Source organism: Mixophyes fleayi, chromosome 12 (genome assembly GCF_038048845.1).
Source record: "Mixophyes fleayi isolate aMixFle1 chromosome 12, aMixFle1.hap1, whole genome shotgun sequence".
Taxonomy (NCBI): domain Eukaryota; kingdom Metazoa; phylum Chordata; class Amphibia; order Anura; family Limnodynastidae; genus Mixophyes; species Mixophyes fleayi.
The window spans coordinates 38,699,101-38,843,279 of record NC_134413.1 but is presented as its reverse complement, the minus strand read 5'-3'; the positions used below and the strand labels follow the sequence as shown (position 1 = coordinate 38,843,279).

Sequence of the window (144,179 nt, the reverse complement as noted above, 5' to 3'; positions counted from 1 at the left end):
ACCCACAGTTTAGTAAATATACCCCTTAGTCTTACAAGAGCTGATAAATCAATGTGAAATCCCTGTTAGTAGCACAGAAAACAAGTCGAGTATGGTTTCTTCGCAATCTCCAGCACAGTTTCTTATTTTGCAGAATGTCTTTTTCTAAAAGCAGGGTTCACTTCTTTATAAATCTCAGTATTTTGAGATCTCTCTAATCACCAGCTGAATCGTTAAATTAAATTAATTGTTTGATTAGTATGCTTGTATAAATTACACTTGAGAGAGCATCAAGTCATTTCATTTTCCCTCTGATGAAGTTACTTTCTAATGAAACGCGTTAGTACCTTTATGGATGTTGTGATTTGAATTTGCTAGTGTGATTTATATATGAAGCACCTTGCCATCTGGAAGGACAGTAATGCTAACACAATCTCCAATTTATTTGTGATGTGCAGTCTACCCATGGTGAATGATTTATCCTTTCTAGTGAGACGGACCAACAGCAGATTTAACAACAGCAGCGTACATACAACTCGACTCCAGCCTCCAGCCTAATTATATTTCCATACCTAGATGCCTATCAATTACGAGCCATTCCGCTGACATCAAGCAGTTAGGTGGAAGCTGCTGGCGAGTTTGTCCGGAGGGCTCAGTCATTACAGCAACATAGTGTGTTGAGTGGTAACGATCTTTTAAAGACCGGAGGAGCCTGGAGTCAGCTGAGGGTGCCGTGAAAACTGAGGACTCAATTGTCCGTAAGTAACCTCTTTAACTACTGCACAATATTTTACAGAAACTTTGATAACATCATGCTAGTCTGTGGGTCATTACTAATATTGGAGAGCTGTGCATAGATATTCACCACTATCTTTTATTCTATCACAGGAAACTTTCAATCTGCAAAATTCTACTATTCTGTGCTTAGTTTTGCGACAGGACATTGGTCTCAACATGTGTTGGTTTCTAGAATTAGATGATTGAGTAGTCCTATGGATTTCCATTATAGCTGGTGCTAGAACAGATCCCGTACAGCACTTTATTTAAAAAAGGAGTTGGTTATTATATTAGCTGTTTCAAATTATTTCCAGCTGTACTGAACTGTGTACAGCATATACGATCTGATCCTGTTGTCTGATGTTGTTTTTAACACAGCAATGTTTTCTTATATCCATTTGTATATGTCTTCTAACATATGAATTAACCGCCATTTTATATTTATTTGTTGATGACTTGTTATTATATTGCTTAAATTAGTTACTTAATTTATCTGGGCAGCACAGTGGCTAAGTGGTTAGCACTTTTGCCTTACATCACTGGGGTCATGAGTTCAATTCCCGACCATGGCCTTATCTGTGAGGAGTTTGTATTGTGTTTGCGTGGGTTTCGTCCAGGTGCTCCGGTTTCCTCCCATACTCCAAAAACATACTGGTAAGTTAATTGGCTGATAAAAAATTGACCCTAGTCTGTGTGTGTGTGTTAGGGAATTTAGACTGTAAGCCCCAATGGGGCAGGGACTGAGGTGAGTGAGTTCTCTGTACAGCGCTGCAGAATTAGTGGCGCTATATAAATAATTACATTTTTATAAGTAATAAATAGAATTTTCAAAAATTACATAAGTGGAAAAAGGGTACAATTAAAATGTTTGCGAAATAAATGTATATTTTTTATTAATTACAATGTACATATATTGTACATATTACTGGCAGTATACAGTATATACTAAATGTAAATACAGATTGTTATAACTGATTTTTTTATTTTTGTTAGATTGTATTTTAAATCACTGGTGCATATTTTAAAATAGATTGCTTGTAATGAACATTTTACAGTTTAACAGGTAGTTTTAAAGCATATTTCATGCAATCCATTATATTAAGAGCGATTGTGTGAATTCACTAGATGATTGTGCAAATCTGTCAATAATTCCTTCTGCATTCAATTTATCTAACAATTCCTTTTCAATGGATAGTAACATGTATGATTCCAAGTTCTCCTCAGACAATGAATTTCTTAGTTATGCCTTTATGAACTTTAGCTTTGAAAATGTCCTCTCACATTAGACTTGAGTAACTGATAGTGTGCAGGTGACTATATAAAGGTTATCATCTGCCTTGTCATGAAGTCTGTTGGATGCCAGAATTTTAAGTATACACAATGGGCAAGTGCTACAAATTTTACATTTGTTGCAACTAAAATCCATATTCTCACCATCATTAAACAATAGCTTTAATACATCAAAGTTCAAAACAAAAGAAAACTATTTCAATATTAATTGATCTTTTTTGATTTGTGGAGACAGCTTAATAATATCTTCCAATGCTTCATCTTCAAGGCCCTTCTCTCCAATAGTTTTAAACTTTGCTGGGCCCAAGCAAGATAAATCTTTATACAACTTTTGGTGTTGTACAAAGCGTGAACCTAGTTACTGGACAATGCGGTACATTATTAGGTTAAACACATTTACTCGAAAATCAGCTAGAAAATCTGAAGTATTTCCTTCATCATCCTTAAGCTCATCTGCCAGTCTTCTCTTCTTCCGCTGCCTCTTAACTGGTAATGTTGTTTCCAAAGAGTCAATTTCCAATGTTTGTTTTTCATCTATATTCAACTGTGAAGTTTTATCATTACATTTATTTAAAAAATCCATTGCCTTTCTGTGAACGTTATCAAATGTTCTTGTCTGTTCCTTCAACTTTATTGTAGCTGAATCTACTAAACGGCATGCAGTAAATATATCTATACCAGTTGTCTGTAAACATCTTGATAACGGAACTGTAGTTTCAAATATTTACAAGTAACGAAATGCTGTCAATATTGTTTCAAACTTTAGAGGACTGCATCAAACTTTTCTGACTCTTGTATCATTGATAAGCATGTCAATATACTTCCAAAAGTACTGACAGTGGCATCATCAAAACATCCAAATATAGTTGTTGTTGTTGCATTGGATTTTCCTGACAATCTTTTCTCACTAATTAGCTTTAATCATTTAATTTTTTCTTGTCCTAGATGTTTTCCAACAACTTCTATCCATACAGCCATTCTCTTGTATGATGTTTTCACAAACGTTGCTAAATTCTGGAGAAACTTTAAAAAAGAAACTGTAGGCACGCCAGTGGCGGATCCAGGGGGGGGGCGATCGCCCCCCCCTAGCAGACACTTGCTGCCGACGGCTGCACAGTATGTGCAGGTCCGTCCAGCCGTGACAGGCAGGGACAGTGTGCTGCCCGGCTGCTCTGACTGTGTTTAAAACACAATCAGAGCAGCCGGGCAGCACACTGTCCCTGCCTGTCACGGCTGGACGGACCTGCACATAGTGTGCAGCCGTCGGCAGCCTAAGATGTTAGAAAGGGGCGGGTCCTAAATTGCCCCCCCCCCCCCTAAATCGCCCGGGGTACAGCATTTTTCTAGATCCGCCCCTGAGACACGCTACATTTTGTTCATTTAGTTATCACCAAATTCAAGACATGGGCATAGCACCATATATGAACATGCAGATCAGCCACTTCTGTAATTTTGCTTTGTAAACTATTATACTGTCCATGGTAGCTTTCATCTGTACTATCAGATAAACATTTTTCGGGTTCACTTTTAAGATGCTGTAATGTTTCACACAATGGGACATATTCAATTAGCTTTTCGGTCCACGATCACGCACGGTTGCACATGTAAAGTGACAATACAGTACCACAACATTGCGTATCTCCCTTCACAACCCTACAGGAAATCTGTGATGTTGCGGTATTGGGACTCCTGCAGCTGAGCGTAATCGCGAACAGAAAACCTAATTGAATATGGCCCAATATATCAAAAAGTCCCTGTCCTGTACCATCATTACTGGGCACAACTGAAAGTAGCCGCTCTTAGATAACACATTTAAGCACATACCGAATAATAATGCTAAACTAATTTATGCTTTTTCTTTTCCATGCTGGTAGGGGTAATATTCCTGAAATTAAAACTTCATTAAAACTACTCCACGCTGGGAAAAATGAACATCTACAATTAAATGTTGAATCCAGCTTTTGCCATAAGTTTGTACTTTGGCATTTGACAATAGTTGTAGTTGTTATTATTATTGTGTTGCTGTATTCTGCATTTTGTTTGTAAACTGTTGTAGCGTATTGTAACAAGATTCTGCAGTACAGTAACGAGGTCCATTATGTGTTTTTGCTAGAAATTCATAAAGGCCCTCTCCGCAAGAACACGTCGATGGGAATATGTATTATAGGTGCATCTATTATTAACAACAATTTTAACAATCATAGTAATTTTAACTGCAGAGAAAATAACAGGAATTATTTACTGAACTTGCATTATGTTTATATATTCTTATTTGCGACTGCAGCTTAAATATATATATATATATATATATATATATATATATACATATATATACTACCTAGTATTTTTGCACTCATTTTATACAATGGAAAAAAAAAGACATTGTATTTAAATTAAAGGACATAAGGCCACAGTATATAAAAAAAAATATTAATTAAATACATACTTTTTATAAAACACATCAAACACATCAAACACGAGGAGAAGAGCTGACGAAGCACACTAAAACTGAGGTCAACATAGTGAAAACTTTTTGCTGTCTTTGCAATGTATGCAATAGCTCGAAACAAAGTTGACTTCGGCTGCATGTCATGATCCGAGGCTGGGATTCCCAGCTAAACTTCATTGCGCAGTCGCAATAGTAAGGATCCACGCCTATATAACGTATGCGTTGGCCTCACATAACCCGAGTCAGAATTACTTTTTTATATTCTTAAATATAAAGTATCCTCGAAACATAAATTTATTAAAATAGTAATCCACAGCAGATAATTAAAAAAAACTTACAGTGGTAATGATATGGGTGAAACTGTCTTATAAGAGAAAGAATAACCTTAAAGTACAGATCAGGTAGTTCCAATAAATCTTTGTGTAAGGTCACAGTGAAAACCTGTAAGGTTCAAATAGTGTATACGAATCTGATATTAAGTTCCAATGGCAACGCGATGCACGGAGCAGTGCGGTGCACATTTCTTCAGTGTGTCCAGTATCCGAAATGGGTTTTTAATTCAAAATGATATAGGTGTGTCTGTAAAGAACACATTTCACCCTAAACAGGACTTCCTCAGGGATATATGATCCAGGCCCAGAGAGGCCAGTCTTTATAGTCTTTATTAGGCTGGTCTTAGAACGGTAGTAGATGTTGACTGGTTATTTAGACAGATGCAAAGGTGTGGTGGATGTCAATTAGGAAGATTCCATTGCACCTGAGTGATTGCAGGATATATACATTTAACTGGATTTATTTGATTGTCATTAAGATATCCAGAAATTCACAAAATTGAGAGCTGGGTGCACGGATGTAGGCAAAAGGTGTGCAAATTGCAGAACCAGTATAGGATGTATATATAAGACTGATAAGATCACTCCCTCTTCATGGTTTGGAGACTGCAAATTCCCATAAACTTAAGCAATGAGAGGTCATGGTTATGATGTTTTGAAAAGTGTTTGGAGATACTATGCGTTCGTTCCTATGGTGTTCTGAAATTCTAGTGTGAAGTTTCCTAATAGTCCTCCCTGTTTGCCGTATGTTCATTCGAGGAGGTAGATTACCCTTGTGGTGTCGCAGGGGAGTATGCTTTTGATGGTTTATTCCTCCCCAATGTCATTAGATCAAAAGGACTTTGATTTGGTGCTATTCTGTTAGCTGATTTTGCATGCATGGCACCTGTTACAGTAGTAGAATCCATTGGTGTTTTTGTTTAACCCAGTGCTTTTGGGTTCTCTATTAAAGGATTGCTGCTCTTAACTAGTTTATTTGTGAGGTTGTCTGCTTTTATGTATATAAACCTGGGTAAGATCTCTTAATTTTTCATCACCCAATAGGATGCTCCAGTGTTTTCTGATGATGTTTTCTCCAGTCGTAACTGTATCTGGTTTCCAGAAATCTTTCTTTATGCGTGGTGGCTTGTTTGTTGATTTGTTTCAGATTAGAACAATTTCTTCTTAGTCTTGTGACCTTTAGCAATGTTTTTAAGCCATTCTCTATGATGGTTGCATAATGACGGAATGTATGAGTTGCAGTCCAGTTTTTTGAAGAAGATTCTAGTCTCAACCTTGTTGCCCATGATGTAGATTTTGAGGTCTAAGAACTCCATTCTTTCAGAGCTAATATTAGCAGTAAACTTGATGTTCAAGTCATTCATGATAATGTATTTAATGAACAAGTCGAACTCCACCAGTCCATATGCATAGCATATCATCTATGTACAGCTACCAGATCTTGCGTTAAAGGGGGTTATTGTTCCATAAGCATAAGTTTCCCCAGTGGGCATAATCAAGTTTGCGTAACTAGGCACAAACTTAGCACCCATCACGTTAGCACAAACCTGCCTATAGTACCCACTGTTAGACCAGAAATAGTTGTGTTCAAGGATGTAGATGATGCTATCCATGATGAAGTCTATCTGTTCTGTAGGGAGATTGGATTAGTTGGTCAGGATGGTCTTTACATGTTCACATCCTACTTTGTGGTCTATGATGGTGTATAAAGAAGTAATAACACATGTCATTAGGATGTAGTCTGTATTCCAAGAGACATCTCCAAGTATTTTTAATGCATAGTCAGTGTCTCTTAGGTAGCTATTCTGTAGTACCACAATCTGCAGTAGGAAGTGATCTATGTAAATGGACAGATGGGTCATAAGAAAATCTACTCTGGAGACTATAGGTCTGCATGGTGTGTTGAAAAGTGACTTGTGGATTTTGGTTTGTTGGTAAATGATAGAGAGACTTGGGTTCTTTATAAGTAAATAGTCTTGTTCGACTATTTTTTACTTATCCCTCTTTGTGAGGCTTATAACTGTTGGATCTCTGGGAAGGAGTTCATAGGTGGTGGTAGGTGGTGGTCTTCCAAATTCAGCAAGGGGTAGAAGGTGGACATAATCTTAAGATCCATTTGTTTGAACTTATCAACTTGTTCCTCATCGTTGTTGTTGAGTAGTTTGAGTAGCTTCCTATCATCATCACCATTTATTAATAAAGCGCCACTAATTCCGCAGCGCTGTACAGAGAACTCATTCACATCAGTCCCTGCCACATTGGGACTTACAGTCTAAATTCTCTAACATACACACACACAGACTAGAGTCAATTTGTTAGCAGCCAATTAACCTACCAGTATGTTTTTGGAGTGTGTGAGGAAACCGGAGCACCAGGTGGAAACCCACGCAAACACAGGGAGAGCATACAAACTCCTCACAGATAAGGCCATGGTTGGGAATTGAACTCATGACCCCAGTGCTGTAAGGCAGAAGTGCTAACGACTACGCCACCGTGCTGCCCTTCCTAATAAACCTATGAAGGTCTATGTACGTTTCAAATTTATTCAGACTTTTTTCTGGGGCAAATTTAAGCCATTTGACTAAAACACTAATTTCGGGGGCTGTGAGTTTGGCTTTGCTTAGATTGAAAATGCCTTTTGCTTCATATTCTACTTCTTTCTTTTCTGTCTCGCCTCTAGATTGTCTTCCTCCTTGTTTTCCTTTGAAGGTTTTTGTCTCTCTCCTTTTTTGGATTCAGCGAACTCTTTATGCATGGTTCTATAGTGGTTTTGTCCGATAGGAGTGTACTTTCCCTGGTCAGTTCTAAAAAAAACAGAATATAATGCTAAAAAATATATTATGAATTAGGAATGTGTGGATATAAAAGAAATAAGGAACAAATTAAAATGGATATTTATAGGCTTCTGAATATGATAAGCCACTGTTTATAATTGTGTACTAGTTAATAGTGTTAAGATATCCTACATGCAGCTTTATTAAGATGATACAAAGAACCCACCACAACCTCCTTATTATTTACCAAATGTTAACAAATTACTCACTAACCCATCTGGTCCACCTATCATTTCAATTATAAACTCCATAGCACATCTTAACACATTTTATCAATGTACATCTGTAAAATAAGCTAACCTACGTTCTACATACTAAACACTTTCTCACCATATTAACTCTTAATTACCACAATTGTTAGCACATTGGCATTGCTGTGTTAATAAACCATCCTGAATCAATGCCATAGATTGTAAGCATCTTTGTTTGGTTTAACCAGTTTATTAGTTTACTATGTTTGTCCCCAATTGTAAAGCGCTACGGAATATGTTGGCGCTATATAAATTAATGATGATGATGATGGTTCTGGCATCAGGTTTTGTTAGGTATTTACCTTGGTAGGTCTAACAATGCTTGAAAACTACAATATTTGTCTCTTGAAGTGCACACAACTCATACAACTATTACTGATACTTTTTATAAGGTATGTAAATGTCATAAACACTTTAACACAACTAATCACACTTTATCGCTCTACATTTTTAAAATAGGTCACCTCACTGCAACATACTAAATACTTGTTTACCACATTAAAACGAATCAAGTTGTAACTCGGTTATATACCAATCATGATGAATGTCACAATCCTTTATTGTAATACCCCTCATCCTCATAGCCTTTGGTTAATCAACTACTATCTGGATTAAGATCCCCTAACTAAAGAAAAAAAATATTTTAAAAGCCGTTCATTTCATTTAATACAATTTTCCTGATTTTGAGTTGAGCTCAATTGTGCATCCCAAAATGCACATAAAGTTTAGACAAAATAGTGCTCTTGTCCGGTTATGTTAAGTGTCTCAAAAGTGTGCAAGAATGCATCTGCATCTAGATAACACGTAGGGCTTGATTCATCAAGGCACGTATCTGCCGATTTTGCCCGTAGAGTATGCAAAATCACTCTGCACATGCCCCAAACCAAACCATACACCAGTAAACGCAGCCATGTCTGCTCAGTCTTCATACGCAAAGGATACGTACTACAGCCTACAATTTTGAGAAGTAGACGGGGCGGGGAAGGGGCGTTTGGCTGTAGTCAATTTACAGTAAGGGCGTGCCAACTTAAATACACGCAGCCACGTCCGAATCAAACTCTGAGGATCTCAAAGTTACTTGTTTTTCTCACCTGCTCCAGCTACAGGACTAGTGTAAGTCCTGAGTACTAGTGATGACAGTCTCGTAAGCATGATATAATGTCTTTTCAATCAGTAGCAACTGTAAAAATGTATTTTATGTGACATTAATTCAGTATTTTTGTATTTTCTGTGCGTTCTTTTGCAAATTTATAATCTACGTAGGTATTGGTTGTATTGTGCAGTGTCTTGTATAGTAGAGCAGAGCAGGCCTACACCTTGAAGCATTTCTTGATGCAATCTGTTATGCTTTTGCTGTTCTGTTGTTTCAGAATCCATTTCAGGTTCTGCTGTATGTCAGAGTTGTTGTGTCTTTATGAGATTAATATATTTTTAATATATTTGAATTGCACATAAACATTATAAATGTAATCATTGTTAGATCTACCCAGGTAAATATCACAAATTTAGAGTTTTTAAAACGAATTCCCTTGATTTTCTACCCAACAAAACCTGCTGCCAGAAGCATCGGTTTAGGCTGGTCTATTAGCACAGCGATGCCAATGTGCATACAGTTGTAACATTCTCAGGCTGTTTGTTTGTTTTTCTCACAGTTTCAGCAAGAAGAAATTTGTTGAAGAAAGTAACAGTGTAGCCTTTATGTCCAGAACATGCATTCACCACGAAATAAGATTACATACTGCTGGTAAATAAAGCTGTGAAACAGATAACTTGTATATTTACCACTACAATTTAAGATATAAAAGCTTTATTTAAAAAATTAGGAAAAAAAAAAGCTTTTGCAGCGGTAGCTGAGCATGCATGAATAGGTGGGTATAGTGACAGATTAGATAACACAAAAGGGAATAAGTGAAGGGTGATGGGGAGAATATAAAAGGCTTAAGTAAGCATAATTGAAAAAGTTTTTTTAAAAATTCCCAGAAAATTGTCGTATATAGTTCTTTTTTATTGATGTGATAAGGAAGGCCATAAAGTGTATGAAGTAGCCACATAATTGTGGTATGATTCACATCAAATAAGCAGTTAAGGTTTGTGCAGCAGGCACTGTAGATATATGTCAATCTTTTATGGTCCAACATTGCTTAGTGATATATAAGTGACATGAACCAACAAAAATGTCTAAGTATCGCTTGTAACAAAAAATAAAGGACTGAGTTCTTTAGAGCGCTCCACTTAGATTGCTGCTCGAATTAATCCTGTAACAACCATATACTAGTTCAGGGGTTGGCAACCTTTTTCTATCGGAGTGCCGGCTAAAATCTAGTCAAGCCCAGGTGTGCCAGTTGTGTGTGTGTGTATATATATATATATATATATATATATATATATATATATATATACTTACACACACACACACACACTCACACATACACATACATACATACATACAGAGCTGCCTAGAAAAATTCATGGCCCCAGTACAGCAACTCCATGGGTCCTCCCTTATAGTTAAGCATGTTTAAAAAAATGTTGTGCCGCCGCAAAGTGCACCAGTTCAGCTCTTCTCCGGCTGTCATTTTTAATAAATGACAGCCGGAGAAGTGCTGAACTGTCGCGCTTGCGCAGCAGTTCAGTGTCGGGGAAGGAATGACAGCCGGAGAAGTGCTGAACTGTCGCGCTTGCGCAGCAGTTCAGTGTCGGGGAAGGAATGACAGCCGGAGAAGTGCTGAACTGTCGCGCTTGCGCAGCAGTTCAGTGTCGGGGAAGGAATGACAGCTGGAGAAGAGCTGAACTGCTGCGCTTGCGCAGCAGTTCAGCTCTTCTCCGGCTGTCATTTAGACAGCGGACGGCGTGCCAGGACTCAGGGGACTGCGTGCCACCCCCGGCACGCGTGCCGACCCCTGTACTAGTTGATAGAGAATAAATGGAAAAAACTGTAACAGGAAATATTTAAGCACTATCCTTTTCACATAGACTATGTAGATGACATATATAAATATAATACTTATATTCTTGAGATGAAGTTGACGGTTTCCAGGAATTCCACCCGAGCATCCACAACATGTAAAAGTTAAAATACACAAATAATAGTGCAATACTGTTTATACAGGAAATATCATTATTCAAGAAATAGAATTGGATAGTAAAAGTATGTGATCCAGATCAATCTTTAAAGTGTAAATCCCCTTTTGGAGGAGAACTTATGAAACATAAGCTTGTGGTTATGCCGTCACAAAGCAAATGTTGGTGCGACACCTTTTATCGTGATCTCTCCTATCTAAGTATTATGGTTACTGTATTAAATCTTGAGGTTCACAAATATATAGGTCTTTATATCCTTGAAAGAAGCAATGTCATACAAATAAGTCTCCTCATCAGAGAGGGCATAAAAATAGAATGTTATGTAGAACAAAGTCTTTTTTTCATAACACACTAGACATAAAAAATTATGTTTCATAAAAGCACACATATGAAAAATACAGGTAGTCCTAACCGATAAAAATAAATGTCAGGCACATTGCAAAGATAGTAATTCACTCCCGGGACATTTGTGACAGCCAGCACTTCTCTTAGAAGTTTAAATTCCCAGTAGGTAGACCTTTGGTATTGTACTTGCACTAATATGTTTGAGCCCAATATGAGGGTCTTTATCAAGGTAAGTGGAAGTTGCACATACAGGCACCTATTTATAGTGCCCAATAAGTTACATGATGTAAAGTCAATCTTCCAAGTAATTAGACATCAATAAAAACATAATTATAAAACCGCAAATATTAAAATAGTAAGAATGTAATTTATCTTTCAGAGTGCAAATGTGGTTTATTTTATGCAGGGAAAACAATCAGACCCCTGAAAAAGCTTTTATATGAGCCTGTGGATTTGTCTTCCATTACACAATATAGTTGTGGCATGACAAGGAATTTCAGCAGAAAAATACAGTATTCAGAGGGACCAGAAAATACAGGATTGTGAATAGAGCTTACTGTACTTAGCAAGCCCTGGCTTTTCTTGGGAATACAGTTAGGGTCATTTCAACAACAGGCAACGCAAAACAGTAAAGGGTGGTGCATAGGTTTCTTAGGCAACCAAATAAGGATCATTTACTAAATGTAGAATATATAGAAGTGCAGCACATAATTTTGGGTAAATCTAGGTCTTTAACCACTGAGCATTGTTTTGGGAAGTGCCTCTGTGCAAATGCTCCATGTAACATTATGTTGGATTGTGGTCTTTGTAGTTATCCCAGCAATGTCCAGTCTATTATTATTTGTGGACCACCCTTTAATTAATTTTTTATTTTTTTCTGATAAAATACTACTTTTTTAAATATCACTTTTTCCTTAAATAAGTGATACGATGACATCAAGGCTGTCTTTAAATCATGTCACATTTTTAAATTTAAATGTTTTTATTACATTGGTATTTATATTCAAGTGCATCAGATTGGCGAAAAGGTGCTCAATAAAAACGTAGACTGTTACCCAATAATTGCCACCTCTCAGAAAATAGAGAAATTAGAACATTTTGCAGTTCTAAAAGTGGCAATTGATTTAGCATTTTCATTGGCTTTACAGAACACTTACAATAGGTGAGTTGGAGAGTAAGCATATTTTTTTACTCATTCTTTATCTGTAAGTTGCGTAATAATCAACAATGGTCAATAGTGACAGTTCACAAAGAGCCAGCAAAGTATTTCAGCAACGCATACATTTTTTTTCTTAAACAGAGAAACATCATACACAAACACTGCGGGGAACAGACAAACAAGGGAGAAATGGGAATAAGGGAGAAAAGTGTGGGGCGGTAGGAAGGGAGATGAGTGTAGGTTAAGTTAGCGGAGAAAAAGTAAAAATAAAACAATATGCATTAGGATATACCACTCTGGGGTATCTCAGTATGGAGTCACCTCATGAAAAAGATTGCTACAGTGGAATGATAATCTTGTGCGGTACTCGGTCGACTCCCATTTAACAGTATGCTTGAAGGTCCGGTTGTTAGCTGATAGGGACAGGTTGCATATTTACTTACAATGGGAAGCTATTGTGTGAAGCAGGCAGGCTGTGTTTTGTCCTCTTTAATGCCAAACCAAATAAAGATCACATATAATCGGTATGAGAACCTGCATTCAAAAGTGGGAACATTATTTGAAAGGAATTGGTTAGGAAATTATCTGGAGCAAGTTTATAAAACTTTGTTTTTTTTACTATAGTGATGATGTTTTTTTCCTCACTGTGCAGTTGCAGTCATCAGGGTCAAATGAACACTGATTTTTTAGTAGTTTATTGACAATTACATTTAGTTTATGCAAAGACTCAAATGCAGTGTTGACCCTTCTTTTTGAAAACCTCTGCAATTTGCCCTGGCATGCTGTCAATCAACTTCTGGGCCACATGCTGACTGATGACCGCCCATTCTTGCCTAATCAACGCTTGGAGTTTGTCAGAATTTGTGGCTTTTTGTTTGTCCACCCTCCTCTTGAGGATTAACCACAAGTTCTTAATGGGATTAAGATCTGGGGAGTTTCCTGGCCATGGACCCAAAATTTCAATGTTTTGATCCTGAGCCACTTAGTTATCACTTTTGCCCTATGACAAGGTGCTCCATCATGCTGGAAAAGGCATTGTTCGTCACCAAACTGTTCTTGGATGGTTGGGAGAAGTTGGTCATGGAGGATGTTTTGGTACCATTTTTTATTCATGGCTTAGGCAAAACTGCGTGTGAGCCCACTCCCTTGGCTGAGAAGCAACCCCACACATGAATGGTCTCAGAATGCTTTACTGCTGGCATGACATCAAACTGATTGTAGTGCTCACCTTTCCTTTTCCGGACAAGTGTTTTTTCAGATGCCCCAAACAATCTGAAAGGGAATTCATCAGAGAAAATGACTTTACCCCAGTCCACAGCAGTCCAATTCCTGTACCTTTTGCAGAATATCATCTGTCCCTGATGTTTTTCCTGGTCAGAAGTGGCTTCTTTGCTGGCCTTCTTGACACCAGGCTATCCTCCAAAAGTCTTTGCCTCACTGTGTGTGCAGATGCCCTCACATCTGCCTGCTACCATTCCTGAGAAAGCTTTGCACTGGTGGTGCCCTGATCCCCAGCTGAATCAACTTTAGGAGACGGTCCTGGCGCTTGCTGGACGTTCTTGGGCGTCCTGAAGCCTTCTTCACAACTATTGAAACTAACTATTCTTGATGATCCGATAAATGGTTGATATAGGTGCAATCTTACAGGCATCATCATCATCAGTGCCACTAATTATGCAGCGCTGTACAGAGAACTCATTCACATCAGTTCCTGCTTAGAGTCTAAATTCCCTAACATACACATACAGACAGAGAGACTAAAGTCAATTTTGATAGCAGCCAATTAACCTACTAGTATGTATTTGGAGTGTGGGAGGAAACCGGAGCACCTGGAGGAAACCCACATAAACACAGGGAGAACATGCAAACTCCACACAGATAAGGCCATGGTCGGGAATCAAACTAATGACCCCAGTGCTGTGAGGCAGAAGTGCTAACCACTAGACCACTGTGCTGCCCCAAGCAATATCCTTGCCTGTTTAGCCCTTTTTGTGCAAAGCAGTGATGACTGCACTTGTTTCCTTGCAGATAACCATTGTTAACAGAGGAAGAACAATGATTCAAGCACCAAGCTCCTTTTAAAGCTTCCAGTCTGTTATTCTAACTCAGTCAGCATGACAGAGAGATCTCCAGCCTTGGCCTCGTCAACACTCTCACCTGTGTTAATGAATCACTGACCTGATGTCAGCTGGTCGTTTTGTGACAGGGTTGACAGTGGAAATTCTGTTTTTGGGATCAATTTCATTGTCATGCTAAATTAATTACAATTCATTTGATCACTCTTCATGACTTTCTGAAGTATATGCAAATTGTCATCATAAAATCTGAGGCAGCAGACTTTCTGAAAAATAATATTTGTATCATACTCAAAACCTTTGGCCATGGCTGTACTGCTCTGCATGCATATTTTAACCCACTCTTTTTTGTGACACCATTCACATTATTGACCAGACAAAATACCGAAAGACAATTGGTAGTATTTTAGCTCCCATGTGAAAAATATCCTAGTCAAAGGTGCACCACCTTTTTTGGTCAGAGGGCCATATTGGGAGATGTTGGAACTCACGTAAGAATGTAAAATATATTGAATGTGCTACAGAAAAAAAGGAACTTGTTTGCAGTCATGCCATACCATCATAACACTGGTCAACACTCATTCTATTGCCAATCACAATAGAGTAGTTTTGGGGTAACTTTGTGGTGCTGATTTCGAATATGACATCTGTTTTTCTAGATTTGCTGTAATTGTTGCGATAATTGGTACCCCATTGAAAAACCTAATAATGCAAAAAATGTAAGGGTCAGACAGAGCCTACTTACAAATCGTATTGAAATTGTTTCAAATCATACTAAACACATGAAATACATAATTGTATTTTATTTGGTATAACAGATAAACATAGTAAGCTGATTCAGAAAGTTACAATGGATGCATAGTAAAATGCTGTAAGATTTTGTTGTATGTGGGTTATCAGGACAATCACGTTGGAGGCTCCAGCAATAGTCAGTGTCTGTCCCATCTGCCTTGACACCTTTCCTCCATCACCTTTATATCTTGAAATCTCTCCCCTTGTCCTCACTAAAATCACCAAGATTATTCAGAAATCTGTGGAAGTGGCTATTGAGAAAATGTACCTTTATGCTCATATTAATACCCAATTTTTTTTAACGTTTGTGAGCATGTTTTGCACCAGTTCTTCATAATTTTCTGCTTCGTGGTTACCCAAGAAGTTCTTGACCACTGAGACAAAACTGCACCAGGCAGAAGCTTCAGCACCATTCATATATTTTGTGAAATTAGAATCCTTGATAAATTGACAAATTTGAGGGCCATCAAAGATTCCAGCTTTTAGTTTTTCTATACTTAAACCAGGGAACAAACATTCTACAAATGTATTTGAAGCAATCACCATCTGTGTCCAAGACCTTAATAAATTGTTTCATTACTCCCAGCTTGATATAGAGTGGTAATATGATATTGTCATGTGGACGTAGTAGATAAAACACGCTTTATTTTTAATTGACTTTATTCTTACTTGCAGTACTCTGTATATACAAATTTCCACTGCAAGCACTCCGTTTACAAGTTGACGTAATTACACTAATTACATGTACCGCTCAAACTGTGCTGATTGGGTGACTGATCCCTTATATACGGAGGAGTATATACTAGAATGATTGCGGAGTGAACACAGAGAATATTTGTGTGTCTCACCTTCTAAAATGTTCTGGTAGACTCCCATATGCATGCGTTATGGATAAGTTCTCTATTATTAATTGATGGTATCTACCACCTCAAGAACTAGAGCCAATTTTGAAAAAAATACTTTAATTTTTGAATTCACCAATTACAAAATACCTTAAATTTGTTCCAATATACTTAGTAGCTAAAACATTTTGTTTTTGTTGGGTTATGTAAATATTAAAACGTTCCATAGGTGATAGAAATATGTGTGTTGCCGCCTACTGTGGCCCTGCCAATAAAGCATTTGGCCCTCACCTCTCCAACACATTTATTCACCGAACTTCTTGCATGTAACACGTCCCTCCCTATACACCTGGTAGTAGAAAATTTCCACTCCCACCTCTGTCACTACATAGTTCTTCCCAATAACCCTCCCTTGTAACACATATCCCATGCTCATTACTTTAGCATACATTTTAAAATACATCAATTTCCTAAAAGGAAACTGCAAGTGTTTTAAAGAGAAGATAATTTGAGATTCAATCCGTTTTACATGGAAGTTAATGGGGAACTCTGGTACTGTCACACCATAGCAATTTCACTGTCAAAACACGATATGGGGTGCTTTGACAGAATTGGGAACAGTCTCCATTAACTTCCAGGTTAAGCAGCGTGAGTGTCTCAGTGTATGTCTGTGGTGTGTTAGAATAGACATGTGACCTAGCCTGTTATTGCACAACTAAAAATCTCATGCTACTATCTTATGATATTAATAGGAAAAAAAGTGAGTCTCCAAATAAATGTAATGTTTTGACCTGGGTCCCAGAAAGGCTTAAGGAAATGTTCCTCTAGAGTTCCTTAGTGGATGCAGTATGGTGGAATGACCCAACATATAGGAACTACAAGCTAATGTTAAAAATGAAACCAAATTCTTATTTACTATGCTAGGTTAGGCACAGTGACTTTTTTTTTTACAGCTCCCATTGTGTGTTTTGAAATGCATCTCTCGAGACACTTTGCGTAACGATTTGAGGTACTGTGATCCATAACAGGAATGTGTATGTCAGCAAATATTAAAATATCACCCCCCTAAATGCACGGTCTCCACCCCTTTGAGTTCTTGAGAATATCAGATTTCCATTTGGATGCAAAATAGAGTGAATTACTGTAGTTAGCTGACAAACATTGAGGAACTACCTAATATGCACAGCTCCTGCCATCAGAAGGAACCCAACTTTGTTGCCCCATATTAACTGCCATCTTCATGGATTACCTGTACAAACATACACAAATGTGCAGAAATAGTTGTATGATGTTACAAAAGAAGAGGGTGAAATGGCAGTTAAGTAGACCGTCTTAGATTCACAGGTTTCAAATGGAACAAGAAAAGTTGAGATTAGTGGAATCTTCAAAACTGTTAAGTGAAGTTTTGCCTCAGTATGCATTTGGCAGTGAAATGCTCCATGTTTTGCTGGAGGAATTTAGCCTTAAGTGCCCTCGATCCTACCGCATCGACACCATAAAGCAGAATAAATTGACTATCATCGTTCCTACACAGACTATAAATTCTGCAAAATTCAAATTTAAAAATACATTGCAAATTGCTGTTCCAAAGAATGGCGAGGCAAAATATTTGGCACCACTTTGAAAAGGCCCGTTCATGGCAAACCCCAATTTGTGTAAAATTGTGAACTTCTAACATCTCTACTGTAAATGTATTTGATTTTAAGGTCCACACTATGAAAACAACTTGTTCTTGTGTCTTGGTTGTCAAACTATTTGTTTTACCTACGCATTTAAAAATCAGAAGACTGGCCATGAAGTACATGCTGTTCTCTCAGTCTTGACAAATGCTATTGACAAAAGCTGCTACCTTCCCATGCATGACCTTACTGGCTGACATGAGATGTACGGAGGAGTGGTAAAATGATATGACATCCCTGAAAACAACTAGCTTTCTAACATTTTATGCAACTAGCTGATCTGCAGAGTTGATTTCGATCAAAAATACACAGACAAATGACATGCAATTTTAAATACAGTTGTTGCAAGTTTTATAATTTATCATATTCAAATATTTTTTTTAGTAGACATAGAAAATTATAATAACTATGTTACTTTCCTATGTGATTATATAAGTATAACTTACCTATAAAGTAAGCAAAATATATTTTGCAATAAGCAAAATATATTATGTTTCAATGGTGAATTTCCAGTGGTGTTTTTGCAATCACTTACACATCATATATATTTACATTTACTATGCTGCATAGGTGTAGAGTCTCATGCTTCATATAGCTGAAAATAAATTCCAGATGATTACTGCACAGTTCATTAAATTATTATAATTCCTTGAAAGGGAAGGGAATGAGGATTGAAAGCCAATCAGCCCCTGAAAGCTTGGGACAAGCATATTGTTGATGTCAAAACTATATTAATATATTAAGAAAAAAACAAACACGCACAAACAGACGCAAGTGTGCATACAAATGAGTATGGAAGTGTTGATTTGGATGTGTTCTACTTTAACATAAGGTTCCATGCTTTGCCTGCCATCCAGTGTGTAAGCAACCTTAACATGATAAAAGTCTGTCTATGAGAATGTGTTTTTCTGTCTTGTTCCCCATTTTTTTTTCCTTTTTATTTTTTTTCTCTCCATGTCCCAATTTGTTATTGTATTTTACTGTAGGTTTACTAGAAAAACATGTATTAACACTTTTATGTGCATAAGGGAGAAAACGGCAGATCACAAATTCCAATAGGAATGTGCTGTCATACATACGGATAATTGATACTGCATAGTGCTACATAACATGGATAGTTTGTTGGTGGAAGGGAACAGGTTATATATCTTAATCTCATTTTTGCATGTGGGTGCAATATAAGGAACGTTCCGGCACACTGTCAGCAAGGAACACCCTGAACCACCTAGTGCCTCCCATCAGGAGAAAAATTTTGTATTCTCCACAGTCACTGCTATCTTGACATGCTAACATATGTTCTTATTGCATAAACAAGCACAATCATCTCAAAATATACATAGGATATAAAAAAAACGCATTTACACTGTTGCTAAGTAAAATGACCCCTCATATGTTGTCTGTGCCCCTTTTTTACTACAAACTACGGTACTATCAATACTACAATTTATAAATAATTAAACTAATATAAACATTGCTGTGAGGATACCACACTTAGCTGGGATGGCAGTTACCCTCTGCGGGATTCAACTCACTCGGGTAGACCAGAATATATCCAAAATAAGGCTTTATTGCGACAGCACAACACCACAAGACGTTCACAAGATACAGGGTAAATGGTAGCATGTATCCTCCAACAGCCTCTTAAAGTTTGCACGCCAAAGTATTAATCTCAGTCTCTTTCAGAGTCTTATCCTCCCGCAATATTACCACTACCGATTAACTAGACAGTTACGGGGTTGCCCAGCATGGGTTACTGGCTCACTCAGACCCTGTCCTGGTAGAGTTTCCTCCATGCCTGGCCCAGAGTCCTTTTCGCTGCTATCTCGTACACCAGGATCCTCCAAGCTAGAATAGCTCTCTTGGCATTCTGCTCTCCTTATAGTATTGGCTGTATAGACAGGGAGTAGGGTCAAATGTCTCAATCCTCTCCCTTTCAGCAGGGGTCTATCAGTGGACACTTTAGCTGTTAGACATATCATCTGTTACCTTGATTATACAATGGAATGGCTTGACTCAATTAGCTGTTTGGCTGGATACACTAAGCAAGGGGTTACAATATTACATTTTGACACATTAACATTCATATTGGTACATATTAAAACATTTCTCAATGCTATTTCAGCCAGTATATTACTGTGGAGGCACATTGCATATCACCTAGAAGTTTTAACCTAATTACCTGTCAGATTACCTGCTGATCTAGCTAATTAACATGACTGCCAGCTAGTTATGTCAAGTTACTCAGATATTGTTTTACGTTCTACGCCACACCTCATAACAATGGGCATTTGAGACAAATGGTAATTACATTAACTAACACAAGCAAAATGACTTCTGCTGTCCTGTTATTGTCACACAATATGGCAATATTCTTTATATTTCTAATAGAAACAATATTGCAGGTAATAGCAATAGCAATATGTACCTAATAACATGAAATAATAATACACATAATACACTGATGCTCTGGTGTATATACTTATACCCCATTCATACTGCACCAAAATCCCGGGTTTTTCCCGGGGCGAGCTCAAACGACCCGGGTCTTGGTGCAGTATGAATGGTACAAGTGAAAAATCCCGGGTCTAAAAACCCGGGTCTTCAACCGGGATTTATCGAGGGGTAGTTCCCGGGTCGGACCCGGGTTGCCTGCACTATGAATGGTGCAACCCGGGTTTTTGCATAGGAGAGAGAGAGAGAGGTTTTGTTTTGTTTTTTTCATATTCCAGCTTTCAGCCAATGAAAAGTGCTCTGGTGATGACTCCCACAAATTGCCAGGGCACAGACTTGTGCAGTATGAATGGGGTCAACCCGGGAAATTCCCGGGTCCAAGGTGCAGTATGAATGGTTTTTTTGAGCTGGGACGCTCCGAGCCCCTGCAAAAACCCGGCTTCAAAAACCCGGGATATTGCCGGGGCGGCAGTATGAAAGTGGTATTAGACTGGACCAAGGATTAAAAAGTACATTAAATCATGAGAAACAGGTGGTAAATAAAAAGTTCACAGTCCAGTAGCACTCCGTTTCCTGACAATTTCCGTAACAGCTTAATGCCAGGCTCGACTGCTCTCCAACCCTGCACTGCTATCTCTTACCTGCTCTTGCAGCTTTGATTACTAGACGCTGTTGCTGGTGTCTTAAGGTCAACTGCTGCTTGAGCAGATGCTGGGGCCTTAAGGTCAACTGCTGCTTGAGCAGATGCTGGGGCCATGTTTGGAAAAGAGATTGTTACTATTTACCTTTCTTGAAAGCAGAGCTAGAAGCAATCACTCTAGGCCCCTACCCCCAACAAGCCCAACATTAAATTAATATCTTTTTAATTTACTTAATGGCATTTACATTTAATTTATATATGAATATCTCGCCGATAATGCAGACACTAAGACAACAAAATAAGGGTAGGTTTATCTTTGCTCATACACAAATGGGACATTTTTAGGCTCAACTCAAAATTAGGCCAACAGTGTTTGTAAGGCTTGAAAAGCAGAACCCAACCCTGTAAAGAACAGACCACAGTCCTGATGCATAGTGTAAAAGGCAGACCCAATTCCTATAGGAAAGTATAAAAAGCATATCCCAGAGCCACTTCCTCTAATTACTAGCCCACACACTACTGAGTGCAGAAACTATCACTAATTCAATCATAGGTGCTGTTTCCTGCAGTGAAGTTTAGCAGATAATGGGAGTTCACGAACAATAGCACAGGCTGTTCCTGCCTGTGACATTCTGTGGTGTTAGTACTGGGGACAGATCCAAGGCACTGAGCCTTTAAAAAAATATGCAAATTTTGTTTACTGTTAATTCTTTTTCCTTAAAATACTCCATGGTAGCAATTACAATGAGTACGTTCTTTTTCCAGTTTAGGTAGAAACAGGTTAAAAAATTCCCTCCCCCCTGCTCCCAGGATGGTATATAAGGCAGCTCCCTCCTCTTTCCCTATGTCTCTGAGTGACTTCTCAAGCTTTCCTCTGAAAAACATAAACGTACCAAGTATGGGTGGGAACCTAGTCTGCCATAGAGTATTTCTAGGAAAAGGAATTGACAGTAAGCATAATTTGCATTTTCCTCTTCAATCCTCCATGGCAGTCATTACAATGGGATGTACCCAAGCAATAGAGTAGGGAGGGTTACAAATAAAAAAACAAATCAGCCACATATGCTATAAAATCATGAATTTATTTAGTGACCAAGCGGAAAACAAGTCTCCTGAACTGAGAATCAAAGTAGGATAAAACATCCAGATGATAATGACTAGGAGAAATATGAATAGATATCCATCCAGCTGCTTTCCAAAGCTCCACTGAAGAAGCCTGAGCATTACTTCACCAAGATGGTGCCACTGCTCGAGTGGGCTCTCAGGATCGCTGGCACCATACGCATATTCATCTTGTATGCCTGTACAATTACTTCATCACAGTGCTTGTAATACTCCAACTCTGCTAGCAGAAGTAATTGGACTAAGTACATCACTTTTAGTGTCGTCCAACATAAAGAAACTTATTTTAGTGGCATCCATTGTAAAGAAACTTCTTGTAGTGGTTCAAAAGCGTCAGACATCAAAGTGTTGAGAAAAAATGGAGCCACAAAGGATTTGATAAAAGGATGGATCCTTTTCACTGCTTGAATAAATTTATAATTAAATATTCTAAGGCTAATTTGATATCTAAGAATACACTCAAAACAGATACTTATACCTTGAGTGTAGATAAAGCAAGACCTTTGCTGAAACCATCTTGAAGGAAGTCAAGGACCTGTGGAATAGATGCTGCAGCTGGATTGACACTAGAGTCACACCATGTGATAAACTTCCTGAATTGCTTTCTACACTGCTCTCATTTCCAAAACATTTACATGAAGACTTTTCTCAATTAGTGACAGTAAGTCTTATGGCACTTGCCCTTAAAGGTGTACTATTGTGATACTGGCATCTGATGTGTCATCCATTCTTGCTCAAAAAGTGACTCTTTCCTTAACTTTATGCTTTGCCACCACCTGAGAGACTTCTTGGTGGCTTTTGATATGGTTATAGAATGATGCAAAGACATCTGTTTGAGATCCCACTTTTTTAGAAGTTAAAACAACAGATCTTGTTATGTCATCGGTCTGCCCCCCGGATGATCCCAAATGTGGAGAAAAACATCCCAACAACAAGTCCCTTTCTTGTCATTTGATGATGAGTCTGCAGTTGATGTGCTAGGGACTGGATCTTATACACCTAACCTCTGATGGAGATACTTTGTTCTGTATGGTGTTTATCTGGATCCCCATAAACGTCATTTACTTTGATGGGATAAGGTGATTTATTTACCCTGTTCACTAACTAGCCACGTTTTTGTAAAAAACGATCACCTGAGCTGTCCTCTAGTTCTGAACTACCCAGCTCAAGAATTTTTTTATTTAATAATTTTTTATTAACGATCAAGAACGTCAAGAAGGTGAAACAGCAGGAATTGGGTACATTTGCAGGTAAAATAACATACACAATGGAAAAGGAGCTATAATCAATGGAAAGGACAATATTCAGACTTCTTGTAAATGTAAGAATAGAATGACTGGAAGTTGTTCATGAATTAAGCATCAGAAAGAGAGAAGGAGAAAGACAAAGGAAATACAAAAGGCGAGCCGAAGTTGTGAAACAAGGGAATAAAGACGAAATGGAGGCGAGAAAGTGGAGAATAGAAGCAAAAAGTAAAGAAGATGAGGAAAGAAGATGGAGAAAGTAGAAGGTTAGGGGGTGGCCTGGAAGAAACCACACTAAGAAGGGGGGGTATGAGAGGGGAGGAGGTATAAGGATAGAAGTGTGAAATATAGGTACAGGGGGAACGGTATTTGTAGTAAGACATCCAAGACTCCCAGACCTTGTTAAAGGCTTCAGAGGAATTGCAAATAATACTAGTCATATATTCTATTCGATTGACTTGCCAAATCCTGGCAATCCTGGAGATGGGGGAGATATATGCTTCCAGTTGGAGGCAAGTTGGCAAGTGGCGGCAGAGAGGGCGTGGCGGGCTAGCTTATCTTTATGTTTAGTGGCTGAGTGGAATCCGAGGGTTCGAAGGAAGAATTTAGGGTTGAAAGTTAGGGAAACTTGAATTACAGACTCTATCAGGGACTTCACCTCGTGCCAAAAAGGTGTTAGTTTCGAACAATACCACCGTATATGTAGACATTTACTTGCGCTAGAGCATAAATGCCAACATCTGTCAGAGGAGTCAGACAACATCTTGTGGAGGCGGGAAGGGACATAGCACCAGTAAAACAGGTGTTTATAGACATTCTCTTTTATTCGTACAAAAATTGAGCTAGAGGCGGCATTGTTCCGAATTTAAAACCATTACTCATCGTCAAGAGGGACACCCAGTTGACGTTCCCATGCTGTCTCATGGGGGTTATAGGGAAGAGCAGAAGGGGAGGTCAGCTCGGAGTAAATAGCGGAGATAAGACCAGGCGTTGATGTCCAGCACAGGCAATGGTAGATATTGGTAAAAGTATTAGGGAAATGAGGCTGTGCGAGTGATATCGTTTTAAAAAACAGATGCCTCGGGTGTGCCAACTAGAGAAAGAGGAGGGAAGCAATCCAGGGGAGAACTCTGGAGAGTTGAAAAGAGGGACTACTGCAGGGAGAAACCGGAATCGAATAGGGCCTTTCCAAAGAACACACTGAGTGAGTTGGGCTAACAGGTATATATCTTTTAAAGTTTGGATAGGAAGAGGTATAATAGTCTAGGCCAGGGGTGGCCAACCAGTCAGAAACCAAAAATATCTATAGGTACTGCAAAGAGACATTTTTATATTTGATATGTGTGTGCATATATATATATATATATATATATATATATACACTTGTTATATGTGTGCGTGTATACATATACCCAGTATAAACAGTCAAATACATACCATACACACATTCATTGAAAATAGCCAACATAGCCAACAATCAGAATTATGATACCCAGAAACTATTGGGCACTAGGACCCAGTGAAACAGGACTGCCTCACAGCATGATACTGGAGAGACTTTAAGACCCAGAAAAGTACAGTCTGTGAGGGCTGCTGAAAAGTTCTGTGTTTGGTGTGACAGGAAGAATGATGAGACTGTGGAGACTGTGATTCAAGGAAGCAGAGTACCAGAGAGAGGGCTGTGGAGCCTTCTGAAAAGAGAATATAGAGGAAAACAAATAAAAAAAGACAGCTAACGAACTGAAGTTACAGCAGCAGTGACCAGGAGAACTGATAGAGGGACAGAGGAGCAGCAGTGAGCAGAGGTGGTTTAGACACAGTGAAAAAGAAATCTGAGACAGACATTAAAAAGTGTGAGAAAGATAGCATTATAAAGAGAAATTAATAAATAGATAGAAAGAGATAACAGAAGAGGATGAGACAGTGAGTTATATTTACCTGTTTGCAAGTGACAATTACTCTGACAGGAAAACAACAAATAGTTTCACATATTTATCAGAATATCAGTATCATTTATTACTCCCAATTTATAAGAAGAAATTTACTTTCCACATGCCATCAAATCTACCCACGTGCCCCAGAAATGCCCGTCAGATATTCCCACATGCCCATCAGACTTCCCCACATGTCCCTTATATGCCCATCAGATCTTTCCACATGCAAATATACCTCTCCACATACAAATCAGACCTCCTCACCTGCTACCACATACTCCATACTTGCCATCACACCTCCCCACATGCCTACAGGCCTACATACATTCCATCAGATCTCCCCAAATGCCATCACATCTTCTTACATGCCAATCAGCCTCTTCACATGTTATCAGATCTCACATGCCCCTTACTTGCCTGCGCACAGGAAGGAGGTAGAGCACATTACACTCTCTCCACGTTTCATGATTGGATTGTCTGTGACACTGTGACCTCCCTGCATTGTTCAGAGGCGGTCACAAGACGCAGCTGCTCTCAGTCGTCGAGCAGCTGAATGTTTTCCAATCTGCCCCTGCCGGCGCCTAGACACGTATACTTCGTTGATGCTCCCGACCAGGAGCCACATTTCAAAGATCAAAGAGCCACATGTGGACAATGCTGGTCTAGGGAGTATATACATTTTGACCGTGTTAAAGTGGGTCAATCCAGACGATAAACTGGTGGGACCAAGTGGACAAATCTGATTTTATTTGAGAAAGGTGTAGGGAAAGTTGGCTTGAAAGAGATGGGAAAGAGTTTTGGTTAGGAAGATGCCTAAGTATTATGTTTTGTAGGTGCCAGGTGAATGGAAATGTACAATCTAAAACTAGTTTTTCAGTATGAGGGATGTAGAAGTCTATGGTCTCTGTTTTGGTTTGGTTGATCTTGTACCCCAAAAAGTGTCCATACAAGTCTAGGTCGGTGAGGAGGGGAGGAAGGGGGTAGACCACGTGGGATATGCTAATGAGGACATCATTTGCATATAGAGCAACCTTATTCTACGTAGAACTGACCAAAATGCCTGAGATGGATTGGTTAAAGCGTATTCTGGCTGCTAGTGGCTCAATTATAGGGGAAAAAATAAGAGGGGAGAGGGGGCATCCTTGATTAGTGCCATTAGAGATTGTGAAGGGCTTGGAAGTAAGGCCATTAGCCGAGACCATGTCAGAGGGAGACTGGTAGAGAGCTGAAATAACCCGTTAGAAACCTGCCAGAGAAGTCCACTGAACCAAGTACATCAAGCATGAACGGCCAAGAGATGAGGTCAAATACCTTTTTGGCGTCCAGCGCCATAAATAGCGATCCAACTTGCCGCCATGATTGGAGTGCATCAGATTGATGGCCCTCCTGGTATTATCTGGGGCTTCCCTCCCCAGGATGAAGCCAACCTGGTCTGGGTGGACCAGGTTTAAAAGCAGGGGGGTTGAGTCTGGTGACTAGCATTTTGACGTAAAGTTTAGGTTTATGTTGAGAAGATATACTGGTCTGTAGCTCGCACAGTGTAAGAGGTCTTTACTGGGTTTTGGAATTACAGCAATGTTGGCAAAAGTAGTTGCAGAGTCAAAGGTTGCCCCCTCAAGAATTTGGATAAAAAAGGTCATTAGACTGCAACCTTGTTGCTGAGAAGCAATCTGGGCCTGGGGCTAATGAAGGCTTGAGAGATTTTATTGCCATTGTTGCCTCATCGTCAGAGATGTCTGCATTTAAGCATGAGAGGTTGGGAAAGGTGTGGGAGAGAGGCCTTGGCTAAATACAACTCCAGAGTGTCAGACAGGAAGTCCCCCTGGTGCTGGGAGATTATATAAAAAGGCATAAAAGTCTCTAAATTCATTGACAATGTCTAAAGGGTCATATGTCACTGAATCAGAGAAGTTTCAATGGAATTTGTCAATGAGGCCTCAGGCGCGCTTCTGACAGTAATCGGGCTAATAAGGAGTCCGTTTTGTATACCTTGTCGTAAAAACGTTGCTGGAGTTTCTGCAAAAGAGAGGCCACCATGCGGGTTGTTAAGCTGACCCTGCAAGGAGTTAATTTGTGACAGCAGGGATGTTTCAGGAAATTGCTTTTGTTTGGGCTAGGAGGTTGGAGATGCGCTGCTCCAAAGAGGAAACGTCTAGCACAGCCTTCCATTTTGCCTGTGAGGCAGCGCTGATAAGCTGGCATCGAATGGTGGCCTTGTGGGCGTCCCAGATAACACCCAATGCAATCACCTGCGAAGCATTCTCTTAAAAAATGTCAAAGATAGCTGTTTTGATTTCAGAAAAGGTGGAGGTATTCAGCAGTAGGGAATCATGCAGGCGCCACTTAAAGGTGCGTGGATACTGATATAAGAAGTCAAAGTTATAGGAGGGAGAGGGGAGAAGGTATGGGAGGGGGAAAGGGGAAGAGCGAGTGTGACGCGATGGGTCTGACAGCCATCATTTTCCCCATCTGTCATTTTAAACACTTAGAATGAAAGTTGCTTGTGCTTAGGTGAACATTGGGTTGCATTAATCTATTAACCTCATTTGTTACATAATCTAAGTGTGTATAAAAACCTATGAGATGGCCTTAAGTTGACCATATTATTCTTAAATAAAGCCAGGTGGGTTACATGTATTCATCTGAACATTATATCGGATTACAACATGGTGGATGTACTGTTTCCTGACTAAGGCATCCCCCCCCTCTTACAGACAGGAAGCTGAGATTAGCTGGAGCCCCTCTGACATCACAAATGACTGGAAGGGGTTAAAACAGGGAGGCTCTCTTACTTAACCAGGAATAAGTCAATCAGCAACTGGTTGGAGCAGCTATTGTTTCCCCTGGATCTGTTTCAGACTCCTAGTCTCCAAAACAGCAGGAGGGAAAGCCATGAGGGAAGGACAGCTCTCCACTCCCATCTCCACCCCCCTAATACCTGCCAGCCAATCCCAGTATCTGTGACCTGTGGATAACCCTGCAGGGAGGGATTCCACACATGGGAAATGTTGTCCCTTTAAGAAGGCCTGCAGGAGAGATTTCTGGGTGGGGGATTTTTGCTTCTAGAAGCTACTGGCGTTGGAGTTTTGACTGCTGCCCGTGTGCTGAGGAGGAATTTACCTGGAAGTATTGTGGCTATTGGATTACAAGCTTTTCCTGGACTTGCAGACTTGTCTGCTCTGCCTGGCTTATTCTATTAATCACGGACATCATCCTTCCCCTATAACTTGGACTGGTAAAGAAAACCTATTTTCGTTATAAACAATTTGGGGTTATTGAACACTGGGGTGTTACTGGGTGATGGTTGAAGTTTGGTGAACACTGGGTGTTGTTTGAATTATGGTTTGATATATATATAAGCTATTGTTTGCAGTTAGCTGTAATAAAGATACCGTTGTATCCACACCTTTTCTTTGCCTGTGTGATCCTGAACCCCTTGATACCAGGACTTTCTTCTGGGTTCCTACCCTAACATCCTGGTATCGTCACAAATGGTGGCAAGCAGTGGGATCACACAGTCCTGATGTTCAGGTAGAGTGCAGGGGGTTGTATCGCGATACACCCAAGGCTCTGCAAAGTAAAGGTGCAATAGCTTACCAACACCACCTTCAATTTATAACTCAGTAGTTAACCAGTTGCTATAATGTCCAGATTGCCAAAGACAGTTGCAAGTGCCAAAAGCAAGAGGCAAGGGAAGATGCTGCCTAAGTGCCAATTTGATAAGGGGAGGCAAACCCCGCCAGTGGAGAACGGAAGATGGAACCGTGTCTCAAGGAGGGGAAATCACAGTGAGGTGACCCCTGGAAGTAAAATGGATGTGAGCTCTGGAAAGAGGAGAGCAGATCACAGCCCATTGTTGCAAAAGTTCCCAAAGGAAGGGATGATACAGTCCAGTACAACCAGGAGAAAGGTGTACTGGGATGAAGGACTGTGGGAGTGTCTGCAGGATGGGGATATGGATGTGTTGCACCACCCCACCACAATGCAGCACATTTTTGATTATTGGGATGAGGAGTGCCCAAAGATTATTACATGGAAAGGAGCCAGTCTACAGGAGAAATTGGAGAACCTGTTGGATTTGTTCCTAATGTTGAAAGAGGAAGCAAGTGCTTGGAAATTTCAGGATGAACCAGGATGGGATGATTTTACAAATGAAGTTATTTGTACTATGCAGGATCTGGCCAGGGGAAAACCTAGTTACAACCATAATCAGCAGTACCTGTATGATATGTGCTTGGCAACCAAGATAGATGGAAGCAAGGACCAAAATAGGCTGCTGGAACCTAGAGAGATGTTTGAGGAGCCCCCCACAAATTTAATCCTTGAATCATCCCCATTAGAGGATTACACAGACCCACTGGAAACAATGAGCATGGAGGAATTGATTGTAGAATGTCAGATTAGAGGTGTACCGTACCTGTACTGCACGCATAAGGATATCCTCCAACGTCTTTTAAAGGATCAGGAGAATCCCAGCAATGCCTTTAGTGTCTATAGGAAATGGATACTGACTTTAGGTCCCCACATACCCCTTTGGGAACAAATGCAATGTCTGCAACAGAGTTTTGAAGAAGCAGAGGACCAGGTATTGCTACAAGGACTCACTGACACTGAAATGTGGCAGGATCAGTGTTATCGAATAAATACTGAGAAACGCCAATTACAATCTCTTTTGTCACATACTAAAAAAGGTGTTTCTCAGTCTGGTAATCAGGGGGAGGTCAATCCCACCGGATTATACACAGCTGCCCAAGCTACCATCTTGGGGGAGGCTGGAGAAGAACTGTTTGGTGAGGATGTTGTACCTCTGAGTAATCAGAAAGGACTAGGAGAGATCCTCCTATTTGGTGACTTGGATGGAAAAGAACTACCATGTAAGTACCAGTACCATGTAGCATCTTGTGATAATCTGCCAGAGCTACTGGCACCTGAGACTGTGTATGAGTCAGCCCAGAATTGCAGAAAAGGCCAGTTATTCGCCCCTGTTGTGTCTGAAAACGTGTTACCCATTGAAGTAATGCAGGATAGCACATGTGTGCTCTCCAATGCAAATGATGTGCAGCTGTACCCGTGTCTGACAGAAAAGAAAGATAAGCCTGCTCAACATATGATCTCAGCAGAAATCATTATTACAGATTATATGACAGAATTAAAAGGAGAGGAAAAAGGAATTGTTATGCCAGGGGTCAAAAGGGAGAACACAAAGAGTGACAATCAGTTAGTCCCTACAACAAAGGACAATGGGAAGGAAATAGAAGTGATAATTGGAAGTGGCCCTGTTAAGGATTCTGGAGAGTCACATTCCTCTCCTTTAGAAGACCTCACCGTTCTGAAAATTACCCTGAGTGGAACAGAATGGGGTGTCCTTACAGGAACTGTGCAAAAGGTGTCTGAACATGATCAGGGAACTGGACTCCTGGATTACCACCCAGGAGATTTTCCTTCTCCAGGAAAGCACATTAACAGAACTGTAAGTACTTCTTCAAAGATAATTAACACTGCTGACATACAAGGGAAGGCTGAAGAGGTAAATGGAGAAAACAGTAATATGCTTGGCTTAGTACTTCTGAAACATCAATTGAGCCCTATTAATCTCCAAACTACAGACTCGCAGGAGATCAGAATGTCACAGGCTAAAAATAAAAGTGGCAAAAAGCCACCCAGGAAAAGTTCTGTTAAAACCTGCTTATCCTGTCCTTTGTCCAGTAAACAGAAAGGAAGCAGGAAAAAGAAGTGGGGATCCCAGCTGTTACAAGTCAATTTAGCTGGACACTCCAGGTTATTACCCCTGTGCAACCCAATCATGGAAAATGACTCCAGTGACCCAATACAGGAGTTTGCTGGAAGTACCTGGGATAACAAGGATGCAGTTACAGATCCAACATCTTCATTGGATATCGTGGATCCTCAAACTGAACCTACTCTTTTGCAGCTTTCACTTATGGAAGTGGGGGAGGAGGGAGATACTCACTACCCTGATGCGCCAGAGGCGAAGGTGTTAGTGCCCACTGTGGAGATTGATGTGGGGGAGGGGGGAACTTTGCAAAAAGATGGATACATGCAGCTGGATGGGAATAAAGCGGTAAACTCCAAGTGGTATTATCAAACTTATTTGGATGCTTTAATATTCTGCCTATTCTATGTGGGTGGGAGATTGCATCACCCAGGGAGGAAGACTGAACTAAAATTATGGGAGAGTGCGAGAACTTTGAGAGATTGTGGATTGTTAAATAAACGCCCACCAGATCCAGGGATATGTCCACCCCAGGAGATTGGTCAAAATGGACAATGGACAGAGGCACCCCAAAACCCACCTGGCCGAGGCATCCCTCCTGGTCCCGCTAAAGAGACCAGTCCCTCTGCCCCGATTTAAGAAGGGGGAGGTATATGTGACGCGATGGGTCTGACAGCCATCATTTTCCCCATCTGTCATTTTAAACACTTAGAATGAAAGTTGCTTGTGCTTAGGTGAACATTGGGTTGCATTAATCTATTAACCTCATTTGTTACATAATCTAAGTGTGTATAAAAACCTATGAGATGGCCTTAAGTTGACCATATTATTCTTAAATAAAGCCAGGTGGGTTACATGTATTCATCTGAACATTATATCGGATTACAACATGGTGGATGTACTGTTTCCTGACTAAGGCATCCCCCCCCTCTTACAGACAGGAAGCTGAGATTAGCTGGAGCCCCTCTGACATCACAAATGACTGGAAGGGGTTAAAACAGGGAGGCTCTCTTACTTAACCAGGAATAAGTCAATCAGCAACTGGTTGGAGCAGCTATTGTTTCCCCTGGATCTGTTTCAGACTCCTAGTCTCCAAAACAGCAGGAGGGAAAGCCATGAGGGAAGGACAGCTCTCCACTCCCATCTCCACCCCCCTAATACCTGCCAGCCAATCCCAGTATCTGTGACCTGTGGATAACCCTGCAGGGAGGGATTCCACACATGGGAAATGTTGTCCCTTTAAGAAGGCCTGCAGGAGAGATTTCTGGGTGGGGGATTTTTGCTTCTAGAAGCTACTGGCGTTGGAGTTTTGACTGCTGCCCGTGTGCTGAGGAGGAATTTACCTGGAAGTATTGTGGCTATTGGATTACAAGCTTTTCCTGGACTTGCAGACTTGTCTGCTCTGCCTGGCTTATTCTATTAATCACGGACATCATCCTTCCCCTATAACTTGGACTGGTAAAGAAAACCTATTTTCGTTATAAACAATTTGGGGTTATTGAACACTGGGGTGTTACTGGGTGATGGTTGAAGTTTGGTGAACACTGGGTGTTGTTTGAATTATGGTTTGATATATATATAAGCTATTGTTTGCAGTTAGCTGTAATAAAGATACCGTTGTATCCACACCTTTTCTTTGCCTGTGTGATCCTGAACCCCTTGATACCAGGACTTTCTTCTGGGTTCCTACCCTAACATCCTGGTATCATCACAGCGAGCATCTTGGGTGAGGAGGGACCGCAGCGACATGTAGACGTATGTAGAACACCAAAATGGGAGTAAAAAACAAGAAAAAAAGTATAAAATATGTAAAGAGGTCACACAAAACAAAATAAGCTTGTAAACAGTAGCCAAAAGGTCTATCTGAGCAACTTCAAGGCACATGCAGACAAAGCATCCATTTAAGTGAAATTAAAGATAAAGTTGTAGGGGACCAGTGGACGACTCAAGTAGGGGATGTGTCTCAAACTCAACATCGGAAGGTTCTGGACCACTCAGGGGCTGGGGTAGCAGGGAGTCTGTAACGCTCTGGTCCCGCAAATAGTACCTGTCTCGTTACCTGCATTTCATTCATCTGGAAACTGCCATGTTCCAGTGTCAGACACTTCATTCATTCAGCTATATTCAGATCTGCGCAGGTGCAAGTCTATTACACTTAAGGGCCTCCTCCCTCTTGTCATTGGCTAAACATTTCTCGAGCACTATTTAAACCTGCTGGATTCACCTGTATGATGCCTGTTCTTCAAGCTCACTTCCTGCAGCCTGTGGTTCTGGTTCCTGTTCTCCTTGTGGTTTGCGTGTAGTCCAGCCTGCTCTCAGTTCGTGGCCTGTGCTGAACCATCGCTGCTCCAGTACATCTATTACCATCTCCAGTGTACTTCATCGTGACAGCTCCGGTTCTCTCATTGCTACCACTCAGAGCCGTTACTACACTTGTGACTCTTCAGCTGTTACTACGAGTTACCGCCGCTACTTCAGTCTACTCTTAGTCTCCGGCTGTGTTGAACTACTGCTGCTCCAGTACCGCTATTACCATCTCGAGTACTTCTATGTGACAGCCTCAGTTCTCTCATTGCTGCCGCCCAGAGCCGCAACTACCTCTATGACTCATCAGCTGTTGTCCCGAGTTACCTCCGCTTCTCCAGTGTGTTCAGCTTATGTCCAGTGTTGAACTTGCGCTGTTCCATTATCTCTACTACCTACTCCTGAGTACACCATTGTGACAGCTCCTGTTCTCCCATTGTTATACCGCAGGGCACCTATTTCTCCTAGTGTCTCATTGGCTGCTGACCATCAGCCTATTATTGTTCCTATACCTATACCACTTACCTGTGGGTTCTATTGTCTCTACCCGCTTCACCTGGCTCATCCACACCGTCCTGCTGTTCACCCACTCATGGGACCGCGAGCTGCAGGTTTGGTGCAGCTAAGACCATACCTCCTTGCGGGGGTTCCTGATGAAAACCACCTGCCTGTTAGACTCCGCACCTGTGGGTGGGCCAAGCCATGTTCAGCAGGGCCTAAGGATCTATTTCCAGTAAGCCAACCATGACAGCGTCCTTGTTTTGGTGAGCCATGATGTAGATTGACAGAATCAGGGAGGATGACCAGTTTGGCTAGGATGTCCTGCCCCTGGTCCAGGGTTTTGACATGGTGAGAGGCATTAGCAGCGATATTTAAAGGTGAAAGGGAAAACACCAGTGGTAGCGAATTTTATGCTGACGAAGGATCCTGGGGACAGGCTGGAGAGCTTTGCGTTTTTTGTATTGTAGAGGAGGCAAGGTCCTAGAATAATTGTATATCCAAGTCCTTGTACAGTCATGGGCAAAACTTTTGAGAATGACACAACTACTAGTTTTCACAAAGTTTGCTGCTTCAGTGTTTTTAGACCTTTTTGTCAGATGTTGCTATGGTATACTGAAATAAAATCACAAGCATTACATAAGTGTCAAAGGCTTTTATTGACAACTACATTAAGTTTATGCAAAGAGTCAGTATTTGCAGTGTGGCCCCTTCACTTTGAAGACCTCTGCAATTCACCCTGGCATGCTGTCAATCAACTTCTGGGCTACTTACTGATGGCCGCCTATTCTTGCCTAATCAATGCTTGGAGTTTATCAGAATTTGTGGGTTTTTGTTTGTCCACCCACCTCTTAAGGAATAACCACAAGTTCTCAATAGGATTAAGGTTTGATGAGTTCATTGGCCTTGGACCCAAAATTTCGATGTTTTGATCCCCGAGTCACTTAGTTATCACTTTTGCCTTATGGCAAGGTGCTCCATCATGCTGGAAAAGGCATTGTCCATCACCAAACTGTTCTTTGGTGATGTCCTAGAGGATCTAATTCACAGATTGCATGTGAAAATGTCTGGTAAGGACAAACTTGTTGAGTCTCCTCAAATATAGAATTGTATGAAAGGCTCCTAATGAATTTCTGACAAGTAAGTAACAGAAGCCTGCAACTTTTGACCTGCAAGAATAAGAGTAATTGCATGAGACTCTATTAAAGATTGCAGACTGCTTTGCAAGGCTACCAATCCTGTTCTGCGTATGGAGCCCTGGAGCACACAAAGAAATTCCCTCTGGGATACTCATAAAACTCTATTTTTTTTTTATAACTTTTTATTTACAACACCAGGTAATAACAGTACAAGTCATTAAATACTTTAAATATAAACATATCAAAAATTGCAAGAAAAAAAGAGCATAAGCAGAGCGTAAATAGAATATAATGTTAATAGTAATTCAACAATAATGTATATTCCAGATGAATGCCAGAAGCTAATGTCCTAGCGTAAATATTTAAATATTTAATGAGGAGAACCATATAACCAAAATAGAGAGACCATGTAGAGTTGGAGACACAGGAGAGGTGAGAAAGACTGCTGGATTTTTAAAGATAAGGGAACGGTCAGAGTGGGCTTTCATTAGGCAGGCATGTATGAAACTCTATTTTGTACCCATTCCTTACAATGTCCAACACCCACTGTTATGTGATGGAGTGGGCCCATATTTCTGCATACTGTGCGATTCTGCCCCTACTGGTGTTAATGGGTACTGATCCAGCCACAAGACATTGTGTAGACTTCTGATTGGCCTCCCTTGTTTGTGGGTAAAGCCTGAAAGGACTGTTTTGATGTAATAAGCATAGTTTGCCTGCTGAATTATTAACATGTCTTATAGCTTCTCACCTTTCTGGAGTACTGACTAGCAAAGGAAGAGTACTTTGGTACTCCTATCTTGTGACAAGCAGTTAAATTTACCCCCAGAGGACTTTTGTATGACAGACTTAAATTTGTCTCTAATAAGTAGGGACCCTTCGAATGGGAGACTGGCTAGACTATTCTTTGACTGAGCGTCTGCTGTCCAAAGATGCAACCAGGGAGCTTTCCTAGCCACCGTTGTCAAGGTTGACTTTCTCTTGGAAATCTGATTGAAGTGCCTTAAACAAACTAAGTTCCCTGACCACTGATGCTATAGCTATGCCAGATTTCAAAGTTGTTGCAGCAAAATATGAAGCTTCTTAAAAGCATCTTCCTATACATGGGGCCTCTCAGGAGACCCCATCTGTGACAAAGGGAGTGGTTTGCCAAAGGTCTCTAAGAGAGGAGTTAGGTATTCAGCTGACAGTTTGCAGGGCAAGGCTATAAACAGGGTTACACATTTGTACAGCAGTGCACCTAGTTTAAAGATATACCGATGGAGGACAAAATAATAGTGTAGATTGTGATTTAGCTTACACATGTTTAAGTGGTTTGGATGTGTCTTTTTCCACATCTAACAGCAGCTGACAGGTGTGTCTGCAGTGAGACTAATAAACCAAAGGACTTGAAGAGAACTCCTATATAAAGACCAGGTGGGAGTGTCTCTTGTCCATCCAGCTAAGGTTGTGGGAGAAAGGTAATGTATTAAAGCCTTAGTTGTTATTATGCAGTGTGACCGATGCTGAACAAGTTGGCCAGTGACTAGGGAGATGGTCTCTGTTAACTTTGCATCAAGGTTACAAGAAAGTGAGTGGAATTATGTGTTATGAGCTAGTTTGCCATTCCGACAATAAAAGCAAAGTAAAAGCAAAAAGTTGTTGTGTGCACATCGTCCAAATTAGTGCTCATGTCACAAGTATTGTTAGACATACAGTTGCTTAAGAAGGCAAGTTTCCTCTTCCCAACTCGCGTAGACATTTACATGCAGGAAGTTGTCAGGGCCCTTGTGAATGTGGCCGCTGTAGGCTCAGGCGCTACGAGTTGAAGAGGTATAGGAGGGAAACACCAGGCTCTTATGGGAAGTTAGCCCAGGTGAGGCGTGATAGAAATGTATTACCTGGTCCGGCTATGCAGGAAATGTCACAAGATCATGACATAAAAGCGTATCTGGTGTCATTTGAGACAGTTGCAAAAAGAGCAAATTGGCCTCCTGAAGTTTGGGCTGATAGGCTGGCACCATATCTAACTGCCTCCAATTATCCTTTCTTAAATTCCGAGATACTGACTCACATTGGAGTTTTGGGGCCAGGCTGAGGCCACCGCTATCACGAGCGGCGCTACGACAAACAAAAAACACTGCCAGAGCACAATTAGCTGTTGCATAAGGTGAAGGTCCTTTGCATACATGAGACAACTGAGGAATATGAAAGAACTGTTCTGCCAGTCACCCTTAAAAACCAAACTGTTATGGTGGTGGCTGACATAGCGTTTAAGCTGAAGTATCCGCTTATTCTGGGGCGAGACTTCCCACTGTTTAAAGAGGACCTCTATGAGGCCTGACAAATCGACAACTGATTCAACAGTCGGAACCCAAGAAATCATAGCCAACCCAGACTGCTATCCTGTGAGTCATGGCAGGACTCCTATTAAAGTGTCAACATTCGGGGAAGACTTGACAACTGAAAGCAGTGCTGGTTGGTGACGTCACAGATGAGTCCTTAATTGTTTGGGAGACAGAAAGGGGTATCTTGCATATATTGAAAGAAGGGTGGGAGCCCCTGAGAGCCAAATCTGGTACAATTTAGAACCAAATGTATGAGAGGTTGAGAAAGATAGGGCCCATTGTATAACAACATGTAAAAGATGTTCAGGAATAGCAAAAGAGACGTTATTATAAAATTGCTGTAGTTCGATCTTTCAATACAAGGTACTGTTCCTGGTCCCAATCCAGGAAAGAGAACTTTCTGGCCATTGGCAAGGTCTGTAGGAGGTCCTAGAGCCTGTCGGCCCTATCCATTACAGGGTCCTTCAATTGGGGAGAAGGGAGGAACAAATACACTACGTCAATCTCCTTAAACCTTGGCATGAGAACCCCTCTCCTTGATTAGTGGTTACAGTCATTGAAAAGTCTGAAGTTCCCATAGAGTCAGCTTTATCTGTTAAGCAAAAACAGCAGACTGAAGAACTAATACACCAGATCAGGGATGTCTTTTCTCCCAATCCTGGCCAAACTACTTTAATTAAACACGACACCGGGAATTGTCGCGAAGCAGATGCTGTACAGTATTCCTGTAGCCAGACAGACCGAGGTGAGAAAGGAGATTGAGAAGATGGTCCAGCTGAATATGATTGAGTAATCCATTAGTGAGTGGAACAGTCCTATTGTGCTTGTCCCACATCCCAATGGGAGTATTCGGTTCTGCAATGACTTTAGGCGGTTAAACAAAGCATGCCAGTTCGATGTCTACCCTATGCCATGGCCACGGGTGGACGAACTGGTGGAAAATCTAGCTGGTAGAAATTATTTGACTACTCTTGACTTAACAAAGGGTTATTGGTAAGTTCCCAGGACTTCCTCACACAAGAAAATACTGCATTTTCCACCCCTGGTAGTGTCTCCCAGTATAAGGTTCTACCTTGTGTGATGCGTGGGGAACCTGCCACCTTTCAAAGCTCCATGAATAAATTGCTAGGACCTCATACAGCTGATGTAGCTGCTTACATAGTTAACATAGTGATTTATAGCCCAGGCTGAAAGTCACATCTGGTCAAAGTCAAGCTGGTCTTCGCTTCATTGAGGTCCGCAAGATTGACAGCTAATCCAGAAAAGTGTGCCATTGCTATGAGAGAAGCCAAATATTTGAGGTACATTGTGGGTCATGGGCAAATAAAATTTACTAGACAAGGTAGAAGCAGTCAAAAACTGGCCAAGACCGGAAAATAAATCACAGTTAAGAACCTTCCAAGGCTTAGTAGGTTACTACAGGTGGGTCACAAGCCATTTTGCCACTAGAGCTGCTCCACTTAGGGATGTGTTAAAGAAAAGTTGTACAGACTAGTTACTTTAGTCTGACTCTGCAGAAGCTGCTTGGTTAGATCTTCGCTTAGCCCTCTGTTCCTTTTCAGTGCTAAAAGCACCTGACTTTACCCGGTGGATCTTTCTCCAAACAAACACCTCAAGTGTTGGCCTAGGTGCAGTCTTGTCACAGGAAAATGATGAAATAGAGAATCCAGTCCTGTAACTAAGTGAGAAGTTACTTCCAAGGGAACAGAAATATACTACCGTGTAGAAGGAATGTCTCGCCACAGAAGCTCTGCACTATTATCATTTAGGTAGAGAATTCTTAATAATAACAGATACTGCACCATCGCGGTGGAGGTAAATGTCAAGTTAACCCGCTAGATCTTGGCATTGCAACCATTATTATTATTATCCTAGATTTGTAAGGCACCACAGTGCTCCACAGCACTGTACAGTAGGGAAAACAGGTCATAAAACAAGTACAGTCAAGTCCATAAATATTGGGACATTGACACAATTCTCATATTTTGGGCTCTATACACCACCACAATGGATTTGAAATGAAACAAACAACATATGCTTTAACTGCAGACTTTTAGCTTTAATTTGAGGGTATTTACATCCAAATCAGGTGAACGGTGTAGGAATTACAACGGTTTCTATATGTGCCTCCCACTTTTTAAGGGACCAAAAGTAATGGGATAATCGACTCAAAAGCTATTTCATGGACATGTGTGGGCTATTCCCTCGTTATTTCATCATCAATTAAGCAGGTAAAAGGTCTGGAGTTGATTCTAGGTGTGACATTTGCATTTGGAATCTGTTTCTGTCGACTCTCAATATGAGATCCAAAGAGCTGTCACTATCAGTGAGGCAAGCCATCATTAGGCTGAGAAATCAAAACAAACCCATCAGAGAGATAGCAAAAACATTAGGTGTTGCCAAATCAACTGTTTGGACCATTTTTAAAAAGAAAGAACGCCCTGAAGAGCTCAGCAACACCAAAAGACCCAGAAGAACATGGAACACAACTGTGGTGGATGACAGAAGAATTTTTTCCCTGGTGAAGAAAAACCCCTTTTACAACAGTTGGCCAAATCAAGAACACTCTCCAGGAGGTAAGTGTATATGTGTCAAAGTCAACAATCAAGAGAAGACTTCACAAGAGTGAATATAGAGGGTTCACCACAAGATGTAAACCATTTGTGAGCCACAAAAACAGGAAGACCAGATTAGAGTTTGGCAAACAACATCTAAAAAAGCCATTACAGTTCTGGAACAACATCCTATGGACAGATGAGACAAAGATCAACTTGTACCAGAGTGATGGTAAGAGAAGAGTATGGAGAAGGAAAGGAACTGCTCATGATCCTAAACATACCACCTCATCAGTGAAGCATGGTGGTGGTAGTGTCATGGCGTGGGCATGTATGGCTGCCAATGGAACTGGTTCCCTTGCATTTATTGATGATATGACTGCTGACAAAAGCAGCAGGATGAATTCTGAAATGTTTCAGGCAATATTATCTGCTCATATTCAGTCAATTGCTTCAGAACTGATTGGACGGCGCTTCACAGTGCAGATGGACAATGACCCAAAGCATACTGCAAAAGCAACTAAAGAGTTTTTTAAGGCTAACAAGTGGAATGTTATCCAATGGCCAAGTCAATCACCTGACCTGAATCCGTTTGAGCATGCATTTCACATTAGGAAGACAAAACTGAAGAGAAAATGCCCCAAGAACAAGCAGGAACCGAAGACATTTGCAGTAGAGGCCTGGCAGAGCATCACCAGGGATGAAACCCAGCATCTGGTGATGTCTATGCGTTCCAGACTTCAGGATGTAATTGACTGCAAAGGATTTGCAACAAAGTATTAAAATTTGAAAGTTTGATGTAGGATTGTTTAGTTTGTCCCATTACTTTTGGTCCCTTAAAAAGTGGGAATCACATATAGAAACCGTTGTAATTCCTACACAGTTCACCTGATTTGAATGTAAATTCCCTCAAATTAAAGCTGAAAGTCTGCAGTTAAAGCATATCTTGTTTGTTTCATTTCAAATCCATTGTGGTGGTGTATAGAGCCCAAAATATGAGAATTGTGTCGATGTCCCAATATTTATGGACTTGACTGTATATACAAGGCAAACAAAATAAATGCAGACATGAAAACGAAGGGTATCGAGGACCCTGCTCATTAGAGAGCTTACATTCTAAGTGGAATAGGGCACAGCTGAAACAAGAAGAGTGAGTGTGGCTTAGAGTGGAGATTGGGATAGCTGTGAGGGTGTATTAGTGTGAATAGTATCATCCCCAATAAGGTAAGCTTTAAAAAAGAGATAGGTTTTTAGAGAACTTCTAAAGATTTGAAGGCTGTGGGAAAGCCTGATTGAGCATGGTAGGGATATCCATAAGAGAGGAGCAGCACAGGAGAAGTCTTGTAGGCGGTAAGGGTGAGCAATTTGAATAGGATTCTGGAGGACACAGGGAGCCAGTGTAGGGATTTGCAAAGTAGTAAAGCAGATATGGAGCAGTGAAAGAGGAAGATCAGTCTTGCAGCAGCATTTAGGATGGATTGAAGTGTGGATATATGGGTGTCTGGAATGCCACATAGCAGGAGGTTGCAGTAGTCAAGACGGGAGATGATGAGAAAATGGATAAGAGTTTAAGAAGCATGTTGAGTAAGAAAAGTGGGCAAATTCTGGCAATGTTTTTAATGTAGAATCGAGAGAGTCTGGATGTGAGAAGTAAAGCAGAGGGTGTGACAAGGCAGTGGCTTGGGAGTGTGAGGAAATTTTGGTGTTATTGACAGTGAGGGAGATTTGAGGGGAGGTGGTGATTCTGGAAGCATGGAAGATAATAAGCTCTGTTTTGGATATCTTGAGCTTTAGGTAGCATTGGGAGATCCATGTGGTGAGAGCTGAAAGACAGTTGGTTACACGAAATAGTACAAAAGGGGAGAGTTCAGGGGAAGAGAAATAGATTTGGGTGTCATTAGCATAGCTGTGGCACTGGAGGCTGAATGAGCGAATTAGTGCCCGAAGAGAAGAGGTGTACAATGAAAAAAGTAAAGGGCCAAGAACAAAGCCATGTGGAACCCCAACAGATAATGGGAGTGGAAGGGAGGATGTGCCAGAGGTAGAAACGCCCTAAACGAGGTTTGACAGGTAGGAAGTGAACCAGCAAAGAATTGTGTCACAAAGGCTAATGGAGTGAAGGAAAGGGAGTGCTCAACAGTGTCAAAAGCAGCAGAGAGGTCCAGGAGAATGAGTAACCATTCAGATTTACAGTATACATTCTCTCTACACATCTACACAAAAATGCAGATGCATTGTCACAAAAATCAGCGCTCTTTTAAAGCCCGCACCACCCTTCTTGGTGACGCTAGGGTAACGGATATGTGACAAAGGAAGTGCTTTTCCAAAGAGAGAGGTTAGCTATTCAACTGGCAGTCTACATTTGTACAGTAGTACACCCAGTTTATAGATATACAGGTGGAGGGCGTATGTGTGACAAACTAATAGTATAGATTGTGATTGAACTTGAAAAAAGTAGAAAATAAATTATAAAGTCTTGCTCACACTCTGTAATATATTTTTTGCTTTGTCCATTATATTTCTAAATATTTTTTTCATTACTGGTGCTGTTCTGTTCCATTTAAAAAATAAAAAAATAAAAAAAATTATATATATATATAAATATATATATATATATATACATTCTCCACAACATCTCCGAATGTCTACTTCGGCCACTATATAAATAGATATGGAGAGGGAGAGAGCTACACACACACCACACAAAGTTACTCTACAGATGGACACACCTCCTTTTACTCTTGGCAGCTTTCATGGCTCTGTCATTGTCAGTCTCTAATAATTTAACTCACCCTTTCCAGCCTCTCCTCCCAGCCATTCTCTCTCCCTCTCTCGGAGCGGGCCGATTCCTGGGCTCTGATTGGCTGTTGTGGTCACGTGTGAGCACCCCCAGCTTTGCAGCAGACAGAGCCAGGACAGTGCTCCGCAGAAAATAGTGCAGCCCGGGACCTGGGAGTAGCGGTGACTCCTACAGAAGGTACAAATCTCGGGCTTCAGCGGAGCCCGGTTACCCGGATCTTCAGTCTCAAGTATCTGCTATATTACAGTAACTGGGCGGGAGAGACAGAGATACACCGAGATCCTCTGTCCTGGGTGAGTGTATCTATAACCTAAACACCTCTCCTGGAAGTGTATACGACTCCCCAGCCTTCTGCCTGCCCCTTCTGTACAGTACACTTTACCGATCTTGGTGTGCCCTGCACCCGCTGCCACACCTCTCTTGTCTCCACTTTGGCTCTTCAGTGCAGTTTTTGGCATAATGTACATTCAGACGGACAGCAGTGCAGCTATTCGGGAGGAATAACCTGGTACATAATGTAGCTATAATTTCTGACCGATTTATCGTTGCTCGCTCCACGAAATCGTATGGAAACCTGTATTGTTCTGTTACCTGATTACTCCGGGTAACTCAACAACTGTCCGTTTAGCGTACTCAATTGTTTTAGCTTTGGTCTATTTTTGTTATGTTGTCACTGCATAAAGAATTGCCTGTGAGATCGGAATGGCTTTATAGACATTTGTGTGTACTGTTATCGGGCCATCAGCCCTTTCAAAATCACAGCTGATTTTAACTCTCTTTTAAAGCTTTTGTAATGCACTTTAATTTTTTTTATATAGTATTAGCAGATGTTGAGTTAAATCTTTGGTGGTCCTCCCATAATGCTGTGTTAGAGGGCATTCCTTCTGGGTGGTCTGTGTGAATGCTTATTATGCTATGGATGGTTGGTATACATCACCTTTCTGCCCTGGCTTGGGTATTTTAACGTCCATTTTTCATGACTGGGTGATATGGGCTTGTTCCTTTTCTGTTACTGCTGGATGACCATACATATTGTCATGTCCACTACATTTTTTTTCTGCTTAAATGATGTAGATCACAGTATGGCCATGAGTTTATTGGCTTCAAAAATTTTCACTGTTCGGTTGAATGTTTTGAGAGAGATTTGTGGTACCATGTTCCAAATTGAGTGCAACATAAGAAAACTGATCTGAATATACTGCTGGAATCTAGTTCATAGATCACAGTATCTATCGTTTGCGTGTGGCAGTGTAAATATTATATATGAAGCACATTTTACCAGTGTAAGTAAACACTCTAAACATCCAGTTTTCCATAAGTCATTTATTAGTTGTTGGTAGACAGCTACTGCTCTGAATCTCATTTCAATATGGCTCATTTATTAATAAATTATTAATACATTTAGGGGTCCATTTACCAAGTTGCGATGAGCCAAAAATCTGGAGAAAACTGCTGTTTTCTTCAGAGAATGGCCATCACAGCTCTTCTTTCAATTTGATGAAATTGGTTAAAGCAGGAGAAATCTGATTTAACCTAACCTGCTTAACGCAGGTCACTTCAGTCCCCATATACATCTATGAGGAGGACTGCCATGTGATCCAATTTAAGAAGCTGTGTCTTTCACCACCAGCCTTAAAAACTAACCTCTTCTCAAGATGTCGTTGGCTTACCTTTTAATGTGAGACCTGTGGGAAAGTGCCTCTGTGTCAGGCGCCGGGGTCCCATCGCAATGCACATGCAAGATATGGGTGCTTATGCGCAGCAGCCACTAGGGTCAGATCATTAATTTGCCTGGGGGAGGGGGGGTGTTCGCCATTGCTCGACAGTGAGCGCTGGCTTCATAAATTCAAGCTGCAGGACATTTTGCATCGCTGTCGTATGCAGCGGTACAAAATTAATCTCTTAACTACTGCCCACTGGTCACCAATGCTAAATAGACCACTTAGATGCAAGTTGCACTAAAGCTGAAGTGATACTGGAAGGTGAGAAATGCACTATTTGCGTTCAACGGAGGTCATTATTGTAACCGCATATAATGATGCCTGCAAATTGCTTTGTATCTGCCCTACTGCTCCTATCCAGACCGCAAAGCACATTTAAAGGTGTTTGCCTACTATCTGATTTTTGGAGATACCTCTGCAAGCTAGAAGTGTACCAATGTATGCGTGCAGGTGGAAATATCTTAGGCTGTGCACTGTGGGAAAAGTCACAGCAAAGTACAACCTCCTTTAGACATAAATGAGGCTATACCGAACTGTCCACTTAGTGGATATCGGGGCTGTCAAAGAAACATAAAGTTGACGGCAGATAAGAACCGCATGAGCCAACTAGTCTGCCCAATGTTTAACCTATGGTAACCTCAAACCTTATTTGATCCTTTATCCTTTGTAAGGATATCCTTATGTCTACCCCAACATGTTTCAATTGCTCTACTGTATTCGCCTCAACCACCTCTGATGGGAGGCTATTCCACGTATACACTACCCTTTCTGTGAAGTATTTTTCCTCAACTTTCCTCTGATCCTGTCTTTATTACATATGGCTTTTTTGTGTTTGAAGTTTGTTTTTTGTATTTTTTACACTGGACAAAGTGTGCTTAGAAACATGCATCACTTTATAAGCATATGATGAGACCCAATCTTCACCAGCTAAGAGATTGATTGAAGTCTTTTTGTGGAGTTTATCTTTGCGACCTTCCGCAAAACAAGAAGACACCTAAAAATGCACCCTCTTTACCCCTTTGTTTCATTTCCATTCTGCTCCGCAAAACTAAATATCCTGTTTGAACTGCTCTGTACGTTGCTTCATCCAACCCCCCCCCTCTCATTGGCCTGTGCAGACCTCTCCTCTGCGAACACTGCCGCTTTGGCAGTCTGCAAACCTAGACACGTTAGTGTGGATGGAGGCACATAACGCCACCAAGGATGGTTTTGTACTTCATCTCAACCATTTTGAGCATTGGTGATCAGGTCCAAAGTGTAACTGCTTATTGGTTGGTGTGGTTCAGTGTACATGTTGTACCTAAGGACTATGTTTGTAAATGAGCCATGAAGTGTGGTAAAAGTTACACACATGTAGCCTGATGCTGAGGTAGGAGCAAAGCAAAGGAGCAAATTTGCACCTTGGCCAAACCATATTGCATTAGATGGGGAGGTAAATTTTAAAATGTAGAGACGTATTTATATTTGGGGTAGGGCATGTATTTTCTTTGCATGTGAAAAAAAAAAGTAAATGAAGTTTGTACCCCTTGCATTGTAACATGGTTTGTCCAGGTGCAAATTTGCTCCTTTTTCTTTGCTCCTAACTCAGCATCAGGACTTTGTTCGGAAACCTGAAACCCTTAAAGTAGTCTGTCAGGATGTAAAGATTTCCAAAATAAATTGAACCAAAATCTCCACATTTTAGCTCAGTCTATTCAAGTTCTATGATAAAAGTTTTACTTGCACTGTAGTCTGAAAGACAAATCTGTTGTATTTTGTAACTAGCTTTAACTGTTATTCTATCCATATATATATATATGTGTGTGTGTGTGTGTGTGTGTGTATATATATATATATATATATATATATATATATATATATATATATATATTTTAAAGGAACACTTAAAAGTATCAAAATTGGGTATACATTATGTATAAACATACAGTAGGTAGCATGTAGGTTGCCATGGTTGTTTTTCATTGTATGAATGCAGTTTTACATCAGATGCTAACGTTTCTTACTGAATTTTCTAAGATACTAAAGCTACCCACACATCCAGATTTTATCTGCCACATTGGATGTGCAGGCCTCGAGACAAACATCTTATACTAATGATCAATAGTATATCTTATACTGTCTAAATCCAATCTGGTTGCATCAGAAGTGATTCATCTATTTGGAATATCCTGTCTGCTCATGATTATATCAGCTTGTGTGTGCGGTCATCAGCTGACAGGTACAATTGGCTAACACAAGATTAAAGGCACTGGTTCCCGGCTCCAGAAATTTGGTGCATACTACATTATATAAATCCCACGCTATTCCCCTGTTTAGAGCCTTTCTTCACTACGTGTCTGACCACAATCTGTTTATTGGCAGAATACAGAGATAGTTGAGACCTAATCACCTAGCAGAGAATGCTCCCAGAGACTTCTTTTATCACATTAAAGAAAGAACATGCAAAGCAAGCCTAGCATGCCTTGGTCCAGAACTTGCATTTATGCCAGGAGCTGGGCTGAAGGCCCTTAGAGACTGACATATGCAATTTGTCTCAGAACCAAACACCTTCACATCTGCAGGAGGACTGGACTATTGTTGATTGATTACCATATTCCGTTCAATCGCCTTCCTACCAGACTCTCCACTGTAATTCATTTGCCACCACCAATTCCTATACCCCTGCCCTACTATTCTTTTTAAACCTCTATCCCATGTAATTTAATTCTTCTCCACCATTAGCCCTCCCCTATTTTTCTAGGATTCATTCTTTATTCCACATGTTTTTGTGGTTCTATACACTGCATTTGTTTGAACGCTGATTAATCTTCGCAAAGATGCCTGTTTAATAAGATCTGTAGGATGATGACAGCTTAAATCGCATATTTAACTGGTATGTACCTCTTCTTTGAAGTAAGTTGTATACCGCTATATTACAGATTGATGCCATTACTAAAACCCACAGAGAACACTAGCCTGTGTTTTCTTTTTTTTTTTGTAATTTCTGGTGTTAGTTTTGGACTGGACATTTTCCTAAAGCAGATAAATATTTTATTGGCCCCATCTTCATAGCATCCAGATATATCACAAGCCTGGAGACTGAATTTTGTTAGAGTATGGAAGACTAATAGCTCTTGATGGAATACCCCTGTAGATGCAGCTGACAAAATGCGCTGTGTTACCTTGAATAGGGCGTACATCGGGAAAAGGCTGGGGCTGGCAACAAATGCTCACCTATGGTACTGTTGAAATATTTAGTATAATCTTGCTACAAAAGAGGTTAAGCACTGTGATAAAGATGTACATATGTACACAGTACAGCAAAAGGAATCTTGAAAATAACTTCAACCAAAACTAAATATTTTGTTTATTGGTAGAATTCATGGGTTTAAATTGTAAAGTAAATCATCATCATTTATTTATATAGTGCCAACATATTCTGTAGTGCTTTACAATTGGGGACAAACATAGTAAACTAATAAACAAACTGGGTAAAACAGACAAAGAGGTGAGAAGGCCCTGTTCGCAAGCTTATAATCTATGGGACAATGGGAGTTTGACACATGAGGCTAAGGCTAAGTCTACATTTTGCATTTTGGCCCAGCCAAGTTGCAAAGGTAAAAGTGACTCATAGGCTAAATGATCCTGTCACACAACAATGTTAGTCAGGGGGTAGTTGTCTTGTGTGAAATTGTGTAATGGGTTGTAATATGCTAATGTAGTGAGGTTAAGAGGGTGGTTGAGGAATATTATAAGCTTGTCTGGAGAGGCGGGTTTTCAGAGAACGCTTGAAAGTTTGTAGACCAGAGGAGAGTCCTATTGTGCGAGGGAGAGAATTCCATAGAGTGGGTGCAGCACGAAAAAAGTCCTGTAACCGGGAATGGGAGGATGTAATGAGGGTGGATGAGAGACGCAGATCTTGTGCAGAATGAAGTTGCCGAGTTGGGAAATATTTTGTGACAAGAGAGGAGATGTATGTTGGTGCAGTTTTGTTGATGGCCTTGTAGGTTAGTAAAAGTATTTTATATTGGATTTGGTAGAAAACAGGCAAACAGTGTAGACATACAGAGGAATACAGATTTGCAAGGAAAATCAGTCTTGACGCAGCGTGCAAAATAGATTGTAGGGGTTTGAGTCTGTTTTGGGGAAGACCAGTAAGGAGGGAATTGCAATAGTCAATGCGGGCGATAAGTGCATGAATTAAGGTTTTTGCAGTGTCTTGCGTGAGATATGTGCGAATTCTGGAAATGTTCTTTAAATCCCTATATAACTCGCATGTTCCATTGCTAGATCTGCTGATTCCCCCAGTGGCTGTAATGGTGACTTGTTTCTGCCCTCTAAACCCAGTGTTCCTTTAAAGTGCACCCAGTGCTAGCAGTGTTTTTGTGATCTAAGCCAGTATGTATGAGCATGCAGCCTGTCAATCCAATGGAAACTAATGACATAACTGAGAGATGTGTGCCTCTTGTTTTATGAATATGTGTTAGATCGATATGGTTGGAAAAAGAAAAAAGTCAGCAGTTAAATAGTTTACTGAATGGTCTTTTTAAAAAGTTAGTATTCCATACCAATCTATTTCTTATATACTGGTTAAATTTCATCATGTTCTATAGTAACTTGTCTTTTGCCAGTTCACGTTTTGTTAGGCAGACTGTAAGGAACTGAGCTTGTTAATAGTGTGTTGTTAGTGGTTCAGCGTTACAGCAAGAGTGGGAAGCACTATTGGAAGCACAGACTTATTGCTGAAGTGACATGATTCTCGCTGTCACAATGTTGCTAATTGTTCTGCTCAATTTCTGCCTACATGGGCCAGCCTCTGTGCCCACGCTGGATCCAAGCTTGTTGCACCCGCTCTGGTAGAATAAACGGAAGACATCTGCCTACAGATTGCTAATATGAGCTTATACCTGCCTAATTACCACAATTAGCATTTTTACAGCTCATCTAGCTTTTCCTGCTGGGTTAACTCTGCTGATGTTTCGGCACAAACCTCTGTGTGATCAGCACGTGTCCTAGGCAGAGAGTTAATTTTCATTCCTTTCTGCTGTGTAATCCAAGAGGAATCAATGAATTCATCCAGTCTATGCCGAAGAACCCATAGGACGCACGTCTCTAACCTTGTGCTGCGTTACACTGTGTAAACAGGTTTAGGAAGAAGTGAATGAGTTGAGTGATTACACATATTATCTATACCTGTTTAATTAAGGTGTGGGAAATCCGGGTGCCATGGTTCATTGTTTGCCAGTTTTAGGAAGAGTGTTTTTGTTTTTCTCACCCCTCCTCCTCTAAATAATTGGAAATGTTTTTGTTATGGGTGTTGTATACTGGCACGGTGGTTTCTCAATATGGTACCAAAGACATGTCAAAAGGGTACTTCTACCTGTTATATTTAACTCCAAGTAACACTGAAGAACAGGTTATATAGAAAAGTAATAAATAGTAAAAAAAAAAATGTTTAATTTTGTACTTATTTGCCAGGAAAGGCATATACAGAAAAATTAAAAAGGTAAAGGTATTTTTTTTTTTTGCCATTAAAAGACATATGGAAATATTTTATCGTCATTTATGTACGATAGGGGGTAGTTTACAATATTTATTATCAAAAGGAGATATGCAGTAAAAGAAATTTGAGAAATGTTGCTCTATATCAGGCCTGTCCAACCTGCGGCCCTCCAGATGTTGTGAAACTACAAGTCCCAGCATGCCCTTCCAGCTGTCAACAGGTTGTCTACTGGCAAAGTATGCTGGGGCTTGTAGTTTCACAACACCTGGAGGGCTGCAGGTTGGACAGGCCTGCTCTATATCTAGCTTAATTGTGTCAATAGAACAGGATAGATCAGCAGGTAAAGCTGGGTACACACTACAGAAATTTCAACCAACTTTTTATGCCGAGCGATTTTACATGCAATCGATGGTCCGATCGCTCGGTCCATGGACTGCATACACACTAGCCTTGTTTAGGACGATAAAGGGAAGAGCGGACGTCCCTTTAGCGACTTTTTACAGCCATGTTGTCGTGAGCAATGACTGCAATTCCGTACTCTGTTGTGGATCGGTCGGAAGTTTATATACACTACACAGCGGAAACGACATTGGAGCGAAAATATTAAACGGTACGACCAACCAAATGAGGCGACAATCGTCCATTTGGGCAGACTTTCGACCTTCGTGTCACTGCACACACTGACCCGACTTTTGAACGAGCGGTCGTATGTCGGCTGTTTGAGCCGATTATTGGACGAAAACAGTGTAGTGTGTACCCAGCTTAAGTATCTGCTGCTGAGCAAGACTCATGTACAGATACTAGGGGTTATTTACTAAAATAGGTATAAATGTACAATGACAGAGAATCCAATCAGATATTTGTGTTGGTTAGTCTGATGTAAGCTACTTATGACGTGCAGTGACTCCAAATCAGTCTTTTAAATACATTGGTATATAGAACTTTCTTAAAGCATAGAGCACATTTCTATGTGTTTTTCCTTTTATGTGTGGTTCTGTTCAAACTATATCTGCATTGTGCCTGTCAGAACTCTGTTTCTACAACATCATTTTTATCTATTACCTGTGTCAGGAGGTGGCTGCATGAACAGATGTATTGCTCCCAGTCTGGGGTGGAAACCATCCTTCTTGCAGATGTTGATGAATGCTTCCTACCTAAGGGAAGATTGTGTCTGCAAGGATAGATCTGCTTGTTACCTGTTTATTGCAGTATAGCAACTTGAGTAAAGCCTTGCACTGAACAGAAATGGGCAGCAAACTTAAGTCATTAAAACAATGGACATATCATGGACAGTGACTGGTAGCTTGAAGAGGCAAGTAAAAATTATTGGGCTTATAAAATTATTGTATTACTGCGCTTTTGAGTGCTAGTTAATTATATATGTGGGGTACTGAGCTATATTATTTCCATGCTAGGTTTATAGACAGATGTCTTTCTCATATGGTAAAAAGCCAAGTTAAAAATTAATCATTTTTATTCAGTATTGTGCAGTATATTATATATTAACCCCCTAGATATAGAACATTAGGTACCATGGAGCATATAATTAAGGCAGGAGGGCAGAGATAGGTTTGTGTAGTTTTGAATTCCTATACTTTACATAACATGAATCACACAGACAGCACTACTTCTCATTTTCTCTGTCCCTGCTTGTGAGATAAATGACCATAATAAGAAAAAAATATCTTCTGCAGAAGTCATTTTAATTAAAATACCGACCATATCCCTTGATAATAGAAAGAGTTGGCTGCAAGACCGTTATAATGCGCTCATTTGTAAGTTTGTGGTGGTAGGGGGACGGATCATGTTGGTCTGCTCCCTATGATCGGTTTTGGGTAGCTGAAATGCCTCATCCCCTTCCCTGTGCTTGGTTCGCAGCCAGTAACCTCTAGGTACTGCCATTAGCCAGTTCCTGGCTGTGGTCGTAGTCCTGCCTGAAAGGACTTTGTGCAGGAGTCATCACAAAAAGCTGCCTACTCAGTAGTTCTGGCATGAGGATGCCTGTTGGCTTATTTGACTTGGAGAGAGAGGTCTTACAATGGAAAGTGGCAGCACCCTGCTCACATGGAGGCAGACCCTGCCGGAGGTTCTGTGTGCAGAGCTTATTGTGGCTAATAGCAGCGACCTGCTCACATGGAGGCAGACACTCTGCCAGTGGTTCTGTGTACAGAGCTTATTGTGGCTAATAGCAGCGACCTGCTCACCTGGAGGCAGACCCTGCCAGAGGTTCTATGTGCAGAGCTTATTGTGGCTAATAGCAGCGACCTGCTCACCTGGAGGCAGACCCTGCCGGAGGTTCTGTGTGCAGAGCTTATTGTGGCTAATAGCAGCGACCTGCTCACCTGGAGGCAGACCCTGCCGGAGGTTCTGTGTGCAGAGCTTATTGTGGCTAATAGCAGCGACCTGCTGCGAGAGGAATCTTTGTCAAAATGAAAAAAGAGCCGATGACTGCAAAATATTTTCTCCTAGAGCAAACAGTGTAGTAGATGGGATGAACTGTTTTATGGCTGTTGATCTCTTCCCCCTTTAGTTCTCTACTAAGTTCTATGCTATTTGCAGTCTTATTTTTTTCCTACCCATCATGTGCCCATGATGGCAAATTATATAGCCAATGTATTATCTCTTTCATATCTAGCGTTTTCAGGAGGTCATCATGGTTTTGGTGTCTGTGTCATAGAAAGTTCCATATAGGGTTTGGGTGCATGACTGTCTTATGCATTGTGTCCATTTTGGTATGAATGGAAAGTGTAATTAGGTTTTTTGGATGGTGAACACCTCTCTGTATTGCTTGAATTGTTAGAATTGTGTGGATTTTTTTTTTTATAGTGTTAATTATTGGCATACATGTGGTAAAGATGTTAATAAGGATTTTGTAGTTACAACCACTGAAGGGTTATCGAAGGGGTCTTGGTCAGCACAGGTCAATGACTTGTGAGTTATTGTTGCTTTTTCTCTTTTTGCCTGAAATTTGTTGATCTTTTGTTGTCTTTCTGAATGTTTGCATTTTTCTTGACTTTTTTTTTTTTCTTGGTGGTTTGGGCACATTGGTGCGTTATTCAACAACGGCAAGTTTAACCTTATGTTGGATGGCAAGTGCCAGATTTGTATTCTCAGGTCACAAACTGGTTATGTGGGCAAATGTTTTTGTTCATTGTGTTTTGTTTAGGTAGTTGTTCAATAATTGGAGAATGATTCAACATATTTGTTTAAAGAGCGTGGTGCTCACCTTAACTTAAGGTGAGATAGATATTTGGTATGTTGATGGTGAGCAAAGAAATCTTGAAAGGTTTGCAGGAGGTTGCAGGTATAAGGTATCAAAATGGCTCACTGTAGTAGTGGTGTTTATGGCTGATTGCAATTTTTCATGTAATATTTTTCAGCTCTGGTAATATAGTATAATGTTTTTCATCTTGAGGTTGGTCCCAAAAGGACTGTTTGTCTTCCTTTTCTGTTTACAACGCTTGTTATTACCTGCTGATACATTTAGAGGTCATCTACAATAAAATTGCCAACGTGATCCATTAATTGCATTGTTGTGTTGAATGTATATTGTATTGTGTAAAATAAACTGCGGTGGCCATTTACAGCCCCTTCCCACACACACACTTGTCTTGGTGTACCATCATGTTAATGCAAATATCTAATCAGCCAATCATGTGGCAGCAACACCATACATAAAACATGCAAACATGGTCAAGAGGTTCAATTGTTGTTCAGACTAAACGCCAGAATGGTGAAGAAATGTGATCTAAGGACTTTGACTGCAAAATGATTGTTGGTACCAGACGGGCTGGTTTGATTATCTCAGAAGCTGCTGATCTCTTGGAATCATCATGCACAACAGCCTCTGGAGTTTAGAGAACATGAGGCTCAAAGCAAAAAACATCAAGTGAGCAGCAGATCTGTGGATGAAAATGAATTTGAGATGTCAGAAGAGAATTGCCAGACTGATGCAAGCTTACAGAAATTAACTCAATAACTATGCGTTACAACTGTGATATGCAGAAGAGCTTCTCTGAACACACAGCGCATTGAACTTTGAAGTTGATGGGCAGGAGACCACTCTGAGTTCTGTTCCTTTCAGCCAAGGACAGGAAATTGAGGTTACCGTGACCACAGACTCTCCAAATGTGGGCAGTTGAAAATTGGAAAAAAAAAGTGGCATGGTCTGACAAATCTCAATTTCTGCTGCAACCTGGAAATGGAGTCAGAATTTGGAATAGGAAACTTAAATCCTTTGATCCATCCTGCCTTGTGTCAACAGTACCAGCTGCTGGTGGTATAATGGTATAGATAATCCTTTAAATGCTACTGCCTAACTGAGTGCTGATCACGTGCATCCCTTTTTAGGGTCACAGTCAACCCATCTTCTAATGACCACTTCCAAGCAGGATAACATGCCATGTCACAAAGTCGCATCATCTGAAGCTGGTTCCAAAATGAGTTCAATGTACTCCAATGACCTCCACAGCCAGTAGATCTCAATCCAGTAGAGGACATTTGGAATGTGGTGGAACTTGAAATATGCAGCAATGTGCAGCCGACAAGTCGATAGCAACTGCATGATGCTGTCATTTCATCATGGTCCAGAATCTCTAAGGAATGTTTCCAGCACCTAGTTGAATCAATGCCACAATATTTTAGGCTGAATTATTTATCCACTAACTACTGTATCTCAGCAGTACTTCACAGTATATATTCGTTATAAATAACTAATACTCACAACATATGTATGTATTTAACTGTTAACACAGAAAGGCTTGTATTCACAGTTCACACATATCATAACGTTGTTCAACATAACATAGTATATCAATATACAATTATCCCTAGGTTCACCACCATTATTCCTTACACTATCCTAGCTTTACATATGTATCCTTCATAAGAATCGGTATTTATAATATTGATTTAACTATCTCAGATATCGGACAATAGCTACACAGTTATATGTATATAAATAGTTAAATCCACACTACAAACACACACATACCTTTACATGTTTATATTATCAATCATACTTATCTAATCCTTGTATCCACTTCTTAGTCTGCAGTGTAGGGAATGTTCTTGTAGTATAGAATTCTTTCCTGTAGCTTAGTGTAGGTTTTCTGTAGATCTTTGCTGTAGTACAGTATAATATGTATATATTCTGTAATGTAGTGTATATATAATATACCTTTTCTGTAGTTTAGTGTGTCCCTAGTGTAGTATAATATGTGTATTTTCTGTATAATCTATATAATTTCTGTAGTGTAGTGTGTCCTATATGTTTTCTTTAGTGTAGTGTGGCCCTAGTGTAGTGCCGTGTAATGTAATGCTCGTTGACCAGGGGCAGCAGGCAGCAAGAGAGAGGGGTCGTCCCGGGTCTGGCCTTTTATAGTCCAGACCCGGAAACTCCCAGCCTCCCCAGCAGCAGCATGTGTGTGTGAATAAACACACACGTGGAGCTTCTTGTGTCCAGGGGTGATGATGTCATCATCCCTGTCTGTTCTTCCCACTGTGTATGTGTCCAACAGTAAAAAGCAAGTGACTCTCCCAGAGTCCCAACACCCTCCTTTGTCTCTGGTCACTTTCAGATAACAGCTTTGATACCTGAGTTGTGTATGGGGTTTTACAAACACATGCAAAATAACTAATGTTGCCATGTGGCTGGGAGGAGGGAAGATACTTTGAACAATGCATGAAATGGCTTGAGAATCATATCATAGGAGAAGATTCTTCAACACACACCCATATATAGAGTGGTGGAATTGGCGATAAGGAAAATATAAATTAATTTTAGCCCAAATTTTAGATGTTTTTTAATACTAATTTTATTTTTATGTTGTTGAACATTCTTATTATAGCTTTAGCTCCCTTACCCCATCGTCAGTGATTTTTTTTTTACATTTAACTGAGTTGCAGTGAAAATATTTGTTAATGGTACTATCATTAATTGTCTGCTACATCAGTGGTTCTTAAACCTGTAGTTGGGTCTCACTAACAGTGCCTGTTTTGTTCATCTCTTTATAGGAGGACAGTAGGATTTAATCACAAAGTCTCACTTATATATTGTCATAAAATTATAACCACCAGTCACCTTATGAAAAGATGCACAACTGTTGGGAAGTTTCTGAGGAGAAGTTTGAGAATCAATGGTGTCGGCCTATCCTCACAAATGCACATTTAGTTGGCAAATTTGATGATTTTGCAGCATGGTGACTGATCAGTTGACCAATATGAATGTTTAGATCCGAAAACCTGGTTGGTCAATTTTGTGTGTGTGTGAGAGCGAGAAGGGGTACAACTGCCAAAAAATGCCTTATTTTTGTCTCTTGAAATCCTGACACTGTCCAATCACTGAATATTCAGATCTGTGCAGTTTGGCCATGTTCTGGTTGTAAATGAGTACACATCTCCTCGGGTTTCTTAAATAGTCTTTCTGATGATTTTACAAAAATACAAACAATAAAACAAGTATGCAATTTCCAAAATCGTTTATAAAGTGTTTATTTCAAAATGACAGCATTTTTCAATAACATCCTTGCATGATAAAGCAATAAAGAACATTTGTATGACAAACTTGTGTTTCTAAAGGATTCCTTTTTTGTTATACAATTATCTATTTTACATGAAAAATAAATTGACAATGGGAAGGAAGCAAATAATAAAAAAAAAAAATGAAAGGAATATCATGGTGAGGACAAGGAAATGGAAAAGTGTACTCCCCAGTAAAATCTATGAGAAGAGAGAGAGAATAATAAAGCACAATATTTGAGCCCATTGTGAGACATTAGTTATGCTTAGCAAGTGTAAAAGTATAATTATCTACAAATTCAAATATTCTAGTGGAGTGGGCTATACATCTTGGAATAATCAAATTAGGGGTCCCAGATTGAATTTAATTATTCACTTTGTCAAGTAATTGAAAGTATTTTTGTCCATTAAGGTTATGAACCGGATTCTATTTACAACATTTCAAAAAGTATGGCTAAGATATAGATATATATATATATATATATATATATATATATATATATATATATATATATATATATATATATATATATATATATATATATATATATATATGGAATACAGTATCTCTCAAACAGAAAAACAAATGATCAACATGTTAAACCATCTATATAATCGTTAACAAATTAGGTATAGAATTTGTCTTTTGGAGCAATGGGAATAAAAGCAGGAAGCCCTAAGGGGAAAGTCCGATTTCTAATAAACTCTGATTTCTAACTCCGAATAAAGGTAATTGGATGGGATGAGCACTCAAACTTTGAGAGAGGGGAGTAGGGGAAGGTATAATCTATCTAATCTGACATCTATCGTAGTTAAAGCCCCTTGCCATGAGTATCTTGTCCTTTCTGTGTTATAGCTTTTAATCTAAGGAAAGAAAAATAAATGATTAGATCCTGATTGTGGCATAAACATTAACTAATTTAAGAAGGAGATTATTCAATGTAGCTGAAAGTATAGAACCACCCCCCACCAATAACCATGTCTGGTTTAAAATTAATTATTAGTAGTACGAATAGCTACACCTGTCTTATTTGTTTTGTGTGGATTAAAGGTAGCAGAATACATCCTAGAGTACAGTTCAAGTTTTTTTCTTTTGCATGAAAAGTAAGTCTGCTATAGAAACACAACATCTCCTACCAACTGGCTTAAAGGAAAAACTATTTTTTGAGAACGGTTTAGACCCTTAATATTAAAGATAACTAACTTCAGAGATATTAATGAGGAAGCATAAGTTTACTTCTATTTAACAGGCTGACATGTCACATAGGCTGAGAAACCTGTCTTGGTGGAATTATTATTGCACATTTTAGGCTAGTAGCATCTGTATTTAGCAGCAGATGCCTTGCACGTTAATGCTGATAGGCTTGTTGAAGAACAAAGTTGTAGCCTTGGAGCAGCAGCTGAGAATTTAATTGACATCACAGTTGCCCATGCGGGAATAGTAATTAGTCTGCTGTCTATGGCTTCATTAGACACAGTGGATGAGAGAATTTTGGAAGATTACTGGAATATAGGTGGCTGTTGAAGAGATTGTTTCCAGATGTAGGTGTTGCAGCATTTTTCAAATAGAATATGTACTTTTTTTGTGACATAGGGTAAGTTCCCCCACCCCTCCCCTTGTTGTTTTGTTTGTTACTGTTTGAGATTTAATTGCCTAAGTACTAAAAGAGGTTACGGAATACATGCATACTTTATTGGAAATGATGCATTTATTCACAACCATTTGAAACGTATATTTACTTTTCATACTTGCATACAAATGTCAAAAAGTCTTTTAGGACTGATGCTTCCTAGGTGACCCATTATTTTGATCATATCTCTCCTTTTACTAATCTAGGTGAGGTTCCATCTAAAACCTATGCACAATGTCTGCTAAAGCTACCATTAGCAAGGAGGTGTTCTCACCCCAGGATGAGAGGATGCTGGGGGCTGTGCTGGTCAAACGAAGGAGCAAGAAAAAAATCCCATTCCTTGCAACAGGAGGGCAAGGGGAATACCGCACCTACATCTGCATATCAGGTACCACTTTTTTGAGGAAGTGCACATTCACTGCAAACCTCTCTGTGTTATCCGTGCCAAAATTAGAACCCATCAGCAAGACACCTCAGTAAAGGCTAATATCTGAAAAAATCTATATGAAAAAAGTTTAGACCCAATATTGCAGCATGAGTTTGTGGTACTGTGTCCATCTAAATCAAAATGTGGTCTAATCTGAATACACTTTAATGGGACTAGCCAATGAGGTGTTTTTTGTTTTTTCTTCCATACACAAGGCAATTTTGTTCCAATTGACCAATAAAATTGGGGACTATGTGACTAGCTTTTCCCTTGCAGACAAATGTACAATGTTTGTACAGGTGTCAATCAATTTTATGTACAGCGAGTATTTTAGGATTAAAAGTTAGGTTTTTGTTACAGAATTTACAAGTACAGAATGAGTTAGCTTTACTTGCAAATTAGGGTACGCTATTGCGAGAAAAATTCGTATTCTGGGTCATGAATTATATATTAAGTAAAATTATTACTACAAATTGTCTTCTTCCTGTACACAGTAAGTTATTGAAAATTGCCTTAACTAGGATTATTATCATGATTATTAGTTGCCCAAAACCTATTTCTGATGACTGTAAATCTTGTATCAATTTGCTTCACTTTTAAATCTGATTTTTGTATAAAACATTTTCTTTAATCACACCTTATTTCTGCAGACCATTGCTTTCAGAGAAGCTTTCCTCACAAATCTCTCCTTCTTAATTATGCAAGTAGACTGTTCATTGGTTTTCAGAGTAGGTGCACTTGCCCTGTTCCTCATGTTTTACACATCTGCCCCTTTCTCACATAGATTATAAGCTCTTCAGGGGAGGGATCTCATTCGGTTTCAGGATTTCTTATCACTTACTGTATTCAAATTTGTTATACCCCATTCATACTGCACCAAAATCCTGGGTTTTTCCCGGGTCGAGCTCAAACGACCCGGGTCTTGGTGCAGTATGAATGGTACAAGTCAAAAATCCCGGGTCTAAAAACCCGGGTCTTCAACCCGGGATTTATGGAGGGGTAATTCCCGGGTCGGACCCGGGTTGCCTGCACTATGAATGGAAAAACCCGTGTTTTTCAACCCGGGTTGCACAGAAAACAAGATGATTGGCTGTCTGCCTATCAGTGAATCATGAAGAACTGTGGGGCAATGGTGAGGGGTATGTTTTATAGTACAGATCTGTGTGCAGCATATCTCACAGTGATTCAAGTACACTAAATTTGGAATATAAGTAGTATATAAAGGTCATCAACAATTAAAGGTCATTTAGCCAGTCCCTGCAGCTGTATAATGCTCATTCTTCAGCCACAGAGGTGTCACAAAGAAGAAAGCTCAATGTACATGTTAAGTTGCTGCCTCGTTTTATTACCATAGAGTAAAATTAAATTCTAAGCACCAATAGTTATTATCCCTGCACCTTTAAATCACAATATCTTGGTACACACCTTCTTACCATACCTTTTTGTAAATATTGTGCAGGAATTCAAATGATAAGTTCAGTCGCTGAGTGATGAAGAAAGGTACTTAGATCCCAAATACTATACACATTATTATATTGATTGTGTGAATCATCACTTCCCCAGATTATGAGACATATAAATGCTGTGTTCCAGCATTAACTGGTCATCTTTCAATGGCATCACCATTTTTCAGCCAATGAAAACTGCTCAGGTGATGACTCCCACAAATTGCCAGGGCACAGACTTGTGCAGTATGAATGGGGTCAAACCGGGAAATTCCCGGGTCCGAGGTGCAGTATGAACGGTGTTTCTGAGCTGGGACGCTCCGAGACCCTGCAAAAACCCGGCTTCAAAAACCCGGGATATTGCAGGGGCGGCAGTATGAAAGTGGTATTACTCTCAAAAAAACCTATTGTTTATTTTTTTTTCTAATTGTGCTTTTATTTTCTAATAAACAGGCAAGGAAATATAAAGCCTTGTATTTCACCGGGCATTTCAGTCTACCATGTTGTTGTACAGCTCTTATAATAATGATTCTTAAGTCACCCTTTAAAGTGAACCCATTGAATACACACACTGATGGCAGCCATTTGTTGTGCTGCACCGTGATTATCAGAATCAGTGACCTCATATGAGCACTCCTAGCCAATTGCATTTTAACCCACAATATAATATAAATATACTGAAAAAACAAGCGCAATAAATATTGGCGCTCAATACAGTATTAAAAATACAATCAACGTATAATGTCCACTCACACCAAACAAGACTGCCTTCCTTCAATGTGCTAGGTGATTAATCCGAACAAAGCATAGATATAGAGATAATTGGAAACAGAAGGACAACTGCACCAGAAAGTGTAGTATTTAAGGATACAAATCCAAAAATGATAAGGTAGGTGTGATTTGAAATGCGTACCAGTATTATGGTTCTTAAAGGCTCATCAAGAGATGAGATCTCATGTGTTGATGAGTCTTTATGAACCATATATCTGGTACACATTTCAAATCACACCTACTTATTTTTGGATTTTGATATAAATATAAAGATGTTTGACATGCTATTATTTTATACTAAAAATATATGTAGAACGAAGTGTGTGTACAACGTAACCGGGTGACCTGAGTAAGTGCTTGAACAGATAGGTACTTTGTATAATAGCAGACTGCCTTGTGCATTTCCATTGAGAAGTAACATGTTACAGGCTACTAATTAAACTATCAAACATGATAGTCCTTGTTCATGCAGTGTCTGTAAAATGAAACGGTTTCTTTCTGCATGTTCACTGACTCTGAGTACTACATTGTAAAGCATGTCTTTTTCTTGACATGAAGTCAATGCTGAGGGTATACACCCCCTTCTTAAGATCCTAAATTATGTGTCTGCTTATAAGCATCTATTTTTAAACTATTGCCTGTTTTAAAGTATAGCTCTTAAAGGATGCTGTTTAGGAAAAAAAAGGTTTATATTCTATGGTTTGTAAAAGATATTTGTCCTGTAACCAATGTTGCAAAAATAGAACAAGTTAAATTTTTTATCCGTATTGGTTTTTGAAGCAGTGTCTGTATAGATTGGTGCAATTATATTGTGCGTTTGTGCAATATGTTATATATATATAGTACACAAAATAGATATCTATACATTTGTTAACTTTTCCTCACCATATACACCAATCAGCCACAACATTAAAACCACCTGCCTAATATTGTGTAGGTCCCCCGCGTGCCACCAAAACAACTCTGACCCGTCAAGGTATGGACTCCACAAGACCTGCAGGTGTCCTGTGATATTTGGCACCAAGACTATAGAAACAGATCCGTTAAGTCCTGTAAGTAGGTGGGGCTCCATGGCTCTGACTTGTTTTTCCAGCATATCCCACAGATGCTCCATTGGATTGAGATCTGGGGATTTTGGAGGCCAAGTCAACATCTTGAACTCTTCGTCATATTCCTCAAACCGGTCCTGAACATTTTTTGTATTGTGGCAGGGCACATGATCCTGCTGAAAGAGGCCACGCCATCAGGGAATACTGTTGCCATGAAGAGGTGTACTTGGTCTTCAACAATGTTTAGGTAGGTGGTATATGTCAAGTTATATCCACATGAATGCCAGGACCCAAGGTTTCTCAGCAGAACATTGCCCAGAGCATCACAGTGCCTCTGCCGGCTTGCCTTATTTCCATAGTGCATCTGGTGCCATGTCTTCCCCAGCCAAATGATGCACACGAAACAGGCCGTCCACATGATGTAAATGAAAACGTGATTCATCAGACTAGGTCACCACCTTTCATTGCTTCTTCCATTGTTTGTGGCATTCAGGGGCCCATTGTCGGTGCTTTCGTTTGTAGACAAGAATCGGTATGGGCACTGTGACCAGTCTGCATCTACACAGCACCATAGGCAATGAACTGTGTGTTCTGACACCTTTCTATCATAGCCATCATTAACTTTTTTAGCTTTTCCACAAAGAGCTACTGTAGCACAGATGGGCTAGCATTGGCATCAATGAGCCTTGGGCACCCATGACCCTGTTGTCTTTCCTTGGACCACTTTTGATAGGTACTAACCACTGAATACCACTCCACAAGATCTGCTGTTTTGGAGATGCTCTTACCCAGTCCTCTAGCCATAACAATTTGGCCCTTGTCAAAGTCACTCAGATCTTTACGCTTGGCCATTTTTCCTGCTTCCAACACATCACCTTCAAGAACTGACTGTTCACTTACTGCCTAATATGTTCTATCCCTTGATAGATGCCATTGTAACAACATAATTAATGTTATTCATTTCACTAGTCAGTGCTTTTAATGTTGTGGCCGATCAGTGTATATGTTTACGTCTCAGCATGGGGGACTTACACCATGAAACATGGGCTGTGACCACATGATGGCTGGTTGTATTTTATATAGGCAAAATTAATTCTATTTCCAAAATACCACTTACAATCAGTGTAATAAGTGATCACCACGTGTTCATGAATAGTATGATGAAGGGCAGCTCATAAGTCCAATAAAGCTGTCTGTCACGCAGGGAAGGAGAGGAAATGAAGTACATATATAGAAAAATAGGGATAAGCGCTCAAATCCAATATAACAAACGCTCTGTCACGAGCAGCATGTAGAGAGACTCCCCCAAGTACTCAATCTACCATCCAATAATTCAATTCTACGGCGCTCAAATGCCAAATCCTGCAACACATAACATAACTCCAGTTGTTAAAGACAATATGAAAATAACAAGTCTATATAGGTAAGCTGTGTCTGCACATATAGTGTAATACGTGACCTCAGACCGCTCTGTTTTCGATCGTCTGGCGTTCTTTTCAAAATGTTACTAAGTATTATACATTTAAAAGTACCGTAATAAGTGCAGTCTTGTTGACAACGTAATAATCTGGGTGGATATGGTCCTCCAAAGATTGCAGGCTTGTGCACAAGTGATGTTATACCAGAGGATCAATTGTGCCCTCCTGGGGATCGTGTGAACCGCCCGATATGGAGCGCCTAGCGGGACTCTGTTTCATGCGATATGACACGTCTGAAAAGGTTCTGGATGTTTAAGTAGATGTGGAACTTGTAGCAGAGTGTTGATTAGTCTCAGTCACCGACCGTGCCCTCAGATCCGTGTATCGGCACCCAGAAAGACCAGAACAACGCGTTTCGTTCCCCTGTGGAGCTTTATCAAGAGTACTCTTGATAAAATTCCACAGGGGAACGAAATGCGTTGAGGAGACAATTATGAACATTTGGACATTTACTGAAGTGTAAGTACTGATGTACTTTTGTATGGCACAATAAAGTTTGTTGATATTTATTGATTGTTCTGGTCTTTCTGGGTGCCGATACACGGATCTGAGGGCACGGTCGGTGACTGAGACTAATCAACACTCTGCTACAAGTTCCACATCTACTTAAACATCCAGAACCTTTTCAGACGTGTCATATCGCAGGAAACAGAGTCCCGCTAGGCGCTCCATATCGGGCGGTTCACACGATCCCCGGGAGGGCACAATTGATCATCTGGTATAACATCACTTGTGCACAAGCCTGCAATCTTTGGTGGACCGTATCCACCCAGATTATTACGTTGTCAACAAGACTGCACTTATTACGGTACTTTTAAATGTATAATACTTAGTAACATTTTGAAAAGAACGCCAGACGATCTAAAACAGAGCAGTCTGAGGTCACGTATTATACTATATGTGCACACACAGCTTACCTATATAGACTTGTTATTTCCATATTGTCTTTAACAACTGGAGTTATGTTGTGTGTTCCAGGATTTGGCATTTGAGCGCTGTAGAATTGAATTATTGGATGGAGAGGAAATGAGTATCAGCTCAACTAATACACTTGTTACTTGACCTCTGTTTGGTATCTGTAGATTTGTAAATTTGTACTGGATTTATTAATGATAAAATTGGGTCTGTGTAACTCTCCCCAGAAAAGATATATTACATTTTAGCATTGGGGATTAAACAGGGAAGATGTAAATTGTGGTTGTAAAGTGCTAAATGCCTCTCCTGGAGACCAACCCCTGTAGGTGAAAAAAGTATTTTTAAAGTATCAGACCACTTACAAGATATTGTAAGACATTTTGGAAAATTAATAAACATTGATGAGCTGTCCATTTTCCAAGCCAATTACCCTTGGCGCAGATTTTTCAACTCATGTTTAAGTTTATATTGTGAAACGTCCTCCCTTTTATTGTACATATTTTGCTATGTCATCTTTTATTAATTGTTTTTGTAATCTGTAAGCATTGTAGCTTTTATCATATATTAAATCTAAAATGTAATAAGTGCGGTCTATTGAACTGAGATGATACCATTAAGGACTATGTGCCTTTGGATGTATGTTTATATAAAATTGAAATACTGTCATTAATACTGTAGGTATTTGGATACTTATATGTTATGTATAAGGTGATAGTATTTGAAACTGCTGAATTCTGTTGTTGGTGCTAATAGATAGGAGGGTTAGGGGAGTACTAGAGGTGACTTTGTGGGTTGGGGAGCTTCCCTTGCTTAAAGGGTCGCGGTCTCCCTCTTCTTTTTTTTTCAGTGCATATAGGTATCTCCATAAGTACGGGGAGATAGGTGTGTGCATTGTCTAAGGAGATGTGGGATAGTTATAAGGGGATCCAGGTATGTCTGAGTTGGGGGTGGATATACGGGGAGGGGGGTTGTTTGAATAGGGTAGGGAGGGATGAGTTCTTACAATACAGTGACGAGTATGGTACTTTATCTTTATACAAATGCTTTCGGATGTTGAGACTGTCTATCTTGGTAAATGCTAATGTGGCTGGTTGGTGGCTGGGTGTCTGCCTGGGCTGGAAGGGGTTGACGGTTATGGTAAGATGCTTCATGTGTATTCCCTTGTGCTATGGCGACTGGGAAGGTGAATAAGGGGTCTATAAAAATCCTGACCTGGAATGTACGTGGTCTAAACGATAAAATTAAACGGTCTTTGGTCATATCCCAATTGAAAAAGTATGAGGCAGATGTTATATGTTTAACTGAAACTCATTTAGTGGGAGGTAAAGTGTTGGCCCTTAAGAAACTGTGGGTTGGATGGGCATATCATGCTACTCATACGGGCCATTCTAGAGGGGTATCTCTCCTTATACGAAAGAAAGTAAATTTTATTCTGGAAGTGGTGGAGTCGGATCCATTAGGTCGATATGTTTTTGTAAGGGGCTGCTTCGATTCCAAACGTATAAACCTGCTATCAGTCTATGTCCCCCCTCCCTATAGTGGTGAGGTCCTAAAAAAGTGCAGTGATTTTATTTCTCTGTCTCCTGATACTCCAGTGATCTGCTGTGGGGATTTCAATAATGTGTTGGATTCTAATGTTGACAGGTGGAGGGAGGTGGGGGACAATACACATGCTAAGAGATCAAAGTTTGCTGATTTGGTGGCAGAAATGGGTTTGGTGGATGTGTGGCGTCTGAGGCATCCGGCAGAGGTTTGTTTCTCATGTTTCTCCACTTCATATAACGCCTTCTCCCGAATTGATCTAGGACTTGTATCGGGGGAACTGCTGCCGGCTGTCTCTGGTGTCGCATATTTGCCAAGAGGAATTTCAGATCACTCTCCATTGATATTAACAGTTGAACTTAAAGTTTCTCGAGGTCAAGCATTTTGGAGGCTTAACCCCTTTTGGTTGACATTATTACAGGATGGCAATATTTTAGAGTCCCAATGGGAGGAGTACTTTGCTACCAATGTGGATACAGCAGCCCTGTCTGTCGTTTGGGATTCCTTTAAGGCGTTTTTAAGAGGCTCTTTAATTAGAAGCATCAACTGTTTCAAGAGAGAATCTAGGTTGAAAGGCGATAGATTGGAAAAAGAGGTTGTGCGGTTGGAGGAAGTATATCTCTCCTCATGCGGTTTCTGATAGGATAGCTTGGTTAACAGTACAGAGAGAGTGGTCGGATTATTTGCTAGATAAATCAAGGCGTAAGTTGTTATTTGCTAAACATACACAATACTTTGAAGCGGATAAGTGTGGTAGGTTTTTAGCTTATTTAGCTAGGTCTGAAAGGGCGGCGACTGTAGTGGCGGGGATTACTGATACTTTGGGTGTCGTACATACCGTGACTGAAGAGATTAGTGATGTTTTCTATACGTATTTCAAAGAGGCTTATACGTCAAGAGCTGAGTACTCAGACTCTGATTTAGATATGTTTCTGGCGGCTGTTTCCATACCCGAACTGAGTATAGATGGTAGAGAAAGTTTGGAATTGTCAATTTCTGATGAGGAGATTGTAGCTGCAATATCATCGTTCCCAAATGGTAGGGCTTCGGGCATAGATCGGATACCCATAGAGCTGTATAAAAAACATCTGGGGTTTTTTGTGCCTCGCCTGAAGGACATGTTTACAAGTTTTAGAGATCAGGGGTGTGTGTCTCCGTCTATGTCTGAAGCCATTATAGTTCTTATCCCTAAAACGGGAAAGGATCCCTTGTTTCCAGAATCATACAGACCGATATCGTTACTGGCAACGGATATTAAGATTTTAGCAAAAATTTTGGCGACACGGTTGAACCGGGTGATTAGTGAGATAGTGCATCCTGATCAAACCGGTTTTATGCCAGGAAAATCTACGGCCATAAATCTGCGAAGGCTTTTTTGTCATTTACAGTTGCCCCATCCTGCGGAGGAGGAGGCGGTGGTGGTGTCATTGGATGCTGCTAGGGCCTTTGACTCTGTGGAGTGGAGGTACCTGTGGGCGGTGCTTTTGAAATTTGGGTTTGGACCGTTTTTTATTCAGTGGATTAGACTTTTGTATTCTTGTCCTACAGCTAGAGTCTGTGTAAATGGCTTTATGTCCCGCCAGTTTGTTATGGGCAGAGGTACCAGACAGGGATGTCCCCTGTCCCCTGCTCTGTTTGCCCTTGCCATAGAGCCATTGGCATGTGTGGTAAGAATGCAGCCAGATATCACTGGTTTAAAGATGGGCTGCAGGACGGACAAGATTGCCCTTTATGCAGATGATATGCTACTTTTTTTGTCATATCCTGATAAATCGTTGCCAAATCTACTCAATGTGGTCTCGGTGTTCGGTAGATACTCGGGACTTTTGATTAACTGGGATAAATCTAGCGTAACTCCGATCAGGGGAACCTGCCCTACGGGCCAAGTTCTGCAGACTTCTCTTAAATGGACTCCGGTATTTAAATATCTTGGTATCTGGATTTCTAATGATATGGGTCAGTATATTCAGCGTAATGTTCAACCTCAGATTGATTATCTTAAGAGCCGAGTTGGGGTGTGGAAGCAGCTGCCACTGTCGGTCACAGGTAGAATTAATCTGGTCAAAATGATAGTTCAACCAAAGTTTCTGTATGTTTTGCAGCAGTCGCCGGTCTATATCCCCCATAGTACATTCCGTTACATAGAACGTCTTATGGCCTCTTTGGTATGGGCAGGCAGGAGGGCAAAAGTTAAACTCACTACTTTATATCGTTCTCGAGGATCGGGGGGCTTGGCTTTGCCGAATCTACGGCTTTATTATTTTTCCTCCCAGTTAGCACATATTGAAATTTGGTTTAGGTCAAGGCTGGGTCTAGACTTGCATGATTTTTTGGTTTCTGAGACAGGATCTAGTCATACACGTGTGCAGTTTCTTCTGGCCGGAAGAAAAGTTGGGAGGGACCCCCCTTTATTAATACAGGCCATGAAGGTTTGGAGATTGTCGTCCCAGATTGGAGGGGGATTGGATCTAGATCCATGCACTCCACTATGGGACAATTTGGACTTTGGAGAACTGATTAGGATGGAGGGGGCTGGAGCTTGGCGGAACTACAATATAACACACATTGGACAATTGTATGAGAACGGTATATTATATTCATTTGAGCAACTTCAGACACTACATGAACTACCTAGGGGTTACTTTTATAGATATTTGCAATTAAGACATGCTCTGGCCTCGCAGTTTCGGGAAGCTACTCCGAGCTTTAACGCAGATTCCTTAAGGGTGCAACTGTCAAGATTGGGCCAGAGGCGGAAAATCTCTTTTCTGTACTCAATTTTGGTGGAAGGATCTGGCGAAGGGGGCTTGCCGGAGCTGCGATGCAGGTGGGAGGGGGATCTGGGGCGTCTTAGTGATAAGGCATGGGGTATGGTGTTATGTAGCCCAAAGGAGGTCATCACATCAGTAAGATTTCGCCAAGTTCAATTTTTTCTGTTACACAGAGCATATCTCACCCCTCTTCGGCTTTCTAAGTTCAGTGGTGGTCAGAAAGTGTTGTGTCCCAAATGTAGGAGCGAGGAGGGGGGCTTCTGGCATATGCTTTGGGAGTGTCCGCTGGTTTCATCCTTTTGGGGAGAAGTGGAGGACTGTATTAAAAGATTGGAGGTGGGAGTGATTGCCCTGAGTCCAAGGCTCTGTATATTCGGTTTAGGCCTGAACAAAAAAACTCGTAGACTCATTAGATTGCTTATCAATACGTTACTCATGCTGGCAAAGGTAGTGATAGCTAGGAAATGGATGGCACCAGAAGCTCCAACATTGAATAGCTGGATTGAACTTGTTAACGATACAGTTGGCCATGAAAGGTTCATGTATACCAGCAGGAATTTGGTGGATAAGTATGAAAGAATATGGTATAGATGGAGGATATCCCCGTATGTCACGGAGGGATTGAGGGAAGTGGAACTCTCCTGATTGAAGCTTGGGACAGACATCCAGCCACCTATTATGTTATTAAGATCAATGACTGTATCTTGTATTACCAAAGCTGTACCATTATCTCACTATATCTGGGGGGAAAAAAAAAAAAAAAAAAAAATGTTTATATCCTTACTTGGAAATGTGAATGTTAATGTTTTTTGTTTTTCTAACTGCATGGTGTATAAATACTTGACAATGCTTGTAACACTGTATGGGGTATAGTTGGGGGGATAGCCTACTGTGTTGGGCTTTTTTGTTGTTTAAAGGAAAAAATACAATAAAATTTTACCTGATTAAAAAAAAAATGTAATAAGTGCTGTCCTTATTGTTCTAAATGCTGCCTGTTTAGAAAAGGTTGATTGCTTGGCTGTGTTAACCTGTGAAACACCAGTATGAGAAGTGTGTTTTTTTTTGTTTTTTTTTTTATCAGAACACAGAGTAGGCGTAATTGGGTAATTAAATCATAGGTGTTCTACGGGCCTTATATGTAGATGGTGGCAGATGGAGAGGTGTTGAAGTGTGTGTTGGGGAAGGGACCAGATAGATCTGTAGCCTAAGGTATAGGTGAGTGCGAGATTGAGACTGGAATCTTGTGTGTTCCCTTACAGTAAACTTCCAAGTCAGGAGGGAAAGGTAGTCAGGAGCAGTTTCCTCACAAAATAGAGGTGATATTTTGTTTGACTGTTTGATTATTTGATAAGTTATATAATCAGGGAGCTGTCAGAGGTGGGTCTCACTGACAATGTAATATTCAATTCTAAAAACATTGTTGCTAATTTCCTATCCTTTAACATACCTACTCTCATACTTGGTGAATTCAACTTTCCAGTTGAGAACCATACTGTCTCTGCTACCACAAAACATATGTTGAATATTCCCTCCTTTCAGTGAACTTCATCTCCCACCTACTGTGATGGACACTCCCTTGACCACCTCCTCTTCTCCAATCCATACGCACCCAGGAACACAAATTATTTTGACCCAACCCCCTTCACTAAAACTACTCATCCCTCCAATCACTACACTGCCCTCATCTCATTTCCTATTTATAGGACAACACTCTCACTTCAGCCCAAGACAGTGCAGCTCCAGCCACCACATACAGTCTGCAATGATCCAAACCTCAACCATGGCACACCAAAGAGACCCGCTATCTGCAAAAGAGCTCCCTCGCTGCTTGGAACCATTGGACGAAATCTTACTCGATAACAGGCCCCCTCCTCTACAATTTCCTCCTTAAATCTTGCAGCACTGCCCTTTCTCTTGCTAAGCAAACCTACTTCACTTCTCTTAATATCAACCCAGTCTTCTAACCCCCGATGCCTCTTTGTCACACACCACTCTCAGCCCATCATCCCTTCCTCCCTCACAGTTCATGCCTTTGCTACCTACTTCAAAGATAAAATCAACACCATTTGACAAGATGTCTTGTTATGCCAGATCCAAAACACTGCACCCAACTTTTCCTACACTTTTCAAATCCACCTCCGTTCATTTGCCATAGTAACCGAATATGAAATATCTGCGCTCATTTCATCATGTCACTCTACAACCTGTCCACTCAATCCTATGCTCTCCCAACTCCTCCACTCCTTCCCCATTTAATGTCTGCCTTCAGCTCAACTATTCAACCTCTCTCCCTGCACTGGCACATTCCCATCCTCCTTTCCCAATTCTCTGCAACCAGGCTTGCACCAACTACATTCCACTGAGAATGCTCACGTACAAGTGATCATTGATCTACTTACAGCAAAGTCACTACTCCATACTAATCCACTATGACCTCTCTTTCCGTCAACACCAGTGATGCATGGTCTTCGTAATACATTTCTTTCCTGGTTCACTTCCTACCTATCCAACCACTCTATCAGTGTCTCGACCTCTAGCACGTCCCCCTCCCCATTCCTCTCACTATCTGTTGGGGCCCTACAAGACCCTGCATTTCCCATTGTATATCTCTTCTCTTGGTAAACTAATGTGCTTGTTTGGCCTCCTGTACTACTTTTATGCTGACCATACCCAAGTCTACCTGTTCTATACTCTCCTCCCAACCTTCAAATCTTTATAAGCTTTTTGAAAACACACCCCTTTATTAGAGCTTACCCTACCCCCACCTGTACTACTCACACTGATAGATACTCAAAACTGTCCCAATCCCCACTCTGAGCCACACTCCTCTTGTCTCATCTATGCATTTATCCTATTACATTGTAAGCTCTCTCATGAGTCAGACCCTCCCTACCCTTGTTTTCATGTTTGAAATTTCTTTTTCTACATTGTATGTCTCTATTGTATGTGTGCCTAATTTTTCGGGTGTCTGTTGCTGCAGAGCGGCGGTAACATGATTACAACAAATCCGACACCGAGCACACCTACAAATAAAATACGAATTGAGCAAAAACTGATTTAAATATAAACAGACTTGCCTGAAAACCGACGGAACCAGCATGCTGACGGCAAGTTATTCCGAATGCACAGCTGTTCGGCAGTACAGTTTGACGTCAACGCAACCTGTATTAATGTTAATTTCAAGCGGCAATGTCGGGTTAAGTGTTTAAACACTTAACCTGCGGCGTCCCGACATTGCAGCTTTAAATTAACATTAATACAGGTTGCGTTGACGTCAAACTGTACTGCCGAACAGCTGTGCATTCGAAATAACTTGCTCTCGGCATGCTGGTCCCATCGGTGATCTGCAGCGACGGCTTTTAGGTAAGTCTGTTTATATTTAAATCCGTTTTTGCTCAATTCGGATTTTATTTGTAGGTGTCCTCAGTGTCGGATTTTTCATTATCGTTCAAGCGTATTCAACCCCTGCAGAGCACTGTGGTGCTTTACAAATCATTGAAAATAATAATGACATTGCTGATCGAGGAAATCAGCAATTGGTGTTAAAATATGTGTTTGTGTGTTTTTTCTCTTTTTGCAGCCACAGAAATCTCGGAAAATATTATCCTTTTGTTTATGGATATTCTATCCCTAAAATTTTTATTCCATATGCAATTTATGAATAAGACTAATTCCCATCTGTTTATTAGTGCATAATGTTGTACTTACAGGTGTTTTATCTGTAAGACAAGAAAATTATTGTGTCCCTAGCACTTTGAAAGCTTTGTACTATTAAATGTTTGAATGTTTTTCTTTCCTTTTCTAATTGTGCTCTTGTATCCTTACAAAGTCCATATCCTGATTCCTAGACCCGGATGTTAAAATGGGTGTAACCTGCTTATATTTTATTACTGCTGCTGACCTGACAGGCTGATCCTGTATAATATTCCAAAGTTGTTATTCTTACACTCCAGCATTTTTATAATTATAATGTGTCTCGCATTCACCCCCCAGTAGCGAATGCAGGATTGTCACAGGGTTTTCTTTTGCACCTTGTATATAATATATTTGTTCCCATAATTTAGAGCACCATGCATTAAATACAGTAAATTACCTATGTCTTTCCTCACACTGCCCTGGGCATTCTCTTCCTCGTTAAGTTGTTTGACAGAAACTGTTTGGAGACACACTGAGAGTATGATATTACCGGTTAGCAGCAATTATTTTACTTTTTCTTCAGATAACAGGTTTCTGGATGATATATATAATAGGAGTAGAGTTTTAATTCAATATCTGATAGAGACAGGGGTTTCCTCAGCTGTTGTTTGTTTGTCTGAGTACGCTACTCCCTGTAATTTTAACCATACAATATGTGTGCAATTAGTTGGTAGTGCACAAGCCGACTTTACTTTAAAATGAGTTTAGTACAGAGTTGTACATGCCTTGTGCTGGCTGTGGGCCTCTCTGGATGCCTTCCAGTCTTATCTTGAAAGTTGGCAGCTGTGTCTGACACCGGCTAGCACTCTAGTAATTGGCGCTGAGCAGTGTTTGTGTTTTATGCAGTAGGAGAGTGCCAGGATCTGACCCACAAGAAATTTAATTTGAAAAGAATAGAATATAGCTACACTAAAGTCTTGTCCTTGGCCATCATTTTGAAAGCACTATCTTTCGTAGATGAAGATAGCCAATTTGAATCTGTCTTCTAAACTGAGTAGGCCTTGTCAGAAAAAGCCAGGTTCTACTTACCCTACAGTTTTTTTTTTTTCTTTGTTTGCCTGTCTTCTGACATCATGTGATATACTTAGATTTATGGGGTAATGTATGCTCTGCTGTAAATTATAGCTATATTTGACCATGAGGAGTTATGTTACCATATAAAAACACAAGGCAGAAATGTAAGATGATTTCTAATGTACAGTATGTCATAATATGCAGAAGGGGGGACATTATATTTTATAATAGACAAGTTCTTCTAATGAATACTGAACTGATGACCTCATAACTCTCTAATTATAAGCAATTATGTACTCATTGGTAATGCAGAAATATTTTTTTATGTATTCTAACAGATGTTTATAAGCCTATTAACATCACTTGTGTATTCTAATATTAAGGATTTTAATGTGCTGTAGTAAAATGGCACATTATGATTTGTGTTATGTATTGGGATGTACAGAGAAGCTGAAATTAAAAGACTTTGTCAAAGGCTGTAAAAACAACAAATAGCAAATATTAAAAAACAAAAACAAAACATAGGACCAATGTAATGATTGTACGCTCCTCTGAGCAGGTCCATCTCTCCTCCTGTTTCCACCACTTCTAACTCTGCTCTCCAGCTACTTTGCCCTCCTCCTCGAGGGCCCTCCTCCCCCCTCTGGGGGTCTCCCTGTCTTCCGCGCCCTCCTTTTGGGCCCCGTCATTTGTGGATACTCCACCCTCCCGCCCTCACTAGCTGTGCATTGAGCTTACTCAGTTACTGTGCTTTATGTTCACTGTACTGTGCTGTCTCACCTTGTATTGTAATTCGTTTTTGTCCCTGTACGGCACCACGGACACCTTGTGGCGCCCTATAAATAAAAATTAATAATAATAATAATATAGGTGTTTTGTTTTTTTTTATTTGTTTTTTTTTTTGTTCTGCTTTTACTTTTTACCAGGTAGAGCTGCTTGCAGAAATTGTTACATTGAACTGAAAGTGCATATGCTTCTATAAACAATATGAAAGTAGGTCTGCACATAAGCCCATTCATAATATAGCTAAGTGAATTTCACTGTAATGACTCTACTGACATCTTGCACCTTCTGCAGCTCTGCTTGCTGCTATGGCTAAGATTGTGGGCACCCCTTCTAATTAGAGAGTTTGGCCATTTCAGTTACACCCATTGCTAACAGGTGCATAAAAGCAAGCATACAGCCAGGCAATCTACATGGTTATTGGCATCAGAATGGGTCATACTGAAGGGCCCAATGACTTTGTCGGAAAGGTGACATCACTTGACAGTGCCTTGCCAATCAGTTTCTCAAATTTCTGTCCTGCTAGAACTCCCCCTGCTGTTCTTGTGAAACATTTAGAAGCAGCAGCAGCTCAGTTTCAACATGATTGTCCACACAAGCTCACAGAACGGGATTGCCGAGTGCTAAAGAGCGTAAAAGTAGTCTGTCCTTGATTGCAATACTCACTGCCGAGTTCCATACCGCCTCTGGAAGCAGCATCTGCACAAGAACTGTTAGTCGGGAGCAGGGCCGGACTGGCCATCTGGCACTTCTGGCAAATGCCAGAAGGGCCGATGGCTATATGGGCCGGCCCAACTCCCCCTGTCTTCTTGGTGGCTGGAGGAACCAGCCACCTCTGCTGCGCGCTCCCCAGCTCCCTCCCCCGTTATGCTGTGCAGCCAGTTACACTGGTGAGTTTCCTGTCCTTTTTAATTAGTTTTTTTTTTTTTACTGAAGACGGGGGGGGGGGGGGTGCCGCGATTCTCGGGGGGGGGGGGGGGGTCGCGGGGGTGCCGCGATTTTCGGGGGGGGTGCCGCGATTTTCGGGCGGGGGTGCCCGCGATTTTCAGGTGGTGAGAGCCAGGGAGTGCTGGGAAAGGGGGTGAGAGCCAGGGAGTGCTGGGAAAGGGGGTGAGAGCCAGGGGGTGCTGGGAAAGGGGGTGAGAGCTAGGGGGTGCTTGGAGAGGGGGTGAGAGAGCCGGAGGGGGTGCTGGGAAAGGGGATGAGAGCCAGGGGGTGCTGGGAGAGGGGGTGAGAGAGCCGAAGGGGGTGCTGGGAAAGGAGGTGAGAGAGCCGAAGGGGGTGCTGGGAAAGGGGGTGAGAGAGCCGAAGGGGGTGCTGGGAAAGGGGGTGAGAGAGCCGAAGGGGGTGCTGGGAAAGGGGGTGAGAGCCAGGGGGTGCTGGGAGAGGGGGTGAGAGAGCCGAAGGGGGTGCTGGGAGAGGGGGTGAGAGAGCCGAAGGGGGTGCTGGGAAAGGGGGTGAGAGAGCGGAAGGGGGTGCTGGGAAAGGGGTTGAGAGCCAGGGGGTGCTGGGAGAGGGGGTGAGAGCCGAAGGGGGTGCTGGGAGAGGGGGTGAGAGAGCCAGGGGGTGCTGGGAGAGGGGGTGAGAGCCGAAGGGGGTGAGAGAGCGGAAGGGGGTGCTGGGAAAGGGGGTGCTGGGAGAGGGGATGAGAGAGCCAGGGGGTGCTGGGAGAGGGGGTGTGAGAGCCGAAGGGGGTGAGAGAGCGGAAGGGGGTGCTGGGAAAGGGGGTGAGAGAGCTGAAGGGGGTGCTGGGAGAGGGGGTGAGAGAGCTGAAGGGGGTGCTGGGAGAGGGGGTGAGAGAGCGGAAGGGGGTGCTGGGAAAAAGGGTGAGAGCCAGGGGGTGCTGGGAGAGGGGGTGAGAGAGCCGGAGGGGGTGCTGGGAAAGGGGATGAGAGCCAGGGGGTGCTGGGAGAGGGGGTGAGAGAGCCGAAGGGGGTGCTGGGAAAGGAGGTGAGAGAGCCGAAGGGGGTGCTGGGAAAGGGGGTGAGAGAGCCGAAGGGGGTGCTGGGAAAGGGGGTGAGAGCCAGGGGGTGCTGGGAGAGGGGGTGAGAGAGCCGAAGGGGGTGCTGGGAAAGGGGGTGAGAGAGCGGAAGGGGGTGCTGGGAAAGGGGTTGAGAGCCAGGGGGTGCTGGGAGAGGGGGTGAGAGAGCCGAAGGGGGTGCTGGGAGAGGGGGTGAGAGAGCCGAAGGGGGTGCTGGGAGAGGGGGTGAGAGCCGAAGGGGGTGAGAGAGCGGAAGGGGGTGCTGGGAAAGGGGGTGCTGGGAGAGAGGGTGAGAGAGCCAGGGGGTGCTGGGAGAGGGGGTGTGAGAGCCGAAGGGGGTGAGAGAGCGGAAGGGGGTGCTGGGAGAGGGGGTGAGAGAGCTGAAGGGGGTGCTGGGAGAGGGGGTGAGAGAGCGGAAGGGGGTGCTGGGAAAAAGGGTGAGAGCCAGGGGGTGCTGGGAGAGGGGGTGAGAGAGCCGAAGGGGTGCTGGGAAAGGAGGTGAGAGAGCCGAAGGGGGTGAGAGAGCCAGGGTGGTAGGGGGTGCAGGAAGAGGAGTGAGAGAGCCGGGGGGTAGAGGGTGCAGGAAGACGTGTGAAAGAGCCAGGGGAGTAGGTGGTACAGGAAGATGTGTGAGAGCCAGCGGAGAAGGTGGTGCAGTGGGTTAAGTGAGAGGGACAAAGGAGAAGATGGTGCAGGGGCATAGGTAAAAGAAAGTGTAAAGAGAGAGACATCTTAAGAATGGGAATGTCAGGGATGCAGCCATCATAAAACACAAGTAGTAATGAAGAATGGAAATGCACAGAGGGGACAAGTGTTAAAAAAAATAAAAAATCAAGCCTTCATACTCCATTTACTTATATTTTCTATACCCCCACTCCTAAATTTCTGCTTCGACCACTGCCCTCTATTCCTGCTCCCGACTGCCTGTGTGAGCTGACAGCTGCTGATCCCTCCTCGCCCAGCGCGCCCACTAGGAGAACAGAACACAGGATGCCATAATCAGGTAAGTTCATATATTTTCTCGTGTGCAATATGTTTTTAACCATCCTTTCTTGAACTGGGGACACTACAGCGTATCCAATAATGTTTAACACTATGTATTGCTCATTATTGAGCTGTAATGTTTTTTGCATATTTATCTGTACAGAGATTTTTAATTAAGAGGAAAAAACATTGCTTGTCATAAATTTTATCTGTAATTGTGTCAATATATCTGTTTTTGTTTGCATTGTAAATGATGTATTAAGCTGCTCTTGGGACTCGCACTCAGTATCTGATATGCTGTAGCAATTTTTATTTGTGAATGAGTTTTTATCTGAGCTTTACTAATGATTTGGGGGCACTACTATGCCATAATATGATTTGTGGGCACTTCTGCATGACCAAATATGAATTGAGGGTAATACTATGTGGCATAATATGACCTTGGGGCACTACGATGTGGTATATATGAACTGGGCACACTACGGTGTGGCATCATATGAACTTCTGCCAAAGGCAAGTCTTTCATTGTTGAATATGATGGGAGCCCAAAGAAGTTGCTGTATCGGGGCCCAGAATTCCTCTTGTCAGCCCTGCCTGTGAGTCAAGGGGGTAGACGCCTCCAGGTAAATAATCTAAATGTTTCCTATCTAATCAAACTGATGGATCACATCCAATTATTTCTCACCCACCTCCTCTATCCCCCTTAATTTATATACTGTGTTATTTAAAATGAATAGAAAAGACACATATCCAATTACTGTAGTAAAACAAAAATATTTTTCTCTGTCATTTTGCTGTAGATGGAAATACTTTTAATGCGGCCGTGTGGATTCAACTGATCATTCAATAGTTATGTTTTTTTTAGATATATGTTAGTTTTATTTCATGTGGAATGATTCATGAACATTCTGCCATTACTATTTAATTGAGGGAAAAGGGTACCTGTTACCTATGTGTGTAAGTACTCTGTTCGTTGTTGCTATTTTGTGGGAGATTTGAAAAAAGCAAAACATTGTTTCCTACAGTGGCGTCTGTATAATTGGTGGTATTGCTGTAGTATGGGGGGGTGTGCTGATGGCAGTGTTGTAGTGTGTTTGGTGCTAGTATTGCTAATAAGTAGGAGAGGGTATTGCTATAATGTGGGGGTGATGCCGGTTGCTGTAATGTGGGGAGTGATGCCGGTTGCTGTAATGTGGGGAGTGATGCCGGTTGATGTAATGTGGGGGGTGATGCCAGTTGCTGTAATGTGGGGGTAATGCTGGACGCTGTAATGTGGGGGTTGATGCTGGTTGCTGTAATGTGGGGGGTGATGCCGGTTGCTGTAATGTGTGGGGTGATGCCGGTTGCTGTAATGTGGGGATGATTGATGTAGTATGAGTGTGTGTGGGGGGTTATTTATTGCTGTAATTTGGGTACTAATAATGTATTGTCATGGTGTTTATTGATGTAATTGGGGTGCTAATAATGTAATGTTGAGGGTCATTAGGAGAAATAAATACCCCCCCCCCCCCCACACACACACACTCATACTACATCATGTTGTACTGCGCCAGCATCAGTGTGCAACAATATAGTGCATGGAGCCCACAACACGTGGGCCTGTGTGCTTTAAATGCCAGGGCTGATTTTTAGTCCCAGTCCGGCCCTGGTCGGGAGCTTCATAAATTGGCATTCCATGGCCTAGCGTCCGTACACAAGCCTCAGATCACCATGTGCAATGCAAGTTGTTGACTGGAGTGGTGTAAAGCAAACCACCATTTGACTCTGGAGGGACAATAGCGCTTCAGGATTTAGCAGTCTGACAGATGAATCTGCGATTGGCGGATGCCAAGAAAATGTTTTGTACCCAAATGCATACTGCCATCTGTAAAATTTTGTGTAGGAGGAGTAATAGTCTGGGGCTGTTTCTCATGGTTTGGCCTGGACCGTCTAATATTATTATTATTATTATTATTATTATTATTTTTTATTTATAGGGAGCTGCAAAGTGTCCGTAGCACTGTACAAGGACAAACAATGGCACAATACAAGGTGAAACAGCACAGTACAAATAACAGTAAGCACTATAACTCTGGGAGCTCAAAGCACAGCTAGAGACAGAGGGTGGGTGATAGTCAGTACAGGCTGGTAACTTGAGCCCAAGAGGGTGGGCGTGGATGACAGGTTAAGAGCCACTGAGAGGAACAGAGAGAAGCGAGAGGAGTCGGAGGGCAGAAGGTCAGAGAGGAGGTGGGCTGAGTAACTGGAGAGCGAAGTTTAAAAGTGGTGGAAACAGGAGGCAGGGGAGCCCTGCTCAAAGGAGCGTACAATCTAAAGGGAGGGGAAGACGGAAACACAAGGGTGAGACAGAGATTCGGGTGAGTCGAGGAGGGGGGGAGAAGGGAAGAGAGGGAGAGGTAGCCGACAGATGGGTGGTTAGGCAGGTGACTGGAAGGCTTTTAAGAAAAGGTGGGACAGATTAGGGGATGTTCTGATGGAGCGAGGGAGCTTGTTCCAATGAAGGGGCGGCGGCGCGGGAGAAGTCTTGGATACGTGCGTGAGAAGAGGTAATCAGAGGGGAAGCGAGTTTTAGAGAAGAAAGATCATAATGCTAAAGAATACAATGATATCCTAGAGAATTGTGTGCTTCGAACTTTGTGGCAACAGTTTGGGGAAGTTCCAGACCATGTTTCAGCATGACAATGCCCTCCCACAAAGCAAGGTCCAAAATTAAATGATTTCAGATCTGTGCTCTTCATCTCTTCACACTTCCACATTTGCCCGACGTCATTCCATCATTGATTGAGATTTTTAAGAGGTTTATAAAACTAAATTAAACGATACAATGTGCTTTGGTACAATAAAACCTTGTCGTAGGAGCAAATTCACTAATGCAATATCTGACCCAACGGTCGTTTATCATGTGATCTGCACGATAATTGGATGAAAAACTAGTGTGTACCCAGCTTAACGGTTTCTGAAGCTTCGCTCTTCTGGAGACTGATTGTATTGCACTTTTCTAGCTAAGCCAGTATCAAGCTACCCAAGGCCAGCAGGTATGAAATCACTCAATAGTTTTCAAATCTGTTGATGTTGGGCAGAAGACTCAATAGTGATAGCCTTGTGGTGTTGAAAAGTGTATCCATTCACTGCCCCCTGCAGAACAAAGTCTTAAGAAACATGTACTCTTATTACACCCTACTAGATTCTTTATATAACAAGTATAGGAAAGACCATTTTATTCACAAAATACATCCTCTAGGTCTGTTACGCCACTTTAAATTAGAAACCAAGTGTATTTGAGCCTTGGTATTTAAGACTTAAAAGGGGGAATTCAGTTGACCGCGTTACGAGTAAAAGTAACGTGGCCTGCGCATTATTACCGATATTACCATTATAATGTACTTTATTATCGTTACTACGGTAGTTTCAACACCGGGTTTTTGCTCCCTTAGCTGGGAGCAGAAAGCCGGGTTAATACTACCGTAATAACGGTAATAGTTTTAACGCCGCGGAATTAAATTCCGCCCAAAAGGTCTGAAAAGTTGAGACCAATTTGTTTGAAAGTTTGTTGTTTTTTTAATCTGTAACTTCAGGGAAATACTTGCTCCTTACGCAAAGGCTGGTAAATGCAAATAGTGATGTGGTTATGAAGATGAGGCAGTGGCATATGTTGATAAATTAATACTAATTTAGTCCCCTTTAAAAAGGTTTTAGCAATGTTTGGGGAACTGGTGACCTTCCATAAGAACGTGAGCATTCATTATGGGAAGTTGACTTTGCTGGATTGCCATTGTGCGTTTGTGGTACAGAACAACCCTATATTTTAAGCTGTTCGCAGGTGTTCCAATGTGATAATCTTGGGCCTAGTGATGAAATCGCCTGATAATTAGCCTATTAATATTTATAGAATTGTTACTTGGCATCAGTCTTTTTGGAGCTGTAGTTCAACAATACTGGCTGCAGTCTTGTAGCATGTGGCCACCATTATGCAGTGTAAACTTTGGTCTAGAAAGGAACTGTGGTGTATTACTGGGTCACTGGAAACTGATGTATTATGCCTAATCTGTCTTAGAGCAGTGCAAAGTGAATACCCACAGTAATTCTATGCATTGGTTTAAGTTCAAGATTCATATCTGCAGCTGAGACACAACCAGAAAGGAATCCTGTAAAGACTTCTGTTGAGGTAGAGTATGAGGAGTATGCTTCTTAGTCTTTGTGATCTTTGGCTTTTAAATACGAGCAAGAGAGTCTCCCCAATGACAAGAAAGATGATCATGAGAAGAAGCAGCAGCCCAGTCAAGACTTATGCAGAGATTGTCAGGGCAGATAATGAAGTGTACAGACAACCCTTGAAAAAGTTTTAATGGAATATAGGTCCAATCTAAACATATGTGAGGGAAAAAACACATTCCGCAATTGGATTGACCATTGATTGAAAGCAATTTTATCTCTTTGTGTGTGTGTGATCAATAGTATTATCAATTAAGATATCTACTGCTTGTGCTCAAAATAACATATTCTCTATGTGTACAAAATAATAAGATTCATGAAATTGTTGCACATGTAAGTACCTTTAAGGTGCCCATGCTGTGATACCCTTGTGATAATGATCTTATTGAAATGGAGAGAATCATTATTTACCAATGGCAGAAATTGTTGTCTGAAGATAACTGCCAAATGCCCCTTATGGCCTATATTGTGGTCATCCTCACTAAAAGGCTGCAATGGAGCTGTAATATCTTGTCTCCCCCCAGCTGTCTCACATAGGCTACACTCTTTTTTTTCTCTCTCTCTCGCTCTCTCTCTCTCTCTCTCTCTCTCTCTGTCATGCGCTCTGTTTCTGTCGCATGCTCTGTCTCTCGCAATGTCTCTTTGTCTGTAGCGCTCTCTCTCTCTGTCGCTCTCTTTCTCGGTCTCATGCCTGACATGAGTCCTGGAACTGGTACAATGTTTTCTACTGAAATACTTCTTCATCTATCATTCTGACTGCCTTTGCCTTTCCTATGAGCCCATAAGCCAGGTCGAAGTACTAATTTATGCGTGTTGCAAGTCAATGCATTGAATGCTCCTAATTACCATTTACCAGTGCTAGTAGGTCAGATACATTGTTCTGGCTCTTCACCTTAACCCTATCCAGTATCATACATTGCATATGTGGTGTCATTTTATTTTCCCCAAGTTATGTATACTGAACTACATTTTAAATTTTTATAGTTAATCAGAAATGTCCTATTGAAAGTGGATCTACAAACAAAATATGTAAACCATTTAAAGGTATCTTCATCTACAATGTATAAGTCACCGGTGGTGGGTGGAGCTATATTTAAAATAACAAAAACACAATACTTTCCTCCCATGATTGGGAACTATATCAAATGGTTTTCTGCCATTACTTATTCAGAGCAAAACTTATGAAGCTTTGTCCCCTCTTCTACACCCCTTTTCCCCCATTAGTCTTGCTGATATAATCACTGGGGTTTCCATTGAGGATTTCCTTGCACCTCCTTTTAGAGCATGTTAATATGCTTTAACATTTAACACTCCCAGCATACTGGTAGGTTAACTGGCTTCTGACTTAATGTGCCTAAGTGATTGTGTGGGCCTGTAGTATGGAATATAGATTGTAAGCTTCACTGGAGCAGCAACTGCTATGAATATTTAAATGTTCTCAGTAAAGCGCTGTAGGCACTAATATATAAAAACCTCTAAATAAATAAATAACATTTTGCTTACATGGCACTAACCTCAAAGCTAATATTTGTGCATGCAAACTCAAGCTGATTCTATTTAAAGAGAGAAACACATACAGGTGTGTATGTAACACTTATTATGATACTCATTACTCGGGTATACATGTAAATGTTACAAGTTGTAGAATAAATATTGCAATATTTTGTGGCGTTGCAATGAATATGGGAAAGCTGAATGGAATGACAAGGGGCCAAGCACATTTTTTCCCCCTATTTTTTTTTTTCTTTTTCTGTTACATGAACATTTTAGAAATATACGCATATCCTCAACATCATCATCAACATTTATTTATATAGCGCCAGCAGATTCCATAGTGCTTTACAATTAGGAACAAACATTAATAAAACAATACTGGGTAATACAGACAGAGAGGTAAGAGGGCCCTGCTCACAAGCTTACAATCTACGCATATGCTGCCCAAATGAAAAGCAATGTGTCTCAGAACAAAAGTTTTTTTAAATTCACTTTACATTACAAAATAAAGTTATTCCTGGTGACTGTGATTTATAGAGAAAATGTGACTGTCTATTGCAGGTTAGATAATGAAATCAAGTATCTGATGATTATTTATAAGGCACAGCATATTCTGGACAATCGTACAAATTGAAATGGGTCACAATACATACAGTAACAGTGGCGCACGCAGGGGGGGTTTCTGGATATCCAGAAACCCCCCCCCCTCTGCTAAAAAAGTGCCCTACATATCGGCACTGTACTATACAGCAACCACGGTGCTGTCTAAGAAGCGTCCGCAGCGGTGCTGTATTGTATACAGCACCGCGGCTGCTGTATAGTACAGTGCAGCCGAAACGGAGCTGCCGCGCATGCACGGCAGCTCTCTAGGGTTTTTTTCTGGGGGTGGAGGAAACCCCCCTGAAAAATCCTCAGTGCGCCCCTGAGTAAACAAAATCACAAATACATGAGGCAGCTACACAGAAGTAGCACAGATGAGTGTGAGTAAAACTGCAGGGACTCACACAGAATGTAGCAAAAGACATGACAGGACATACAGGGGAGACAGACAGTAGACAGACATGAGACAATGGGTACAGGATTCTACCCATACATTCCAGAGTTGCTTTGGTTTTAGTGCAGACTTACTCCTTTGAGCAGTATTACTAACTTGCACATGACCTTATGAGTCTTATGCTATCTGCAGTCTACTGTCTTCTCTTTAACACTGTGTATATAATGAGATTATGTATTAATATTTTCTTGTCAGGTGTGTAGTAAAACATATTGGTGTGAGTCTATACCAATGATAGACAACCTGAAATATTTGGAGGGGCGCATGTGTGTCCCTCCAAAGGAAAGAGGGTGGGCACAACTTCCTCCTCTGGGCAGGCAGCGTGACCTCTCTGCCCCGTGCAGAAGAGGTCACTTGACACGGAGAGTTGGCTGCCCCCATTCTAGATGGATCTGGAGCAGCTAGCTGGGGGGCCGCAAGCGGAGTCTCGCAGTTTGCCTGTTGCCCAAAACTAATATATACACTTCAGTTATTAGAATAGATCCATGGCTTTACCTCACAACTTTTGAACTATGCCTCTATCTGGCATAGGTATATATTTGGGGGGTTTCAACAAGCAGTTTAAAAGTATGTATGTTAGGTTTTTCTTTTGAAGAAGACCTAATTTGATATAATCTCCCTTAATTAAATAAATCAAACTTTTCTGTTGAAAATTAATCATCGCTCTGTGCCCTCAATTACATTGCGCCATGGTGCCCTCTTTTCACACTGTGCCCTCCATCACACTGTATACAAAACAAAAAGACAGTTGTCAGTGCTTATCCTTTACACTGCATATCTGTCTGTATCTAGCAAAATGAAAACCTGAGGTATTAGTTCATATTTTGATCAAAACATTTAAGCCTGCATCCCATCATCATTATATGCAGGTCCTACACTGACCTATATGCTTTAAACACCATTAAAATGCAGTTAAAATCAGATGCACTCACCTCCCAGGTATAGGGGTTTACATCTAGCAAGGGCTGGCTTGTGAGCCACACCCAAATGTGCCTTAAATAGGCTTGATGGACAGCTGCTATGACAATAAGGCAATATTTTGAGACAAAACCAGAGAAAACTGGTCACATCACACTGTGCCATCTTTATCACACTGCTCCTTCAACATCACTGTGCCCTTGATGAATTTGCTCTTTCACCTGCTTCCCCTCTATAGCACTGTTCCATGGTGCCTTCGTTCCTTTACTTTGCTTTCCATTGCCTTCTCTTCTGTCTTCTTGCTTGCTCATGAATCGTGGCTCTTCTCTGCACACTATTCACTGAAAATTGCGGGCGTACTGGCCCGAAAATCAGTGCGAACTGAGGAGGATATATATAATCATTTTTATTATTATTCTGGCAAGCAGGGGATGGCAGGCCCCGTTTTCAGGCTTGGCCCTGCTCATGCTGAAAGTTATTTCCTAATATTTTCCAAAGATATAAATGGAATTGCTATACTTCTTAAAACTGTGCAATTATCCTTTTAAGCGTGCTACTGATAGATGAGACCCTGGCAACATGATCAGTATCCAGTTTGACCCCACACATGGAGAAGATCGATCCATTTGGCATGTGGGCCGACTGGTCAGTGTCAGTGGGTCCTTTTGTGTAGTTGGAAGATAAACACACAGCCAGGCCTAATCTGTTGTTTTGGGGCTGCACAACACTATAATATTGGAGCATGGGGGGGGGGGGGGGTCATTGTTACATTTAAGACTTTTGCCTGATAATGTAGTAACTATCCTGTCACCTGTTCATAGTGGAGACAGTCTTCTTGTGACTGAATTGCTTCATTAAATTGCATCCAATTCACAAAGAATTAGTAGAATAATTGAGGTTATTGGTACTTTGTGCCTCAAACCTCAGTGATGTCAGTAGTTCTTAGTAAATTGGTAGGCTGAATGCTGATTCAGCCCGCAAGATTACTGCCTCCATATAGTGCAGTGGGGCTGAAGTTTCATAATGTAGCCTCAGATGAACTGTACATTACACATACTTGTTTGCTGCAAAATATGCCTTAATGATGTCAAATCAATCATGTGGACAATAGTTAGATCCTAATCTCGCTAGCAGTATTTTTATAGATGTGTTCCTCGCTCCTGTCTGGTTGTTTTCTCAGTTTGTCCTATCAAACACAACTATATTATTTCATGTATTACTAGTGGACCCCGCAGTGCATGGATTGGATTGCAGAGCCTCTTGTGTAACAAATTTGGAACCATTATTTGCATGTATGATGTAATGTTGTTATAAGCACATATTAACTCCACTCTTCCAGGTTTATTTTAATGTCTTTAGGGAAAAAAATAATGTATGCTCCATTTTAGCATATGTAGATAAAGTCAGTACAGACATTCTTGCAATAGTCTTGCAGTGAGAAGAAGAAATCTTTTTTTCAGGTAAATATAATTAATAAAACAGGTATTAGTATAAACAAACCATGCAGCAATGATAAATATACTCCATGTTTTCAGCTCAGTAGACAAGCACTAAACATATTCATGTATTTGAGACATTATCATCGTGTACATGTCTGCTGTAATGTATCTGATTTCCCAACCTCCTGGTCTACAGAGAAATGTTTGTCATGTCCTTGTGCTTATCCAGTATGTTCTGTAATTGTTTGCATGGTTTGTTTGAGCATAAGGAAATTCATGCAGCCTTGTGTAAAGAGGGAATAGAGTCAATTCAGGAAATGCCACGGTTCCTGTTGTGAAGTAGTACACTCAGCGCTAACCTGTGCTTCGTTTCCTCAAACCACTCTTATCCAACATGTGCAGGTTTTATGGGCCAGATTAGCCAAACAGTATTTTCATACACCTTAAAGTATCATATCGATTTTCAGAAAGAAAGGGATCTGTTCTTCAAATATAACAGATCTAGATTTAGTCTTTGAAGTGAACCAATCACCTACACAAAGTGGAGGTAGCCATTTTGTGGGCTGAACATATATTTTTGACAATTTACAGCTGATCTCTTCACTAGGAACCAGTGACTGCCTTGAGGCATTAGGCATACTTGCCAACTTATGGCAAATATGATCCGGGAGCCTGCCGGGGAAGGTGGGCGTTCAGGGGGCGGGGCTCCAAAAATCGTGTCATTTTGGTCCCGCCCTGTGATGTAATGGCGCATACCGCGTCATTTTACAGCGGTGGTGGGGCCAAATGCGATTCCCGGTGAATCTCGTTGTTTTGGACCTAAGATCCGGGAGATTGCCACACTCTCCCGGGAGTCCGTGAGACTCCCGCGAAATGCGGGAGTCTGCCAGACATTCCGTGAGAGTTTGCAAGTATGGCATTAGGCACCGTGTCTCATGCCTCCGTAATGTAAATGGCCTCAAATTAATTGTTAAGCTACATTCTTGTGACTATTTGTTCAGCCCTTTTACAATGGCTGCCTTCACTTTTTGTAGATAACCGGTGCACGTCTGGCATGGAAAACCAGAAAATGCAAGTAAAACAAACTCCAGTAATTGAGTTGCTCAGTGCGCCCTGCTTTTCCTTCAGCTCCATCATTTCCTTTTTAATGCAAAAATTATAACATTTTCTGTTCCTGTTTGAACCATGCAGATTACATGCAACATATACATTTTCATCATGGATGTCTGTATCAGAAATTCATAACATGCTACATAAACCGAAAAGACTTGTAGCGTCACCAGCAAATAGAAAACTGTGCACAGTTAGTCACAAATAGCGTGGAGAGCATTGGCTGCTGTATTTCTTTGTTCAGTATCTGCACAGCAATTGTTGAATACATATCTGTGACGGAGGAAAAGTACACCCATGAGAAAGCACCCTGATTGTTTCTAAAAATCCCAAAACAGAATAATTAAACCCCTATCCTCAACATTGTTAGTCCTCCTCCTGCAGATTTCCTATGGTGAAAATACCCTGAAAAGTGTTCAGATATTTGTCAATTATCTAAGGGTGTATGAATAATTAATACATTATACAGTTTCCAGATCTGTTCTGGCACCACTTTCCCAATGATGCAGTACATTAAAGCCTACAACCTTGGATTTTCAATCCTGACTCTATCTGACTTTCACCAAATGTTAACTGTAGCTAAAAATATAAAAATAATAAATGGTGCTACTCATTGAGCCGTCCTACAGGATGTTTAGCTTGGTTAAAATTGATACAGTGCATATTTTAACTTTAATTGCGCCTGTGACGTCTTGGTGAACTTAACTAGCACTCTAAAGGTGTGCTACAGGCATACTTAAAGCAGCTGGTTGTGCATACCCAAAGTGTAGAGCTTGTATGCTGGGAGCTTGTTCCTAGCTTGCTGCTAAAACTAATTGAAGTATTTTCACATGGATATAAGGTCTAACAAAGCAGTATTTATTATACATTTTGGCCCTCCACCAGTATTATGAGTATTTCGGGGTATTGCTACAGTCATAGACATAGAAGTCAGAGTAACTTGCTGTCTCCTGAGTATTCTCAGACAACTAAAACTGCATTAGTTATTTTAAGACAATGGTTTTATAATTGCAATTCATTTTTCAGGTACAGAAGTCATCTTTAATATCCATATGTTTGTTTATTACAATATCTGCACTTTATATTTGACATAAATGATTTATGCTTAGAAACTTAGTCTGGTTGTTTTGTTTTCTCTATATTCAGTGTCAAACAAGCGGCCCCCGCAGGTCTACATCACCAAGGTTAAACAGTTTGAGGGCTCATCTTGTTTTGTGAGACGGTCTCAGTGGACCCTGGATCAGCTCAGACAAGTAAATGGTATTGACCCTAATCGGGTAAGTTATGAACTAACTAGCTCACAAGTATATAGTTTATTTATATGTGGTATGGTAAATGAGAGTGTCTTCTTGCCACTTATTTCCCTTGTCTACATTCTTAAGTTATTCCTGGTTTTCTTGTTAGTTACTACAAATCTCATTACTTTGCACATTTCCACTTTCAGAAATGTCTGTCTGGTAATTTCAACATTTTTGCTTTAGTAAAATAAAACATTATCCAGAGAATGCAGCACAAGTGTTGCCTAACAAGCAAATTATTATGAGAAACTGTAACATGCTTGTTTTGAATTACCAATTATTCAAAACGACATTGACTGCATTTAGCAAAATAAATATCAGTGAGACAGCTTATGGCCTTAGTCATTAAGGAGAGCAAAGCATGAAAAGGAGTAACTTTGCACCTGGGCAAAACCATGTTGCATTGGTTGGAGAGGTAAATTTATAGTTTGGGTAGGGCATGTCCTAGATCAACTTTAAATCTCAGTGTAAAAATAAAGCTATCAAGTATTTGTGTGCTAGATGAAAAAAAACAGCCAATATTTTAAATGATGTGCAAAATAATAAACTAATTTGCACCCCTTGCATTTCAACATGGTTTGTCCTGGTGAACATTTACTCCTTTTTTTGCCTTACTTTCCTTAATGACTCAGGGCCTTAGTGTTAACTTCTCTGGGCCAGTCTCCCTCGTTGTGTGCATGTGTGGCCCAACTTGTCAGCGCCAGCAATTTTGGCATTCCGTGGCCTTAGTTATTTTTAAAATATAAATACATGCTTTCAATGTTGTTTTTAAGTTGATGAAGATTATTTTCTCCATTTTAATAATTTAACATAGTTTCAGCTATCTACACTAAAAATAATTTATTTCAACCCAATACTGAGAAGGTATCAAAAGAACAGACATTGCAGCTTTAAAAGTCCCGCTCTAGATTAATAGGCTCCAAAATGCAGAATTGTGGTTCAGCCTTCACCAGCACCGCATAACACCATCTGGTAACCTCTTTGATAGTTATGGCGATGAGCTCTATCATTGCGCCGTCAATAAAGCTTTTCACCTTTTAATAAGTAGACTCCTTAGATTCTGGAATCCATGAGGTTCAGCTTAAAGTGCACCTCTCCTCCTACACACAGTGGAGGCAGCCATTTCCTAGTCTGATCCAATTTTCATAAGAATGGACACTAATCACTAGCATAATGGATATCTTGTCATGAGTGTTCATCATGAGTGCGTTGCTACTTCACTTTCTATTTCCATTAGATTGATAGGCTGCATGAATATTAGAGCATGCAATGTAATAATCACAGTTGCTAAGATGGTATTTCAAATGGCTTACATCAGATGTAAATTTTTCTTTGTAAGGCTTTGATATGAAACCGTTATCTACTTTGTATCTTTATATGGCCATTAATCCACAACATGTATGATAGAACATGTTAAACCACAGAGTTTAGTTAATGAAAACCACTGTCATAACAGCATAGTGATGCAGTAATTTTATTTGATACATATTTATGCATTTATTTGTTAAGAATCTTCGCCACACACCTCAGTAAAATATGGATAATTATTAATATTTTTAAAGAATGCTATGTAGTAGTAGTTTTTGTTAAAAGCTTCTATATTATATTGTATAATAGATAGCTATTGGACGAGCAATGGCATTGTCCATTGTAACATTGTTTTTTTTTATTTGATCTTTATACGTGTTTTCATTGTGGACATTCCATGGTCTATTGGTTTGAATGGCTAGATCAGACATTAAAGATAAATCTATAACAGTGATTCTTTCATGGTAAAATTATGGAAGCGCTTATGATTACCATAGTAATATGTTAATCTTCGTTGATTGACTGTATCGCGATCACGTGACTAATCAGGACAATGTTAAATAGTGTCGAGAATCATGTCTAATCTTTTCTCTGAAACCTCCAATCATAACAAAGGGGGGCGAAGAAACGCTTTAGAAGTGGAGTCACCCGTTTTGATTGTAAAATATGCTTTTCTGTTATGTGGTCACCGCTTTTTGCTACTGATTTAGTGGCAATGTGCACGGCTGATGGTATGTTACTATTCAATTTCCGGATTGACAGTCTAGCGCTGTATTGGAGGTTGACTGCATATGCGACTTTGCGTTGTGTGGCTGTTCCTTCTCACTTGGAGGACCCTACAGGCAAGTATATGGGACTGACTCAATATATACAGGATTGGGGAGCCTTGAGCTTCTACTAGCAATTACTGCATCACTATGCTGTTATGACCGTTGTTTTTATAAACTAAACTCCGTGGTTTAACACGTTCTAACATGCATGTTGTGGATTAATGCCCATGTAAAGGTATAACGTGGATAACAATTTAATATCAAAGCCTTACAAAGGAACATTCACGTTTGATGTAAGATCTGTTGGAGATACCATCTTAGGTATGCTTTAAGTGGTCCTACCTCTTCATCACGTAGAGTGCTTCAGTGCTGAAGAATTTCACTTGGCTCTTTCACTCATTGCGCAGATGGCAATTTATGAAAGTGACCATTACATTATCTACCCTGAAAGCTATTCCATGTGTACAATTTCAGTTGAGGTTTTCAAAACGATTTGCAGTAGTGAAATGGACAAGAGTAAGCCACAGCAGTCCTTCCAGAAATGAATTTGACTCTTAATTCAGTAAACTCAATTATGTCTATTCATTACTATGACACCAATCCACCACTGCTGCATCCTTGGCTTGTTATCATTGAGGTACCCAAAGTCAATAAAATCATAAACAGCAAGGCCCAATAACAGTCGTTGGTGCCGTTTCCACAGTTTAACGTTGGGTTTAAAAGTGTGGCACATGGAGATCACATGTCTGAAGTGTTTTTAGGAAGCTTTTAGGAATTTTATCAATTTTGCCAGTGTTTGTGTGAATGTACCCTAAAGCTGATAGGAGACAGGAGTGGTTGCTCCCTCAGAGGTGATTGAAGACATGGAGTTACAGCAGAGGAGATAAGACACATGTTCATGTTTGCCCACTTTTTTTCCGGCATAGGATTTAGGAGTTTTTTTCTGCAGGTGGTTGTTCAGTAATCACCATCCTTCCTAAGCAGGAAAGCTATGGGGCGTCTATAAATACCTCTGCGGTTTTTTTCCTCAACAAATGAAAAAATACTTTTCTTTTTTTTTTTTTTACTCATTAAATTCTTTGCTTGAAATTTTTGACCAGAAATGCAGGGTTTATTCGTATCATATATCATGGCATCTGTGTAAGCCTGTCTTACAGAATTGTAAGTTTGTAGAGTTGTATTTTTAGTGTAATAGGTGGCAAACCCTTACAGAGCGAAATGTTATCTGATCAGTCCCTGTCTACACTCAATGGAATTCAAAGCAAGAAATGTCACTACAAATATCATCTTTTCTTATTTCAGTAGAAGGTAACCTTATGTTCAAACATTGGGAAGACAAATTAGTCTTGTTACCATGAAAGACAATGAGGGAATAAGATTTTGTTTTGTTTTTTCTTGCAACTTGTTTAAGATGTAGAGAAAGCAGCTGAATAGGCTTTCCTGTTGTGTTAATTCTATTTCTCTATAGTGCTGGCAGTTGAGTTAAACGCCTCATTTGACTTGTCTTAACTATTGTTTAACAGCTTCCTCTGCATTGCTGAGATGTGATTTAGTTTGTCTCCATACGTTGTTATTAAATGCTTTCACTTCTGTCTTTCCTATTTTAAAATCCTAGGGTGTTGTCACACATGCAGTGCGCACTAACATGTATACAGCTAGAAAAGCGCTAGCGTTCATAGTGCTCAAGTGCTCCCATGCTGACAAAATTGGAGTAAATGAAGACCGTTCACCCACTGTCACACTGGAGCACTTAAGTTCATAAGATGCTGCAAATCAAAGTGCCACAATGATGTAGTTCGTTCTTGATTACAGTACAAGTTCAAGACATGGTCAAGTTAATTAAAGCAGTTTAGTGCAAAGTGAGCGTAGACCACTTAATGGCAATCCAGTTACCCCATGTCAGCTCAAATTTGGCTTTAGTGGTCCTGTGGGCACATACATACTTTAGGTGATATTCAGGGTAGGGTGATGATTTACGAGCAAAATAAAAATGGCTCCCTGGATAAATTGTCTGTTATCAAATGGGGTTATGGTGTCAGTACGGTGGAGTATACATTGTAAAGGGGAGCAGCAGCTAGGAATTCCCAGAACTGAGTCCAGTGTGTCTAGAACCTGTGCCCAAAGGAAACAAAGTAGCACATCCAAGATAAACGTAATACTGTTGCACTGTCCTGTTGGTATTTAGAGCAGCCTCAGTTGGTGCTTAAGCCATGAAAATACATATAGCTGCAGGAGACATAGACCTATGCAATAGTAACATATGAATTAAGTTATTCCTACCATTCATTGATGCTGTAAAGAGCAGCTAAAGCCTCTACAATCCTGCTATATCTGTCAGATCACTGCTAGTCTTGAAGGGTCAGCGATTGACACAGTGCATTGTACAGCATAGAGGGTAATTTCGGCTGTGAGCAAAATTGTTTCTAATGGGGTTGGCCCCATCTATATCCTTCCAGACTGCCACTGCGTCCAAATGGCATGGTCACTCAACTGTACCTCTCATCTCCTGATCTCTCTCCCTCCATGTTCTCTCTAGGGTGTCTGTCTGCCTCTCTGTCATCTCCTGGATGTCCTCTAGATTTCTTAAACTTAATATTGCTAAAACCTTACTCATTGTCTTTCCGCCATCTAGAACCTCCTCCCAATGCTCCCTCTCCATCACTATTGACAATTCTTCTATCTCATCTGTTCCCCAACATCGCTGCCTGGGGGTCCTTGTCAACGACTCGCTCTCCTCTGCCCCACACATTCATCCTCTTACCAAATCCTGCCACTTCCAATTACTTACCATTGCTCGCATTCGGCCCTTCCTCTCCCAGGACGTCACCAAATATATCATCCACTCTCTGATCATCTCTGACTTGGACTACTGTAATCTTCCTGGCCTCCCCCATTTTCATCTTGTTCCTTTTCGATCTATACTCAATGCTGCTGCTAGACTCATCCTCCTTTCTCACCGCTCCACTTCTGTCTCCCCCCTCTACCAAGCCCTACACTAGCTCCACTTCCCCTACAGAATCCTTTTCAAGCTCCTCACCCTCACATACAAGGTCCTTGCCAACTCCACTGCTCCCTACATCTCCAACCTCATCTCTATTCACACTCCTTCCCGCCCACTGCGATCAGCCAATGATCGTCGCCTCTTCTCACTCACGTATACAAGACTTCTCCCGCGCTTCCCCCTCCATTGTATGATCTCCCTCGCTCTTTTAGAACTTCCCCCAGTCCTGTGCAATTTCAAACGGGCATTAAAAACCCACCTTTTCTTAAAAGTCTATCGGTCATCCACTTAACTTCCCACCTTGTTGGTTACCTCTCCCTCCCATCCCTTCTTCTCCCTTTCACTCTATTCTTTTTAGCTGTGCTTTGAGCTACCTGAGGAGGGGAGTTGCTTATAACGTACAGTAGCTGGGGAAGGGAATTTCCTTCACCGAACTGGGACCTCAAAGGTTTCTCTGTTTCTGGCATACAGTAGTTTTAGGAAAACCAATCTGTTATTGGTGCTCTGTGGTTGGGTGTAAAATTATCAAAATCTGTTATTGAGCATAGATGTTACAAAACCCACAAATAATCTCTAATGCCAACAATCTGGTGGACAGTATGGACTGCCTGCACAGCATCTCCAATAAGTGCCCTGCCTTATCCCACTGGTCAAAATATATAAGCTGGGTTTGTTGCAGCTTTTGACTGTTGGTGAACCTCTGTAGCAGAAGTTGGGATTGCAGCACTTTATCCCACACCAGTGTCAAGTAGTTTGTTTTCTGGGCAATGTAAAAACACTATGATTATTGCCAGGGTTTTCATTAGGTTAGCACCTTTTGCACATTTGTTTTCTTGTATGTGTTTATATCAACAATATAGGATCAACGCAGACACGTCCTGTCTCCTAGCCTCCCATCACATGACCCTCTTCTCCTTTTTCAGGTTTCATTCTATAAAGATAGTAAACCGCTCTTTTTCACTCCTCATGGTAGGGCCTTAGATAAATGACCGATAAGGAGGTCTTAATGAATAGCATGTATAGTGGAAGGTAGAGAAATATACTGTAATTAGCTAGGATAATATACCACAAAGATATCACAGACAACACATGGGGGGGGGGGGGGGGGTCGTCAACATTCAGCCCAGAACTTCGAGGGTGTAGTACTACTGCAGTTGTACTAGATACCATTACAGTGTGTGCGTGAAGGGGGGGTTATGTGTAGTTTAACAATAACACATTCTACATAAGTGGAATAAGTCACTTTAACCTCTTACTAAACATTAGGTCACCGCTCAATGTTTGTTTTTCCCTTACAAGTTTTCTTCTTTTATAGTATTAAATTTGGTTTGTCAATTAATGTGTATGGAGGCAAGGCCACAGTCCCGAGGCGTGCCTAGCACTTAGATGGTGCTCGCCACAAAATACTCTCATTACCGCATGCACCTGCCCCATCCATTACAGCAGCAGTCCGTGGATTAACCACATTGCATCCTGGTCCATTAGGGACAAACCTGTCTCAATGAGGACAGAACCCACAAATAGATACTGTCCCACCTAAATCGGAAGAGTTGGGAAGTATGCTTTTACAGAATAACTGCAAATATATACGTTTTGATGTGTACCTATGAATACAAATAGTAACAAGTGCACACAGAATCTCTTCCTGGTTTTTGCTAGCATACAGTCTGTAAAAGTGCCAACAGAGTTTGTATCCGGTCATACAGGAATCATGAGTCTGTTTTGGCAGTCTTTGCATTTATAGCCAGCAGCAAGTATGGAAACAATGGGGTAAATACTGATTGTTGCAATGAAATAGTTAATGTTTACAGACAAGTGTTTTCTTTATATTTTACATGTGTTAAGACACTTCCTGCAGATTGTGTACTTTCCCTGTCATTTACGAATACCTGAATATAGCTGAAACCTAGTACTATTTACAACATTGTTTATATTTCTGCAAATGATCACCAGGATTCAGACGTCGATCCCTTGTTGGGAACTCACTATGAAAGGTGGCAAAGTTATTATTCTGCTATAGGGGGACCTGGGAATCCACAACTCGGGTCAATAATATATACCCTCATTGTGAAGCGAAATTTTTATGTCCATAGATTATCCATTCTAGATATTCATAATAATATTATATAGTGAGGTCGACTTTATTTCCCTGAATTACTTGTACATTAACAGACCTTTTTGTATCCGATTGCCAAATTTATTTTTTTACAAGATTTTCCTTTATATGCCTCATTGTGTATCTTATATGGATATCCAAGTCACAAAGGGCTCTTGCACTTCCAAATCTCTGTTTACATGGGTGAATGGGTTTCATATTTCACAAGGAACGGAATGACGTGTGCATAGTTTTCTGCTTAACTTTGTGATTTGCTGTCTACACCTGTATAAGCAAAATGGATTATATCCAAGGCATCCATACAGCCAAAGTAAGATATTAAAGATCACTACTCTGAAAGCAGTTATTTCCTCTGGAATGTTGGTGTATCCAAGTTCACAATTACCAGAATCAATAGTGAAAAAACTATTTTCTAACAGGACTTTACCCTGTAGTACAATGTTGTTTCACTTTGGCCATTTGCAGGAGTCCCCGGAATTCGACCTTCAGTTTGATAACGCTTCTGATCAGTGGGTGGCTAGTTCTGGCTCTGAGAAATTTACTTTCTTCCAAATCCTGCATCACACATGTCAGAGATACCTCTCAGACAGAAAGCCTGAGTTCATCAACTGCCAGTCCAGGCTCTTCTCAGGTGAGTACGGCTGCATCAAAGTCTAAGGGCTAGTTTTACTAAGCTGCGGGTTTAAAAAAGTGGGGATGTTGCCTATAGCAACCAATCAGATTCTAGCTTTAGTTTATTTAGTACCTTCTACAAAATGACAGCTATAATCTGATTGGTTGCCATAGGCAACATCCCCACTTTTTCAAACCCGCAGCTTAGTAAATCTAGCCCTAAGTGTTGAATGTTGTTGCAGTAGTAGTCCATTTCCGTAATGAGACAAAAAGGTTTGTGCCAAACTAAGAAAAATGGGGGACATTTTTTTTTTTTTTTAAATTGTGCATCAGGGAAAAAAGTGCTGAAATCCATTATCACCACCATCTGTTACTGTTTTTGGGTTTTTGTTTTCATTTTTTTTTTTTTTTTGTTATGTTTGTTTGTTTTGCTGATCTGTTTTCATAAATGTTGTCTTCTGCCTTTAAATCACTTAAATGTGTCCCCAGATGCAATACTATTGACTAGCCTACGAGACAGTTAGACTCTGGTTGTGTAATCGGAGTGTTTTTATTTACTTATGATCATGAGTGGTCTGGTGGGAATTCGATTTAATGCCATTAGCTATTTCATACTTTTGAGGGCAAGTGATGATATTGAAGCTGGCAACAAGGTAAATTATACTGGTGCTCACATCTTCAGAGTCTTCACATCTCATCATTAGTAGTTGTTTCATGAATCTAGTTATCCACAGTAAACTGGAGGCCGTTTATGAAAACTCTTCTACAGGAAATTGTGTATAAAAAGGTGACGTTGCCCATAGCCACCAATCGGATATTTGCTTTCATTTTTGTGACTTGTATTTAAAAAAAAAAAATAAAAAAAAATCTTGATTGTTTGCTATGGACAACAGCTCATATACTTTGCAGTAGAACAGTTTTCACAAATATCTCTCATCACTCATTTTCAAGTTTAATCACAACCTAAGCTAACCTTGTTGACAGTATCTCTTTAAATCACTGTTTACCAGACTTGAGTATATGTTTGAAAAGCATGGCCTACTCCAAAGAAAATATAAAGGAATTCTGATTCATATGTATGCATTTTTATCAATTGTTATGCATTTCTAAAGCTGTCTTTATATTACTGCAATAAGGAAGAATGTATATTTTTTTTGTTTTTCAGGAAACAGTATATTACACTCTGCTGCCGACAGTGTAACCAGTGCTGTACAGAAAGCTAGCCAAGCCCTTAATGAGCGCGGAGAGCGACTTGGTCGTGCTGAGGAATCAACAGCGGAAATGATGAATAGTGCACAACAGTTTGCAGACACTGCCCACAAGGTGAGCAACACAACTGTATGTGTTCTGTGTGTGCGTGTATACAGCCATGTGAAAAAGAAAGTGCAACCTCTCTCAATCAGTATTTTATTTTTCTTTTATATAGCAGGACATTACAAGATTAATTCCTATATTTTGGTACATCTGATCATTTGTGGCAAATAACGCATAACAGATGTTACTTTGTCAATGTTTATTTAACACAAATTAAGCCAATACAAAGAAGCCATGTGTGAAATAGTATACTTAAGGACCTGGTTGCTTATAGAACCACCTTTCACAGCAATAAATTGATGGATTCATCTTTTTGAATGAGTTTGTCACTTCCAAAAGGGGAATTTTGATTCCTTACAACAGTGTTGCTGCTCATTAATGTTTGAGGTAATTAGTTTATGCACAATTCTCTTAATGTCCACACTACAGCATCTCAATGAGTTTGAGATCTTGATTTTGAGGTCTTGATTTCCCTAGATTACCCTATTACCATCCTCGACACTGCTAACGCAAGACAACAACCTTCTGACCAACATTGCAACACACACAGCCCACTCAGTACTTTTACCTTTGCAGTCTGGCTGGTCCATTGTGCAATATGATGTAGCACATGCCCTTGTGTTTCTAACTCCCATTGTCCTATAGATTGTAAGCTTTCGAGCAGGGTTCTCTTACCTCTCTGTCTGTATGTATTACCCAGTATTGTCTTATTAATGTTTGTTCCCAATTGTAAAGCGCTAAGGAATTTGCTGGCGCTATATAAATAAATGTTGATGATGATTTATACTTTTCCATTCCAAAACCTTGATTCTTTTATTTTTTAGTCATTCAGTTGTAGATTTGCTGATTTGTTTAGGATTATTGTCTTGTTGCATGATCCAATTTTAGCTAAGCTTCAGTTGTCAGACAGATGGTCTCAGATTTTCTTCTAGAATACTCTAGTATAAAGAGGAATTCATGGTGGACTCAAGGATTGGGGGGCATCCCAGTCCTGTGGCTGCATTTCAACCCCAACAGTCGTGCTTGACAGTTGGCATGAGGTCCTTGTGGTGATAATGTTTGGTTTTCGTCAAACATGGCACGTGTGTTATGGCCAGATAATTCCACTGTTCAGATGAAACTCAGCTGTACTGCAGTGTTTTTTTGGTTTTTTTTTTGTAGTGGAGTGGGTGGGAGCTGCTTTTTCCTGGCTATCCTTTAATGACAGACATACTTGTCCAGTCTTTTTCTGAAGCAGAGTCCTTGGATGTGTAAAGATAATACTAATTATGTCCAGCAATATTGGACATGTTCTGGTTTGCTTTTACATCTTCCATTGGCTGTTTAATTTTAATTTCCATTAATGAGTATTTTTCTTTGTTTTGCATTTAACTAACATCCTGTACCATTATCTGTCCTAACCTAACTATCACAAACATTTTACTTCTCTCCACAGCTTGCTATGAAACATAAATGCTGACACTCTTGACTGGAAAAAAAAACATGACCACCCGTTTGCCCCTGCCGAACTCTCTATGTCAAAACCTCAGCACAAGGTTATTAATAAAAATACCAATATTTTTATTTTGAATGGGACGCCTGTTGATCTCTTCCTGCCACTCCCATGTTGCTTTTCTGGTACAAGTTGGGCCAATGCAAGGGTACAGAATAAATCCTGTTAGAGTTAGTTCTGGATATAAAAGGCAGGGTACATCTTACAGAGCCACTTTTCACGCTACTACTGCACGGACATCAATTGGAGGAAGGATTTTATTCCAAGGACAGACCCAAGGCAGCACCCCGGAGATACAAGCAGCTAAGTTGGTTTGTGACTGAAGATGCAGGACTCACTGTTTACCAAGATTGTTAGCTATCGGTTTTTGAGCCAAACACCTGCACTCATGTGAATATTGCCTCACAAAAGGAGCTGCTGTGGCTGTTTATGGGGAGGTTGGTTATCTTACAAGTACTGCCGCAATCTACTTCACATTAAAGTCTTGCTCAGAACCCTTTGTTTCCAATGGCAATATTAAACAGCTTTGCACAGACAAGCATGTATGAATTGTTTGCATTGCTTCGTCTGCTTCACTGGACATTGTTCTTTTTTATACTTTTATGGCATATATCACCATCATTTGTTGAAATCGCCATCACGTTCGTCATGCCAGTGTTTCTACAGAGCTGGCACATTTTTAACAATTCTGTGTGTTTAATTTTGAACCATGTTGCATAATAATTGTCCAAGCAATAAAATGGTTACTTATGTCTTTAGACAATTCTGGCATGACTTTTTTTGTTTCTTTAACAGCAGGCGCACAAAAATGTATTTGTGGTACGTACATATGATCATTGTTTTCACATTTTTAGCTAAGTGTTTGAGGTGAAGTATTTTGGTAGATACAGTTCCCTTTTCAGCTTTGGTTGACATGTACTATTTGTAAGAAGTACATATTATGGCATTACATTACCAGTCACTGGCTATTTTATTTTTTTTATCTGGTAATTGAACATTTGCTTGTGTTGCTGCTATGATGCCTCTGTGCATATACCGTAAGTAGTTTTTCATTTTCAGCTACTAAAGTAGTCCCCTAGTAGAAATATATAAGGACTTAAAAGCAGTGATGGCTAACAGCCATTTCAAGTGTAACACTGCGTTTGATAAGGAGTGTGTAATACATGAAATGGGTGTGGGCCGGGAGTGCTTTTAAACTCTATGAATTTCTTATGGGAAAGTTTTAGTTGTTGAAAATTCTAATAAAGATTAACTTTAAATGGAGTGGCGAGTGCTGTGTCCTTTTATGATCTTTTTTTTTTTCTGTGCATTGATAGCTCTTGAAGTTAAGTATTTCTTTTAGGTCTTTGACTCTCACTAGATATATCAGCCAGATGAATGGGAGAGATTGGTCAGGGTACGGTTCTTAGAAGAATGGGGGGAAAAGGTGTGGTTTTTAAACAGTTGTCAAGTTAATACTTTGTTCTTTCTACATGTGTAATAACAGAAAAATGTTCTTGAACCAGCTCCAGGGCCTGTGATTGCTGGTAATATAATGTCTTACAGTTTTTCAATAGATGAATCTGATGTTGCATCCTCCTTACTCTTATTCCAGCAGAAAGCAAACTTCTAATAGAAACATCATAATTGTTCTTATTTAAGTTGACCAAATCTATACCGGTAACTATAGGAATGGAGGACACAGTTGGGCCTGATTTAGTGTTGGATAGAAGTCTATTTGCACCTTGTACAAATGCGTTGTAATGCACTGCTAATGTGTCAAATCTTGCATCCAAATTTGGGTTGCATGTAACATGGACTAACAGCCCCTTGTGTCTGAAGCAGTCGATCAGAGGCATTCACGTGTAAGTTCAGCATAGTAAAGGAGTGCACACGCAAGTGAGGATCAGCCAATAGGAACACATCCTATTTTGCGTTGGACACACTTTAGATAAGTGACTTCGGATGCTTATCTTTACGCAGCCAAAGACTAGTGCAAAAAGATGTGTGTTGTTGATAATAAGATCATCAGCAAATTATTTTGAAATAAAAAATATATATTTTTAACACTGCAAAGATATGGTAGTCTTCATTATGATGTGCGGCATATCATTGCCCTGGCCACAACTTTACAATCTGGACGCATCTAAGCGCTGTATTTTACATTGCACTTATTGTACCCATAGTATAGATTGTAACTTAAAAAAACAGATGTAGAAATACAAATGTCCAATCATATATTTTTGCTCCATTGTCAGGATGCATTTGAATGAGCATTCAATTGGGGAGATCACAGGAGAGAGGCATCAACACGTAATGTCAGAAGAAGATCACTCGTGCAGGTCGACAGCGATTTCTGACCACATGCCTGATATTCCTGAGTCTTTCCACATCCCCTATAATAGACATTGCAATTGTTTTGGGGCCACAGAGACAGCCAAATTGGGTCATTTGATATCACAGTTGAGGGACAAGCATTACTTGGTAAACTTTTGCAGATATAACTGAGCACACAACAGCAAAAAGCTGAGTGCCCTTTGCTGAAATACCCTTCTAAAATGACATAATATTTTTGCATTCATGAAATGATATGGCGTCCAAATTCTACATTCTTTCTCTCCTCCATGAAGTGTTCAGGTCACAACCTAGATATCCCACTCCTAAATTCCTGTAGGCTGAGTCCTGTAACCCCTCTCGAACTCCAGGCCCTCATAGCAGAAATGTTTCCACTCTACCTCATACTCCGAGAATGCAGTTTCAGTTGTTTTGTTGGAGATTTCTTTTCTATGCTACTGAAAGAAAAAATGACCGTTCTAAGCATATTTTAACTACAATGTTTAAAAAACATGTATTTATTGTTACAGTGTTTTGTGAATATTCATAATATACATTTGATACTTTCTGAAAATTGGGGTAGTATGTTTTAATTTGCCAGTAGTGTAAATTATGATTATTTTAATCCACCTGGATTTAGAACTTTATTATAAAAAGCTCCTTAATTACTTCTTTATAGCATTCTGTAGGAGTACATTGTTGCTTACAATATACAAGTTTGACACCACATTTCCTGTATCAGTTCTAGTATCATCTTTTTAATATGCCTAAATATCCTTCTGCCTACAGCATTTGCAGGAAGAGTGATAGTTGGGGGATAGGTCATGTATTGAAAGGGTAATTTATTGTGCTAATTGTAACGTAACATATCAGGTTGCAATCTTTATTGTTGTATCCTAATCATCTATTCTAAAGCACTCTCATTATCTTCTGATTTCAGCTATTATTATTGGTCAACGCTAGCAGCCATTCAAAAAACTAGAAATTATGTTTAATGGCCAAACTTTTTAAAATGTTTAGTAATAAAGAGTATCAAGTGTGACATCATATTACTAACACTTTAAAATCATCAATCTAAAACTATATTCATTCTGATGTATATAATCATATATGTACCACATAAAATGTTAAATCCTTACCTACAGTTAAACAGGGAGGAAGTTCAGTGGTGTTTTGGAGTGGCTTTCCTACATCAAGCACAGGCTGACTTGAGCTTCTGCATGGCATCATGAACTCTATAGATTACCAGGCCAGTGTAGAACCCTGTGCTGGATCTTCGTCAAAGGTCTTGGGTATACAGCAGGGAAACAAACCCAAACACACTTCAAAAAGCAACCAGAAATGGTTCAAGAGAAGTCACTGAACTGATCTGAAGGGGCCAGCAATAAGTTCAGATTTAAATTCCATAGAACACTTATGAAGAGATCTGAAAACAGCAGTTGGGAGAAGGAACCTTCAAATCTGGGCGAACTGGAACAGTTTGCAAAAAAAGAAGAAAACTGCTAGTAGAGAGGTGCAAGAAGCTCATCCATGGTTATAGGAAGCAGTTGATTGCAGTTATTTTGACGAAACAGTGCTGCAAATATTGAGTCTAGGGTGTCAATAATTTTATCAATGCGCTTTCTTTTCATTTTTTGATTTAATATAATATACAATACTAAATGAGGATCAATAATAAAGCTTCCAGAATATTAACAGAATAAGAATTGTGAAGACATCAGCCACAACATTAAAACCACCATCCTAATATTGTGTAGGTCCTCCTCATGCCGACAAAACAGCTCTGACCCATTGAGGCATGGACTCTGAAGGTATCCTATGGTATCTGGTACCAAGACGTTTGCAGCAGATCCTTTAAGTCCTGTAAGTTGCAAGGTGGGGTCTCCATGGCTTTGACTTGTTCTTCAAGCACATTCTTCAGATGCTCCTTCGGAATAAGATCTGGGGAATTTGAAGGCCAGTTCAACACCTTGAACACTCTGTCATGTTCTTAAACCCATTCCTGTACAATTTTTGCAGTATGGAAGTGCACATTAACCTGCCGAAAGAGGCCTCTGCCATCAGGTCTGCAACAATGTTTTGGTAGGTGGTACATGTCAAAGTAACATCCACATGAATGCCAAGGTTCCCCAACAGAACATTATCCAGAGCATCAAATGGCCTCTGCCAGCTTGCCATCTTTCCATAGTATGTTCTGGTGCCATCTGTTCTGTTGGTAAACAACGCACATGAATCCGGCCGTCCACATGATGTAAAACAAAGTGTGATTCATCAGACGAGGACACCTTCTCCCGTTGTTCTCTGGTCCAGTTCTGACGCTCATTTGCCCGTTGTAGGCGCTTTTGGCATGGGACACGGGTCACCATGGGCACTCTGACCGGTATGTGGCTACGCAGCAAGGTGCGATGCACTGTGTGCTCCGATACCTTTCTATCATAACCAGCATTAACTTTTTCAGCAATTTTTGCTACAATCCCTCTTCTCTGGGATTGGATCAGATGGGCTATCCTTCGCTCCACATGTGCATCAAGAGCTTTGGGCGTCCATGACAAAGTTGCCGGTTCATCTGCTGTCTTTCCTTGAACCACTTTTGGTAGGTACTAACCACTGTATACCGGGAAGATCTGGCATTTTGGATATGCTCTGACCCAGGTGTCTAGTCATCACAATTTGGTCCTTTTCAAAGTCGCTTAGATCCTTATCCTTAGATGTTTTTTCCTACTTCCAACACATCAACTTCAAGAGCTGACTGTTCACTTGTCTAATATATTCCACCCCTTAAAACACGCGCACACACACATACACACATACATATATACTGTGGCACAGGCACACTGCTGGTGATGCACACGAACAACTTCTTGCTTTTTTTTTTTTTTAACTTTGCTTTATTGTCAGGATTACAAATGAATTGACTACATAAAGTTCCACACACTTTCTTATGACCCGAATGCTAAATTCACTGCAAACACACCCTATCAGCTTGCTGTAGGTGTAGAAAAGACACTTTTAAACCATGCAAATTAAAGCACTTACTATTATTTGTCATACATGTCCTTTACCTGTTTATCTTAAAACTAGGTGCACTGCAGCATAAGTGTGTAATGTCTGCAGACTGTCAGCTGTATATCTAATTCTTCTCTTAGATTCCTGTGGCAAATCACTCCCTTTGTCATAATACACACAGTACCTATAGAAAATCATACCCTGTTGAAATCATTTCCAGTGGTAGAAGTGGAAATTTAGAAGTGGCGGGATGAAAAATGTAATGGGAATGTAAGTGAATGGAATTGATGGTTTTACAATGAAGGTAGTAGGGGAAGTAGCAATATGACATACCATCATATACATCCCTACTCCGACCACTGATCATTACCTTTTGTCACATTACACCCTGGAAATTGAAATATATGAAATCATACTTTTTTCAGCTTTATTTACACATTTCGCCTTATAACATTTAACTAATGAAAAAGAAAGGCAACAGTTCTGAAAATAAAAAATGTAAAACTAGAATAACCGAGTTGGAAAAGTGATCAGATCCCTGATTTCATACTTTGTAGAGCCACCCTTTGCTGTAATTACAGCCATCAGTCTGTTTGGCTATGTCTCTACCAGCTTTGTGCACTAAGATCAGGGAATATTTGCTCATTTTTCCAGAATTCCAGAATTGTTCAAGTTCAGTCAAATTTTGCAGTGAGTGTCGATGTACTGCTCTCCTCAAGTCCATCCACAGATTTAGGTCAGGGCTCTGACTTGGTCAGTCAAGGATACTTACCATTGTATTCTTAATATTGCATTGTTTTCTTGGTGGTATTTTTATGGTCGTTGTCATGCTTGAAGGTGAAACACCTGCCCATCTTCAACTGTATAGCAGAAGGCCACAGGTTTTCCTCAAGAATTTGTGTGTATTTGGCAACATTCATCTTCACTTCAATCATGACCAGCTGCCCAGTCTCTGCTGACGAGAAACACCCACACAACAAAATGTTGCCACTACCATGCTTCACAGTATTAGGTATTGTGTGTTTGGGTTGTATACTGTGTTTGGCTTGCAGCAAACATAGCGATTGGAGTTAAGTCCAAAAAGTTTTATCTTGGTCTCGTCTGTCAATACAACCTTTTGCCACATGGCATCAGAATCTTCCAAGTGTTTTTTGCAAAGCACAAATACAAAGTGTGGCACTTTTACAGAAGAGGCTTTTTTCTTGCCACTCTGTCATACAGAGCAGCTTTGTATAAAGTTTGTGGTCAGGATGTGTATGTGAGAACAATATCATCCATAAAGTCTTGTAAGTCCTTCAAAGTTTCTATTGACCTCTTTGTAGCTTCCCTGATTACTATGTTTATGCTCTGTCATCTAGTTTGGAGGGATGGCCGGATCTAGACAAGGTGTTGATGGTGCCGGTGTTTTCCACTTCTTAATAATGGTTTGAATGGTATTCAGAGGGAGAGTAAAATCTTAGAAATCTTGTATACTTCTCCTTACTTGTGTATTTCCACAACTTTATCACAGAGCCCTTTTCAACCATGGTGAATTCTTTGTCTTGCCATGCGCTACTTAGTAGTGTAATCCTCAAGGCCGGCTTTATTCTGAAGAAATCAGAACCACTACAATTGATCAGAGCCGTAACTAGGGTGGTGCCGGCGGTGCCGTCGCCCAGGGCGCAAGCCCGAGGGGGCGCAGCAGCCGCCCGCTACCTGCCTCTGTGTCCTGGCTCTGTGAATGCAGAGTGCCAGCGAGCCCATGCTGTTCAGGTTCCACCCATGGAAACTAAATATGTGAGCATCCTCTTCTAACCTCCCCTGGGACAGTCTCTCTCCCTCAAATTTGCCCCATCTCTGAGTGTGACAGACAGCGGCATACCTCCAGTTTCACGGACTTCGGAGGTGGTGGAGCTTCACCTCTGTACATCTTCTGTCTCTGTAACACATCCCCCTGTGTGTCACAACTTCTGTCTCATCCCCTTTCCTTCTCTGCTTGGAAGAGCCTCTGTCCCCCTTTCCCTTGTATGTGTGTGTGTGTGTGTGTGTGTGTGTATTTGTAATCCTCTGCCCCCTCCCAGTGTGTGTGTGTGTGTGTGTGTGTGTCTGCCAGCCTCTGGTCCCCTCCCTGTATGTGTGTGTCAGCCTCTGCCCCCTCCATCTGTGTATGTGTGTCTGTGTGTGTGTCAGCCTCTGGCCCCCTCCCTGTGTGTGAGTGTGTGTGCCAGCCTCTGCCCCCCCCCCCTTTGTGTGTAACAGCCTCTGCCACCCCCCATGCAAGTGAAAGCCTTTGTCTCACCTCCTCTTCACCCCCCCCCCCCCCACATGTCACAGTATGGCTGGCATTTGTGTAGAGGGGGTGACCAGACTCCTCCTGGCTTCTGAACTCTGCCCTATACCCCCATAACGACGTCATGACGCTGCTAGTGGATTCAGAGGAGCCGAGAAGAGCCAGGAGCTACAGCGGCGGCTTGACTGGGATGGTAGAAGAGGACTGTCTTAAGACAGCAGAATATAGAAGAAGAATACAGACGTATAGAAGAGACGGTAAATATGAAGCAATAAATTGTCCACAGTCACATATGCAAAATCTGGAAAACAAAGTCACTTTAATAATACAATCTGTGCTTTTTCCCCACATGCCTGTGTTATATTCCCAGCACACCAAATAATTTAATATTCTACACCGTGCTAGCATCTCTCCATAGAAACACAGAATTTGACGGCAGATAAGAACCACTTGGCCCATCTAGTCTGCCCTATGGTAACCTCAAACCTTATTTGATCATTCGTTCTTTGTAAGGATATCCCTATATATATCTCAAGCATGTTTTTTTTTATATATTTTTAATATGCAGGAAAATATATGGCTGATATCACCATCAGATGAGTTGTACCTCTCCCAATACACCATCACCTTTCACTCTGCCAAGAGTGTTGTTTGTACATTTTTGTTTGGGATTGTGAGGGTAGTATGTACAGGAAAAGGCTACACTGTCTGGAATTGCTATATTACTTTTATTTTTGTTTTAAGCCAATTTTTTTGGAACTCCTAACTAGAGCGGCTTACACCTGTGTCCCAGACCAGGCCCAGGTACAACAACTAGAGAAGGAGAAACACGCCACCTGACCTGTCTCAGGGTACAGTAGACGGACCAGGATTTTCATTTGCACCCCATCACTGAGAGAAGGACAGTAAGTCAAATTATTAGTTTTTGTGTGTGTATATGTGTATATATATATATATATATATATATATATATATATATATATATATATATATATAATATTGCGTAGTGTGTATAGGTTTTCTTCTAGATACAAGTTTTTTCACCATTGTTGGGGCTCTTTACAGCTTTCAAGAATATCAGTGAGACACATAGAAGGAAAAGTGCTAGCCACACCCCCACAGTAGGTTGGCCACACCCACTCAACAAAGGTCACTCCCACTAAGATGGGGGGCACCGGTGCCCTGTCTCGCCCAGGGCACTAAAATGTCTAGTTACGGCACTGCAATTGATGTCAGGTTGTTGCCAGTTAGCCTGTTGTGGGTAATGATTTTGACAGAGTATGATTTCTATAGGGGTGTATAATTGGAAAAGACTGCACTCACATCTTCAAGTAAATCCTCTTTGGGGTACTCCACAATAGCTCCCATTTCCATAGTCGCTAGTACATATTCATAGAGAGGGCACTCACTATTTAAAACAGATAGATTGTTCTTTATTTTCAATCCAGTTCCTTTATATTATAGTCAACGTTTCGGTCTTACATCCAGACCTTTTTCAAGTCAGGTTTTCATTGAACAGCAGACAACACAAGCATAGACAATACAACATTACAATTACCTGACCATATATAGTGCCAAAGAGTTGTCAGCTGTAGCTCATTTTAGGAAATTGTCAATTATAGTGCATGTGAAAATATACACACACACACACACACACACACACACACACACACACAATATAGCTATATTGGGATAAGCTCACCTGCCCTCGTCAAGGCATCTCCTGTAGGGGAGACCCTAACCTATATAACAGCAAGTGTACTCAGGATGTCGCTGACAAAACCTTCCTGACTCTTTGTTAGCATGTTAATTTAGATTCTAGCCTTCTTTTCTCATCATAATAGAGAGTATATGTGTTAATTGATGTTTTGGAAAACATGTCTTGGAATGATTTAGGGCCATTAAATTAACCCTTTCAGATACGGTAAGGGGTTTTTTTTTTTTTCCTTTTAATATATTTGATCACTGGGCAAAATATTAAAGGTAACGTAATGTGAGCTATTGTTGGTTATACAAATTCCAAGTAATTAAACTTTAAGGCCTATTGCAAGGAATGTCGCGAGTCCTCCTTGCATGGAATTGCAGGACAGAGGGGAAATATCTTAAATGTGGACCAATTAATCCTGAGTCCTGAATACCAACCTAAATTGTACACAATCAGGGGGAGATTGTCAAATGCGCATCAGCCAGAAAAAGGAGCATATCATCAGTATATAAAAAAAACTACTATCAATAGTATTGCCTGCTGAGAGTACATGAATTGTCAATGTGAAGAGTGCAGGTGACAAGGGGCAGCCCTGATAAGTTACATATCCAGTCACAGCCCTGATGAGTTACATATCCGGTTACATATCCATTAACACAAATCCTAACCGCTGGAGATACCACCACTACCTCTTCATCAGTGTCATGTGGAATCTAAAAAATCCCACAGTTCTTTTAGTTGAATATTTATGATGTATTAATTTTGAGATATATCCTCCCTTGTCATGTGCATTATGCAATGTCATAAGTGGACTTTATATTGTTTATCATATTCAGCCAGCGGTGTGGGTAACCGGTAGATACAGACATTAATTGCAGGAACTAAGCACTACAAATGATCAATAAGAAGTTGTCAGTATATATGTATATATATATATATATATATATATATATATATATATATATATATATATATATATATATATATCTATCTGAAAGTTGGTGTACATGTTAGATTTAATTGTAAACAGAAGTCATGGTTGTTTTTAACACAGGTGCCTGTAATAAAAATAAATCCCATTGTATTCTCACTTATTTTGTTTGCACAAGATCCGACTTTCCATAATGTGCAATCACACCAAAAATCTGTATACATATGTCCATTTATAGATTTTGGCATGTTATTCAGTTGCATCCCCTTACACTTATATATTATTGCATTAAGCTACAAAAACTATTCTGCCATGGTTGCCAGTGAATGAGCATTATCATACACAAGGCTTGTCCGGTATCAGCTTACGTAATATCCTGCTTACCTTTAATATAGCTATTTGTATTTTATTTTTTTTACCAAAATATCTATATACCTCTTTCAGAGCTCCTGGTCAGCGATACAATAATTGCCACATGACCAAACAACAAGATGCTCCCAGAATTCTAAAAAAAAGGATGGAACAAATTGTGTGCCCATAGTAGTGCCGAAATATTAGTGTGGCTTATTATGGTTGGTGTGTGCCTAATGTGGAAAATGTTTGACCAATATATAAAGCAAAGCCTGACCTGATGGTCAGTGTACAATACAAAGGCCAGGACCTGGCTCAGTGTGCCATACACATCATTTTTGACTACAGGAAACCTGGAGGTTATGCTATGCTACAATCTACATTACACTGGTAACCAACACCATGCTAAAGCCGGGTATCAGCCCCAGTATAAAGATGGCCCTGAAGAAGGGATGAAACGGCCAAAGCATTAACAGCGCAAGGACCAGCATAGATGGGGCACCCCATTATACCTCCAGGACCCAGAGCTGCCGCTCTCCCCCAGATATGAATGGGTCTGTTCGCCCTGGGAACACCTCTACATGGTCTGGAATCAGGTCAGCAGCTGGAAAGGAGTTGACAAGCTGGAAAAGTTGGGAATTCTGTTGAATGTGTTTGTGGCATGTCAGACAGAGGCCAGAACCCGGCACATAGTGAAATTGCCAAAGTGGAAGAAGGTGCTGGATTGGACAGCCTATAAAATGTTACAATTGGACCAAGAGATTCGAGCACTTAGTTCAGAAGTTCCAAGTCAGCAGGGAAAGGAGTCTGACCTCGATCAGGTGGATGATAGGAAGCACCGCCTGCAACTCTTTCTCTCCTCAATGGGGGAAGGTCACAGCAAAATTCTCAGTGACCAGCCTGAGCTGTGTTACAACTGGCCATTTGCGTGTTTGGAGGATGAGTTACATTGGTGGGAAGAGAGTTGGAATGATCCTGTAACCTCCCTGCAGCCTGCTGTAAACCTGGGTACTGCAACCGAGATTCCAACAGAGTTGCACCCAGATTTTTGGCACTGGTTTTCCCAGTCCAGTTAGCTTCCCCTCTGTGGAGGAAATGCTCCTGCCAGAGGCGAAAGAGGTGAGCATAGGCGGTGAGAAGCCCCTATATACTCCAACTCTTGTACCAGATTATTTTGGGAAGGAGACCTTGGCCCAGATATTTTGGATGGCATTCTGCTGGGACCGCTCAATGTTTTAACTTTAAAACAGTGGAGACTTTACTTTTGAGGGGGGAGAGCTGACTACAGGACCTTTAGGTCTGTTTAATCCTCTGCAGCCAGTCATGACTTATTGGGTAGGAAGGGCCAGTAGAGAATGCTGTGCGGTAACCCTGTTTCCCCATATAGATTTGCTGGGAGTTGTGAGTTCCGTGGACACACAAGTGGAGAAAGAAATGGGGCTATTGGAGTCAGTGCTGCTCAGTGACTGCACTAGCTGAGACTTTTGTAGTGCCACCGGACATATTGACATGTACTGTTCCTCTTGCTGCTTGTCCAATTAAGCAGCCCCTTCCACCTTGGCCCAATTCCCTGGGACACCGATGAGGAACTCAGAAACTATAGATTGCATTCTATTATTCCATGGGACTTTGGACTTGGGGAGGAAGTTTGTCACCCTTGTGGTGAAACGAGGTATTAAGATCACCTTAACCAGTCTGCACCTTGTTTCTCACAAACTGGACTATTAAAACATATACTCTTTCTAGCACTCTGATTCCCCATATTTGTCAGCCATATTTAAACTTATATATTTTCTATTTGCAAGTAGTTAAAATGTCTGCCAGCATGTTTTTCTTATCTTGCAAACTAGTCCATTGTTTCAGCTTAGGCAAAAGAATTATTGTCAACCAGTCCTGTATGTATATCACACCAGGAGGTCTCATCTATTAAGATAGGGAAAGGATCAACAGATGACTACATTATACATTATATATTTACATGTAATGTCTCTGGATTGTAACCTTACTTGTTTAAACAACTGCTCTATAGCCACAGAACAATACATATCCTTAATTATATCAAGAGTGGCTCATCTGCTATCCCTTGTCTGTTTGTTTACCTATGAAAAGGAAAACACAGAAAAGGACCAATCAGGCAGGTCCTGAAATTGACGAGAAGGTCAGTTATGGCTTTAAAAAGGAACTCCAAAGAACAGTGATAGCTGAAGTCAGGCTGGCGTTGAGATCCAGGTCTCTGCCCTGACAGGAAAGGGACAGTCAGTCCCTGGAGTACTGCCTTTGCCCTGATCTGCATCTCCAGGTCTTGGGTAGCTGTGTGTCCGCCAAAAGCAGAGTGACAGTGACTCAAGACCACAGCCTTACTGGTAGCCTCAAGGCAGAGAGGGGGAGAAGCTTGGATGGATAGACAGTGGTCCCTGAGAGTGGATAGGATAGTGGTAAGGTGTTTTCTTTATACCCTGTATGTTGTCTGTGCCAGACTGTACTATTATTTTTTGCAGGTTATTATTTAAAGATGTTTATTGCTATTAGTGCTACCATTTTGTTAAATAAACTTATTTATTTTATTTGGGATCTTGGATAGGTACCAGGTAGGCCAGCTGTGCGGCACAGAAGGTTACATCTTCACAGTCCCTTACAGGCAGGAGCTGCAGAAGGCAACGCAGCAGCCCTATAGAGGATGCTGCAGTGCAGCCAGAGGCAGATTGTGACAAATGGCCTATTTATCATTGGGAGAATACCCCACTTTTGCTGGGATTACGTATGGATGTGAAATGACTACCATCAGCGAAGGGTTCTCTGGGTTTCTTCTGGCGAAATCGCTCTTATCGCTGGATGCACCTAATAGTCTCTATTAATTGTTGAAATAATATCATATAATCCCAACTAATAAAGGGACAAATTGATTTATTTCAAATTGGATTGAAGTAACGTCCTCCATATTCTGTGGGTAGCTACATTCCTTTTAAATCAATGGTATATACCCCATTAGTTGTTTTGTTATGAAGTCACCATGATCCACATCTTGGATCGTGTTTAAATTAATACTTCACAAATTTCATACTTCTATACAAGAATTGTAAATCAGAAAGGCCAATATTCTGCGTTTTCTCTGTGTCACCTGTGTTTTCTTATTCTACCTACAGTGTTGCCAATACTTGATAAAGTTGTTACAATAAAGTATCGCTATTATAACCAATCTCTATTATACCACTGCTATGGTAATGTTCCAATTAACTAGGTTGTTAACATCAAATTTATCTGAGTGTAACATTACTAATGTTTAAATATAGGTAGGATATTGTGGATCACCCTGATCTCGCTAACGGTTATTTTAAACAGCCTCTGAAGAGATGTCCACGCTGATTATATGTCCAAATCACTGCCGGACTAACGGTATTCCTAAGTTACGCTAATAATCTTTCCTTTTTTGCAATGGCTACAGGGTGGTTATTACTATGATGATCTTTTAATTTTAAACAGAAATAATTAGGTGCATCTAGTGAAACCGACGCACGTTTCACGGGTGAGACTTAGCTCAGGATTCTATTAGGAATATTTTAAAGGGAAAAAAATGCAGGTAGCCTAGTGACCAGCCCAAGGTAGCCCACTTTGGGACTGACCCAGACGGCAGATGCCACCCTGCCCCCGATTCCAGCCAGTCCACGAAAAAAAGGGCAACAATGCTTTATTTAAATAAAGGGAGAAGCCAAGTGGGCAGAATTATCTACGGTAAACAATAGGATTAGAATGAGGAAAGAGAAACATCTGAGAAGACAGCATTTCACAGATACTGCAGGGACTGGTTTTCTCCTATGTTTGGTTAGCAGAAACCTGTAGGATGCTGTTTTTGATTGAAAGTACATCAACAGTTTAAAGTACAAAACTCTTTAATTTACTATAATGACTGAATAACTGTTTTGTACCTGCATGGACTACCACTCTCCGAAGAGAGTGGTAGTACCTATTTGTTTTATGATATGTTCTAGGTTATAACCTACAAAAGTATATATTATACCATTCTATTACTACTATTAAATAAGTGAACATGTTTATAGTTTTGGATAAGAATGCAGGAGCACACACACTAAAGACTTACTAATAACATATTTATATATTAGACTCTGATACCTAATATAAAATATAATATCTGAAATAAACATGAGGTTTTTGCACATTTTGATCGACTTGTGAATGCTCATCGTCTAGAACACAGTGTCTTCAGACCTATGTGAAAGACCACTCACCTGTCCAGCATCTTCAGAAGGTAAGTTGTTGGCATCCATGACTCTTGCACTGGACAGTGAATCTGTGGAGTTTCACAGAGAACTTTAAAATGTAGATCGATAGTAAGTCAATCTGAGCCCCATCACAGCATGCCATATATTCAGCCTCTCAAAGCGGGGATCTCTTTTTGATATGGCAAAATCAATGAGTGAAGAGCTCCTGGAAGAAATAAGATGGCAGAGACTCTCAGAAGACTACGGAAAGTGCCATGTCAAAGCCAATGATGCCAACGGTTCCCCCCAACTGGCACTGAAAGCTGTAAGACGAGGTAAGAATCTCTGTCTGTCTTTCACTAGGCCTGTGGGCACCAGCATCCTCTACCAGGCATTTGACTCTGGCTTGTGCCCCATAGTGTCATGTGACACATTTCGTGGCAGTAGGCCCATCGGTAATTCAGGGTCTAGCCTTGCCGTATTCAACCTACCCCTTCCCCAGTTTTTCCGATATTTTTTTGACCACATCAGATAGATAAGTCCTGGTTTTCCTGCCTATCTCCTCAGCCTAAGGTTGCATTAATCAGGCCCCCATTACAGGTAGGCTTTTTTTATTCTTACACATTATATTGCTTTCCTGCATTGCATTTTGTTTCATTTTTCTGCATGTCGTTGTACTGTGCCTTATTGTGCATTCCTGTATTGATCTCTTGGGGGTTGTATTGTTTTATGGTGCAGTCTTTCTTTTAGTAGGGAAGTAGGATAGTACGCTACACCTAGCCGGTTAGTATAGTTCAAATGCACACATAGCTAGTCACATAGACTGTTGATAGGACTGGTACGTCTATTTAGCTAGAGTGGATGGCACATACTATTTTGTAGAGACAACATAGTGTAAGGATTTGTTGTTCTTTTCTTCACCCCATACAGGAACCAGTTGACGAGATATACAAAAGAACTACAGGCAGAATTCCTTTATCCGTGAGTATGGCTCCTCCTGCACACTTTCTTTTTTTTGGTCGACACACATTTATGTGCAGGGAGGTGTGTGGGTTTAATAGGCTTTTGAGCTTGGACACTTCACTTATCCCCAACCTTGGTGTATTTGCCAACCAGATGTTGGCAAATGGGCTGAGGTTTCAGTACCTCATCCCTGCCTGTGCCTCGGACATAGCCTTCTGGTATCCATTGGTTGTTCACCATTGTTTCTCTTCCCTTAAAAGTGGTATGTTACATGCTACTACTAAACAAAATTTAGATATGGACCTCTACAGAGTAAGGTTGATCCTTATCTCCACAGGGTTGGCTTGTGTCGAGACAACGTAGATCCCCTGCATCTATACTAGCAATTCATTTCTATAATATGAGTACATCTCTCTCTGTTCCATATGCATACAGGTTATGGATAATGCTGGTAGGACCTAGTCAAAGGCTACTTTAATTAAAAACAAGTAAATTGGTTGTTTTTCCAAAATGAATGAGGCTTGATAAAGATATTCCAATCTCTAATATTACCTTCCATTTCAGCCATGTTTGAATCAGTTTTCCTTAACAAAAGTAATCGTTTTCTCCCCACCTCATAGAGCATGAGTCTGGTAAAAACTGTGTGAGTACCCGAGAAACAGCTCACATTGGCATATCAAATGCTATAAGGAAACTTCCTTTGAAAACTTGGCTCCACCTGAGGAATGGTTTTACCTTATGTAACACAAGGCAAAAAAGGTATCTTTTGTCTCTGCTTCCACACTAAGAGGACACAGCCCCACCTCATGGAAACTGTAAGTTGAATGGAATGGAGGTTTGTGTATGTGTGAGGTGGCCTGGAAGGCCATTTACATTAGAGATTGGCTAGTATGTGAAAATGGATTATTGTGTATTTAAATGGAAGGTGGTTGGATGCAAATATATAAAGAGTTTGTATCAATTGGTTTTGCAGATGTTAGAATATGGCTGCGATTAGGGCTTTTGTACTAATACAATGCTGTATTTGAATGGATTGAATGGAAGATAGTTATAATGTGTAATTACATGTTTTGTAATAGAGTAGCAATGTTGTGAAGAGAGTTTGTTAGGTTATATAAGACAATGTGATTTTCCGAATGAGAGTTGCAGTTTTTGATAATAGATTGTGTGATTGTGTAATTAGTTGTGTGATTAATATGTGACTGTGTGTGTTGCATAAATCTGAATTGTATATGTTTGATATAGCATTATATTTGAACAGTATAGTCAGTCAGATATAGTGTTAAGATGGCTGACAATGTGCCATTCTGTTGTTAACTCCTGCAGTGCTGTATAATGGTGGGACTATACATTTGATTCATGGGACACAGTAAAACAGGTTTATGGTGTTTGAATGGAATATATAGAGTTTGTAGCATTTGTCTTTGGTTTACAAGATAGCTAGAATGTAAGTATGTAATGTGAGAATGTAAGTCCTGGGGGTAAATGTATTAAGCAGCGGATTCTGCAAGTCGCCGATATGCGGTGACTTTGCCGGGGAGATTTAAAACAGCAATGGCTTTCAATGCAAGTTTTGCCTTGAAAGCCATTACCATTTTAAATTTCCACTGCACAGTCACCGAATATCGACGAATTGCATAATCCGCTGCTTAATACATTTACCCCTGGGTGTTCCTATGGTATTTAGAATGGATTGTTGATTGTGCAATGATTGAAGGTAGTTTGAAATTGAAATTTTTGAAATAATGCAGTTTAATGCTTGGGAAATTGCGTTTATGGGATGATAGTTACAATGGCAGCAGCATTGTATACAATGTGTTTAGAGGAGTCTCAATTTATGCAGATACTAGAGAAAGTGGAGGTTGATCTAATCCCTCCATGCCTTAAATATGGATGCCATAGCAAGTTAATATGATCACCATGATTGGACAAAATGACTGCTGTGTGAGATACATGATGTCTTGGTTGTAGTGGTAAAAGTCGCCATGTTAGATAGGTAGAATGTGGACAGTGTGTAATGGCTACTGCAATGCATGATGAAGTTTATTCACATTTTTGGACTTTGAGAAAAGTGATATGAAATAATGCGAGAATAAATGGTATAATGAATGTGAGTAGTATGGGATATAAATGGTATTTAAGATGTACGTGGAATATTGAAATGTGTTTTGTTAAATGCTTAAAATGGAGCTCAGCCTTAGGGTGTCTCACCTACAGCTCCCCCCTTTACACACTCACAATACCAAAGCACAGCACACATCCTTCACAAAGGCACTGATTGATACTACATCCTCCCACCACACAATGCAAGCATATTCCCACACCCTTACTACAATAGCTGACATACACACACAATAACTTATATGTTTATAAAACAGGCAATTAAATGTAATGTATTATATAAACATCTATGCTATACAATCTATGCTAATAGAGTAAACAAAATCTGTTGAGTCTGCATAATATATTTTGTTCATTGAAACTGTTTTATAATATATAAGTGTTACAATTAGAATGTTAGTTAAGAATACAAAACATTTTTAATGAAGCTACATTTTGTGTGCAGTCTTTCTTGAAAATATTAGCATACCTTTATTATATAAATATTGGTCATGAGGATTTATGGAAAAATAAGAATTATATTTCTTATTTTAAACCAAAACTATTTTTAGAAGGAGTTGGTTGATGGTAATAGTCATAAATAACATTATTAAATAGTCTCACCACATTTGCCAGACTATTAGGTCCCATACTTCCCCCATGAGCACCCTTTTACAAGGTCACAACCCTCAAAGTGCTAAGCAGAAAAAATAACGGGGGATTTAGTCCATATACCCAAATCTGTCAAATGTATGAATAGGTGCAACACCACTGTTACCGGCTTTACATAATGTAGGACAAAAAGGCAAAAGCACAATTTAGAAACTAAAGACATACTAATCACAATAACTTACATGTGTATTAGACTATGTTTATAAATTGATTGAGCAACTTCCACTTCTGTATTGTTTGTTTGAGAGGCATGTTGGTGTCAGTAGCTGAGGGGGAGTGCTAGCGCTGTATTTCCATTTGGAGGCTTCTGGGGTACCTCTTCATAAGTTAGCTCTCAATTTAAAAACATATATATGTATGGCCCAAAGATATGGGACTCTCACTCTTTAGAGTTAGGACCACCCTATTAGCAAAAGCGCTGTGGAGTGGCGGATAGCTTAAACATACATTTGCAAATGGCTGAATGCCTGGAACCTTTTGCGAGGTCTGTTTGTTATTGAATGATTGCAAACGAGGAAGACACTTCCAAGTCATTCAAGGGGGTTGTACTAGGTGATGATGAGAAAGGAGTGGCTTTGAACACTCACCCAGGTCACATCACTTTGACATTCCTTGTTTGTGAGATTAGGGACGGCCCCTTTGTGGAAATCATATTTTCATAATATGGAATGCATTGTGTTACAGTTAAGCTACACAGAGAAACACGTAAACGACTGTCTTATTAGCAGCTGTTTGCTGCACAAAAATATTTACTGGTTACCTGATAATGGTGTTCTGATACTGACAAGCGTGTTACATGCAGCAACACACACACACACACACTGATTGGGAAATGTGAATTAATGACAGTTACTGTAATCTCTAATGAATAAATATTAATCTCTATGCAAAGTCTTTTCTTTTCAACGAAAATATCCAGCTACAGAGAAAAACCCTTTAGGCAATCCAGATTGAATTTATCCAACTTCCAATGAATGGAAGTTTGCAATATGTTTTGGTCCACAGCCACAACAAACATAAGTAGAAACTAATGTAGAATTTAAATAACGTAGATATTAGACTTTATGGGCTATTCGCATAGCAAATGCTTGAACTAGATGGTTTTTCTGTATGTCGTAGAAGGTCAGAAGGCATGTTTTGGAAGAGAGAAGGAGAAATGGACGAACATAGTTGAATATGAAGTGCTGTTTTGGTTTGTTTTTTTAATGACCAAATTTTATATTAGATGGTTTGAAAGAAAGTAATGCAATGTAATGTTAAATTATGGTAGATAACAAAGGTTTTTATTTTTATCCTCATAATAGTTTTAAGTCAATCAGTGTTGTAAACACATTCACTGCCCTTATTTACTGTACTATAATCGACATGTACTGTAAATACTTCTTCGTATCTTGGGTATGGTAAAGCATTTTTGGTAATTCAATGTCTGTACATAAATGAAAAAGACTTAAGACTTTATGAGCTATTATTCGTGCTCCTGCATTAGCAGTTTAACCAATTTTAAGCTGAAGTAACTTCAGCGGCAGCACTGGCCTTGCCAGATTATGACAAGCCTATCACATTATTTTGTCATGAAGTCAGTGCACACATGCACAAGGGGTACTGACACAGATACATGGTCGCAAACTAAGGCCACTTGCATACTACTCTGCTTAATTAGACCCAATCATACCAGCAGCACCCACCTTCATAAAAGCAGTAGCTCCAGCTGCTGTAGTGCTTGAAAAGAGTATAGATATTGTAGATATCGTGCTAGTACACCCAGTAACCCTAATGGTGCACATGCAGTAACAGAAATTTTAAACCAAGCACAAACAAAACATTTGTCACTGGCCAGACTTACTAAATGTGAAGTAGCACTACTAAATCTCAGTAATGTTACACTTAAACGGTGCACAATGTTGAATCCTACCACATTATTTTGCATTTTTCAAAAGATGGAAGGACACGTCAGGGTTCCCCTAGAGATCTGGGAGAATCCCAGTTTGAGCAAGATGAAAAAAATATACACACAAAATTTTTCTGAACATGATTGTGTAGCACTAAGGAGACAATAATCTCTGGTTTTATCTGACATGAAAGATACACCGTTGCCAGATGCAGACATCACTCTTTTTGTAGATGGTTCATGCTACTACATAGATGGTGTCCCTTATACAGGGTGTGCTGTAAGATAGGAAAGATGCTATGGTTGCACTCACTAACAGGTTAAGGATAGCACCAGGGCTTGCCCAAGCAGCATAGGCGTTAGTGGCAGGATGCCTAATCTGTTCAAAGAATATCCCGTGTAAGTCTGTCCCAACTCCACGGAAAAGCACACCCTAGACACAGTATCCCTTTCAGAGGATACATATAGACTTTATACAACTTCCCAATGCTCGGGCTTTGAGTAAGTGCTCGTTTGTGTCTACCTCTTCACTCACTGGTCGAGGGCGTGGGCATGCAGGAAAACAAATGCTAAAAAAGTAGCCAAGAAAATTATGAGTGAGGTAATCTGCAGATATGGGGTACCAGAGGTCATTGAAAGTAACAGAGGAACACACTTTACAGGGCAAGGATTCCAGGAACTGTTAAAAGACATGGGAATCATATCTGCTCTCCACACCCCCTACAGAACACATAGTTTGGAATGTGTGGAGCGCCTTAATGGTACTCTGAAATTGAAAATGACGAAAATAATGGCTGAAACAGGGTTACCATGGATTTCATGGCTACCTATGACCCTGCACTTAGTAAGAAGCATTCCTAGGAAAGACACAGGTTTAACACCATATGAGATCTTGTTTGGCACAGCACACAGAACAGGCTGTTATTTTCCACAGCAACTACAGCATGTACATGGTGATTTGTTGAACTATGTTGCCTTATAACAGAAACAATCAATAGAACAAAGGATAACAGCGCTAAATGACACTCTGGAATAAATGATGTAAATTATAAAAAATATCAAAAACCAGGGCAGAATAGATAAGTACTTCAAACATTTAATAATGCACATACATGTATTGAAATCTAGCAATATGATAAAATAAGGAGATAATACTCCTGATGGTATGTGTAAAAAACCGCAACCAACTTGTCAATTGAACACATATATAATTATTGGGCCGCATTGATATGCAAACTAAAGCCACAATCACATATATATATGGATAAAAATTGAGAGCATGGTAGAACAATGATAATGGCTACTAAAATCAATAACCGGAGTATAGAGTTCAATTTAAGTGTCCAGCAATAGATAGGGATAGCGAAAACCAGCGTTACTCACGATCCTCTAATCTCAGCTCAGTTCACAACTCTCCGGATTGAATGTTGTTACAGCTGTAGGCTGTTGAATGTCCACAATATCCTGAGAAGCGATGTCCCCTTAATCGTATGTAGCAGCTCTCTACAGCGTACGGCTGTCAGCACATGGTGGTGTGTGCTGAAAAAATCTGCCCGGGCAGAAACAGGGAACCAAATTGTCAGGTCCCTCACAAACTGGGTCCGTGTATCGGATATGTGTTTAAACTCCAAGTAATAGGCGGTGATATGCTCCACAACAATAGGCGACGCGTTTCATCTCTGAGTGAGACTTTCTCAAGCCAAAAGGTAAGGTGCAGATATGGGGTACCAGAGGTCATTGAAAGTGACAGAGGAACACACTTTACAGGGCAAGGATTCCAGGAACTGTTAAAAGACATGGGAATCATATCTGCTCTCCACACCCCCTACAGAACACATAGTTTGGAATGTGTGGAGCGCCTTAATGGTACTCTGAAATTGAAAATGACGAAAATAATGGCTGAAACAGGGTTACCATGGATTTCATGGCTACCTATGACCCTGCACTTAGTAAGAAGCATTCCTGGGAAAGACACAGGTTTAACACCATATGAAATCCTGTTTGGCACAGCACACAGAACAGGCTGTTATTTTCCACAGCAACTACAGCATGTACATAGTGATTTGTTGAACTATGTTGCCTTATAACAGAAACAGCTAACTGAAATACATGGTCAAGTGTTCTCTCCCATTCTAGACCCTAATTTTGATAAAGGTACCCACAAACTGCAACCAGGGGACTGGGTGGTCGTAAGAAAGCATGCCAGGAAGTCTTGAACCCAGATATGAGAGTCCTTTCCAGGTCTTATTGACGACTCCCCTAGCAGTGGCAGTACAGGGAAATGACACCAGGTCGCACGCTTCCCCTGCAAGATCTTCAGACAAGGGGAGTCTGAGTAAAATGTGTTTTGCAAGTTACTTAAAGGTCCAAGGGACACCAGAGAGTGGTGTTCAATGATATTAGCAGTAGGTATATTGATTGCAAGTTATTTTCTTTTATTGTAGTCAATAGTAATGTAGAGATCATTATACATGATGAGAAAAATTCCAATATGACAGTTCAACCCAAACAAATAAAGAAATGAGCAACCCATGACTGTAAGGGTTTACACCCAATACAGAACTGTATTTGTGAGTATTGTGGAAATTCTCCTGAAGAAAGGTGTATCAGATGGTGCCAGAGTCCAAAACATTATTACATTTACATAAGACAATAGGTTAATATTGGACTACCTGACAGCTTAGTCTGGAGGGTACTGTCTGACCCTAAATGCTCAATTTGCAGTGCAGTATAGCACCTTTTTCATTGATGACACAAATGATCCAGAGAAAATAAGTGATAAACGCTTACAAGAAGACATGAATTATACGTTTTTAAAGGAGCACACTGGAGATTCTTATTTAGAAGGATAGTTTTCGTGGCTGAACCGGGCCAATTGGTTCAAGAGTATAGGAGGATAGATATCAGGTCTGATATATTTTGTATTTCAAGGAGTGTTACTAATTTGTATTACATATATATGTACTAATAAAACTGTTGATGTGGCTTATTAACAAGTGTATTAAAGCTAAGTTACCACACCTGTCTTAACCGGTGTACTGTACACCCCAACTAATGAGTGTGAACCTTATGGAACTCTCAGTACTACAGCCATCTGTGCAGAAACTAAGAACCTTTTCCTGGAATAGACAAAAAGGAAGCACAAGAGACCCCAGAGCCTCTCATGTTCACTTATATATGTGAAGATCTGACTTCAGGACAAACTAGTGAATTCCAGATACTCCATCTATCAGTAGGACTATCTAGGTGTACCATCTGTGAGAAACTATTGAAACCAACAGAGAAAAGGAGATGCAGAGGGTGCAGGACGTTTATCGACTCATTGACCATCTATTAATATCAGCTAGAAGAGGGATCATGAACTTGATATTTGGTGGGGAATGTGTTGTTCTATGTATTCAGTTTTAGGCATCTCTATGCATATGATCTGTTAGAAGGGTTTATGTGTATAAGTATCCATTGAAAGCGACAGTAAAAATGGGATCTCTGATAGGTAGTATTAAGGCAAATATTGAATAAAAAGATGGGAAATGAGAAATTCTGCTAAGCTGACGCCATCTTGTTGCCTTTCAACTATTTTGTCCTGGTACAGCTTAAAGACAGCTTAAATACAGCTGGTTTGTAGAAGTTATTCATTATTATCTTGTTGTTTGCAAGAAGCTGCGCCCATGTCCTTGGACAGGAGATAAACCACCAGCCCCATTGGTAGAATTCCTGTGAGAATGTAGCAAGCTTTGTAAAAATAAAAATCATGCACAATAATTGGTTAAGACTGTTAGGGGTGTAGTTTCCTGAAGCATGTGATTTTAAATAACCAGAGTGCTATAAGTATGTGAATTTGTAAACAATAAAGCAAAGCATATTGAACACTCAGAACTTGCAGTGTCTCTTATTCTCTCCGGCTGATGAGCTTATAAACTGGTAAACTGATACTTACAGGTGAACTGACTGATTAGATCCAACATGTGCAACTGAGACTTTTGCATTTTTATATACAAGTAGAAATGGCAGCTCCTTTGCTGGGTATAGCAGTGTGCTGGGGGATTTTTCTCTGTGTGTGTTCCTTTCAGGATAACCCCACCCTTTCAAGCACCTGCTATGCGCCTAAAAATTGATTGAGCAACTTCCACTTCTGTATTGTTTGTTTGAGAAGCATGTTGGTGTCAGTAGCTGATGGGGAGTGCTGGCACTGTATTGCCATTTGGAGGCTTCTGGGGTACCTCTTCGTAAGTTAGCTCTCAATTTAAAAACACATATATGTATGGGCCAAATATATGGGACTCTCACTCTTTAGAGTTAGGACCACCCTATTAGCAAAAGCGCCGTGGAGTGGCGGGTGGCTTAAACATACATTTGCAAATGTGTGCAACTGAGACTTTTGCATTTTTATGTACAAGTAGAAATGGCAGGTCCTTTGCTGGCTTTAGCAGTGTGCTTGGGGATTTTTCTCAGTGTTTGTTCCTTTCAGGATAACCCTACCCTTTCAAGCACCTGCTATGAGCCTATAAATTGAGCAACTTCCACTTCTGTATTGTATGTTTATAGTATTACCAAGTTAGGTAGTTATTATAGGATCACTAGACCCCAACATTAGATTTTTCAGACATGTACCAGGTTGGAAATGTACATTGTTTATGGTTAAGCTTACATTTCACTCTTTTAAAACATAAGTTATTATACTTCCACTGCCTTACAGCATACCTCCCAATATTTTCAAGTTGGGAAGTCGGAACACAAAAGAAGGGAGCATGGTGAAGCATCACAGGGCATGGCCACAGACCACCAGAGTGTGTTCACTAACCCTTCTCCAGTCACCCTCAAAAGACCCTTTCAACGCCACGCATACCAGTGGCAGGTACACACAGCACTTGTTCACCGCTGCTCTGCTATTCACAGCAAATGTTAACAGGACATATCTTCCGGCTTTCCCACTGTGGGACAAAGCTGTCTGTGGGCAAGGTAGAGCCCTTAAATCGGAACACTTGGGAGACCTGAAACTCCATCCACATCTTTAGGACAGTATCCTAATGGGATGTAATACTGGTCAAAAGTTGAGATTGCAGTCATTGTGCTAGTATGAAAACTCTGCCCCTGCCCCTCTGTATGAATCAATTAGTCACACAAATCACATTTCTGCAAATCAAGGTTGCCAAGCTCACAACCATTCTGTGTCCGTTCTGCAAGACAAGGACCTTTCTCCTATCACGGAAACCTGCTGCAGAAGAGTGAAATACTGCTTGGTGGACTTATTTAAGTTTAGACTTCAGTTTTTCCATGTATATTGTTCAGTGAAGTAATATACAGCCTTTTGCTATATATTGAAGTCAAATAGTGGCTTTACCTGGTCTTAAGCTAACTATTTTTACCATACACCATACCCCAACTGGGGACCACTCCTGAATCCCGGTGATCAAAAGGTTTGTGGCCTCAATGGAAATGGTCAGAAAAATCATTGTTTAGCCTAATTTCTAATGATTATGCAATTGTGATTGTTAACGGCACTCATTTGTGCAAAGTGTGGAGAAGTATTATGTTACTACATATGGCTATTCCTACACTTGTAGGGATTACTGTCCTTACTATGATGAGGAAAGAGAGTTAAACATAAAGATCTGTCCCACTAGTAAAGATGACTACACAGAGCTAGATCTTACTACTATTGTTACTAAACAATAGCCACTGTAGACCATTGCCTAGGTCACTGGTTCCCAAGCTGTGCGCCGAGACTCCATGGGGTGCCGCAGAGATCTCCGATGGGTGCCAGGGCCAGTGGTAAACAAGGCGGGCGACTACTTGGTAATTATTTTGGATTAGGGGTGCCTTGAAAATATAATGGAGACCATAAGGATGCCTCAAACTGATAGAGTTTGGGATCCACTGGCCTATGTATTTAGGTTTGCAGTCCTGGTAATTGTATATGAGCATATGAAAATGAAACACAATTTAATGCTTATATTCTGGGACAGGAAAAAAAATATTTTAATTAAGGTCTCTGCTAAGCCTAATTAAAGTTGCAGCCTGAGCTATCTATTTCTTTTACATCTCATGTGGTGTAGTCATTTGCAATCTTGTGATTCTAAAATATGTATCCCCTCAGGCTATAAAACACTTATCTAATTGTTGGCATCTAGTATTTAATTCCCACATAGACAAAGAAAGTGAAGTTCTGGCTTGTTAATCAGAGGTCATTAAAAGCAAGTAGTCCTCAACAGATGTGAAATTGTTGTCCCACCTGTGATGTTAGTTACAGGAAAATTATAGCTAAAACAGTAGCTGCTGCAATTACTGTACTAGTTTTCATATATCAAAAGACATTATAAAGGGGGAGTATATCATTTAACAACAACACATTGCGTGAAGCTTTCTGCATAAAAGGAATGAGGCTCCTATGACTGGAAACTTCTACAATAGCCAAGAATATTTATTCTACCTTTCATAATCATTTAGCCACAAATGCCCTGTAGATGATTTCTCATTTTGTATCGGACAAGGAGAAATTTGTGTAGCTCCCACTTCTGTTAATAAATTCCAGTATGCAGGGAAATAAGTTGCTGTGTGCAGGACAACCGCTGTAGTTCAAAAATTCAAAAACATCTTTATCCTTGTGGTATTATTAATAGATTGGAAGTCAAGGCACTCAGTTGATAAATACAAGGGTTTGCTGTTTGTGGAAGACATGCCGCTGCCCATCAAGCAATCTTGTTTTCTTGAAAATGCTAACTGCAAACCATCAGGGGATGGGCAACTGTATACATTGCTGCTGAAGTCCATGCAGGACAACATCTTCAGTAGTAACAGTTATATGTATTGATGGGCAACTTGATGTTGTCACTGGAAAGAAGCACCTTTATTGTTCCTCTGCACTTTTACATTTAATGTTGAATTCTCAACCTATCATTAAGTTATTCAGTCACAATACAACCTGATTCTTAATCCTGTGCTCACACATCGGCCCCTTGCTGTTACCTCTGTATGCTCCTACAAAGCAGAGTTCTGCTACATCAGTGATGGGCAACAGACAGCTCTAGGGCTGCAGATGGCCCTCCAAGCCTTCACCTGTGGCTAGGGGCAGCCTGGCATCTGCCCCCCGGGCTGGTCCCATAATGGGCTACCTTGGGCTGGGTCATTGGGCCACCCGCATTTTTTCCTTTAAAATAGGCTACTGAGTCGAGTCTTGCCCCCCGAACTGAAGTTTGCCACCCCTTCCCTGCCTGTGGCCCCCAGCTCCTACCTTCTTTATTGTCAGATCTGTTTTTTACAGCTTGTAACTCTTGTTTAAAATGCCTCCTGACATGTTATTAAAGATTGGTGTATCTTTGTTTGATTAAATGTATTGTTTTAACTTATTAAGTGTAATGTGTGACCTTTCCGAAGGTTAGAGAGCCGCCCATGCGGCCAGGGCCATCAAGATAAAATACAGCAACTGCACCACTGAAGGGGGAGTGGACACATATCAATGGAGGAGTGGCCAACATGGGAAGTGGCTGCACCTCTTTGGACATGATACATTATGTTTTAAAACTGTGATGCTGTCTCGACAACCTTGCACTGATTTCTTGTCGGGATCCTGGAATGTTGGACCAGTTTGGAAAATGTATAGGTACATGAAATATGGAAAACCGAGAAATTAGTGAACACAGTACATAACACAGATCAAGTAGTATATAATACATACATTATAATATACATTTATTATACACAGCCTATATAAGCTCATAGGGAAAATTTGTGGTTGCTGGATGACAACATTTGGCCTGAGGCTCCAAGAAAAAGTTCTTTGTGGATGTGGTTTGCCTAATGTAGGTGTGGTTATACATAGCCCTTCTGAGACATCATCAAGCAGGCCAATTACTTTGTACCCGCCCCCGCCCCCGCCCCCCGACTCTCTATGCCACTGCATGCGGCCTCTGAGTTTTCCTACCACTGTGCTACAAAATATTCAGTCACAATACTATGGACCTTATTCAGGGGCATATTTAAGAAGCACCACTTAATATGAAAGACAGTTTTCAATCCTTATCGCAATGATAAGGATTGAGCTATCTTTCATATTTAGCAATGTGACGCTGCGGGACCTGTCAGTCCGCACATGCGCACTTCGCATCTCTGTTGGAGAATCTACATCTCCTGGCAGGCCAGCAGCATATGGGGAGCCAAGGAAGAGGAGTAGTTGTTCTGAAGAAAAAAGCGGTTGTTCTGAAGAAAATGAGAGTGGTTGGTGTGAATAAAAAAGAGGGGCAGAGAGAAAGGAGGCTGGAAGTGAGAAGGAGAAGAAGAAAGTGACAAGCGAGAGAACGGAGAGGAGGCAGAAGTGGGAAGTTGGAACGGAAAAGAGAAAGAGACAAGAGGACAATGAAAAGTGCGACATATACAGCAACAGGCTGAAATTTAACCAACAAAAGGAGAAGAGGAGAAGAGGTAAAAAAGCCAGTAGAGATTTACATGAGAGGAAGAGGAACTGATTGCATGACAGACAAGTGGTAATAACAGAGTGGGAAAAAAAATCAGATTGCCAGAAGCAAGACAAAGTACAGTATGAAAGCTGACAAGAAAGAGATAAGACATCTTTCACATCACTTTAAATACCTGTATCCCGATCCTGAGGAGATTGCCTTAAACTGGATATGAAGGAAAATTTTGATAAGTACTAATTAGTTTTATTATACTTCTTGTTTTACTAGAAAGACTGAGCCAGATGTACATATTCTTCATATTAATATTTCTTTTTGAAATGCACATTTTGTTTAGTTAATCAGGGACCAGGTGGGAAATCCTGAAGATTAGTGACATATACCCTTGTTCCGAGACTGAGTTACATTTTAAAGGGTACATTTAGGGATAGTTAGCCAAGCTTATGGACTGAGTCATATAGGTAATTAGTTATAAAAGTTTGGCATTGTTAAGAAGACCACTCAAGAGAGCCTGGAGTTCTGCTACATGTAACAAGCATTGAAGAAATCTGTGTTAATTACTATTTTATTATTGCTTGCTGGAGGGATTGTAGTTACCAGTTTATTTCTACTGAGAACTCCTATAGTATTACTGAAAAGTAACGAACTGAGCCTCTAGATATGAATACCAAATGCACTTTATGATGTGTGCTGCGTATTGTTATATATTGGACAGTCATATTTATATGTGAAAGTTATACTGGTTTCAACTGCCGTGTTTTTACATGTCACTGTTTAATGTGAACTGCTCGCTATAATAATGTTCAGATGCAGAGGTACTGCTGAAGTTAGTCTTTAGGATATTAAGAACTTTGTGTTATTATATGATAAGCTAAACATTAATCTGCTGTTTAATTGACCTGTGAGAATAAATACTGAACTGGAACACACACACATAAACTCCCATAACCATACAGGCCTAAATCCTAGGAAAAGAGGTGTTAGACAAATAAACTTCAGCAGGGACAGCAGTTACGTTAAACTGCTGTCCCTGTGAAGTTTTTTATTGATAAATAGCGTTACCGAGCACTCCCCATACACTATTATAGGGATTGCTCAGTAAAACGAAGAGAGATGCAAAACAACAGATATCTATGATATCTGCTGTGAAGCAATGATCATAAATAACAGTTTTGCGATTAATCTCCAAAAACGTCAGTTTCCAGGGATTTAACTGAGGATTTCTGTCTGATAAATAGGTCCTATAGACAGGGCCGTCTTTCCCATTGGGAACAATGGGCAGGTGCCCGGGGGCCCTGCAGCCCAGGGGGGCCCTTCGGAGGCAGCAAAAAAAAAAAACAAACCTGAAAAAAAAGAAGAAAATACTTACCTTGCCATCAGCTGGTGATCCGGCTCCCTCCATGGTCTCCTCCTCCGTGCGGCGCTCGCAGTGCATGTTGGGCGTGACGTCATCACACCCGCCCGACATCCATTGCGGAGCGCGACGGAGGAGGAGACCATGGAGGGAGCCGGATCGCCAGCTGACCGCAAGGTAAGTATTTTCTTCTTTTTTTTCAGGTTTGTTTTTTTTTTGCTGCCTCCGAAGGGCCCCCCTGGGCTGCAGGGCCCATATATATAATCATTTATTTATTTTTGTATATATAGGGGCCCCGGTGCACTGCTGTGCCCGGGGGCCCAAGATGTTCTTAAGAGGGCCCTGCCTATAGAGATAGAAGTAAATCCAGCTTGAAGGTGCAAATATGCACATTAGCCAAACCATGTTGCGCTGCAAAGGGGCGCAAATTTACATGTTACAATGTGCGTACAGATTTAAAGTTTGATGAGCACATGCCCTAGATCAACTCTAAATCAGAGTGTAGAAATAACGTTGGCCTGCATTTGTGTGCAACAGGCAAAAGCAGGTAGTTGCAGTCCTTGCTTTGCAGTATGGTTTATCCAGGTGCAAATTTCTGCCCTTTGACTGGATTTATCTGTAAATGTGGACTTATATCTGTAAACCTTTCATGATCTGTTCCATCTGCTGCACAATAATCTGTTCCTTTTATTTCTATTTAATTTGCAGCTATGATCATTTTTGAAGTGATGTTAGATTAACTGATGCGACATGATGCACATTCCAGCTCTGGTTACTACCATAGGAAAATAAGTATATTACAGAAATTTGCATGTTAAACACACTTTGTATACAAACACATTTTATCAAACTCAAAAAGGGGACAACACTGTAGTGCGGCGGTTCCCAAAGTGTGCGCTGCGGCTCCCAGGGGTGTCGCGGCGCTGTCACAGGGGTGCCACAGCTGGGGAAAGAGAGAAAAAACCAAACCCACAAATTTACCAATCCGGCGGCGAGGAGGAAGAAGAAAAAAAAAACAGCAAAAAAAATCTTACCAATCCGGCGGCACCCGGGACCCAGCATCCTCCTCCCTCTTCACTTCTCACTGAATGTTGGGCGTGACATCATCATGCCTGACATTCAGTGACAAGCGGCAGGAGAGAGGAGGATGCTGGGTCCCGGGTGCCGCCGGATTAGTAAGTGTTTTTTGCTGTTTTTATTTTCTTCTTCTTCCTGGCCCCCGGGATGCGGGGGGGGGGGGGGGCACAGTTAACAGAGATGTTGGGGGGGCTGGCACAGTCAGCAGAGATGTCGGGGGGGGGGGGGGGCACAGTCAGCCGAGATGGAGGAGGGGCACAGTCAGCAGAGATGCCGAGGGGGCACAGAGTGAGGGGAGATGCAGAGGGGCACAGAGTGAGGAGAGATGCGGAGGGGGCACAGAGTGAGGGGCGATGTAGAGAGGGCACAATGTGAGGGGAGATGCAGAGAGGGCACAATGTGAGTGGAGATGCAGAGGGGGCAAAATGTGAGGGGAGATGCAGAGCTGGCACAATGTGAGGGGACACAATGTGAGGGGAGATGCAGAGGGAGCACAATGTGAGCGGAGATGCAGAGGGGGCACAGTGTGAGTTAGCTGTAAATTATTCTTTGACAGAAATATAATTAAAAAAAATATATAAAATTATTCTTTTCCCTTGGATTTATGTGTATTATTTTTGCATACAACTAAATAAGCATTTCTGTCCTGAACTAAATACGTATTATGTTTTTTTGCCCCAACTGCTTATGAAACAGGACTGCTCAGTTATTATTTTGGAGGGGTGCCTTGAAAAAATTATGGAGACTCTAAGAGTGCCACGAACTGCAAAAGTTTGGGAACCACTGCTGTAGTGAATACTGCAGATGGTGGTTTTTGCAGAGTCCAGCAGGTGGCAACACTTGATTAGCTCTACTCCCACTAACAGCAACACAATACTTAATAGCACAACTGAACCAAAATACATTTATGCAATAATTTTATATGTTCACATTTTCTCTGGAACCCAAAGTGCAGTTTCAAATGTATTGAAGACTCTCCTGCTTAAACCAGCAGGTGCAGATAAATAGTTGCTGTGGTTGATTTGTTCTGCTGGGGAATACTGCCTCAAACAAACAGCAAAGGAAACACTGCACATCTTTCAATAAAATGTATCAATATTTGTCACAAATAAAATACAACATTCCCTAAGCCCTTTGTCAGATCTGTCGGTAGGTCAATCTGATGACAATAGATTTGAACCTCTGTTCATTTTATTTTTATTTCCAGCCATCTGTCCTGAAGTCTGCCTCGGCTTTTTCCCTCTTCTACTTTGAAAGCTGCCTTTTCATTTATCACCTACACCTCTTTCTTAGCTTTAAAAATCTCTCTCTCTCTCTCTTTCATCTCCAATTCACTCTCCATTATATAAACCTCACCAGGACACAGTGCCTAGTATGCACAAATGTGGACATTATGGACTTGATCCATGTTCAGACGTATGTCCATTTGCGTAGTGTATCTTGCGTGAAATAGCTCTGCTCATGCTCAGAAACAAACCTATAAACACAATAAACAACAATAAATGCAAATGCATGCAAGTCATGTCTGAACGCAAATGACACTTCCGATAGACTACGACTTGAGGAGTGTAACGGAGAATAAGCAACGGACTAATGCAGGCAATGTACATTGATGGCGTAGCAACACACATGAGGCTGATTCAAGTCCTGGATTTATTGTAAGTACTCTTGGGGGTAAATGTATCAATGACCGGATTCTTCAACTCCGGCGAGATCGGCGTCTTCAGCGCTTAAATTTAAAGCGGCGCTGCCTTGTAAAGGGAAACTTCCCTTTACAAGGCAGCGCCGCTTTAAATTTAAGCGCTGAAGACGCCGATCTTGCTGGAGTTGAAGAATCCGGTCATTGATACATTTACCCCCTTGGTTTCAGCTGTATCATTTGCACCAGCTACAGGGCAGGTGTAAGTGGCGACTAATAGTGATGACTGACATGACATAGTCCAGTCCTGAACAATGACTATATGTTTATTGGAATTTGTTTATTTTAAAAAAGGTTTTTCAGTTTTATATATTTATTTTTATGATCTTCAGGGGAATGAATTCCTCATATATGTAATTTTGGAATTAAATTAAGGAGAGATGAGTAGTATTATTTAGATTTTGCTTTTATCTTTTGTTTTAGACATTTATATGAGGTTTATGTATTGTTACAGACCTAACTTGTTTTTGTTTTCGTTATTATGAATCTATATATCAAAATGCTGGAACGATCTTTAAGCAACCTCGGATGTTTTTAATTAACATGGATATCTACACCAATCACAATTGAATAGATGGTACAAATAAACCTAATTGAGTTACAACTTACTATCTTTGAAAATGTCAGCCTTTGAGCAGATGAAAAGCTGTCAGATGTTTGGACAAGAATTAGTGCATGCCTGAAATAGCAGATCTCTCTAAAGCTACAAACTGATAAGTTATACTATTAGATAACAATTCTTTTTTTAAAGGAGCTTATTAGTTCTCCATCACCCGTACAAACAGAAGCACAACAGATTGGGGCAGTCAACATCTCCCTCAGCTACTGGAACTTTATAGTGCAGTGGTTCCCAAACTTTTGCAGTTCGCGGCACCCTTAGAGTCTCCATAATTTTTTTAAGGCACCCCTCCAAAATAATTACCGAGCAGTCCTGTTTTAGAAGTAGTTGGGTCAAAAAATTGTAATAAGTATTTAGGTCAGGACAGAAATGCTTATTTAATTGTATGCAAAAATGCCCCCTCTGCATCCAGACACTCTGCCCTCTCTCACGCTGCCCCCTCTGCTCTCTGTCACGCTGTCCCCCCTCCTCTGCCCTCTGTCACGCTGTCTCCCTCCTGTCACGATGTCCCCCTCCACTGCCCCTCTCACGCTGTCCTCCTCCTCTGCCCACTGTCCCCCTCCTCTGCCCTCTGTCACGCTGTCCCCCTCCACTGCCCCTCTCACGCTGTCCCAGCTCCTCTGCCCTCTGTCCCAGCTCCTCTGCCCTCTGTCACAGCTCCTCTGCCACGCTGTCCCCCTCCTGTCACGCTGTCACTCTCCTCTGTCCCCCCCTTTCACGCTGTCACTCTCCTCTGTCCCCTCCTGTCACACTGTCACTCTCCTCTGTCCCCTCCTGTCACGCTGTCACTCTGCTCTGTCCCCTCCTGTCACGCTGTCACTCTGCTCTGTCCCCTCCTGTCACGCTGTCACTCTGCTCTGTCCCCTCCTGTCACGCTCCTCTGTCCCCTCCTGTCACGCTGTCACTCTCCTCTGTCCCCTCCTGTCACGCTGTCACTCTCCTCTGTCCCCTCCTGTCACGCTGTCACTCTGCTCTGTCCCCTCCTGTCACGCTCCTTTGTCCCCTCCTGTCACGCTGTCACTCTCCTCTGTCCCCTCCTGTCACGCTGTCACTCTCCTCTGTCCCCTCCTGTCACACTGTCACTCTCCTCTGTCCCCTCCTGTCATGCTGTCACTCTGCTCTGTCCCCTCCTGTCACGCTGTCACTCTCCTCTGTCCCCTCCTGTCACGCTGTCACTCTGCTCTGTCCCCTCCTGTCACGCTGTCACTCTGCTCTGTCCCCTCCTGTCACGCTGTCACTCTGCTCTGTCACCTCCTGTCACGCTCCTCTGCTCTGTCCCCTCCTGTCACGCTGTCACTCTGCTCTGTCCCCTCCTGTCACGCTCCTCTGTCCCCTCCTGTCACGCTGTCACTCTCCTCTGTCCCCTCCTGTCACGCTGTCACTCTCCTCTGTCCCCTCCTGTCACGCTGTCACTCTGCTCTGTCCCCTCCTGTCACGCTCCTCTGCTCTGTCCCCTCCTGTCACTCTGTCACTCTGCTCTGTCCCCTCCTGTCACTCTGTCACTCTGCTCTGTCCCCTCCTGTCACACTGTCACTCTCCTCTGTCCCCTCCTGTCACGCTGTCACTCTGCTCTGTCCCCTCCTGTCACGCTCCTCTGCACTCTCTCACTTTGCCCCCTCTGCCGCGCGCCAGCCATAAAAAAATCAAACAGAAACACTAACCAATCCGCGCGGCGCCGGGACCCAGCATCCTCCTCTCTCACGCAGCGACTGACAGCTGCGTGAGAGAGGAGGATGCTGGGTCCCGGCGCCGCGCGGATTGGTAAGTGTTTCTGTTTGATTTTTTTATGGCTGGCCCGCGGCACCCCTAAGACAGCGCCGCGTCACCCCTGGGAGTCGCGGCGCACAGTTTGGGAACCGCCGTTATAGGGGAAGAATTCTCCCTAACAGCCTGGATGCCCTCTCCCTGCACCAGAAAGGTTATGAACATAAGGGGTGTACGGATGATACGCACCACCTTATTCATTATATAGAAGAACTGGTTCTGAGGGTGCTATTAGCACTAATTACAGGAGTAGCTGTTACTGGGTGAGACTGCTCTATTTACACTCTTTATGGTCATCTGTTGACTGATTTTCATCACTATTGTTCCTTGGTTTAGCCAGGATTTCTGATTATTTATTTACAAAGTGTACCGGCCACACACTTTGTTTCTTACATCTGTGTGCTAGTCGTCAGATTGAAGACTCTATTATAAATGTTTATCATCTAAATTTATTGTTATTTCTGCATTTGCAAACATGCATAATACTATATATATAAAGATATCCTCTTTTAGAGGCAGTTTTTATACTATTTCACTGTTGTTGGTTTTTTCAAGTTTTATGTATTACTATTATTTATATTGGTTATAATAAAATACTATTTGCATTTTAGACGAAGCTCGCCATCCTTTATTTTACTTTATTTATTTACTACGGATGGTTTCCTTGGTGCACCTGGTTTTGTATTTATACAGCATAGTGTTTGTTTTAAAGACTGCACGTATGCGTGCTACTAGATAGCCCAGAATATGTGTATGCAAGACTATAAAAACACATTGTATTTACTATAAGCATCTTGATGTATGTATTGAATCTAAAAAGAAATTTTAAAAAAAGCAATTTCTAAATCCAGATTTATAGTAGATATATTAAGTTGTTCGTTTATTTTATAATACAATATTTAATGTATGTGCTCTGATGTGACCTAATATTGCACATATGATTGTGCTTATACTGTAGTCTGTTCTGTCTGTTTAAATAAGGCAAGTGCCTACACCCAAAATCAAATCGAAATGCATCTTGAGAGCTGCTTTGATTTCAATACGGTCTGCGCTGAATTTCCATGTTCTTTTTTTAAAACACAACTTGCGTGTGAACGTGGATCAGGCACTACAGTATCACTCAGTAAGATATGAGTCCCTGTAGGAGTATGTGAGTCCTTTCCACTGTATGTCCTGTCCCCATGGCAATGTTTTGTGAGCGTGAGAAGTCCTTCCCACCTCATATTTTGCATTACAAGAGACATGGTGGTGCAGAGTGAAGCCGCCTGTCACCATGGTAATGTAGCCTGGTGATGTGGTAAATGGCCTCTGCCCAACTTCTACTTACCACCTCTGTCATACCGCCTCTGTCTCCAATGACGGCTACCCATACACAGAGAAAATCAAAAGAAACACATTAGCAGGTTATTGGATTTAGTTAGCCAATATTTTAGGTGTCCCTTTTGTAGCATTTAGGTATATTATTGCATCCAAGTGTAAAGGATTAAGTTGGCATTATTATTGCAGTGGAGGAAAAGAGCAGGAAGGTTCTAATTCCTCTAAGTTAATTAATACCTAGGTTCTGTCATCCACTGCAACATATCTTTCAGTCACTGGCACAAAGTGTCCTGGATCCTTAGACTGATACTATAAAACTCAAATGCTAGACTACATTGTCAAGTCAAGTGAATGCTGTATGCAAATACATATTTTAACCACTGCAAATAATATTTGTTACCATTGGATTGATAGAATAATCCTATATTTATGAAATTGTAGCTTAATATTGTATAAGTGTTTAAATAAAAGCCCACTTATAGTACCAAAATATGACCCTCACACGGGTCACATGCATTCCTATTGTTCAGGAATAAATCATTCTAATGTCCCAAAGTACACTGTACATTCACACTGTCTATGTAGCAGGTGTTATAGTTTAGGTAGAGTAGGTAAAAAAAATAAGTTTATTTTTTGTGCAACCCACTGTAGTAAGAAATAATATAGTCCCAGGAAGATTGTACTGAAGATTGAAGCACAGAAAATAGTCCTGTCCGTGATAACAGGATACAAAACAATCATGGTGTGGTAGGTTATAGATAATAAAATAGCACTCACTGAAAACACACCTGAACAGCAGGAAACAAAATGCAGAGGATTAGTAGATAAACTGTGAGTTGAATAATCATAATCAGAGAGGTCCAAGGACACACAGGAATATAACACTGGTTGGCAGGTTGTCCAAAGCAGTGGAACATAGGATCAGAATAGCGGGAAAATACTGGTCACAGTATGTCCAAGACACAGCACGGTTCAAAAGAAACAAACAATGACCAGCAAGGTACAAGTTTTCGGGTTAGCATATAAAGTCAGCAAATCAGGTGCAGGTGATCAATCAAGGGAAGAGGTTAACTCCTGCAGGTGAGGTGCAGATTAGTCCAAAGGTTTCACAAGAGGTACTGCGGTTATAATAGAACAACAGCAGCATGTGATGATGACGTTTACCAGCTTCACTAGCCAGAGATTGGTTTTCCTACTGTTTGAGCTGTAAGAACATTTCATGCTGGCACTCTGATCTCCTAATATTATCTGATGCTTCTCCACTAGTTATTGTGCTGTCCACTTTTGAGCCCCTGAAAAAACATAATGTTGCCCACTGCAGATTTAATGGGAAGAACTGCAAAGTGCATAGCTGGTAAAAGGGGGTTGTGCTATTTGTGCTTTTGGAAACCATTTTTGCTTTCAGCTTATTTGTTGCTCTTGTTGCTAATGTATTTTGTTCAGTTGCGAGTTTGCTTTCAGTTGTTACTTATTGTACTTACCTATCCGTCAATTTCTATAAAGAAAGAGATTAAAAAAGAAAAATGTGGGTGAGATTCATTTGAGATTGTGTTTAGACACAGGTAGTGTAACGATGAACTTGTAAAACTTCACCATGTAATGTTTATTCCTACATTGCGGGAACAATAGGTTAAATAACATTATCTTATATTCAGGTATTCTAACATTTATCTTGTCATATATCGCAGCATACAAAACAACAAAAGTAGCTTTTATGAGAGAATACAAGACTAAAGGGACTACTACCCCAGGATATTATAAAACAAGGACCATGACCATATAATAACCAACATTACCCAGCAATCAAAATTCTATTTACATGCAAGCTGGGGGAAAGAAAATTCAGTAACTAACTAATTGTTAATTGTCACTAAACACCTCCTTCCTTTAACCTGTAACAGATTTGGGAGTATTTAGTAAATATACCCCTAAATCTGTTATCTTCCTTACTCCTTCTGGCTGTTCTTGGAATACTATTCTGATAAAATGTAAATGGATGTCGCCAGCAGTTTTCCTCTGCCTTGTGTCTAAAAGTGTTTTTATTGATAAATGCAATGCATGCAAGGCACTACAGTATTGCCTGTGAATTCCTATAGATTTGTTGACAAGGACACACACTAAGGCTCAGATAACTTGGCTACATGACCACTTGTTTAGACACCTGGAAAACAGTATTTAGAGAAGAGTCTTTGATCAATTAATCAGCATGATCACTGCATTTTATTAAAGGGCTCACTGTGTATGTTCCCATAAACCTCACATCAACCTTAAAATTCGAAACATTTGCATGCAAATAAACACACGGAGACATGTATAAGTTATTAAAAAATGCCAGAACTTTTATTTAGTGATTTCTTTAACTTTAACTAAACCTATGGTGGCGGAGAAAGGGCACTGCGAAACAGCTCTCAAGCTGGTAACACCATATCACAAGTGGACTGGCGCAAACCGCCATACGTCCACAACCACGGGGAACAAATCCCATCACAACTTGCGCTGAGTGACTGCCCCTTTAAAACTCACACTGCCCTCCCTCACCGAGCCGGACAGGGACCCTCCTCACCGAAGGACCAAAAAGGGAGTTACTAATGCCTCCTAGGGGACAGTGACCTACGACCAACTACCTGTGCGCCCACAAATCAGCCGCTGAACGCAGTGCCTTCCTACTGCAACATAAACCCAGAAATACTCACAACGAAGAGTGGGTGGGTCGGATCTCTTGCTGTGGAATGAGGCAGAACAGGAAGTGCAGCTTCCTATATCAATCAAGGTCCCTCCCACTGGATCTCCCATTGGTCGGGCCCCACCCTATGTTAACCTCTTCAGGTACGTGTTCAGCTTATTACAAACCCTGTCGCCCTTTAAGTGCGCTCGTCCCATGAAGCCTCACCTGTCATATTATAATTGTTGATTCATAAGGCTCCATATTGCTCGACAGCATAGCACAGTGGGAAACGCAGGACATATATAAAACAGGGACACACAAGGTAAACAAAATAAATGCAGACATGAAAACAAAGGAAAGGGAGGGTCCTGCTCACGAGAGAGCTTACAATCCAAATGGAAGAGGACACAACTAAAACAAGAGGTTTGAGTTTTTACTCAGAGTGGAGATTAGGACAGTCGTAAGGGTGCACTAGTATGTGAGAGAAGGGTAAACCCTAATAAAGAGATGAGTTTTCAGAGCACATTTAAAGATTTGATAGCTGTGGGAGAGTCTGATTGGAGGTTGTAGGGAATTCCAAAAGGCAGTAGCTGTGTAAAGGGGGTTGTGGAAGGGGACCTATGAAAGGGGAGCAGACTAAACACTTACTTGACACACCACGGGGTATCTGATTGTCCTTGGGAGCGCCTTCACTCTCTTTGAGGGTGTCCATTGAGCCAAACATGCAGGGACACTTTTGTATGCCAGGCACTTGTTTTACTGTAGGAGGGAGGGAGGGTACCAGGAGAACAGTTCTGTAGTGTAATCGCACCACAAGGAATGGCCGTCAGTGGACTATACTTAAAAACTATACAATTCTGGTCCACCACAGCGAATCCTTCGGTCCTGGCTACTCCAGGAGAGTTATTTCACTCGCTGGGGTTTTCCAGTGTCCACGTCCACCGACCGCTGCCTGCAACAGAGTACACACTCCCTATCTAAGCTTTCCCTACCCTAACTGCAATTAGATTCCTATAATTGCTTGTGCACCAACCCTGACAGCTGACCTAGTGGCCGGACTCAGTACCCTGGAATGTAGGACAGGACTGAGCCTAAGGGCTAGGACGTTAGGGATGGCAAGCCTAAGGTTTAGGAAGCTAGGGATGGGGGCTATGGGCCTGGCACACAGGGAGGAATGGAGCACATAGACCAATAGAGACCACTTACCTGGATCCTCCCAATCGCCGCAAGTCGTGCCACAGCTTTTCTCTTTTTCTTCTCGTCCTCTTCTTTCTTCTCTTCCTTCTTTTCTGTCGCCGTACCTAGTGCCACTGGTCTGTGCTCTCACAGCTGCACAGGCAGGGGAGGGCTGGCATATTTTAGCCCGAGGGGCAAGATTTGACTCAGCAGCTTATTTTAAAGGGAAGAAAATGCAGGTGGCCCAGTGACCCAGCTCAAAGTAGCCCACTATGGGACCGGCCTGGGGGGCAGATGCCCCCCTGCCCCTGTGCACAGGAGAAGTCTTGTAGGTTGTGGGAGGTAGTTACCAGGAAGAAGGCAAGACGCAGGTCAGAAGTAAAACTAAGAGAACAACATAAACATTTCGAGATGAGATTTGAAATGTATAAAGGTGTTTGTAGGTGAGTATGGCTAATTTTGATTTGGATTCTTGAGGATACGGGGGAGCCGTGCTGGCATTTAAGTGTGGTGTGGCAGATATGGAAAGGCGAGAGTGGAAGTTCATTATGTAGATCATTTAGCACTCAAGCTGTGTGACCATTTACAGATCTCATATCCCATCTCATATCCTATATTAGAAACCCCACAGCAGATATTCTGGCAAAGTTTCAGCAAATGTCATAAAAGTAAAAGTATTCGTAAGTGTGTCTAGCCTGCAAGAGTACATTGCTTGTCGGCTCTCTGCTTTCCTTTGAATTGCATATATTTGTTAAACTTGTGAAGTGGTGTACTTTGGACTACTTATTTTTGTTATCAAATGCATAAGGATTAGCTGCTAGCTAATAATGGCTCTTTGGAATACACAAGACATTGTATTTCATGATTTGCCCAGCAGATGGCAGTGGAGCAACCCTCAATTCACTTGATCTGGAAATCTATTAGCAAAATAGAATTCTTGATGCTTCCCTAGGAGCCCCAGAAGCCACTAAAAATTGTGCACAGGCTATGCAGAAAATAAAGGAGCTGTTGCTAGTTTCATACTTGTCCTTATTAATGATAATTGACATTAGAGGTAAATTTCACGCAAACCAAGTTTCGCTACAGAACAGGTAATTTTATAGAGCTGTGCAGATCCAGGGATATAATCTTCTAATTGCACTTTTGTTTTGCCATGAATTTCCATACCACTGCGCATTTTGAAGAATTTATAGTCTGAATAGAGCTGGCACAACAATGGTCAGTTCATTCAGCTGTGTGGTGTGGTTGGAGTAGGACCTGGGAACAATTTATTGGTTCTACCTTAGGTGTTGTGAAAGGTGTCAGCGCAGTTAGGTGGACGTGAAGCCACAAACTCTTTTAACTTAAACAGGTTGCTGTCAGGTTATTTGTATATGCTGCACGTACGTGCAGTAACTTGTTTGTGGGCACAGGCTCTCCTATTGTAAGGGAGCCTCCAGTCACTCTTTAGGGACTTTTATATTATATGTTGCATGCAGCCGCTAATGCTGCATCTGTCCCCGTCACTGGAAGGGTCGGCGCGAATGCACAAGTTACTCCTCATAGAACTTCTGCATTCCGGTTTGGATATCTGCATTGACATTTTCAGGCTCAGAGGCTCAGACACACTTTCTCCTGCCTGTACATCCAGCATTACAAAATTTTCTTTCTGGTTGTTTTTCCACTATTCCACTAGGTAGCGTGAATTTGTGAAACACCACATTTCTGGATTTTATTAGATGTTTACTAGTAATGTCCCAAAGTCTGTATCCTTTACTCTCCTGGCAGTATCCGAACATGATACACTCTACTGCCTTGGAATCTATCTTACGTGTGTTTTCTTTTGGTATATGTGCATACGCCTTACAGCTGAAGTCACGTAGATGACTGACACTTGGGTTTTTCCCAGACCACGCCTCCAATGGCATTTTGCCTTTCACAGTGACTGTGGGCATGCATTTTTTTAAGGTATACTGCAGTGGACACTGCTTCCACCCAAAAGTTTTCTCCAGGCCTACGACATTTAACATAGTCCGTCATTTAACACACTCCCTCCAAGTGCTGCATGCTTTAGAAAATAGAGATTCAAGGAAGGTTTTAAATGTGACACCCTGAATATATGGTTTTTTTTCACTGGCTAGGGAGGGACTCGCCTACAGTAGATGATTTGACGTAGCAGATGAGCTTAATCCCAATATAACTATATTGTGCACAGAATTCTCCTTTATGTATATGCTGACACATAGTGATTTATATATTGTTTGTTTGTGAGTGCCGTACAACAATTTTCTTTTGTTTGCATAAGCATCTTTAACTTCCCATGGAGATCCAGGTTGAGTCCAGATGCCGCAGCATTTCCACCAGAAATGCCAGAACTAAAAACAATATGGGTCTGAGAGCTCGGGGTAATCAGGGGCGGGCTGGCCCGGGGGGGCAGGGGGGCAGCGGAGACCGCTATTAGGGCCGGGGAGTAGGCCGGCCACCCCCCAGGTGCAAAATAGCACATTTTCACCGGCGGCCGCATCTGATTACATCTGTCATTGATGTTTCATGCGATGCGGCCGTCTGTGTGCCCCCCGGCCATCCCTCTCCCAGCCCGCGCCTGCGGGTAATCCTTTTGCTTTGCTTTCATGAAAAGCTTCACCATGTCTAAAGTTCAAAAAAACAAAAGAGCACTTTACCTTTCAAAAGCCATCATACAGTACATTGAAGGGGCGGGTCACCGGATAGATTTTGAGCGAGTTCAGCAATTAGGCTCTTGAATTGTGGTTGACAGTGTGTGTGTATGAATATAATTGAGTATTTCCAGGACAGGTTTCGTTACGTGTCCAAATGCAGCTTTTTAGACACCAGTTGCTCTCGATGCAGTGAAATGTCCAGAAATCAGGGTATCTTTCATCAGCTCTTCATAGCCCCACAAGTCCATTCACAGTTTAGACCATAGATGGTGGAAACTGTTGCTATTACTGAAAGCTTCGTTAAAGGTAGATTTGTTTCTGTAAAAACCTCCATCAGTGTTTCTTTCACATCGATGGCCCAGATTCTGTCTTTTAATGGTACGATATCTAGGAGTTGTCGCTAATTACACCAATTGACACAGTCCTTACAAATATTGGCAACTGAGCTTTGTCCTGCACATCACAAGACTCATCCAATGCAATACTGAGATACGGACATTTCTGTAGATCACAATATAACTGTGATTCTATTGAGTCTATTGAATTGTTAATTTCAGATATTCAGTGCTCAATTGTGTGGTGTGGAAGTTGAAGATCTGAAACCATATTTTTCAGATTATCGTTTTCTGGGCATAAGATGGAAACTATATCTGTGTTCTTACATAACTGCAGTGTCTGGTGGAGAAGAGTTCAAAGGGCTACAAGTATGACAAGAGAAGAGTTTGAGCTGAACGCACTTAAACAAATGCGTCTGGGATCACATATTTTGAACATGTACCTGCAAGAGTTACGTTTTTGTGGCAGTTTAAAATTATCCAATGACAGATGATTAAGGTGAGATTATATAAGCCCTCACTTGTCAGCTTTTCAGTCTCAGTTTTTCTTCACAAACTCCTGAGAGAGACCTGTGACCTGTGCAACAGAGATATAGGATTTGTATCCATAGTTGCCTGTTTTTTCAGTGTTTTTGACATTTTCTATACATTTTCTTTATTTTATCTTAATCATCTTTATCCTTCTTTTCAATTTCATTACTTTACTTTTAAATGTATCCTTCTTTTATATGTTTTTCACCCTCTTATTCCCCTTCTTCTATATTATTACCCCCATTTTTATTTTCACATCTTTTCTCTTTTTCACCTAATTTAATTTCTAAATATGTCTAGACCAAAACAGATGGCTTCCCGCGTGCTCAGGCTCCAAGATGGCATCCCCCCCTCTTTTGGGAGCCATCTTGGTAGTGGTGCTACAGTTTCCCCTGATAATTTAATTGATACGACGGTGGCATGCCCAGTGCCAATGGTCGGTCTAATTTTGCCGCCCTCTGCCCCAGTTGTTCCCAGTCAGGGGGTGATTGTTGGTTGGCAGATCATGAGCTCCGGAGCGAGTTGTCATTCATCTCGGCTCCAGAGAATCTGGTCTTAGGAGACATCAGTCCCTGTCAGTGAGGGGATTTTCATCCCCTCATGCAGACCAGGTACACTGTACCACCAACGTTGAATCAAATAGAGGAGTTGGTGGTAGCTATAACATTAATCTTAATAAAAGAGCTCCCCCTGCAAACAATTTAATTAACATACAGCAGAGTACTGGACCAACACAACAAAGGGGAGTAATTACACTATAAATAATAATACCAGGTCTATTCATTTAACCCATCCACTGCCAGCACCTGTTAGAGTCAGTTGTGCACTGACTAGCAATACAGTTAGGGGGAGAGTGTAAACACCAAGTCCTTTATTATCCCTAAATATTGAAAGTGAAAATGAGAATAATGGGGGGCTTTTCTGCCCCTAATTTGACGACATATGAAAATTTAACAGTAAGGACAAATATTGATACACAAATTAATCAAACATTAACGAATTATCCTTTGTCACAGAATGCCCAGGGCCATGGATTTATTACTCATCACCCTTCTACAATTCAAGTCAATTTTCCTAATTTGCCATAACAAACAATAAACCCTACACAGATTTATCAAACCTCAACCGGGTCAGCGGGTTTGGGGTTTACCACCAGAGACATAGGGTATTCAGAGATTT

At 40.8% G+C, this 144,179-nt stretch overlaps 1 protein-coding gene across 2 annotated transcripts; it reads left to right on the top strand.

Moving 5' to 3' along the window:
• Nucleotides 1-42,606: 42,606 nt before the first annotated feature.
• Nucleotides 42,607-99,743, top strand: STXBP6 (syntaxin binding protein 6). Of its 2 annotated transcripts, none has more exons than XM_075193369.1 (6): nt 42,607-42,810; nt 58,193-58,374; nt 88,216-88,346; nt 96,028-96,193; nt 97,340-97,497; nt 98,924-99,743. In XM_075193369.1, exons 2-6 carry the CDS (start codon nt 58,221-58,223, stop codon nt 98,945-98,947), a joined length of 633 nt encoding a protein of 210 aa, XP_075049470.1. In that variant the 5' UTR covers nt 42,607-42,810; nt 58,193-58,220; the 3' UTR covers nt 98,948-99,743. The 2 variants fall into 2 exon arrangements, with proteins under 2 accessions (XP_075049470.1, XP_075049469.1); XM_075193368.1 differs by having other exon boundaries at nt 42,611-42,926.
• Nucleotides 99,744-144,179: the final 44,436 nt, after the last annotated feature.

Bases quoted from the DNA above. Each gene is read 5' to 3' on its own strand.
- STXBP6 (XM_075193369.1), top strand. From the start codon at position 58,221: ATGTCTGCTAAAGCTACCATTAGCAAGGAGGTGTTCTCACCCCAGGAT. The intron at 58,375-88,215 runs GTACCACTTTTT...CTCTATATTCAG, and splicing joins CACCTACATCTGCATATCAG to TGTCAAACAAGCGGCCCCCG. The intron at 88,347-96,027 runs GTAAGTTATGAA...GGCCATTTGCAG, and splicing joins ATGGTATTGACCCTAATCGG to GAGTCCCCGGAATTCGACCT.